This window comes from Colius striatus, chromosome 11 (assembly GCF_028858725.1).
Source record: "Colius striatus isolate bColStr4 chromosome 11, bColStr4.1.hap1, whole genome shotgun sequence".
NCBI classification, from domain to species: Eukaryota; Metazoa; Chordata; class Aves; order Coliiformes; family Coliidae; genus Colius; species Colius striatus.
In genome coordinates, this window is record NC_084769.1 from 23,945,452 (window position 1) to 24,057,439 (window position 111,988).

Sequence of the window (111,988 nt, forward strand, 5' to 3'; positions counted from 1 at the left end):
CAGGGGAGTTGTAGGTTATGCACCAAGTTGCCTTCTGAAAGCTGAGAGTTCATACCAGCAGTGACTGTTGTTGAGCAGCTGTGAGATTTATGCTGCATTTCCAAAAAATGTAATTTCTCAGTGTGATCTCTATCTGAATTTAGCAGAAAACTATTTAATGGCTGGCAAAACATTGGTAAATAAAAGCAGATCAAGATGATGTTGTTACAATAACAGATTACATTACTATTCTCTGTCCTCAGGAAAACCCTGATTAGACCAAGATCCTCATGGGGTCTTATGAATAAGTCAGGAAGGGGCTCTAATGACCCTGCGTGAGAGCACAGGAGCTGCAGCACAGCCAGCGAGGTGCCAGGTGCCTCTCAGAAACAGGCACTAGCCTGGATGACTAACAGCAGCTATCACAGGGGGGTTGTTGATTTTCTTTAATAATTTGGGCCAGATTTTTTGCTAGTATAAACTAGTCTTGCTCTATTGAAGCCAAGAGAGTGGTGCCAATTTATATCAGTAAAACTTGATCTTAGTTTCTTTTTAATCCCTTCATTCTTCACTTTCTTACTGCAGATTTGTACCTCAGTCAAAATATTCCCCGGTACAGGGACAAGCAACAGACTTTTCTTTTTTAATCTATGTACGGGGGAAACTCCAGTAGCTGAAGTATCCTTCCAACTTTGCAAGCACACCTAGCAGTGATTGCTGATCTTAGATCTTCAATTGTATAATTACCAAACTAAGAGAAAATTACTTTTTGCTTTTGAGTGTCAGGACAGCTCTGAATCCATGAATGACTCACCCTCAGGCACTGGTGTTTAATTTATGAGCTATTTATCTCCTTGCACACACCCCAGCACAAACAATTATACTTAGTAATTTGTTGATCTTATCAAGACTGTTTGATGTTACTATTGCCACCTCCATTACTGCTGTGCTTTGAAACTTAAACAGGATTAATAACCAAATTTGGATACTTTGCATACAATTCAGATTTCAGAGAAGTTTAACTCTTTGGCAACTAAAAGTTTGTGCATAGAGTTTTCAAAGGAGAGAAAATGTTGCACCTTTTGCTGAGAAATTTGGCCAGGTAGCCCTTCAGCAGCATCAGAGTGCCTGGTTAAGAGCTAGTTCTGTCCTTGCATGGCACAAGTGAGTTTCCTTACTAGAGGACAGGTGGTAGTGGGTCCCTGCCCTGGGGATGCAGACACCTGTATCACCCTCATCCTGTCCACACTGAGCTGCCGTGTCCCTGAGCTGTGCTGCTGCTCAGCTGGCTCCTCAGAACATTTTTATGTGGACAACAGCCTTCTCCTCATTACTTAGCAAGGAATTTATTTACCTTTTAGTTGTTACATGTTTACCATAAATCAAATTTTATGAAGCCCTTTGTACAATCTAACTGTCTCTGTTATCAGTAGGTACCAAATCTGAGTGCACACGTGTTCAACTCTGGCTGTACTCTGGCTGCCTGTGAGGCAGTCACAGTTCTCAGCAACGGGTTTCCAAGATCCCTCTCACAAAGCTCTTCCTGGCACGTGCTGTTACCATTAGCCTCACTTACAGCAAGTGCACTGGGTACGAGAGGTACGAGCAGTGCAGGGATTTAAGTCCAGGCTTGAATTAGACCTGGATGTGCTGCTGTGGGTGAGGAGGAGATTGCTGGCGGAGGTGAGGTAGGGGATCAGTTGCTGCCATGGGTGAGGCAGATCGCTGGCGGGGGATCGCTGCTGTGGGTGAGGTGAGGGATTGCTGCAGGGGGGTCACTAGTGCAGGATTGCTGCCATGGGTGAGATGAGAGATTGATTGCTGCTGTGAGCAAGGCCAGAGATCACTGGTGGGGGATCGCTGCTGTCGGTGAGGTGAGGGATCAATTGTTGCTGTGGCCGAAGTGGGGGATTACTGCTGGCCGGGGGTACTTGAGCAGCACAATCATGCACCTCACACCTCATTCTGCTCAAGCAGAAGGCTCTGGCTCACTGGGCATGAAAAATGTCAGCACCGAGAGGTACTTCTTTCATCCCTACCCTCACTGAAGCAGCCCTTTGGCATGTTACTTTGCTGTGTTTGGACGTACTCCATATATAATCCCACCCAAATATATTCCCAGCCTTTTCAGTTCTCCTGCTGTGCAGAGCTCCTGCCCTGCAGCGCCCAGCAGCACCAAAGCCAAAGACCTTCCCCTGCCACAGCCCTTGGGCAGGCAGGCATAGCCCTGTGTTGCTGCCAGGCCAGCCTGGCTCTGCCAGCACACTTACATCCCAAGAACATTTTCTGTTAACTTAAACATCACATGTGTACTTGCTAAAGCTGCAGACTGTATTTTTGTATGGTTTAGGAAATATTCCTGTGCTGAGCACATCCATTTTGCACATAGCAAACAAACAGCTACAGGGGCTATACAGTGCTGTACCGAGCCCCAGCGGACAGGCACCTACCAAATCATCGCCGTATGACAGCACACACACACGTAACTCATTTCACATTATGCAACACGCTGCCACGTGTCCATTCCCACGGATCGGGAACAGGCACTATCTGTAGATAGAAGCCAAGAAATAACTGCTTCAAAGGCAGCCTTGAAACACAGAATTCACTTAAAAACTTTCAAAGCCCAGCCGCACACCACTTCTTCAATCTGCTGTGATGCTGCCATGAATGCCACTACCTTGAGATGAACTTATTTTCTTTTTCAAAGCCTCCAGTGGTTTTCTTGGTTTAATTGAAGTGAAATGGTGAATTAGCATAATCAAACATATCAAACTAGTATGGGGAGAGTAAAGATTTTAAAAAGTGGCTATTAGTTTTAAACAATTATTACTAACTTCTAGCAATTCTCCCTCACCTTTGTCCTCCACGAGAGGAGTTCACAAGTGGTGAGAAATGTTAAAAACTAGCCAAGAGTTTTTAAACTGAAACCCTTGCCACACATATTGTGCTTTCAAAATGCAACTTTACGTCCCACCAACCAGGCCCTGAGGTCTGGGAAGAGATCAGGGTGAACTTGGGTGAAGGGAGGAAGATAGATGGATACCTGCTGCAGGTGACAAAGGATCCTTCAAGAAAGGTAAACCATTTCAAACAATTACAATAATGCTGTGTCATGGTTTGGCCCAGCCAACAATGAAGCACCACAATAGTCTCTTGCTCATTGCCCCTCATCCACCCCCACCCCTGTTAGGACAGTGGAGACCCCAGTGAGATGGGAGGGAAAAAGGATAACCAAGGTTGTTGTGGATTAAGACAAGGGCAGGGAGGGCTCACTGCCAATTACAGTTCTGGGCAAAACAGACTCCAGTATTCAACTTAGAAAGTAGGAAAGTTTATTCTACTACCTAGAAGAAACAGAACAAAAAGCAAAAAAGGGAGTAGGATGATGAGAAGATTAAAACCAGCACTTTAAGATCTGCCTCCCTCACCCCTCCTTTCTTCCCAGGCCCAGCTCGCTCATCCCAATGTCTCTACCTCCTCCCCCCTCAACAGCTCATTGGGGCAGGGAAGGGGTGATGTGGTCAGTCTCTCACAGATGGGCTCTTCTGCTTCTCTCTTCTCAGAGGATAACTGCTGGCATTGTTCCCCTGCTCCAATACAGGGTCCCTGCCCCACGACGCAGTCCTTAATAAATATCTCTGGTGTGGGTTCTTCCCCACAGTTACAGTTTCTGCCGATACAAGGCCCCTCCCACAGGACACAGCCTCCTCTGGCCATAGTCATTGCCCCTGATGTGGGATCTTTAACGAAGTGCAAACAAATCTCAGCTTCACCAGTCCTCTCTGCAGGATGCAAGGGAGTCTCTGCTCCAGCACACCTCCTCCTCTCTTTCCTCACTGACCTTGGAGTCTGCATGGTTGTTTCTCTCTCTCTCTCTTCCCACTCCTTGCACCACCACCAGCTGGAGAAGAAAGGTCAGAAGAAGGAAGAAACAGGAAGAACTCTCCTCTTCTGGCTGTTTCTTCTTAAAAAGTGATCATGGAGACATCTAATTGGCTCAGTCCCAGCAGTGGGTCTGGCTCAGAGCTGGGGAGTTTTGAAGCAACTTCTTATAGGAGCCATCTTTACAGCCCCTTCCCCCTTACCAGAAACAGCTGTTATGTCAAACATAACATGACATGCTACCATCTCTACAGGGCTGGATACAGTCAATGAAAGAGCAAATAAGCATGAAATCAATACAATATTTAAATATATATATTTTTAAATCAAAATGCAGAACCAGTAAAGACACTAAGGAGATCATGCTCTTTACTGGTGTTTGGGGATAGCTTTTGAAGAAAAGGTGCTTTGGAGAGGAGACAAGAATGGTAGTATTGGGTCACACTGGAGGCCCATTCAGTCCAGCATTCTAGTTTTTGACAGTGGCCAACAGATGCCTGACAGAGGCAAGATACATATACCAGTTTCCCTCCCAGCATCCATCAATTCATAACTTATGGACACTCCAAGTACAGAGGTGATATCCTTAACAGGTTGGTTATTTTTTTCCCTAAAGATGCGTAAAGAGTAGCCAAGAGACCACCAGCTACATCTTGGTGGCTCTTACCCTACCAACATGTTTATGTCAATTTTCAAATAGCCAGACAAACATACATGAGTTTTGGGCAGTTACGTGGCTATTTCTAGTTCATCACTGGCAACACGACACATCCAGTATCTATTTTACTTTAGGTGACTTACTATGGAAACAATATTATGTTTTATCTGACAGATCAATCCACACAGAAAGTCCAAGCTTGCACCTCTTGTGCTGTTCTGGGAAATGTTGATTGGGGCAGAAAACTACATCCTACAGGAGAGGTATCCATGGGTACAAATGGTCTTCAAAAGTTAAAATTTCTGGTTTTCTTTGTGCTTCTTAATGGTCTGAAATGTCACATGTTGAAGTAGCCAAGCACATCGTCTGGATATTGCTATTGAAGCTGCCAATAAGAGACAGCAGTAACCCCTTACTTGGCTACAGCAATGTTTTTGTTTGACCAAGAACTTACTTTCAAAAACAAATCTCCTGATTGCACCTCTTCACACTCTCCCAACCATCCCCACTTGCTCTGCACTGCACAAGAGTCTCACAGCAGGCAAACAGGTTACTCCTTGGGTATCTTATGGCAAACTGTTCCTCTCTTGAGACTGAAGTGGAAACTGCCTTCTTTAACTCCTCATGGTACAAACCTGCAATCAGCCCAAGGTAGCCCCGCAAATACATGCCATTGGAACATCTGGTCTCCTGTGCCAAAAGCTTTGCTCTGCATATCTCCCTCTGCAGTCACCCTGCAGGCCGGCACGGTCACAGCCACTCTCACTGACATCTCCACATCAGTCAGGCACTCTCATCGGTTAGTTTGGTGGCAGGTGGCAGTGATTTCCCTCTTCCATTGCCGTTTGTTTCATCCCAGAAACATGCCAGCAACACCAGGGCTATTGGGCACTGAAGGATGCAAGTTAAGAGGAAGGGTCAGTACTCTTCCTCTTTTGCAAAACTCTCTACTGTCCAAGTTTTGGAAGAGGAGCGCCTACAAGGTTTTCTCACCTGTCCCCTGCTGGAGCAACAGAACACCTACTCACTGTCATCATCTCCAGCAAGTACAGGTCACTGAGGGAAGAGCACACAGGCACATTTCACTTTTTTTTTCCCCTTAAACAAATAGCAAATGAGTGTAGGACAGACACGTTGCACCTGGAATAACCTGTGCAGGTTGAAATGTGTAAATAACGTGTCCTTGGCTTGGGTTAAATCACATTTGTATTTAAAACTGAGTGCTTGAAACTTGCTACGTATATCTGCAAGTTTTTAGGGGTTGTGCTTAGACCCACAGAGGAGAAACACAGGCTGCACATATTTAACATGGCAGATGCCACAAGTCACCAGTGAAAGGAGTAACAGGGCTTATAAGATTATTCTTTAAGAAAACTTGGTTTTATTCTGGAATAACTGATTAGCTTCAGTAGTTAAAAGAACATCAGTTAAAACAGCTGAAGAGATATTCAGGCAAGTTAATAAGCTGAAACAAACAAAAAAGTTATAGAACATCTATTTTTAAACATGTGGCAAAATATCTTAAGTTCATTTTCTCTTTTCAGAACACTGCAATAACTTAAAAAACCTCCATCCATCAAGAACAATTTAGTTCAATATTAATGATTTTTATTTTTAGAACAGGGAGGCATCATGAAGTATACTCATTCAAATCTAAACAAACATGGCTTATGAAATGTAACTAAGAGATGCAAACATACAAAAGCGATCCACTAATCATGCTGCCCTTTCTAACACCACCGATGTGCAATAACTAGGGAGCATGGGAACACTTTAGAAACCAGAACAAATTTCAGACAGGACAAGAGAACACGTTTCAGTGGGTATTAGTGCAGTAAAGAGGTTACTGTTCTTTCACCAACACACATACTCGACTTCTCACTCACCTTTCATTGCGTCTAAAACCCAGCATGAGACCTTCTCTGTTACCAGCACCTTGCTGACTTCCAAGAGAAACAGGTAGGCTCCGTTTTCTTTCAGATTTGACTTTTAACACAAGATTTGGTGGTCCTAATCTTTTCTCAATTATGTAACATCAAAATAACGCCAAGAACAAATACTAGCTGCACCACAGAGACGATACACGAAGAGAATTTCAAGGGTTCCAAAACCTTTGAAGCCCTAATTGCCCTGCTTTACAACACTCTCCCCCCTCCTGCCACCATGAAAAAAGGAGACGCTCTTTAAAACAAAATCAACAACTACATATTGAAGTCATCTGTCCTCCCTCTTTCTCCTCAGCGCAATTAAAGGCATGATGCCAACTTTTCAACAAGGGGCCTCGTGGCTCTGGCTGACCCACATCTCACCCTTTCAGAAATGAGCAATGGAGCTCAAAGGCGGCATCTCCAGAGAAGCCTCGGCACAGGACGTGTCCAGTGCACCCAGTACCTCAACCACAGAGGGGAGGTTAGATAGTGCTAAGCTGCCTTTTCAAACTTTACTGCAAGCAAATGTATCCCAGCAACGTGAGAGGACTGGCGTACCAATGAGTACAGGGAACATCAGCATCCCTGCCAGCCCTGATCCCACTCAACCTGCAGCTCACATCACAATCGCCTCACAAAAAGTCAGGTTGTTTTAAATGCATTAAACATATTACAAATGAGAGCAATTCTACAGCTTGCATTAAAAGCATAAACTTGGTTTTATTCTTGCCAACAACTTATTCTTCCACTGCTCAAAAAGACTAACTCTCCCCTCATGGTTAAAGGGGCAAAAAAGGTTGCACCTGCAATTTTATTGCAGCAGAACAAGCTCTCTGTTGAGCACAGCGTGACCTCATCCTTCACAACATTATCTGTGTCACCCTCCGCTGGCCTGAAAGCCAGACACAAGAGGACAACCCAGAGCACCAGGCACCACTGCTCCAGCCCCGACAATTGAACAACTTCAGGACAAGAACAAAATACTTTTTCAAAATTATTTGAACAACAACAATGAAGCCAATATGATTTTTTTACGTATATTTCTTCTCTCCAGTAAAAATCATTTAGGCTGCACAGTAGTTATTATCTGACCACCATCTTTCAGCGAATGGCCATCTACAAATTCATTAACTTTTTCAAGACAAATCATTGGCATCCTAATCTTCTGATTCCCATGAAAGACTCACTTTTGAGATACAATTGCAGCTGCCCCACACTGCCAGTTACTGTATCATACACGTCTTAAAATTCTGTAATCAGCATCCACCAGGTGCCGTATCGCATTCAGCACACCACAGTCAGTCAATACAGACATCCCCAAACACACCAAGGCTGGTTTTGTCAAATGTTTTATTGAGTGTAGACATCTGGAGTACTGTAAAACATGCATTATCTGTAGATTCAAAAAGGAGCAAGCCACATTGTCCTCACTGTCAAACGTGTCAGGCTTGGCATACATGATGGAGATTAATGAAGTATCATGAGAGTAATATGGTTCCTGAAAAGCTTCTACAATTTGGAGTAGGGTCTTAATCGTTTGAAATGCAAAGCTGTTCACATTTAGTGAACTTGCATGTTTGCTGGAGGTGCCATATTTTAATTCAAAACAAACAAGAATAATTTCACTGGGGGGGAGGGGAGGTTCCCTAGGTACAAACTGTATGCTTTTTGTTTCCAGATATTCCATCCTAAATAAAAATTCATATGCTTTTTGAAGCAGCACAGTTTATTTCTGAGCAATGAACAACATCTGATATTCATTTCTTCTTGGGTTGTTGAGGTGTATTAAATTTAAAGAAGATAATATCTCCGTCCTCCACTATGTAATTTCTGCCTTGTTGTCTGTATTTTCCAGCAGCCTGCAAATAGAACAGAAAATGAAAATGAGTTATTTCATTAGACATTTTATACTATTTTCAATCTGTAATTATTTAAAATACATTTTGGTAGAGAAATGGTACTACTTCAGCTTCAGAGCTTGTCAGCTGCAATATTCCTCAATTTGACATAATTTGGTTTTATAAACATATGAAACATACAGAAAAATAATTTAACCTCCGCCAAATCGGTGGTGCCTAAATGCCATCTGCACTCCACACCGGTAGACCTGTAAACGCTGGCAAGCCTGAAAATAAAGGGCAGTAAAACAACTCAAACCCTTCCCGCCTCCCCCCCCAAGCTTTCAGGTTTTCTTTTTCTTCATCTAAATACCATACAGATGGCAAACACCGGCAGGAGGAATCTGAAACAGCGTTGCTGGAAAAGGTGATGGGCAACAGTTTGTGCCACGGCTGCACGGCTGTTAAACTGGTATATGAACTGCTCTGAGCAGCTGTGGATGAGCCAGTGCTGTCACGACTGAAGGTGGGAACCCTCTGCAAAAGTCACAACCATACATGCCTGCTTGTGTCCAAATAATGAAGGGCTGAGGAGTACAAAATGCAGGCTCAGTTTTTCTGTCAGAAATTTGCTTTAGAAGAAATTTGCTTCAGAAGGACAGATATAAGAGCAGATATAAGGCTGTGAAACCAGGATATAGGAGAAGGCGTTTAGACCAAAGACATGAAAAGGAAATTCGTTATGGAAATGTTGTACTTGAGGAGAGCAGAAAATAGGCAAGGAACCTATTAAATATCAGTACTCGCCGCATTAGAATTTATTATTATATTTTTCTACCTTTATCTCGTTGTAATTAAGCCCAGTATTACAGAGGGTACAGAGAAGCTGTGGCATTAGGACTGACAGACTGGGCGGGAGGTGGTCTGCGGAAGCATTTATCTTGAAAAAGTGATCTACAATATGGAAAAGTTGAGAGCTTCTGCTTTAGTTCAATAACCATTCCTGTTTTGAAGTTTTCTCTTGCAGGAGAAAGTGCTTCCATGCAAGACCTCACTGTGCCATTATTCTCAATGACACTATCACAGTGGTGGCATGCTAAGATCCCATTACAGCAAAGCTGTTAACTAATGACCTTAGTTGCAGTAGAACAGATCAGATTAATGGTACATAGTTAACTTAGACACCTTTCTCTCACAGAACCTCCTCTGTAAAGCAACGTATTTCCCCACACTGCTGTCTAGAAATTTAGAGGCTTGATAACCTTGTTGCTGTCATTCCTTATTTAAATGTTGTCACCAGTGATATAAGCCTCCAGAAAACCGCAAGTAAAATAGCAGTAACAATAAATATAGAGTGCAATAGTAACTGACCTTATCCCACATGACGTTATCAATAAGTAATAAATACTTTTATATTCTCCACCCCCACAAAAATCTGTTTAGACTATAGAAGATTTACTTTCAAGCAGACTTAGTAGCTCCTTCCTTTGAAGATCCTAATAATGCTCAAAGTCAAGAGTAATTAGACTAATTGATGGCATAAACACTAATAAAACAGCTCTGCAAAAATCATCAGCAAGCATAAGCTGCAGACACAGGCACAGATACGTTTTACAAACACACTTATACTCACAAATATCGGTACGAAAAAACTGACCTCCACAAAGTAACAATGCAGATTTTTTTAGCACACTATTGCATGCTGTCAAAGACTTCTCTAATTAAACAAATTTTGACACCCTAGTGCAAGTTTATGTATTTTTGTTACCAGTTTACAGTTAATTAAAAGTGACAGTGTTCCTTTAAATTCTCTAGAGACCATTTAATCCATTTCCATTGCTATCAGAAACACTGGTTGAAAAAATCAATACCCATTTGTGAATCTTGAGTATGTATTAAACAAGACACGTCTAACCAGTTCATTTGCACTTGAAAGCAGCCATCTGTAGAAGCCAGCTTTGCCTAAGCAGATATGATTGCTAATAATGTGATATCCCTGTAGACTACAAAGCCCACACAGAGCTATTCAGTGTATAGTTCACAGCACTGGCATTAAATTAGTTATGCTGTACTGGTGTTAAACACACACAAAATCAAACTTAAAAATCGATCAACTTGATAACATACAAAGCAAGCAACTCCCATTACCACTGTCATTTCAGTTTACTCCTAAAAGCTCCCAAATTTAATTTCAAAATTTACCAGCAATATAAAAGTAATTAGTATTGTGTATGGCATGAAACGTTGTATTAAATGCAAATTAGAACAGACTAGAGCAATATCACACATTTTTTCTGAGAGCTAGGGTTTTTTCCTAACCTTGATTTAAAAACTGAGTAACAAATGCAGACATGCTTGCTTTACAGATAGTTCAAAACAATAACAATTTAGTCATTGAGTATATTCTGAATGTGGAAGCTTGATGTTTAGAATCTCACACTGTGAAAAGCAAGTAAAGATATACAAGCAAAATACACACAGATTAATTTAATAGCTAGCAACTGATGCAGCTTCTCGGGGAAAATGCTCAGATTTGAGCATCAAAAACTGTTGGTGGCAAAATTTGAATTTTGGTTGCATAAAGTGGTTTCTGACTTCAGAATATTAGATTTATTTATAGCTGTGGTTTCACTTTACAACTACAACTCTACTTCCCTTTTCATAAGACAGTTCACATGCCGCAACGAACCAATTATACTGGGATTTTTTTTCCCCTCACTTCCTGGGGTTCAAACAAACCTATTAAAGTCCCGCTGCTCGGTATGATCTTCCTTAGTGATACCACTGAGAATAAGCTGAATTTGAAATCATAGTTTTGCATACCTTTCAAGCTATCAAATAGAAAACAATAAAGCCGAACCTTTAAAACTCTTTTAACACATTATAGTGTGTAGGAACCTTCAAACACTGAGAGTGATTAAATCAAACTGATGTGCTTTGCAATTGCAATTTTGGAAAATACAAACCTTAATGAAAACATCAAAAGTGCCAAACAAGAAATCAAATGTGTAGGAAATAAAGGGAAGTTTCAGTCCTTCAAGAAGGTGGAAATGATATAATAGCAATGCAGGGAAGGACAGTTTTGCTCATCACATTTATTTGTACAAGTTAATTTCATATTAAATAACTTTAAATCAGATATAATTTGTCAGCTATGCGAAGGGCACAACTTTGGGCACCCAATCAGTCTCTGCCCTCTAGTGTTGAGAAAGCAGATAAAACTCTTCTTAACAGAAGTGTCACTACAAGGAAGTGTGAGCTCAAGAAAAAAGTTTTTCATTAAATACCTGCACTGTCTATTCAGTAGATAGTAGCTGAGAACCTTCACCTAATGTAATATCCTTTCGTAGACTACATACAGCTATTGCTGGCACCCTGAACAATTACAGTAAGCCATGGCATTTTTCAATAAGGCATCCAAGAACAACTGAACTAAATACTGAAATGGTAAATTTCTAATTCTAATTACATCTATCAGAGCCTAGGAGTGGAATCTACTAATCTTGAAAAAAATAAGGTACATTTTTGTAATATCATCATTTCTTAACTGTTTGCATATGACATGTAATATCTTCACCACAAATTCAAAACAAGATGACACAGTATTAGAAGAAACAGATTTTCTGTGTTTCTTGCATTTCCTTTTAGAGATGGATGACTCAAAAATCTCACATCTCATCTTAAAAAAATCTGATTGTTTAAAAACAAGTTCATTTCAAGGCTTATTAAATTCTGAACACTAACATGTAAATGGAGAAAAAAAATAATTAGCATAGGATTTGGTCTTAGTGTTGCCATTTAGTCCATAAGCTGTCATATCTTGGATACTGAAATAGTTGCATTCCTGTTCAGGAACTTGGTGCATTTGCACTCTTTCTTAAGTACAAGATGAAAATAGATTTTGGTCTATTGCTAGAGGTGATTGTTAAGATTCACTTAGCATCAAGAACTTCTCAGTGAAAAACAAGACTTGAAATGGAAAAATGGCACGCATGGAGCAAAGAGGAAGAAAAAGATGGGGAACTCACCTTGACAGCAGCTTCTGAACCTCCTTCTTTAAAATCCTCATATTTCATTACCTCAGCCATAATGAATCCCTTTTCAAAATCCGTGTGAATCTTCCCTGCTGCCTGAGGAGCCTTCGTCCCTTTCTGTCAAAGGAAAGACCGGAAGAAAATTAATTGCATTTAAGAAGATTGATTGCAGGAAAGGGGTTTCTCCTTTTTGATGTGCTTTCAGGATCTGCTGAAACTTTGTTTCCTATCAGTTAAAATGTCAGGTGTACGGCTGGGTAATTCTCAATACCAGGACATACAGAGAGATGCCTTTGCCACAGATAAACCATCTGATATTACAGAAGGGCAGCTTTGTTTTTCCTAATGGGTATCAGCAGCACTATTGATTTTAGAAGCTATGATTGTGTTTTGCTGTCAGATTTGCTTCGATCCATAGCTCTCCACACAGAAAGAGAGGAAAATAAAGATTTTTTTTTTTTAAATAGCATTAAAATCTGAATTAGTCAAGACTTTTACTTGTATCCAAATAATTTCAATTAAATTATAACACTCATTGGTGAACCACATCTGTAATAAAAAATGATTTATGGATCTCAAACCCTACATATTAGCTTGGCTGTATTTCAGAATAATTTTACTAATACAGAATGAAATTCTTACCAAAATGTCAACAACTGAATCTCTTAAAAAAAATTAAAAATCTGAGGCAACTATTATAAGATAATTTAAGCTTATGCAATAGAGGACAATGTGTTATAACTGCACGCTTTAAATTACACCGACATACATTCTGTGCACATACAACCATGGAGAGAAATTTGAGAAATAATGGTGACCTAAAGGCTGCTTAATAAAGCATGTTAAAGTGCTAAGGAGTCTGACACTGTAAAGCACAGTTTTTACAATAAAAGATGTATTGGGTTAATATGACTACTCACTGATGCTTACCTGACTAAATATCTTTGCACATTAAATCAAAGATACTTACAATCAGTCTTAAGATAAACCAGCTTTCAAATTTTCTAATAAAGAGCAAGCATTTCTCCTACTGAAATCAGCAGAGTTTCAGAATGTGTGCTCTTTAAAACTATGGCAAGAATCAGAACAACAAAACTTCTGTTTTTATATTCTTTTGGTAGCTATTTCAGGGACTTTAGCTAGCAGTTATCATGTAAACAGAGATGAGATGAAAAGGCTAAAAAAACCCCCACTCTTTTAGGAAAATAAGTTAAATGTGCCAAAACATATACACAAATGTCTGCAGCACTATTAATAAAAACATACATTTACTGGAAATCATGTTGCTTAATGAAAACAAATTAATTCCCTTGAATGAAATTAAATACAGCACCAAAATTCACTGCACAGCACTAAATACACTGATGCAAAAAATAAAAGCTCAATGAGATTTGCACCTCCAAGAGTTGACATTTTTGAAATTTGTAAGATAGACTTTGTAACTACATGCATTTCAAAATATTTTCCAGTGCTAATCTTTATATTGTAACATATTTCTGTTCAAAGGCAAACCACTACAGCTCAGCTCTTACTGTCCTCTGGGAATAAATTAGTCCATCTCTATGGCTATAATAACTCAACATCAATATTTAGAACACCTAATATAATTTTAGGCATTACGTCAGTTCCTGGATAAACATACAAAACTACCAAAATAAACAAGGTCTAAATATTAAAGTCAGTAAAAGACCTGAATTACTGCACACTGATTTTAGGTTTTTGAGCTCAACTGTGTATCCATGAGGAATATAATGATGTTATATTGCTTTTATTGCTGAAAATGTAATCCGAGCAAAGCAAAGGAGGAATGAACCATCCGCAACCCAAACAAACTTAGCGAATACAAAATGAAAAGCAACATCAATTTCACTGCAGACAAACCCAGTCACACAGATTAAGCAAGCACAATACTGGTACGTCTTATCTCTGACCACAGGAGGAGGGTAGACAGATTCTACAGGATGAAGAAATTCAGACTATGTAATAGGCAGAATCAATTGTTACCTGCCTCAATCAATGCAGCTCCACTTTCACTGTTCAGCAGCTCACAAATAATTAAAGTTATCCTGGACAAAAACCTCATCTGTAATGACTAGCTAACCGCCACCATGACAAACTTCAAAGTCAGTGATATCAATCTGAATTCAATAGTGTGGAACTGGATATAGCTGATGAATAAGTATGAATCTTACCCTGATGGTCCATGCACGCACTTCATCTGGGCCTGCAGTGAAAAAGTATTCTAGTTGGAGTGCTGCATATCCAGCCTTAATGATCTTTGCTAAAGCACTGAAAAAAAATTGAATCCAATTCATTCAACATACACACATAAAACAGATAAATGCCCCAAGTAATCAATTTACATGGAAAGACATAATGTATTGTGAAGATACTAGGACTACTTTTAAACACAGCAACAACCCCAGTAGCCTTTTTCTTCTAACTCTCCTTAGAAGAACTACTTTTCTACTGCAGAATCATAAAGACAGTATTTTGATTTGTTTATTCGGCAGGCTACAGAAATATGGGATAAATGTAGATCACCCTATCAGGCAGCACTTTTGGTCTCATGCAATTTTCAGGACTCTAGTTCATGAAAGCATAACTGTTTGAGTGAAATCCAATATTGAAACAATTTATTACAGTTCTTCAGAAAAATTATGGCAAAATTTTCTCCACCATCCCTATTCCCCATGGATGACGAAACAGTTTTGGTGATCATTCCTTCTCAAAAATATACATAACTAATACCTATGTTATAATTAAAACACTGTACAGAGATGACAGATGACAGTTAAAAACTTAATTTAAAATAAATCTTTTCACTCTGTCTCATGGTAAAGAAAGGAGAAGATTCTCTCTTTATAATGGTAATTACTCTGTCATTTATTATTCTATCAGCGCAAGCAATTAAATTACTGCAAGGAAATAGTTGATAATAAAGTGTAGGGAAAATGAATGCTAATTAACCTTTGTGTCATGTTCTCTTCCAGATACTTCTGTTTCTCCTCAGCACTCATATCTTGCAACTTGAGTTCCAAGGCCCCACTAAAAGGAATGACCAAAGCACCCGGGTCGTGCTTGTCCACCCACTCTTTAATTTTTATCAACCTGTAGACAACAAAGGGCACAACATTATCTTGTAGTGCATGCATGGCTGTACCACATTCATTATTATCAAGTAGCACATACATATTCATAAGAATTGCACGGTTTTATGATGCCATCTTTTTGTGTATTGCTTTCCAAGGTCAAGGCATTAACAGGCAGCAATTGCTTCAGGTGTACTCCATTAACATTTCACTGTTTCTTGGTTTCTGTTTGGCATTTAATCTATCAGAAATAGGCATAATTTGAGACAATAACTAGGGTTTTGGTGGAGGTTAAATGCTTGCAATCTAAAATGCTAACTGAATAAAACTTTGTAGTTCCGTGGACATACATTTTTCCAAGACTTGCAAGAGTGATATTTAGCAAACATGGTGAAATGGGAGGGGGTGGTCTTCAGTTTTTCCTCTCACTTTTTTCTCTCTCTCTTTTTTTTTTTTTTTTTTTTAAAGCATCTCAGTATAGTTAGGGCAGCTGATACTAGCAGACAGAAAGGAACACCATGCTTCTGTAAACTCCTAGATAGCAAGGAGCACCCTGCTTTTTCTGGCTATTGGTCTCAGAGCACACCTTAGCTAATGAACACAGAGTCATGATTCTTACTAGTTTCATCTACTTTTCTACTATCTCCCCAGGACAGAACTTCTAGGTATTACACTACTGTTATTTTTAAATAAAGAAACAAATTTCCTATGTCTCTTTATCTTCAATAGCTGGCAGCATCATTTGCTGTAAATCTAACATATTTTTCTTTAGTTGAACAAAACTACAAATTTAGAGCCACAGATTTCTAGTGTTAGTATCTTTAAACACAGGCATCACATTCATGACTGCAAGCACTATTTATTTTAAATTTAAGGGAGAAGTTCATATATCACCTGTATGGAGCTCAATGTTATTTATAGGGCACTACTTCTGAACAGCTGTGAGCAGTAAGAACGACAACTCTGTATGCTCAGCCAGACAATGCAAAAGGCACTGGGAACACTTCCTGTATGCTAAGAATCAAAGTACAGTACTTTGGGTGCTGTAGACATTTCAGAGCTGAAGCATCCACCATACAGCACACAGTTTTCTGCTCACTGAGTCCTTTTTCTTAGTCCTGCTAATCTCCAAGATTTAGACTAAGGTTTTAACTGCTATTATACTAAAGTGCTTTGAAACTGCGGCCTGCAAACCTTTAAATAATCAATGCAAATGTCACTTCAGAAAAAAATGAACTGAACCACAAGTTCATCAACACACATTTGTCAAAGAAAATAGCAGGGGATCAGAGCTATTATGAGATTAAGTGCATGGCCCACTGAGTAGGGTTTTAGATGGGACAAAGAATATAAAAGTTCACTCAACAGTTTTCACACGTTTGTTACATAAGGCTGGTCTTCTATCATTTACTTATGTAAATACTCCATCAGTGGTTTTCAATCCTCATTATACTAATCTTTTTTTTCCTCCAGTTATTCAATGAAAATATAGCCTGGTATCCAGGACTGACACTGAAACACTATTGCCTTCAAAAACGTCTGAACTGAAAATCACAACTAAGGTGCAATTCTGAAAGTGACATGTGACATTTAACAGCACTTCTAAGACTGACACTTGTAGTTAACTAATTTATTTTGGCTAACAAACTAGAGCTAATAAATGACAAGCTTTTACAGAAAAATTACCTAGAAATGGATCTGCTACACATAGGTGTACTTCAACATCTGTGCATACATCCTTTTCATTTTTTTAAAAAAGAAAGTATTTAACATTGGTCTCAACTAATTAAGTAACACATCAAGTGAAAGACAGAATGAAACATGCAGACTGGAGAAAGTGAAATGAGCATGAAAGTAATGTCAAAAACTGGATTCAAATTCTGTTTGGTAAATATGGTCATTGTAACTAATAAACTAAGAACTATTGTGGAACAACACGATAAGAAATAATTATTTTGGCTACAACACCAACTCAGAATAAAAATAGTCTTAGACTGTCATTTTAACAGCTTTTCTATTGAGTCCTTAGAGGGATTATTTGCATTCCTCAGGTATTCTATTGTACAATTCAGATGAATAAAGACTTACAAATCATTCCTCTACCGCCAGTGTGAGACTTTGATCCAGTGAATACACCATTGTACCTTAACTATAATTGGCAAAAAACCTGACAGTGTAGAGCATCACAAGCTTAATAACAAAGGAGAATATCTCAAAGTGTTGACAGATGATCTTCATAATGCAGGAGCAGAGCTGGTACATTTTAGCAATAAATGAGCACTGAGGTCTAAAGGTCTCTGAAGTGACTGACATCAGACCTGCTACAGCCTCACTAAAAGAATAAGGTACTGCATCCCACTCTGTAGAGACAGTCGGGTTCTCTGCCTGAGCCTTTCACTTTTCTGACTTTTAATGTCACAGGAATTACTAAAAAGTACCAAGGAATTCCCCTAATGGTGATCAAAATAAAGAAAACAATCAAAAAAGTAAATATTCAAATATAAATGCTTATGTATTTCTAAATTAAATTTTCCCCAAAGCAAAAATGCTTCACTAAAAATCAATAAAGTCATAGCGCAAGTTTCCTTTCCTATTAGAGATAACCAAGTATGCTGAACAGAACAAAATTCTCTTTACAAATGGTAACCATTAATATCAAAGTCTGTTTTATTTGAGCACATAATTCTTCCACAGAAATGCCGTATGTCTGTAAAGGATAGCATTAGTACACGCATTTGAGCTCTGTTAAGATAAGCAGATCCTGGAATATCTCTACATTGTTTCATGCTATACTTGACAATAAATGATGAAAAGCATTAGATTTTAGGCTGGGAGTAAGACTATTAACACTTAAGAAAATCTCCACCTTTTTTTTTTAAAAAACCCCACACTAAAATGTAATGAAAGGTAAAAAAATCCCAAACAATAGAACTGGCAGAGACAATGACCACGATTAACAGCTGAAAACTAAGAAACAAAAAAGTGCTCCAGGAGAAAATCCTTCTTGACAAAGTAAAAACTATGTGACACGCTACAGTAAAAGTAATTACAAATATTCTGTCCTATTTAAGTTTCTAAAAATGTTTTTATTAGTAAAGTTAAAACAAAATTCTAATTATAAAAGGTAAAACAGAAAGAAGAAGGGCTTGGTCTAATACTACTCAGAAAGAACAGTGAGGGATCTCTCACAGCATTTCTGGACATCCAAAGGCTTTTCCTGACTGAGGTGGCTCGGTTATTCCCTCCAGGTGGCTCTACAGAGAGGAGGAGTGTGCCAGTAGCAACTACAGAGGAGGGTTCCTGAACTGAAATTTGAATTTATTATCCGCAAATGGACAAAATATCCAAAATATCCTAGAGGGACAGTAAGGCAACTATTCATTTTGTGTTGGTAAAACCAAAACATTAAATAAAAGCTGAACCGAAAACTCAAAAGACAACTGTGTAAAAACCTGAGATGAGAACAAAACTGAGACAAGAACAAACTCAAAATCTGAGCAACTTGCAAATGAAGGCAGCACTCACATTTCTGATCAGGGAAAATGGACAATTTTCCAATTAAGATGCTCTCTTCCATTTAACACTGTTACTCTTGGCTGATAAGGAAGGATAAAAGCATGTCAGCCAATCTACTAACTCAGAAAAGCTGTGAAGACTACTACCAGATTACAAAATTTGACAAAGGTGCCACTTAAGGGCATTCCAGTTTTAAGTTTGCATCATCCTGACAATGAAAAAGTAAACAAAAGAAGCCAGTGGCTTCAAGTGCAGAAGAATCGGGATAACTACCAGAGTACTAAATCAGAATGCAGAATAAACCTTGGAGAAAGGTTTAAAAATGAGGTCACTCACTGACAAGGCAAAGAGCACTATAAAGGGGAGTTGTGCAGACATGCCCTCACTTTAAAATGGAGATGGTTCCTGAGGCAGAAGAAACCAAAATCTGCAGACAACTGAAATAAAGAGGTATAAAAGTTGCAGAATGTACATTAACTACAAATTGATATTTGACAGTTTCACAGGAGAGATCCAGCTGGGAACAGAGACAGAGTTCAGGTGGAAATCAGCAGCAGTGATGGAAGACAAGTTGCAAAGTGAACTTAAGCTCACTGGACACCTGCAAGATAAGATGATCTGAAAAACTGACCCCTGAAAAGAAAGGTGAATTGTGAAAGTATGTTTTTGTAAAAGCAAGACCAAAAAAAACCCACCCTAACTCATGGAAAAGAAACAATTGTTTTTCTGTTCTACACCTAAACTACAAGTGGAAATTGGCAGAAACAAAACAGCATGACAGGGAAGAAGAAAATACTAGGCCGCACTGCAAGAAGGAAGAGTAAGAACAAGAAGAACTAGCATTTCCAACAGCCTCTTCCTATTGGCAGTTCTGAGAAATCCTGAATTTTTAAAACCTTCAAACTCAATTTGTTTAGTGCTTTGCTCATCCATTGTTGGAAAGTTTTCCATTGTGTAGCCTAAGTCACCTTTATCTCAACTTAAATGCATTAGTTTAACTGAGCCCACAAATGATAGATTGGGAACACACACTCCCTATTTCTTTACAGTAGCATTTTACATACTTAAATACTTAAATATTTTGAACTTTCCTTGTAAGCCATGTATTCCTTCTAACTTTGAACCTTTTTGTGGCCTCTCCAATTGGTCTAAAAGTTCCTGGAAGCACACAGTACCTAATGCACTCCTCAGAACTCTAATAATATCATCTTACAAGTGTTAAAAATATCTTTGGGATTAACCCTCCCATTTTTCAGATTACTCTTCTGTTTATAAAGCCCAGTATAGTATCTGCTTTTTTGTGACAGCACTGCAACATTATCCCATGCTCAGTTTGTAACTTACTGTATGACTGTGTTTGACTACTCTTAAAACGGTATTTACATAGTTGATTATTCCTGCATAAAATCCTAGCTCTTTTTTTTCCCCTAATGATTTATTCCAATTTTTAGATGCTCCTAAATTCTAATTTTGTTGTATACATATCTAGTCATCTCCTAGTTTGGAGTCATCTACAGATTTAATAAGAATGCTCGTCATCCAGCTCATTAATAGAAATGCATAACAGTACTCAACCAGCAGTTGCTTCTGCAGATCTCATGAGATGTTCTTCCATTTGTAAAGTGAAGCATTGATAACTATGTGTATTATCTTCCAATCAGTCTTGCATACATAACTCCTAGTGGTTTCCAGCTAGCCAATATTTTCTATCTTGTTCATGAGAATGTTGTAAGGCACTGAAATCTTTAAAGTCTTAATAAAAACACTGATATGGAGTACTTTTTTTTCACTATATGTAAAACCATTAAATTTATGACAAACAAAATATTAGAGTCATCTGACAATTTAGACAAGTAATAAACAGCCTATGTGAATTTGTGAAGACAACTGGCTTGCTTTTAGATGACAAAAAACTTTAATTGTTCCAATATTACTCTTGAAATTAAGGGAAGATTCACTGATTTAAAAGAGTATCTTGTTTCTTCTTTCCTGTTCACATCTTTCTTTTGAAGTCTCACCCATAATCCACAAGTTACCCAAAATTACGATAAACTAGGCAATGATTAGTTGTTTTGCTAGGTCCCAACATGTTCTACCATCAGTATCACTAGGTTTAGTTGATTTGGTGGGATGGGAGAGGAAAATCTAATTTATCTAAGCACCACATGGTACAGATCATGGGTGAGGTGTCCTTCCCGTCTGTTAGCGTGCACAGACTCCACAGTGACCAGGCCCCACTGTTCTCAAGTGCTGAACATTGTATACAGATTAATATGTATTTGTATTCTTAGATAAATAAGAAACATTCACAGCCTCAGTAAACTTTCATTCCAAATGTAGATAACCAACAAAGAATGGAATGGTGAAAATGATAAAACCAAGGTATATAATAATTTTGGATCACAAAATAGATCAGTGGCAGAAGTTAAGAACAGGCAGCAAAAAGCTGAGGTAGTACTCTGCTGTTATAGATTAACATGCTGTGACTCTTATTGCTAACTGCCTTTTTTAGGGAATCCCTTTCCTCTTGCACTACATAAAGAGAAAGGAAGATTAAACAGGAAAACATTAAAGAATAAAAAGGTACTTTCTTCCCCACCATGACAGTTTGCTTTTTATGAAGACAAATCTACAGAGAGTTTGGGAGTACCTGTTACTGACCTAGGCAACCTCATTTCAAATAATCAGTGACATTATGAATTTATTTATTCTTTTTATTTCCTGTTCCCAGATGGCCAGGAGGAATACAGCAATCCTAAGATTTTAAAAGGCCCTTTGCCACTCCCGCCCCTCACCTGCAAATACTTTCTGACAACACTTGAGAAAAAAAGCACTGCCTCCACACGCTGGGCTGCACCCTGGCCAGGAGCCTGCTCCTGGTCCCTCAGGTCAAGAGCTTCAGGAACTCAGAACTTCAGTTATTCTGTGTATCTTGAATGCTTTCAGTTCTGTGACACCATCCTAGAATCTGATGTTGATATCCCCTCCAGTATTTAGTCACTGCATCCAGACAAACTTTACCAACGTGGAAAGCACCTCACTCACACGTTCGATGTCACTCATATGTCCAACAGACTGACTTGAGCCTTGACACGTGCAGTGAAATAGTCCTTAAAATTCTTTACCACAACATTTTCAGTGACACATACCACGATTTCAGGAATCTTATGACAGAACATATATATAAAATATTTCATTCTACCAGATCTCGATTTCACACTTTTTAACTTCATTGCAATTTCAACAGATACTGTACCAAGAGAAGAAGAATAGAAGCTTCTGATCAACACTGATATTTGCCATTTATTATAGATGGGTTTATAACTTTCCTTAATAGTCTCCTTTGAAATGTAAGTAATCCCAGGTTCACTGCCTCATGTCTGTCAAAATAAGTTTTTCCAGGGCCTTGATCTCTATTATGACCATTATCTTAGATCCCTGATAATTCTGCAAAACCATTTGTTAGATGGGGTGACCAATATTTCACCTACTATTTTAGTTCATGTTGCATCCCAGATTCTAAAGAAACATTTTCATAATCTGGACATCAGCTTCTCATCCCATTCCTTTTCCATTCAGATGTTACACTTGCTTTTCTCTACCAGCTGCACATGGAGTAGAGAGCCTACCAGCACTCCCTGCAGGCATATTCAAGCTGTTCTGCAACAAAAATGACCTGGCAAAAAGCAGTTTTGTGAGGGAGAATTTTTTTCCATACCCCCCTTTCCCCACCACTTTTCTTTTAAGCTAGACCAATTCCCTTTCCCTGGTATCCTTACAACTGGTTGAGTTAATATAACTGAAGGGTGGTACAGGAACAGGTGAATACTGTTAAGAACAGGATAGAAATGCCATAAAGCCAAATTCGAACAGGAATTTTGGTGTTTATTATTGGAGAATGCTTGTATATGGCATGACTTGAGTAAAAAGTATCCCATGTGAAATCAGTTTAAAATAGATTCTTAAGGCAGAAAACAATATTAATTGGCAGGCAGGAAAAAAAACCAAAGCAATACTCTGGAAATTCATATGAAAGCACTTCATGCCTTCAAGATATAATTCCATTAACAAATTGTCTAACATAACATGGTAGCAGTATACAGTTCTCAGTTTATCTGGTCTAGAAAGCTACCTGGAGATATTCACTGTTTAACTGTATGTGAAATATACATCAGGACATAACACTTCACTTACAGCTTTATAAAGCTGATCACTGTTTGAACATACCTCATATAAAGATTTTACTTAACTGATATGAAACTTGCTTAGCTGTTTTGGGTTTGCAAGATGTTGGAACTGTGAAATAAATAATACCAGAGAACACTATATTGCCTGTAAATCAAGTACAGACAGTAGTTTATGGACAAATACCTTTGTATCTAGGGGAGATAAAGCATGTGTAACTGAAAAATCAAGTTGATGACCCACAAACAAGTTTGAATTTAAAATTATCAAGACAGTAGGAAGACGGAAAGAAAGAGGTAAAATAGTCCAGATTTTTTTTTTTCTGCTAGTCTATACAGAGCTGCCAGTAAGAAAAGATTTTTCAGTACCTTACACAGCAAATTCAATCTAATAAAAGATCAGTCAAGGTAAACCTACTTTAAACATTTTTAAGAAGTATAATTAATGAAGAGTAAAGATCTTGAAAACTTTAATTTTCAAGACTTCAGTAATATCTCTTTATCCAAATTATCATCCTCATTAAAGTGATCAAAAACAACTATGAGTTCAACAATCACGAAAACGGTACTACTCTGCAGCTACAGCACCTGCTGATACGTGAAAGACTTAACAGTCTCTAGTTCTCCTTGGACTGCCAGTTCTGAAAATTAATTCTGTCACAACTCAAAAAAAGAAAAAAAAAAAAAAAGAGACGTGGCTGTCAGCAAGGATCAAGCACAGTCAAGACTGAACTACTGATGAAACTGCGTAAGAATGTAGACTAGAACAAATCATGCACGTTATGTTTCATAGTTACAGGCATAACAGGCTCCACTTGAAGCATATATACTTTGGACAGAAAATATGCCTTTGGAAAGTCACATCTTGTCATTCTTTCTGCTATCATTTATAAAATGCAGAGTCTTCAAAGGTTATATTGAAAACCATAACAAAATAATTTAACAAATGCTCATTCATAAACTATAGCAAAAGGAGCAAATCTCAGGCACAAGACCTACGTGCAAAATGATGATGACTGAGACAAACGCAGATGAGTAGAAAGAATCCCTATTCCATAAGTTGGGTTTATGTTGTGGCATGATCATTTTAACTTTTATCTCTTTATAGGGCTTCTTATGTCATTTTGAAAACTGTATTCTTAAGGGTCCTGTACAAAAAAAGTAGGACAATTAATATAAATGCTACTATAGCAAAGCCTTAAATACATAATGCCATAAAAAAAATTACAATCCATGTGTAAATAGAATATTTGATCGAAAAAAAACCACGTGATGCCTCAAGAGAAACTTCACATGAAATGCACAATGGACACCACTTTAAATTTATATTCTTCAGTTCTTCTATGTACTGTGTGCACAGAAGCAAATACAAGGCCATATCCTCAAACAAAAAATCTGAACTATATGAAACTCCTATGCAGTAAAAGAAATATATACCAGCAACACTCAAAATAAGACACTATAAAGAGTAATTGAGAATATATTCCACTAGCGCTAATTAAAAATCCTGCAATGAGTAACTGCAGACACGTGTTAGTTTTGGCCTTTCCTAATGTCACACAACAATTTAATAAAACCTAAACAAACTGTGTCAGAGTATTCCCCCGATAGTTCTCTTAATGAAATATCCTCTCTTGCTCACACATGATAGAAGGAGACGCCTTCCTCACTTCTCCAGAATTAGTCTGTGTGATCTTAATTGCAGAGCCTCTCCAGACCACAGAATTCACACAAATGCTCTCTTCCTCCCACCATCAGTTGTTAAAAACTATGTAAGTATTCAAATGGCAAGAGCCAAATATTACCACAATTATTTAAAAGAATACACTCTTGCTTATTCCCCCCAGCCCTTTAGTACAACCAAGTACTAAAATCTTCTGATCACATAAAACTAAGAATTACATTTTAAGAAACAATTTTAACAAGACTAGCAGTAAGAATCACAGAAGTGGGCGACACTGGGTAAGTTGTGGAGCGGAGAGGTTGATGAAGAAAAGATCAAACTTGTTATTAGGCTGGAATTTGCTACTTAAAAAAAATGAAATTACCTTTGATATTTATCCTAAGACATAGCATCATATAAGCTCTCAAGTAACAATGAAAGTTATTTAGTTGAATGGTTAGTATTCAGCAACTCAAATGATACAAGGCTAAACTTCAGGAGACCTGATTCAGATACCTAATCTCACTCTGCTCCCTATTTAGTTAATGAAGCAGGAGGCTCTTCTAAGGGAAATTCAGATAACTTAAAACTTTCACAGTGTGCACAGTGTCTTGTATGAAGTGTACTTCACTAATTAAAAAAGCTGTCACACACACATTCAATTCTATAGACACAATCTGTTTACCTGTCTAAACTATGGTGGGGGAGGGGGAGGAAAGATACCTGAATAATCTACTAAAACATACTTGTCCTAAGGAAACACCGACTTTGATTTTTTTCAGAACCAGAATAAGTATCTGGATCATTGTCTGAAATTATGCTCCATTTATCTGATGGACTATAAAGGATCTGTTAGGCACGAAGATCTTTATGGCTGAAAATGGAAGGACAAGGTAAATTTCTCTCAGAAATAAATACTCTTATTCTCTGAGAGGGTGTGTACAAAACATTCTTAATTGTAAACACAAAACTAAAATTTGATTTCTTATAAAACTACTAATTTACCTATCTTAATTTTCCAACTGATTATGGAATTAAGATTCATTCAAAACTCCCAGCAATTTTAAGAACAATAAATTATTTGAAAAGAAGTCCCTCCTTAAAGTTACAACACTGTGGTATCTTTTACCCTTACAAACACTCATACTAACAACAACAGAATCAAAAAGTCAAATCTAAAGCAAGCTGCTTTAATTTTTGTGACTTGACCCAGAAACCATTTTTTCAACAGAAGGTCAGAACATAAGCCCCAAAACATACCAATTCACCTTCAGTCTCCTCTCAGTAAAGAAAAGGCTCTATGTGTAGTGGCATACATGATAGTTGTCAACATAAATGAAAATGTTCATGAATAAAAAACAGGCTGTAAAAAGAGCTAATTATAATATTACTATCAATTGCTAGCTTGCACTTGCAAATCTTTCATATCATATAAATGCATTGTTTTTGACATTTCTCTGTAGCTAAACATCACATCATTTCACTTTTTCAAAGTAGTTCAAATATGCACAGGATATACTATAAGGAATGTGGCCTGATCTACAGTTACAGTGAAAAAGAAAAAAATTTGTAACATAAATGTGCATTGTCATTAAAGATTAATTTCAAACATTCATCAACATCCAAATAGAAAAAAATTATTTAGACTTCTGACAGCCTCTATAAAATGATTTGTACTTTCCATATATTCAGCCTTTCTATCCAAAACAGTAGTTGAAAACAACTCAATCATGCAACCAAAGACTCAAATAATATACACACATGAGAATTATTCAGTTTGAACCTAGACATTTTCTTACCATTAAAAACACTGTTTATATGCTTAAAGGAATCACACTCTCTTAGCACTTGAGTTTTAAGAAAAGTTTCAGTAACCAATTAAAAGCATCATTCCTATTTCAATGCTCAAATGGATTCCTCTTCTGTTTTAGAAGTGTCATATAATTTAAGTTTGGAAAAAGTCTAATCAAGAGGCAAGAGCCCTAGTAAGTAACATATGGTTAAGAGCAGACCTAGCCAAAGGGAAAATAGTAAAAAATCATAGTGGGAAGTTATTCTGGGACATGATAGTCTATCCATTTCTCCACCAAAGACTCAATCAACAGATACAATGCTATTTTAGGCTTAGTTTGGTTGAGCAATGACACTATCAAAGAAGAAACGATCACAGAAAATAACCTTGGTAAACACAAGTAATTTGGTTTAAAGGGAAAAATAAAGCATGTCCTGATAAATTTATTCCCTCATTCATATGACATGTATTTTTCTACGCAGGAGAAATACATCTATAAAGCATTTGATGTGCTGTGTGTGAAACTATTCCTTCAGCTGGAGAAGAAGGGGAAGCAGATTTGTACAGACTGTACTGAGTAATGCAATGGATGCGTTAACAGGAGAGCAAATTGGTATTAAAGAGCATCATTAATCAAGTTTCACAACAATCAAACTTAAGACTGATCTTGTTTAAATATATTAATGACCTTGACACAAGCATTGGTTGCATGCAAAGTTTACATTCAATACCAGAACTGGAGACATTTTCCTCAAGGAAAAGTCATCATCAGTTGGAAGTGACATCGAAGGAGAATCACAATTAGTCTTCTTCAGAGCAACTCTTCAAGCCACCAAGACAATGTGACAGAGAAAAGGCAAATGTAATCTACAGATGATACTAGAAATGTTTCCCGTCGTTTAATGGGATGTATTACATCTGTATGTAAGGTATTCGTCAAGCATGTGCAGCTGTGGTCAGCTAAATTCAGAACAGGCCTAAGATTATCCTGAGGAATGAGAACCTCATGTAAATGACAGAGACGGAGAGAAAACCGATAATGCCTGCTTTAAGTAAGTACTGGAGGTAAACACCAATTAGATAAAATACTATTTAATCTACAGGACAAAACTGCCAGAACCACCAATGCAATAAACCAGTCATGGAAAACCGTAGGCTGAAAATTTAGCAGAATGTTTTAAACCCAAGGCAGGAGGAAGGTTCTGTGAACAGCCTCTCAGTACTAAGTGCAAAACAATCAGCTACTGTTAAAAAAAAAAAATCAACCTTAATTAATTTATGAAAGTCATTATACTGTGTAGCTACCAACAATAACTAGTCCTGTACTGAATGCAGAGGAGGGATTACAGTAATTTAGGGATTACCATATAGTTACAAGGAAGCACTACACTTTGTAAATTCAGAAGCACATAAAGGCTATGCAGAAATGCAAAAGGGGGAAAATGACATCTCAACCTCCTTCGTGTTTTGTAAAAACCAATGCCTTCACTGTGGAAAAGGCATGAAGAACTCAACCTCCACATACTTGATGTGGCTGGAGCTAGTCAGCTGACCAGGAGCAGTAAGCTGGCAGACCCATCATCATGCCAAAAGTACCCTTGAGACACAGAATGTTACCTACTGTTCAGTGCACCGTGTCACTGCTTTTTAAAGAGTGAGTATAAATTAGGAATCCTTGTTGTAAGGAAACAAGACTCAATCTCTTGAAAAACTGAACTTCACAACTAAGTCTCTTGTGGCAAACTAGACCTTGTAAGTTCTACTCTTCTGAAATAAAATGTAACGAAAGTCAAAAGTAGCCCATCACACCATGCATAGTTACCAGTACCACTCACGAGGAGAGCACGGGCAAGGCAGATGAGGTAGTTTCAGGACTTGTATCACTGACCAGCAGAAAGTTATTTCAAAATTTAGGGTCATATTTTGAAAACAGCACTAACGAGAACATTGGATTTTCCTAATTGGTCAAACAAAGAAAATTAAGACCATAATTATTTTTAAAATATGTGGAAATTTTAATAGAATTTTCTTACTTCACAAACAGAAATTTAGGAGAGACAGAATTAGAATTCAGTTCTCCATCACCATCACCTTCCAACTCTACCATTCTATGATTCTATGAAATCTACAGGCATGGAAAACACCTTAAACATAAAGCTATCCCTTGTCTGGTTCCACGTCAGTATCAAGTTTTGCTCTAGAGGAAGGGAATCCCATCATTAGAAGTATGTATCTCATCCTACTGCATCCTCAAGTTCAAGCTTGTCTTTTGCATAGAGCAAGACGAGCTTGGCTGTAAAGGAAAGGGAGCCATTTGGTACACCTATGAGCAGGCAACTCTTTTGATCAGGATATGGATTCTCAAATGCATTGGCAACCCTCATCCCAACATTTCCTGACTTCAAAGTGGTTCCCATTACAACATTGAAACACTCAATACAGCTGGACATAATTTCCAATTACTCAAAAAACAACCAATAAATATGTTCAATTCGAAATTGAACGTACTCATGACACACCCATTACACAAACCTATCTTTCAGCTAATGGAGCTACAGTGAGTATTCACCCCTCAACAGACTAGAGGATGGGAAAAGGTAAAATGTTCTGCTATGTCACAGATACTTGCTAAGAGAAAAAGAAAATCTAGTGAATTCAATCTCTTCTGACCCTTCTTCCTAAAATACAGTCACTTTCCCATTCATTCCATCAACAGTTCTTTGTATTCTGTTGCTCACTCTGGCTCTTTTCGAAGTTTTACTCAATTCTTCAAAGCTTCCATCCTGCTCTGAGAGTTCTTTAGCAAAATGCTCCCAAATGCAACACCCAAAGCTTACACCTCTTCACTCAATTCCACCTCCCCCCCTACCCTAGCTATTGTTAACTCCCATACTCCTACTCCCTTTTAACAGTTCTGGTCCTGGCCAGGGACCTAGGTCCTACTCAGTTTCCTTTGCTCCTCAACCTATGGAGGTAGACTTGTATGAGAGGCACTTCCAAATTCCTGTTAGGCCTGCTCAATTCTTTAGTAACGGCTATTTCAAAGAAAAGAATTGTAACTGCTGTAACTGTAACTCACAGTATTTAGCACTACATTAAATATTTACCACCGCACTTGTCAAATCTTGTTTAAAAAATAAATCATACGAGTACCAAACTTTTGAACTTTGTGTTCTGCACAAATCCAATACATTTTAATGCTTTGTCCCACTAGAAAGAAGACAATAGGCTGAAATGAACTAAGCTCAAGAACACAATACCATTTTAATAAAACACCAAACAAACAAAACCTCAATCCACTCTATAGCTACTCAAGTACTAAAGATAAAAATCTAATTCAATAAAGGTATTATATATCTTACCAGGTACATACAGTAGTATTTGCTTTAAAGAAATAATCACTACAAACCCTTCAGTAGAGTCTAGAAAAGTGCAGAGCACACAGTTGTACTTCTAGTGCCTCCACTTATCAGATGAAAACTTCTATTTAACACAGGCAAAGAACAAAAATGTTGTATCTTTCCTAGATGCAGTTAACAGTTTCTCTAGCATGTTCATATAGTTATTTTATGCTGTACTTTTAGTGTATATCTGTGGAGCGTGCAGCAAGAAATGCCAAGAGTGCAGGGGACTCAATACAACAATATTCTAGTCATAGCTGCCCATGTCCTCATTTTGCTATTTACCACAAAGAAAAGCATATACATACAGAAAACTATACATGACACACCAATTGGAAAGACGACACATTTTTTTAACATTTGAATGAAAATAATACAAAGTATAGAACTTCATGCTGATGAGATGCCCAAAACAGAAGTATCTGCCCAGCTCTACAGCAGTTTTAAAACACTATATAATAATCCTTTACAGAGAAAGCACTCAATGAATTTGTGCAAAACTTATATGCTGTAATTTTCAGAAAAGCACTACACTACAAGTGCATTCCATTCATTCAGAAACAACTCAAGATTCAGTACTACAGAAGCTGGAGGTACTGCTCAATGCAATGATTCATAGTTTCCCTAATAGAAAGATTCAGCAATTTTCAGACGAGACCTTTATTCCCTCTCTGAATAAATGATGCCTGAAATTTTTATTCTTGTTCTAATGGAATTTCAATGGCCTTCACTGCAAATCTACTGGAAATTTTCGCATATTAAGTGGAAAAAATTAAATGATGTTAACCACATTTTAATGTGATTAAGGCTGACAGGGTCATTATTTCTGCTAATCACTCAGTTTAAAAAGCTCAAACAAAACTTTGTAACAGCCGCTTTTTTTTTTCCGGTTTTTCCGTGTGTTTTCTGTAGTCGAGAATTAAAACCACTACAGAATATGAAACGCATAAAAAGGCTGTATCAAGCGTTTTTTCTGCAATTTCGACACAGATTTCATTATAATTAATATCAAGATTTTTTAAAAGGGGGAGGTGAATCATTCTTACAATATGTATACCTCTCTACTTCTTTTATCTTTTTCAGTCAAAAGACAAAATAGAACAATATAATCGACACCCTTCTCCTGTAGCTTCTATTTGCTAGTGAAATCTTTAACATGAATTAAAACATGTGTAATCATGGAAAAGAATTTCTTAGAAAGTGTCTGTCGTGCTCTGTAGTACAGAGTTCTGCTTGCAACCATTTAGGTCAACATAAGCTGGAAAATTGGCATAAAAACATGGACTAGAGGCAAGTGTCAATGATGAAGAGCAAACAGTGTCTTGTGGTTTCCTCTCATGGAGGAACAATAGAACAGAAAATTAAGGCAACTGCTGCTATGGTCACTGGCCCAGATTAAGAGCCACAGCCTTGCAGCCAGCCCTGCTTGCTCTTGGCTCAAAGATCCACCACCAACAGCACTGAATGCCGATGGAGCAGCTCCCCAAGATCAATAACAGAACACAGAAGCCTTGATGGTGATCAAAGAGGGTGGAAGGCCTTAAATTAAACAACAGACATGTTTGTCTCACTAACACTACCATAGGAGCGGGGGATGTTGCTTGTGTGGTTTAATTTTTGTTTCTTTCTGGGTGGGAGGAGGCTGTTCTGTGTTTTTGTTTGGCTTGGGGTTTAGACTTTTTGCGGGATTAGCATTTTCCATAAAGACTAAAGACCCCCGCTGTATTGTTTATTGCCTGCTTAATAATTAAAACCACTTTCTGTGGATTCTCATTTCTGGAAGATTTGTACTTCTCATGCCATGTTATCTCTCTCCATGCAAACTGAAAACTTCAGAGATTAGGAAAAAGAGAGAAAAAAGGCATTTCAGCATCCAAATTCAGTTTTCTACAAGTATCTGTGTCTATATTTAAGTTACTTTAGAAGACAGTGAAAGTGCAGACAGACTGGTTCACATTGATCATTCCCATCTGCTTTAACAGATACATTTCAACCTTACTGAACCACTAAAAATAAAAACTGTATTACAGCAGCTTCTTGAATTACAAGAAGCATTTTAAAAACCAGTAAACAAGATCATTACCTTCTTAACATTAAGGTATGTGAAATATATCTGAAAAATATTTTATTTCCTTCCTATTCCTTGGCAAAGTATCCAATGACACAGAGAGAGACTTTTAGATCTACTTCATGATTACGACAAAAAATGCCAAGAAAAAAGACAGTAATTAATCATAGCAAGTCTTTATATATAAGACTTCACTTCTACCTTCATATCTAGTATGTACTGCTAACTCTCAGCAGCTTCTTTTCCCCTTAGGAACATTTGCTTCTTGCCTGAATACTTTCCATAACAAGAAAAAAAAAAAAAGTCCAATGACATCCATTTACTATCAAGGAACAAACTATGTTAACATCAATATCATGTTACAGCTGTAGTTTGTGATGTTCTCAAAAAGAAATATTAGTGGCATTGTTGGACTTGTAGTTTTAGCGTGAAGCCATGCACTAGTGCATCAACTAACAACCTCACTGAATTCTTGTGCTCATCTAAGAAGGGACCCTGCTGAATGTCCTAATGCATCTTATTGTGAATCTTCAGCAAATAAAACTTCATGTATGAGCTCATGATGTGCTTTGCTGCTGGAAAGTCACAGGCTCTGTGGGAAGCTTTTTATCTTCCCAGCAGTCAGTTCTCTGAGAACATCAGTGCAGCTACTGTAGTTACCTGTAGATTACTTGTATTTTCTCACATCTGTGTCCAGCAATCTAAACCATGATGATAAAGGGTCATTAGGTTTTGAGTGAGGAAGGGGACGGACTAGACAATTTGCTCTGATAAGCTCCTTGTTGTGAGCGCCGGTTTAGAATGTGAAATGCAGGGTTATGCACATTGTCAATTCAGAAACCAGTGCTCTCAAACACCAATTAAAAATCACACTGAGCCCATCTTAAACTGCACAAACACATCTCATCTGAAACATTTACAATTAATCATATCGCAATAAAATAATTCTGTCATGGTAAGAAGGACATCAACTGTCTATTAGCCACAAAAGAATTCAGGTACAATTACTAAGATAACTGCTGTTTGGAGCACAGCAAAGCAATTTCCCACAGTGGGACTTACAGTTCAATTTACCAGTTGGGCAAATATTTTGCGCTCTGTAGTGGTCTACAGAGTTAACAGTTACCTGTAACACTTGAGCAATGTTACACTTGGAGAAAACTTTCTTCAACCTAAACAGGTGTTTCAGCTTTATCTGTTCCCATGAACACACATTTTTTTCCAACCCTGTTCTAAGAATTGTTTTAAAGCTTTCCAATTAACATGAAATGCGAATTTATGAAGGAGACAGTGGTTCTCTTATCCCATTCTAAGCTACTCACAGTGAGGTCTTCTAAGTTACAGGGTACCTGGAGGAAGGATGAATGTAAGCACAATATCACCTATAAAACTGTATTAGTCAAGTAGCTTGAAGAGGTGGTAACAGGCTATTTTCCCTTACAGGATATTTTTAACTCTGGAAAAAATAATAAAAAAACCCCGATCACTAAGTTAGACAATACTGTCACAAATGGAGAGACATGTATCCACTAATGGAAAAAAAGCCTCGTTTCCACATGCAGGAGAAGCTGATTATAACATGAAAACAGCAGACAGGGAGACTATTCCACTGAAACGATCATTGATAGATATGTAAAATATTCATAGTGAAATCTTGTGTCAACTCCAGACAGTATCTATGCACACATATATATTTTATATATATATATATATATATATCTGTAATACCGTGGTATTATATCAGGCAATAGACAAATATTTGAAAATAAAAAGGAGACATTTGAACATTTCTTGGTCAACACACAAGTCATCACAAGAAATTCAGAAACCTAGGAGTACAAAAAGAATGTAACTACTACACTTCTCTCTTCTCAGAATTAAAGATTAAAATAATTACCATTCAAACACTAACTCATCAGCTTAGATAGTTCAAAAGGGTTTTTCTCTGTTGCCCTTGCAGAGATGATGATATCCTGCTATGTTGCCTTTGAGTCTTAATTTCAAGACAGTGAAGAAAAAAAGAAGACTGATATTTTACACAAAAAATTAGGTCTACTTCTGAAGCAGAATAATAACAATACATGCTCATAACAGATTTTCCACCAAGATTCAAAGAGCTTTTGAAAAACAGATTTTTAATTTTATCAATTACTTTTATTTTATACATACACATCGCCTGGTTCTGACTTCTGCAATAGGACTAGCTCCATACACTATGTTCATTTTGGGTTTTTTTCTTACTACATGGCCTTTGAAAAAAATGCAACATTTTGAGAATTAACATTAACAGTCTACATCATCAGAGAAAATGAATCCTTAATAATTATTCATACAGCAAGTAACTGTAAACCAAAATCATTTCAGAAGACCTGAATGTGTCAAGAACTTTGACAATTATGACTGGAGCCAGGAAACTGTAGCACTGCAGAATTTCTTATGAATTTTTCTAGTTACTTTTTATAAATGCTGTCCTAGATGACAGCTTAATGTGTACCACATGCAATATTTATTCTTCTTCAGTGTCAGACTGTCTAGCCATCCAAGGGAATACAAAGAATGTCACTTATTAGGATAAAAGCACAAGGAAGGTAATCAAGGACATATGTAACATCAGCCAATCATGCCCTATTTCAACATCCTATTCCATTCATAACAGTTCAACAATTATTTGCTTACTGATAACTTGCTTTCAGGCTGTTTGTGTTCCCCATAATGGTGGTTTGCATTTATTTTGCTCTTTAGAATTGGACACTTGCTGTGCCATGCATGTTTGTCAAAACTTCATATCTTCTGTCACAAATAGCTTTAGCATTTCAAATCATTTCTATTTGTCAGAAATCACTAATAGAACAATCTAGTTACTTTCTATGTCAACAGGGTACTAACATAACTAGAAATCAGAAACAGAAGGCTATTGCACAACCACACTCCTGGCAAGACAGGCAGCTAAAGACATGTTTCTGTCCAATAAACTTTGAGCATACAGCTGTATCTTTATAGAAAACTGAAAACAGAACTTCGACTTTGACCAGCATGGAAAAAAATATTTCAGAAATATGCCGTCTAAGCCCAAAGACATTCACCTTGTTTTTACAGTTGGAATAACTAAATTCTTTTCTAGTCCTCCATATCTATCTACCATCCTATTTATTTGTTTGTTTTACTGAACACCTATATGGAATACTTGCAGACATCTTATCTGCCGATTCTAATCTATCTGACGCATCAAGTTATGAAAAAATATTAATTCACCAAAAAAAACAAGTAGAGACGGACAGATAGAGGGAGCTAAAGACAAACATTTACCTTCCCTAAAGTTATTTTTAAATAATAATAACAATATTTTTTAAAGTCCAATGGGGAACTGGACACGCATGCACGTGCATGCACATTTCATTAATCTGAGTATCCTGTATTATATTTTGTATTAAACAAAAACAGGTATGGGTTTAATGAGCTCTGAAATAAAATATAATCTGGAAGAACCATCACATGTTTTAGATCGACAACACTGCAGGTTTTCAATGTATTAGGTGTTAAGATAGTCTTTTTTTTTTTTTTTTTAATAAAATCCATTTGTTTGGATTTAAATGCATTTTCACTTCAGAAGTGTAACACTCTGCCAGTGCATGAGAATATGAGAAATTTGATATACAATAAATCTGATTAATGAATTTTCATTATTCAACTCAATGAAGTACAAAACCACCACATGTACTTACTCTTTCAAATATTTATCTTCTAAACATCTCTTCAGGCTTTAGAAACCATTGACAGAACACAGTAAATATCAAACACTATTTAACCTTTTTTTTTCCAAATTAACAATAATTAAGGCCAAGCATTGGCAATAAAGCATAAGATACCAAAGAACTCAGTCCTTGCATTAGACATATATAACCTACAATCTTCTCTCCAATTTAAACACGAAGAAACATCTATTCCTGATTTCAAAATAATGATTATAGTCCTACTCATTGTAAAACTAGCAGCTATCAACATTTGAACATTAGTCATTAATATAGTCATTAGAATACACTCAAGTTGTGAAAACAAAATGCTCCATTAAAACTCCAGAAGGTTGGTAATATTTCCTGTGAAAAAAAAAAAGCAGTTAAATAAAAACATATGTCCATACACTTAATACATAAAATTGAGCTGTAAATAACTATAAAATTAAAAGAAAATATATTTTTAAAAATAAACAAAACAAAGAAAGTGCATCAGATTTTCAAAATAATAATCAATGAGAAATTTCCTGTCAATTGTGAAACAAAGAATTTACTTCAGTGGAAAATTAGAATTGAAAAATGGCTGCCAAAGATACAGTAACCTATATTTCCAATTGTATAAAAAGAATCTTCCTCCTTAAACATTATTTTTCTATGTATATGAAATTATCTTGGATAGGCTGATGTTCTTATTTAGCCTCCATCTGTAGAAAACAGAAAGATAATCCATAAAATATTTCCCTGAAGAACAGAGATGCTTGAAGAACAATTTCAAGATGAATATTGTTCCCAGACTCCATAAGTATTTAAGATATCAACAGTGAGATAAAGAATGGTAAATGAAATAAAATTAACCTCAATTATGACAGATCAACAGAACTCTGTAGCATGTGACAGCAAGAAACATTTCGAGACATGATCCAGACAGATTCAATAAACAGAATTTGAGAGGTACATACATGTACTTCTTTCCAAATCAGATACACCAATGCTGAGTAAAAGACTATGAAAAGAGAGTTACTATTAATCTGGACACTGTTTAATTGTTTATTATAGTGATACTGATTGCAATGCCCACTCCAAATCTACCCATACACAGTTGTTGCAAAAGCAGTACAAGTAACTGTCTGGTTCTTTCAGAATAGGATACAGAAGGCTTTTTGCTTCAAAAAAAAATCTAAAATGAAAGCTCATTATTACAGCTGTTGATATGTCCATCATGAGAATGAAAGACTATCTTTCCTCTCAAAAGCTACAGGCCACAAGCAGCAAGGACATATCAGATCCTCACACAGAGAAGGAGCTACTTGCACTGGTCCCATCACACCAAGTGAGACCACAGGCACTCACCTCTCTACAATCATTCAACAGATTACCTCTTCATCATCCAGATTCTCAGTAGGACCCAAACGAAAATAATCGTTGTTTTTTAAATGCTATGTTAGATATAATAATAATGACCCAACAGATGTTAAAAGCTGGAGACATCCACTCATAGTATCTATTTTCCCCTTGATTTGAAAAAATAATTTATTTGCTTTATAGGCTATGTGTAACCTTGGTTTCTATGTTGTCTATTTGACAAAGGCTAATTCATTCTGAAAGGCATAGGGCCAAATAAATTAATACGCAATAATAAATAATTAAATATACCATAACTTAAGAACAAATAACTCCTACCAAGAATAATAAGCTCTAATTTCCTATCAGCTAGTTTGTAATGCAAAAAAGGGCAAAATTCTCCTTTATTTTTAAAAAATATAACCAAGATCCTACTTTCTAGGATAAGACCTGCTCATTAACAGGACAAAATCAAGTTATTTTTTGAGCTCATCAACTAAACCATGGCAGATGTAGATCAGTCCCTATCTCACTTTCTCTGTCAAAAGTCTCATGAGGGTCAGCTATGCAGAAAAAGGCAACTTGACTCAGCTATACTACATCAGCAGAGACCATTTTAACTGCAATGAAGGAAGTGTAACTGGACCTCTGTAACCTGCATCACAAACGAGATATGAAATATTTTTCTAAGTCAACAATAAACACAAAAATGCAGCGGAACAGAGCTCATCTTCTCCACACAGACCTAAGACAGTCATTTTCAATCAAAGAATAATCTTTATCCCTGGGAAATTTCATCTAATAGGCTGTTTTACCTTCCTTCCTTCTCTTTCTCTAATCACCTTCACTGCAGTGATTTTTTAGGTGTACTTGTAACACACATGACACAAGAGTAAGGCAATAAAAAGTGTGCTGCCACTTCACGAGTAATCATGTTTCTCATCAGGAACTTGCAATGTGAAAATTATTTTGACACAAACATCTACAGGCTTACATGCACAGTCTAACTACTTTACTCTAAAATGACTAATGAACCATTTAGCATTGGAAGTAGGATTTGAAATCTGCATCTGAGGTAATGACATTGCAGAGAGATGACAGCAATGCTACAGTGGACTAGTATCCTAGTCTCCTCCAAAATCCCCAAGGGCCTGTTGATCAGGTTGCACTGATGGTGCTCAGGGCTAACAACCCTGGACTGGTACATAATGTAAATTACAGAATCTGGTCCTCAATATAAAAGCTGGACTCTTAAGCTGTTTACTCTTCCCCTTTGTTCCATTCTGCAACAAAGACAGGTGAGGAAACATTGATTTTTCCTTCCGTTTTTTCCATTTCAGTCTTTAAGACTTCACTGGCTCAGAGTACTAGAAAAGAAAGATACCTGTTTTCCTAAATAGAAATTAGTCTAAAAACTTAAGCCATAAAAATTAAGATGAGACACTCTGAAGCTAAAAATCTCACTTTAGAGCCTCCAAAAGGACATTAAGTGACTGAAAATTCCCAAACTCATTTAGTTCCCAGTAAAACTAATATGGTACAGCTATATAGAGCTATATGTTGTCAAAAGGTATGCTCTAACCTACAACAAATAAAACACAGCATTCTAAAGAAAAATTGATTCAAAGAACTAGAAATCTGCAAACAGGCAAGCAAACAGCACATTGCTTAGCCAGACACATCTGTGACAACAGCAATCTGTGAAGGACCACAGATATATGCAACATACACTTGAATAGCACACTTGGAAAGCCTTTGAAAAAGGTCTGGCAGGACACATGGTTTCTTTGCAGACATCATTCAGGACGTAAATCACTGATTCAATTCCAGAAAAACAATGTTATTAGACAATATCACTATTTTAATTGGGTAGCTTGATTTTAAACTAGAGAACCTTTTCAAAAAAACATTTTGGTGATGATTTCACCAGCACCAACATTTTCAGGGACATAGTAATGAAAACTGAGGTATAAAGCACTAACTTCCCAAACAGTGTAAAGTAAGTATCAGAAAATGAAGTAAGTCCTTTACACATTATACTGGGAAGAAAGAAAATCAGTTATTTATTAGTCTCTACTTTCTCCATATTCACTATGCAGTAATGAAATCTAGACACAGACATATTTCTGCATCTCAGGTTTTTTTTCTGAGTAGTTTAAGCATTCCTCAGTTTTAAATATACTCCAGTTTGAAAAGGATGTTGTACCACATGATGCATTCAGTCAGGAACATGTTGTATTGCAGTGATTTTGCTACAAAGGTAACATCATTGTCTTAAGACAATGTCATCACATACTACTTTTCTGTGGAAGACTCTCCTCACGGCTCACATAATTTACACACTGTGCAATTCATTGATTTGAAGTACAGTGCCATATTTTTCTCTCCCCTAGTACTATGTATCTTAATTAGTATGTGTTTATAAAAGTGACAGAAATATTTACTTGAAAGTCTCAGTCCCAATGAAGATCAGAAGGAAACAGAGACACATAATCACTCTACAACTACCTGAAAGTCTGCTGTAGCTACATGGGGGTCAGTCTCTTCTCCCAAGTAACGAGCAATAGGACAAGAGGAAATGGGCTCAAGTTGTGCCAGGAGAGGTTTAGATTGGAGATTAAGAAGAACTTCTCTCAGAGGGTTGTTAAACACTGGAACAGGCTGGCCAAGGAAGTGATGGAGCCACTATCCCTGGAGATATTTAAAAGATGTGTAGATGAGGTGCCAAGGTTTAGTGATGGTCATGGTAATATGAGGTTAGTGGTTGGACTCGATGATGTTAAAGGTCTTTTGCTATCAAAATTATTCCATGATACTATGAAAGTTCCTAAAGTGCTCAGGTAGTATATGCAAAAAAAGATGCCCCTTCTTACCCTGCACAGGGGGTTTGGATAACTTTATAAGTAGTTACCTTTTTTTTTCACTTGAAAGCTAGCATCTGTTAAACATAGACAAAAACCCTAAAGTAAGTAAAATATCACATAAATTATCTAATTCTGATAATTTTGAACTGCCATGGCAGATTAAAGAACGTGGGTATTGCAGGTAGCAATTAAGACTATACAAGCCTACTATAAAACTGGTGGAGCATCTCAACTCAAAACTGTGGTTGTTCAATGTTACAACTGCATCCACAGAACTGTGTATAAACAGCTCAGAAAGTATGGTGATGGCAGTCAAAAAAATAAAGAACCCACCACCAAGAAAAACATCTAGAGAGAGAAATAGAAAAGGAACAGAAGAGAGGAAGCAAAGCTGAGCTGTTCAAGAGGAAGTTTGGTATGCCATGCAGCTGCCAGGACAGGGATCATACACACAGCAATGAATCTGAAAAGTAACTTATAGCTACTTTTACTCAGTACAGTCTTACTGACATGAACTGTTAATGCATAGTTCTTTTGCATTACCCTGATAGTATAATCAGCTTCATGTACACAGATGTTCTTCTCTGAGAGGCTCACTGGGGCATGGCTTCGTTGGGCTGATGTTTGGTGTGGTGGTATGCTGGGCTGCCACGTATCCCTCACAACACTGCAGCAACTGTTCTTCATTACTCTGATAATCCTGCTCTCTACAGTCTGCAGCCTCTGATGAGTTGTAAGACAGCTTGAAGATACTTTAATTCGCCCAGGACAGGCCTTCCCAAAAAAACAGGAGGTTCCCTGCCACTACCACTCCCTTTTTTTGCTAGCTTCAAGATTCAATATATCTCTAAGTAAATTACTGACACTTTGTTTCCTGACTTTGCAATCTGCATTTCAGATATTTATAAGTGTCATGTGCCATGTTGTAACCAGCTGCACTGAAATTTTTGAAAACGGCTTCACCATACAGCACTGCTCATTTTTAAAACATCCCAGAAACATTTTATTTGAAAACTTTTACGGTCCTAATGCTTAGGAGCCAAGACTTTACATTTGGCACAGAGAAAATTCTGTATCAGAAACAAATTCTCTCACTTGAGCAAAAGCCCATCCAAATTTATGTCCTCAGTAGCAAAACTGCTTAAATTTAACACTGAAGAGTCTCAGCAAATTAATCTCTTTCTACAATCCACAGCACTTGCACTCAAGTGCAGCACTGAAGTGAAGCTAGACTTTTCCTGGAAGGTATTTTTGTATCTGAAGCAAGGTTATATACTGAAGCTGAGAGCAGCAACTCATCTTCCCCATGCTTAGGGACATGTCCTTAACACCTGCTGTTACTCAAACAATATGCATTCACATTCAAAAAGGATGAGGGACTCCAGAGGTGGAGGCAAAGCAAAGCAAAGCAAAGCAGGAAGTCTGCTGACAGAAATCATTCAAACCAAAGGACTGGAACTAAGCCAGCGAGATAAAATCAGAGAAGAGGGAGAGACAATCTGGCAAAGACCAATGGAGGAAAAGGGTGGGGAAACAAAACAGTTGAATGAAAAGTCACTGGTATTGGTAAGGCAGAAGACTACTAAAAGTCAACTGGCAACGTCAGGCAAAGGTGCTGGGAAGAAGTTGTTGGACAATAAATTAATCTATATTCATTAATTTATATAAGACATAATAGAGAATCATTTTTTATAAAGTAAACAGCATGCACAACCCCCTGCTACAATGCAGAAGTGCTCTATGGAAAACACATGGTATCCTCTAGTTAAAACCACCTGAGCTGTAAGATATTCTTTCTCAATCAGACAGTAAAGGTGCAACAGGAAGCCTAAATTCTGGATCTAGTTAACTTTGAGGATCTGACTTGAGAATGTGTGTGTGCAAAACTCCATTCACCCACAAGTAATATAAATAATCTTTAATTTAAAAAAAAAAAAAATCGGTTGTAAGGAAGGGACAAGAAATACAACACAGTTAAAAGATTAGAATTTCCAAATCTGCATAGAAAACAGCCTTAAATTCATTAAGCAGCTATTTCAATAAAACAACTTATGATTTTTTAAATTCTACATCAAATACATTCTCAAATATATTTATAAGAATAAAATTTATCTGCCTAAACATCCGCGACTGTGCATTTAAATACACAATGTGATTCAGAAGCTGAAGGTAGTGAAAACTGCATTCTGCCCTCACTTATGTTTCTTGCTACGTGACTAATACACTGGTATTTGCAAAAAGCTGTTTGATCTATGTGACACAGTTCTGTCTCTGCACTGCACAGGTTCATTAACAGCAGCATTTGGACCAAATGAGGGGTTTTTTCAGTTTAGCAGAATTTGCAAAGTTGCATAGGGCTGAACCTCAAACAGTGAAAGGAGATTGTTCTGTGGAACTAAGATGGAGATGTTTCACACTTTCATTGAGGTACCACATTTCTACTGTAGAAGAGATGGAGCTGGCCTGCAGCTATTCTTTCCCTTATTTCCTGTGAATTTATTTACTAAGATTCTTCGTAGACATATCCTTACACTGCTTGTTAAATCACATTCTGCTTGACAGTCACGTTAACATTACTATTTTCACTGATCTTTTTTCAGTTTGTTTTTTAAAATGTCTTTTTGACTGGTCTCAAATCAAACTGCAAGTAAAATGCTAAGGAAGAACTTCCACTGTCAGTTTTTCATTAGATATAAATATTTATTGCTAACCAATTTAAGTAGAGTCTGTACAAAAATGGCACCTCTGGGACTTCTCTAAAATCAGACATAATTTAAGGGTGGAAGGGAAGGTTTGGGAGAAAAAGCATTTTTTTCTGGTTGAGTTTCTTTTAAGTTTTCTTTTCTTGTTTTTAAACAGGCACACTGAGCCCAGGAAAACCTTCTAAACAACATTTCTTCTCCTGTCACCATCCTCTCATTCTACAAGCACATGACATTAACACCAAGTCTCAATTTCCCGCCAGATAATAACTCTATTTCCTAACTAGCTTAAAAGCGAAAGATTGCGTGAAACAAATTAATTCCTACTCAAGCCTACTGATTGTTCCTTGGACTTTACCCTTGATACTTCCTCACTTCAGATTTCCCCACACCTGTCTTTTTTTTCCTAATATTTCTAACATCTGAAGCAATATGGAAAAGATGAATAGAAAAGGATTATTCACTCTCATACTACAAGATCTAAGGAGCATCAAATGAAATTACGATGTGGCAGACCCAAAGCAAGCATAAGGAAGTACTTCTCCATATAGCACGTAGTTAAACTGTGGAAGTCACTGCTCCAGGATATTGAGATACCAAATGTATAGTTGGGTTCAAAAGGTCAATGGCTAAATTCATAGAATAAAAATCAGTCAAAAATTATTAACCACAAGCATATCATATCTGACTTAGCCAGTTCTACAATAACAGATTGCAACAGGACGCATAAACTGTTTGCTTAATCTGTTCTTAATCTGTAATCTTCCGTGGACATCTGTTTGTGGCCTGTTAGAAACATGATACCAGGAAAGACAGACCTTTCATCTGACCTAATTATGCCTCTTCTAGCTTAAGAACATTAAAAATGCTATAAAAATTAACAGGGAAAAGGTTATTATGACATATATGCCACTTTTCTAACTACTCGGGAGTAAGACACTTCAAGAAAGCTACCCTATCCCACCAGCATCCAGCTTCTTTTTTGTTAACAGAATGTCTACCATAGCATTTTGACAAATAATCCCTTTAAAATAATGTTAACGTGCATTTGGATACTCATCTGAAGTATATTTAGAGAAAACAACATTCAAAAATCCTTCTCAAGTTTCAAACAACTTAGTTACAATGCTATAAATACTAGAAAATCTTTAGCAGCATAATCAGCTCTTTAAATTACTAGTCTATGTATAAGATGAAAATACTCACTTGTTTAGACCTGAGAAGTTGAGTCAAAAGATCGGTCTTTCCAGCTTTGACATATATAGTATTCCTGGTGTTCATTGCAAAGAGTAAGTCCAAAATACTGAACAGTATGCTAAGCATGGCCCACCACAACTACTCATAAATTAGTTGAATATATTTCACAATTGGAATCCATATTATGACCCTCTAAAAGCACAATTTTTAGTAAGACTAAAATGTAAACCTTTAATTAGGTGAAGGGCTGATAAATCTCATGTCCTGAATTAATGTGACATCCTGTGACTCAGAAAGTTTAAACTGAAAATGAATGAGCTTATTTAGAATACTTTCATAGTAAAACTCATATACATGTACAACATGTTGAGGTACTAGATCTCTATTAAAAAAAAAAAAAGAATTATTAAAAGGAGGGCTTAAGTATTCATTTAGAGCACAACACTATGTATTAAGAATGGTTTCAGTGGATTCCCCCATACAAAATCATGATTACTGTCATCTGATCATAACACAAGTGTGACTAGCACAGTTGCCATGTCAGCTTCTCTTCAGGGGCTAGGTCTTAATCATAAATCAACTGAATGACTAATTCAACACTGTTAAAGCCAGCAAGTAACTGCTTGCAGCCATTCCAGTTTTTACATCTTTCAAAAGGTCAATACACCTACTCAAACACACAATAGTCCTATCTTTCACAGTGTTTTCTTCTTTTCTTGGATTGAAAAATAACATGTTAGCATTTAAATGTAAGTGTTTTAACTAACAATTAAAATGTTCATTAATTCTGAAAGAGTGACCCAGTAAAACAGAGACAATTTTAGTTTTCGCCTTTACCCACAATCAAAAAGTCTCTCCTCTCCTTTGCTGTTTTAAACACTTGTAGATGTCTTACTAAAACATTTTACTGCTGAGACTTCCACACATTAGTCTCACTTCTGTACTCTAGTGTTTTGAATTCAGCTCAGAAATAAACTTTTCCAAGTTCACAACGAGTCTAAATGTGGCCTGCATTTCAAATATGAACCTCTGTCCCTCAAAATAGTAAGAAAATTCACAAACTAAGTGGCATCTAACAGTAAACTACATTCTAATCATTCACATCTGCTTGTACTACGAACGACAAAAGCCTACCGTTAGCATCCTTCATAGAAAACATTTATCCTGCTCTTAAATATAAAAGCCATGTTGCATAAACAGAGCATTTAAAGCTATGGCAGAGGGGTTGAATGAAACAAAATGGCAATCTTTCTGGTTCTAGTAGATGCCTTTCCCTATCACACAATGTTTCCCACTCATAAATACATGACAAATACTTCCTCAATCATTTTTTACGAGCAGGGATGCACAGGGGGTAGTCAATGGCTAGCTTGAGGGAAAATAGGAACAGCAGGAGGCAGAAACTGTACTGAAAATGGCTATGTGGTAAATTCTCTTCTAGAACATCACTCAACTACCCAGGCTTTGATCTTTCAGCTACAATTACACTCACATCCATAAGATCTGGGTCTACTTTTTAAAAACTGTATCATTAATTGCGATAGAAACAGTTCAACTATTTCATTATACGACTCCTCAACGCAAACACTGATTTTTTTTACAAATTAAAAATTGCAATTTATACAGAGATTTGTTCTCAATTGGGTTTAACTATGTCATCATCACAACTAGTCTCACAAAAAACATGGGGTGACTGGCGACAGCTAAATCACAGACTGGCGTCTCCTAAGTAGTCTGTCTACCATTAGGGTCTGGGAAATGGTATTTACTGTACAATTAGAGCCAGTGAGCTCTACCTGTAATCATCCAAATACAGGTGCGAGAATCCTTTTTTGGACAGGGAAACCGACTCATCCATTTTCACATAGACTTCCACGTCTGCACTGTTTTACAGTGAACCTCAGGAAACCTCAGCATTTGTACTTCAAAAAAACCATCACCTGACAACAATAGAGAAAATACTACTATCCTGATTCTGAAGATCTCCTTGGGTAGAACCACTTTTAATGACTAAATCATCATACCCGACAAAACATTCCAAGGAGGAACCAATTAATTTAAAATTATAAAATTTGGTCATGGTCAAATATGAAAAGCTTACATAATTACATTGATTAGCAAGTTTATTCCAAAGTCTGTGTTTTGGGCTGAGACGGTTTACTATTAAATAGGTTAAATTTTGTTCTTTAATATTAACACAAAATGTCTTGGAGTATCAAAAGGACAGTTTTAGTTGCAGTAATTTCACAGAATTTATTCTAATGATTTATTGGAGTTAACCATCTGACATTAATTATTGTTTTGGCTTCCAGTCTATGAATGTTTATTTTTCAGTTTAAAGCCTTCTCACTCTTTGATATCATATGGAAATGAGAATTTTTAATGGAAAATTGAAACCATGTGCATCTAAGTACTTAATGAAGTACAGGGAGAAACAGAGGGTGTACTTTAGGAGAATTCAGATATTCCGCCTTAGATACTTTTGATTTGTTTGGATGGGTTACATGCGTATATCTGTTCACAAACATACATTTATACATCTTCAAAGTAACTCACAAGTGCAGTGTTTAAAGATCTGAATACTAAGAAATCTTTGTTGTTTTGTTAGGCTTTTTTTAACCAAATATACTGCTATAGATTTTTCTTCATTGTACACTACTTTCTCCATTCCTTCCTTCACAAACCAAGTATTTCTCCCATCTAGAGCTTCCATGATATTATAAGGATGACATGCTAAATGCTGTACTTTTCAACAGCGATTCCCATCATATGTCTACCATGTTAGGATTGGATCTTCATTCAGTTCATTGAATGTCTGATAGACTGATTTTGTAACCATCATGTACTAAAGTCATAATATTGATGTCAGGAATACTTGACTAAAACCTACGACATTCAAGCCCATCAAAACAGGCCTGAAACTGTAAGCAAAGTGCAGGCAGCAGCAAGGAAGCCAGGCACCCAACTGCAAACAGAAAAGTACTGTTAAAATGTGCAATTTTGCCACAGTTTGAAAGATTTCTGTGCAACACACATAGCTGTAGTCCTCTGCCACTCAATTCATTCCTTCGGTATGAGAAATACATTCTCAGATAATCAGCATTTTATAACATGATAAAACCATATGTTTATTTAAATCAGTACTTCTAAATCAAATCTATCTTCTTCACAGTTAACAATTTCACGTAAAAAAGCAAGGTAGGAAAATATATTCTTTTCTACTCTGCACTTGCAGTCAGGGTTTCGCCATATGCATTATAATCAAGCAGCATGTTAAAAGGAACATAACAAGTAACAGAAGTACTCTATTAGTTTTTATTCCTATTTTAATTAATATCCTTAGTGATATTATTGTGCAAAGAATGATTCACCATTCAAAAATGTGAAATAGAAATTCACATATTTAACCTGAACACACTCACCACTTGTTTTTCTTTCTAATGTAGTCTTTTTCAGAGAGGTTAACCAAGTAGATCATCGGTTTTGAAGTGAAAAACAAATGTTTGTTCAAAACATCAATCTGGAAGTGAAAATATAGGAAGGAACTTTTTTAAAAGTTACACCAACTTGAGTTAATTTTACGACCATTTTTCTCATGGCATGTCTGAGAAGCCAACAGAATTAGAGTGTCATATATAGATCACTGATAAACACAGAATCAGCTGATAAAAGTTTTAACATTCAATACACTATGGATATGAAATCCAAAAAAAAAAAAAAAAATTAAAGACAGTAACAGGTAGTAAATGTAGAAGTCAACTCATGGGATAAAAGTTATAGCCTACCTCTTTGTCATTCCAATCATGATAGAAGCGGACAGCTTTCTTTTCATCTATTACCCATGCCTTGATTTTGCACATTACATCCTACACAAGATCAAGAAAAAACAAAGTCAAAAACTCAGCTGGATATCAGACCATTCTCTTCTATAAACAAGGTCTGTATATATTGAGATTCAAAACATATGCATAAATTTAAAATAATACCTTTTAAAAACAAAATTTTACTCTCCCAAAAGAACAGAAATTGCTGCTTTGAAAATCACTAAAGAAGCAATATTGATTAAAGCGATACAAATCCCATAATTAGGAAGGTAAATACACACTACTCCAGTATCATCTCTCACCATCACAAAAATTAGCAGAGCTCATAAAATATATCTAAAAATCACTACATTTTAGATTGCTTTTCAAACTCAGTAAGACACGACATTTCAGCATACAGCGGGAGAGACCACATACAACATAAACATGCCATTAAGAAAAGGGAATGGGTGGGAAAAACACAGCAAATATCTCTTTTTTTAAATTGTGAGCAAAAGAAACTGAGCCTATTATTGATGATCCACCCTTCAAGAAATTAATTCAAATGGCCAAAGCCCTTTTTATTCCACATTAATTTTTCGCCAACACCTTCTCCCTCCCCCCCAAAATGAAACCTGCCAAAGCCTCCATTACACAATGGCAAGAGCCTTGCACTGGTGACCTCCAACCAGCTGCATTCACTTTCAGAACATCTCTCTCGGCAGGAAATCTAAAGGCCTTTTAGTTAGCAAGCTAGTGTGCATTCAGAAGGAGTAACTGCAGGAAGAGCCCAATGTGCTTTGTTTCTCTGGCCTTTCTTCACAGAAAGATTAATCATCTGTGAAATGGAAACGGCAAACAGCAAGTGACACAAACTGAACCCTTCAAGCCTTTCCTCATCAGTTTTGTGGTCGTGAATCCAAAAGCTGCGTGTGGCACGGTTCTCCTTACAGGCAGGTGTTAATAAAAGGCTCTTGGGTCTGAAAGGTCAAACTCGGCGCTTCTAGGAGTAGTACATTTTAGAGTCGCCTATTTTTTTGTTGTAGATAATTTATGATCATGCTTTAAATAATGCATTTTTTTAGTTTACAATTGTTGCAATGGAGAATTATGATTTCTAAGATACAAGGAAACGTTCCCTAAACCGTTCAGCGCACAATGTTTTTTGCGGTTAATGTTATGCAGCTGAAGTACATTTATAAACAACCACAAATAACATCAGTATTTACTACAGTCTTTTCTAGTCTTCCAGTTGCTTTAGTGAAGGAAAAAAAAAAAAAAAGAAAAAGAAAAAGCTCTTCTAAATCTTCAGATCCTGATTTGAAACCCTCCAGGAACAGGACTCCCCACAGATTTTAACAAGGAAGGGGCAAGCTAAAACTTTTAATGAAATCTAACATGTTCTGCCTAAGAATAATCACTTTTACTCTCCTATAACTGAATTTCTCTCATAAATGTTTAAAAGTGGCTAATATAACACCATTTCCTACAAGGAGAAGATCAAAGTGCTATATTACAAATGTATTATGATTAAAAAAGCACTGTGCAGCTTTGCTATTAACTGTTCTTTAAACCCTAAAAGGCTTCCCATAGATCTCACTTGGCACTGCATATACAACCTTTGACAAGTAATGTAGACCATTTTTATTCATTGCCTAAAATTGTAGGCAATTATGTGCGTCACACTGGCCACCTGCAAATTCTGAATGCCTGCTCCAGTTGTCAGAGCAAAAAACTAATGTCGGAGGGGATTAATCTAGGGGGAGAGAGTCCTCTTTAATGGCTCCAGCAGGTGAAATGGCCCAGCTGGTTACTATGATGAGTGGCCAGAACAGCTTATGTAGAGACATGCAACAAGATTACACATAAAGAAGAAAACAGTGGTACCACCTTATCTTTAACCCTATGTGCTTTTTACTTTTTAATTGATCCATACAAATAAGATAAGGGAAGTAATTCTAACCATAGGTACTTTTCATTTAAGATATTTATCCTCATCTTTTGTTTAAATAGATATATAAAAATCATCACAATCTCCAAGATTCCAGTTCAGCAGTGAAGGAATTCCTATTACCCACTATTTTGGGTTTTAAAATAGTTCTGCAAGCACCTACCACATGGCTTTTGGGATTACAGTTGCCCCTCAATAGCAAAGCATTATTGCACATAAATTGGAGTTGATAAAAACACCTGACAGAGAAAACATTACAGCACAAGTTATCAAAGCCAGTCTTTTAGGCTTAAGCAGCAATCACGCTATTTTAATCGCACTATAAAGATAGCTATAGAACGTGGAATGTCCAGAAGATTTCAAGCACCAATGCAGCAAATAAAGTTTGCTCCTTCTACAACCTATCTAAGCACACAGCTGCCAGTCAGAACTTCTCTTACACTTTTACCTGCTACCTACAGTGACACAGCTAAACCTACTTTGGCACAGAGCTGATTTTTCATTTAGGTAACTAACTTGATGCTAAATAAGTAATTACATGGCTAACTTCCACAGGGAAGGCTGACCAGTAACTGAATACGATTGGGAGAACTGACAGCTATATACTTGCAATTTGATTTTGGTTTTACAGAGAAGGTAACAAAGTGTTGGAAAACTTTCCTTAGGCAACAAGATGGAAACTTGAAAACAAATACAGCATTTGCGCTTGAATATGGTAAGACAGACACAAAGAAAAATTTTGGAAATAATTATTCCAAGTCAGATTTTCTCTGATGGACTACTTGGCTAGGCACAACACACAAAATGTAAGGCAGACACTCAAGAAACAAACAAACAAACAAAAATATGACGGATGAACTCAGATGCCCCTTTCCCTGCATCTGAGTGCTGTCCCACTTAAATGAGATTTAATATGATCTTTTTGTTAAATACTAATGACAACATGAAGAAAGGCAACTATTTCCACATATTTATTTTTCACTCAGCTGCCCTGGTACTCTAAACAAACACACAAAAAGCACAATTTCAGGTTATGTCTCACGTAGCACCATTTTTAGTTTTATTAATTGCCCCTGTTTAGGCCTCGTGAAAGAGTACAAACTGACCTTTTTTATCTTCACTATCACTGTAACAGTCATTTAAACACATTTAATCACTAATCTGGTTAACTCTGAGATGCTTAATAACAGAATACAGAGCAATGATCCACTTTGTTTTATTAGATCTGGCCTCCCCAGTTGCACGCTTTGAGGTCAATCTGTCACAAGCAGAATGATCCACTTCTCCTTGTTTGATGAGAGGGGTATTCTTCCTGGTTTTCAGCTAGCAATGTTGTATCAAACACCATTTTAAAAGTCACCAAAACCCCCTCCAAAATCCAATTATTTACAGTTGTAAAGGCATATGAAATACAGCAAACTTAATGAATAATAAATACCACTGTTTTAAACATCAATTAATTTCTGACTGTATCTTTGGCAATATATTTAGCACATGTGCATACTGAGTATATTTAGCCATATGGAATACAGTGATCTTAATTTATATCGTGCTTTCATTTTTCAAAGGCAAGCAGTCAACCCACAAATGCTAATCGGGACTTTAACAATAAGTCCCAACAGCATAAAACACTATAAACACACACATTTAAATTGCATTTAGGAGATTTATCAAGACGCGCTCGTGAGACACTACTGTGTAGAAAAATGTGCATACATTAATAAACTCTCTGGATGGATGATAGTAATAATGTGTGCCAATGCCAAATTCTTCTTACAGCATGCGGGACGAAACTGAAGCTTGGAAAACTCACTTGCCTACTTGGCATCAGAGAATTGTGAGTTTTTTGTTGTAAATTAGCAGGGCATGTAATTAACTTCCGCAAATGTAATAAAGAAGTAAGCAGTTGCGAGGATTATCACTTCACACTTCAAAGTGCAAGCGAATTCTCCGAGATTTTGCAGGCAGTGTAAATGTCTCTGCTACTACAGAAAGTAACTGAGAGTACAGTAGGCTTTTTTCCTCCACCAAGGGAGATATTTCTGGGAAGCATGTACTGTTTCTCAGCATTTTATTTGTTCTCTACAAAAACTTTCAAGATTTAATAACTGACCAGTTCCCTGTGAACACTTCAAAAGCAGTTAGGTACTTTTTATTTTAAAAAAAGGATTCAATTATCCATAATTCCATCATTTTCACTGTTCTGCTCCCCATAAAAGCTATAAGGAGTACCTAAAACATTACCTGTAGCTCTTGATTAGCTCTTCTCATTTCATACAGAAGTGTAACAGCACAGCACATCAACAATGAAAGTACCATATAGTAATCTATATAATCCAACTTCCTTAAAGAATCTGGCTCAGTGACATAATGCACATGATGCAAAAGACACTGCATACAATAAATGAAGTCAACATCAACTATTAGGTCTCAGAATGTAACTGAAATAGAAAATCCAATGAATGTGTTTCTGGTGGCACTATTTGCGCTTCTCTACTTATCATCTTTCATCAACAGCCTAAAAAAGACCCCATTACTACTAACACAGCTTCTGAGAATAGTAAATTACCAACAGAGTCGTGTGTGTAGTGACCAGAACTGGTAAGATAGATTTAGTGAAAGCAAACAATGTTTTTCAGTACAATAAATTCAAGTTCATATACATGCTGGATGGAGGACACAGGAGGGTGGATACAGTATTTACACGTACAGGACTTGAGCCTTGCAAGAATGACTGAGAAGACCTGAGGGTCTGAAAAACATGAACTGCACTGTAACTAAAAAGATTAATACAGGCTTTGTGTTATTCTAATTATTGTATTATTATTTAAGTAGTCTAATAGCAATGTGATTTATTCTACACTTATCTCTGTTGAAATATTGAAAAACTATAGAAAAATAGTTTTGAAAAAGTGCTTATACATGAAGGCTCAGTGTGCTTAAGTCTTATGCTTTTACTCTTATTGCATTTCTTATATACATATATATAATTAACAAAAGCCTCACATAATACAGGGTATTTCTCACTAGCATAAAGAAATGAAATGGCTAAAAGTTGATGGCTGACAAATACAGACTAAAGCTGTGTCTTATTTCTAAACAGTAAAGATAATTAATCATTGCCACAACTTATGCAAATTACATTAGAAACTATCTAAATAATGGTCAATTTTTTCCTCTAAGTGTTACATTGTATTTTAACCACAATTGTGAGAATGAAACTAGGATATGCAAGAGATCAAACCAGCTAATAATTAGCATTCCATCTGACCTTCAAAATAGCTATGACCGTTTTCCAGATACACATAAAAAACTATACTATTTGAGCTAAAGAGTACTTGTAACTAGTTAAACTGTGCTGCATCAAAATCCATTTATTGTGCATACGTCACCTTCTCTGTTAACACAAGGTGTATGGTGTGACCATAGGCCTTCCATTCATGGCTTTCCTTGGTAATCTTTTTGTGTTCTATTTAGCATAGCCTCAGCTCCCTACTTTTCTTGGAGGTTTCCTGGAAGTTTAAAATACTGAAGCTGACATGACAAAGTAAGAACTTATTGCAAAAACAATGTTTAGAAACGGTGGTATTTTTAAAGGAAAATTACAACAAATTTTGCACTTAGAAAAAAAAGGCTAGATCACGCTTTTCAGTTGGGTTAAGTGCTTAAATAACCTGTAGCAGCTGGGTGCAAGAAAAAGAACAAGTCAGGTACTTCATCAACCAGAGTGGCAATGAGCTCCTCTGTGGTAGAAAGCAATGTCTAATCTCTTACAATTCCATTGTTCACTGACTTTAATAAAAATACAATTGGAGAAGTAATGGATTTAGGAGACGTGTATTACCCTTTCTTCTAGTCAATACTTTTTAACAGAGACAGTACAAGCTGTACATGACATAAGATTTACTCAGATCTAGATGCCAGTAATGTTTATGAACTACAGCAAGTACTTTCACCCAAAACAACCAACAAGCATTCCAGGCTAGGTAATCTATGTCATTAATCCCCAAATGCTCCTGTGTGGGCGATCCTTGTGGGTTCTAAGGCATTGATGATATAGTCACCTGTAGCTTTTCAAAGAAAAAAGCAGGCAAGAATACAGAAGGCAGACAAGTGATTATTTCTAGCAGTTCAGAAATTCAGAACAGGAAAAAGGCACTGAGAAGTAAAATGAAACATCTTTGATAGAATTCTACCAAGCCTTTCTTATTGCATTAGTCTGCATGTACTTTTTTTCCAAATAAATCCATACATAAGTGCATGGATATTCTAGATGAGAATTAAGCCAACTGAAAAAAAGTGTCTTTTCAAAATACAATTATTCATATACCGAGTTATTTGGTGTACGTATATGCTATTTAAAAATTACACCATAGCTTGGATCTAGACATACCCAGACAGACGTTATTTACAGAAGCAATTACTTTAAGCCACTGTTCAATTCTACACAAGAAAGTATTTAAGCACTGACTTCTCCTTTTCTACTGATAACACCAAAAGAAATCAAAATGTGTATTTACACATTACGTACTTTTAAATCAGGCTTTACTATCAATTAATTCACAAACATCTGCTATGAATATTTTCCTGTTACATTCAAAATGTTCTCCAGAATTAACTTCAATTTCCTCTAAATACCACATTAAGCACAGTAACTGGTCCACTAAAGATTTTAGGCATAATTACATGCATTAAGAATATAAATATTTTCTTGATTTCCTATGATTTAACATTGAAGTTACTAATTGTAACAGCCAGTGGCAGAAAGTATGTCAACAGTGTACACGTATGCTGCTCCTTTCCTTCCATCTCTAGTGGAACAAACCAGACTCTCAAATTCTCTTCATAAAAGAGACCAAAGAAACTAGCAAAAAAAAACCCCAAACAAAATCATTGCTGTATTTATCTTCAACTTGGAATGAAAGAAAGGTGAAAATTCCCAACTGACATCATCAGTTAGAGGAAATAAGAGTTCATCCATCCGTGAGAACTCTGGCAAGCGCTTGCAGCATGAGGTCAGCGAATTCTGCTCTGCACCATTCCACTCATCAGAATATTGCAGGAAGGAAAGACTTTCACCCTGTTTTCACCTAGTGTACATTGATAATAAGAAGAAACTAAATCTATCAGTTCTCTGCTGTTCATGAAGTATCTCCCACATCATATCAGTAAGTTTAAATGGGAAAAAAATAATAAATCTTTTCAGGACTTACTGTACTATCAGGACAGGACCAAGACATTAAACAAGGGAGGAGGAAGGGAGGGGTTAAATCTACTCACAACATCATTAGAAAGATCTTGCTTTACTCCTCATAGTATATATATCCTGACAGCCACTTATACTCTATGCCTATGGTAAGTGTGTCTTTTATTAGTTCATCACCAATCGCAGTAACAAAATAAAGTCTGATGTCTTTCTTGCAAGTTAAATAGTCATTAGATGGTTCTGGTACCATTATATTAAAAAGGAGTCTCTAACTGCTCTTTTCATCACTGTGCTACTTTTGCTCTTACAAAATGTGTTTGATTTGAAAATCAATCTTATTTTTAAGAATGAAATTTAGATATCTCGCAGGACTTGTAAAAGCATCCTCCTTCCAACTGAAAGTTCAAATGCAGTGATCATTGATCCTCACCTACTGTAAAAGCTTCCTGTCAACTGAAAAATGGAAGCTCAAACACTGTGGACATGGATACTGACCTAAAGATTTTGTCTTCATATCATTAACCTCAATAATCTGTGTGAATTCAACAATAAATAATTGTCTTGTGGTTAGATCTAAATCACAGTACCATTACCACTAAGAATTATTCTGTGCAATTCAAGACTTGGTGCACTAATGAAGGGTTGAAGGAGTAGTTGTCTACTGTAAGAGGGTCAGTCCCTAAGAAGACTAGAACTGAACGACAGGGAAAGGGTAATGTAAGAGAATCCTGCAATAATATTCACTTAACTGTATATTACATTAACTTGAAGACTTCTGTCTCCAGGACTGAAAACCCCATAAATTAAAAACATGTGTATTTAAAACAAGGTTTAAAATTTGTACATTCTGATTTATAACTTCCTACATATTTGAACTTTACTTTGAAATCTCCTCCTAATCAAAATGACTGATGAATAATAAGCTAATAATAAAATTTAACTTGGTATCTTTCTCATGTCTGCAGATATCAGTACCAGAGGAATTTAAAATAAAATAAAAAATTACTCTGATTCCTTTCTAAAATGGTGTTCATGCTGTTAATATATGCAAACAACTGGGGTATTTTTATAACAGGTGTTATATTTGTCTATATTACAGACAAAATAACATTTAAAGCTATATTGAGTCTGAAAGAATACTACCCTTGGTAAATGCAGACAGACACTTCCAAGAAGGCAGTGAGAACACTTGCAACAAAACAGTCAAAAATACACATGTAAAGGAAGTTATTCCAAGCCTATGTCAACATTACATGTTGCTGATCTTGGACCATCTTGTGTCATTGATTTTTGAGTAGAACTTGAAAATTATTTCATTGATGGCTCCTTAACAGCAGTTGGCTATTTTATTTCTGCTGACAGGGGATTGAGAAATCAATTTTCTGAGAGACAGGATGAACAGTTAACACTGTATTGAACTGCAAAGCCAGGTCACTGCACAAAGCTGAACTTACCAACTGTACGCAATGTGGTCTTACGCAAAGGAAAAACAATTAACATGTTGGAACACGGGTACAAGAGCACAGGCAATCAAATGCAAACCTCACATTTAACAACTGTTGACCAATACAAAACAGGTAATTTTTTTTTCTCTTCCTAAACCTTTTAGAGACTTCAGACTACCAGGTTACAGTTGTGGAGGCTTCCTGATAAAGAGAATCCCCTAAAGCAGGCAATATTTACAAGATACGTATGACTTCCACTTCCAGTTAGGTTCTATGAAACACACAGTGAAATCTCCTTTGAAGACAACAGTAAGTTTATATGGGTAATATGGAGATTATAGCCTCTCTGAAATTAGTAACTTTTCCTTAGCTTTCGTATTAAGGTTATTTGCTACTTTCTGCAAACCACGAATGGAAAAACATACTTTACTATGATCAATATTATTTCTTTTCTTTCCTCACCTCCTTCTTTTCCCTAACCTTATATAGTGTTCTTCTCCAACAGATCTCAAAGTGCCCCCCAAAAAAGTGAAAAGAAACAAAAAATACAGTTCAAGAGCTATATGTTTTTGTTCAGCAGTGGAAAGCAAGCTAATGAAAGGTCTGTGAAAGCCATACAGGTAAGAAAGCTTGCAAGTATCTTTATCTGAATGAACCACAAACTTTCACAACTCTCATCCAGTTAAAATTCTTGAGAAGTTATCAAGTATCTGTACCTTAAATTATTCCCAAAAGCATGGAAAAACAGTGAAAAAGAGAAAAAGTTTAATGTTTTACCTTAAAACTAAAACAACCTACAAATGCTAATGTTTTCCCCTTTGTAACCTCCTTGCTTTCCTGAAAGGGAAAATTACTGGGAACACTCAAAGCACAGACTACAGTCATTTGTTGTGCACCTCTGCTATGGAAAGAACAGAATATTAACAATGGCTATGTACAACACTGGTAAATAAAAAGGCAAATTATGAGAAGTTGTCTCCCAGTCCCTCCCTTCATCCCCTCCCACCTTTTTTTTTTTTTTTTTTTAAATTAAGATAACCTGTTGGGGGGGGGGGGGATTAATTCCAGTGTATACTGTATATAGAGTGTGTCCTAATGACTTCTTCTGCCCTGGGAAGAAGAAGCCTTGAACAGCAGTCACAAGCCATACCAAAACAACATTACAAGTTGTGCTGCTCGAGGAATTCTCCTGTGCCCAACAGGCTAACTGCAAAATGCATCAGTTTGGTAAGTACAAGAATGATTACACAGCCAAATACATTCCTAACATTTGGATAGTGATTTAGGGAGGCAGACTCTTTACCTGTTTTCTCTCCAACGATGCTGTATGGTTTCCCTCTTAGACCTATAAGTCATTTACCACACAGTTAACCACACAGTGTACTATATAAATGCAACTATATGCCTTCCTTCTCCAGAACATAAAACATTAAAGGAACAGAGGCAAAGCACACATGAAAGCCTCACAACTTGGTGGCTGAGCATCTAAATAAACACATCTAGTGGCCAGAAAAGCCCAAGAATTGCTGTTAAAATCTTACAACTACACAAATCTATTTGTAGAATCTATGTAACTAGGCTTAAGGACTAATTGACCAGGAAAAGAGAAGTAACCAAGCAAAGCCTTCACAAGCCCTCACCATCAAAAGAAGTGCATTTTACTAAGGTCTACCTTCTACCTTACAATTCAAGCATACAAGTCACAAAGGGACAAGCAAGAAGGTCCAAGATCAGCAGGATTCACAGATGTGATGCCCCACAGCACTTCCTTGAAAAGATTCCCTAGTGACTGTAGTTCCTACGTGCAGCCTTTGTCTCAAGGGCAGCATTAATTTGTGCCTCTCCACTCTGCTCAGCAACTTCTTTCCATGAAACAAAGGAATTTAATGCCTTTGAAACCTCTATTGTTGTTGACAAACTCAGCTGAGACTGATCAAGTGTAACAGCTGTTACTGAGAACTGAACTGGTGCAGCAACATGACTTCAAGAACCTGATGTTTTCTCTCTGTGTGTTCATAAAGAAAGGATAAAAAACCCCAAGGAATGACAGGAAGTGTAAGTTTCAAACACAAGACAAATTTATTTTGACGGGTGAACTACAAAGTAACAGGAGACTGAAGGAATAGGCAGAGAAGGATGAGAAACTTAACCTGGGTAAAGACAGTTCAATATTGCAGATTTTAAAAGTTTTCTTTAATTAATTTAAATTGCATTTCTAGATTTAATGTGTTTATTTACTGTCTCACTTGATTTGAGAATAATTTGTCATTTTCTGTTTTCACACACATAGCACTTTCCTGTAGTTAAAAAATTAGTAAGAGCAGCTCTGTCATACAACAATAACTGTACCTACCACCCATTACCATTACATGATGACTACTAGGGATTTTATTCAAAGCACATTTTTATGTCTCTTTGCAGTCACAAAAGTGCTGACTTCTTCCTTAGCACAAAAAGAACACAGAGTATGATTTGAAACCCTCAAACCATCGAGAGAGGTACATTCAAAAACTGGGCCCATCACAAGGAGCTGAGCAAAGTTGTTTCCAAAGACACAAGAAAGCAAGAAGAGCTCAAGGTTGGGACAGAACAACATCACAACACTCCTCATACCAATGTAAAATTTAGCCTTAGGCCGAACCTTTGAATTCGCTATGGACGGGATTTTTGCTTGCCCCTTTCTTTAAAATAAATTAAATGGTGAAAGACTGTGTGGATGCTATTTGAAACTGTAGGCACAAGCTGCACTGTTTCTCTAAGGTGCAACCTTTTGTAAAAGATAAAAAATCATTGCCCACATGTACCCAAGGCTGGGTTGACAAATGTCAGATAAGACCTTGAATAAAGCATACCTGCTTCTCTCTCTGGACTTCTGTGAAAGCCTTCAAATCATCCAACAATAGCTATTTTTTCTGACTTAGACCAATCAGGGAATAAAATAACTTTTCAAGCCACATGAAGACTAGTTCTTCACCAACAGAAGCTACCAAAGAAGTGCTTTTTAACACCGCGTTGTGAACATGAACTTTTCAGAGAGAGACTTTCACTTTCAGTTCCTATTTACTTCAAATACTAGGTAGGGCCAACAAACCTCATTGCACTTTAATAATGATAAACTTAAACACCAGCACTGACATGACAATGTTTTTCTTACTACTTGCTGTCTAAAAAGCCATGAGAGAAAACAGTATTTTTTGCTAATTAATTCTTAAGCACAAATAGTCACTTTCCATACAGATACACTACTGTAACAATTAGAGAATGCACTTTACATACCACCTGAAGTATTTATAGAAGATTAATGAAATAAAGAACAATTAATAACTATACTGGTAAAGCATTAACAGACTCAAGTCAAGTGGTGGTAAAATAATCATTTACAAAAATATACTTTGAAGTTGATAATTACTATACATTTCTAATTTACAAAGAAATACTACTACTACTACCCTGTGATAATGAGCTCACTTAAGCAGCTTTCCAGAAGATCATTCTGAAATTAATCACAACTAGCACTCTTTATGCAACGTGCACTAAAACACACAAAGCACAACCACACCAAGAAAATATACTCACTTAGTGGCTACAGGAATACTATCTAGTATCAACATCAGACTAGAACTTAACAGCAACAAAAATTCATAATGGATTCCTGGACTTGGAATTACAACTAAACACTGATGTAAGGTTGATGAAGCGTTGGCAATTCTCGTATAAAGCTGTGTCAGTAAGACATTAAATTTTGAACTTTAAAAATTACTATTAGCTTTATCAGTGATAATTTTCACTGTCAACACGGTACATAATTCATTCTAATAATTTTTCAACTAACAATAATAATTACTATAAAATACATACTAAAACAGTGTTACATATGTGGGGGATATTAAGCAAACCCCACAATATAAAAATTTCAATTTAATACAAAGATTACTTAATGACTTAATTTTATAGATAATATACTTACATATTCAGGTTTTAATTTCTTGTCTCCTCCTCTTACAGCTACTTTTTCAAGTTTGTCTATACTCTGCATGATCAGCTCCTCATCTTTCAGTCTGAGTTCCTCATGTATGATTTCAATGTCACGAACAGGGTCTACACTTCCTTCAACATGAGTGATATCATCATCTTCAAAAGCCCCTAGAACAAAAGAACACTTAAATCACATATCAATCTAAAAAGACAAGAAATATACATTTACAACATACTATTAAGAGTCAAAGAGCTCAAGATGAAAAAGTAAAGTCAGTAGGTCTGTCATACTGTCTGCGTATGTCTCCTGCAATATTTTATATTATATTGCTTTAGTCTATTAATTTACGTGTCCCCTCCAAAATCAAAAGCTTTATACCGATACATAGAAAGCATAACGCTTTTCCATTTCAGGAGAGCACTTAACACATCTTTAAGAGTTTCTTCTAAATAGGAACAGGTTGGAGCGCTAACCTGAAAACACGTAGCACTGTATTTAACAGTATCTAACCCAGCAGTAGCAAGCATAGTAGCTAAATTGAACATCGCAGAACATTTTAATACAAGGCAATAATGGCTAAAAGACTCATGGAAAGAAAACCTTACAAATCACCCTGGCAGCCCTCACGGGCTAACCAATTTTATGCATTAAGAAAAAAAGAAGTTCTAGACAAAGAATACTGAAGTTCTGAAAGACTCCTAGTGTTTCCAAGGGAAACAGGGCTTAGAAAAAAAGGCCTGAAATCATCTGGCAGACCTCATCCCTGTTTCAATCTACTTTATCACTGTGGTTCTGACGGTGATTAGATAATGAACCACTCAGACACACAATTTACACAGCAGCTAATTTCATCGGCCTGATTTGAGGGTATGGTTTTTAGGGGGCCATCAAAGAAGCAGATGAAGGTGCATTTGTCATATATGAGTGACAACCATTCACACTATCTGAACAAAATGGTGCTGGCCCTTATTAGAAACACATGCTATTATCACATATTTAAAGTGCAGTTGAAGCCATAATTTCAAATTGCCAACTGGAAACATAAGGGTAAAACAACCAGATATTACTGAAGCATGTGTGCTGACTTCATGCCCTTCTGACGACAATCTGGCAACATAATTCAGCTGGGATTTAAATTATCAGATAAGCAGCATCATCAAAAAAACAACTCCCAACCCTCAAAAATATATTTTAAAAATAATCCCAAAAACAATTAAAACCAGTTTATTACATATTCCTGGATCAATTTTCAGAGTATTTGCATGCTTAATCTGTAACATTAAAGATATGCCTGAGAAATCAATCATGAAAATAATTTTATATTAGTATTATCAAAACAATAATCAACTGATTTTTTACAGAGGTTAAAAAAAAAAAATCAACCAAAAAACTCCACATTTCTTGTACTAAATACAAGATAGGAAACAAACAATTCCTTAACTGATAAATAGAAAGCTGGGGTTCTTGGTTGTCATGTACATCTTAAACTTCATCTTTTAACTTACTGAAAACAGTGGCTTTAGCAATAAAGATTTTACATCAAAACACACAGGACATGAGTTTAAAATGTTGTCAGTCAAATGTCAAAATAATTTTCACACAAACTTATGAGTAGTCTTCAAAACAGTGGTTACCAGAAGTTCCCTTCTCTCCTATAAGCTGTCTCTCTCCAAAGATCATCAAGGAGCTCCCTTGGTACAGGAGAAAACCAGCTCAGCAATAGATGTCACTCTGATGCTAGCTGTGACAGGAGAAAAAGCTGCTCTGTCAAATGCAAACTCATCACACTCACACACACCAATGTCAGGCAGAAAGAGATACTGTGGCCTTTGCCTTCAAAAAAATCTGTATCCACACATCTGTCTCATGGGCTGTACGGATGAACAAATACTAGAAAATATAATTTAACCTCTCTGTTTGGATTTACAAAGAAAATAGTAAGATGTCACCACACAGACCAAAGAAACATCTACCTGCCCAGCCTTCTCAACAGATGAGCAGTATTCATGAAGTGAAAAAATTAAGATTATCTTTCTTGTATAAAGAAAAAAGTACCCATTGCCATCTAAATAATGAATTCTCAAGTTGTTTATATCTTCCCTCCACATTTGGTGTCCACAGGTTTAAAAACAACAAAGCCCACACTGTTAAAAGCCAGAAGACAAGCTCCACGACTATAAAGACCTGACATTTATAACATAAAAAGTGAAGTAAAGAGCTCATTTTGGTCTTAAGAAAGAATTAAGTTTTCCAATTCAATTATTCAGTTATCCAAAGCCAATTAATTCTGTGAAACTCCATCCCTATAAAACTGAATCTATACATTTCACCTTTGTTTTCTTCTCAGTCCACTGGTTATTCCTTCCCGGATGCAGGACTCTGCACTTCTCCTTGTTGAACCTCATGGGGTTCCTCTCTGTCCAACTCTCAAGCTGGTCGAGATCCCGCTGAACGGCAGGCAGCACAGCCTTCTGGAGAATCAGCCAATCCTCCCAGTTTGGTGTCATCAGCCAACCTGCTGATGTCCCCTCATCCAGGTTGTTGGTGAAGATGTTGAACAAGACTGGCCCCAGAACCGATCCCTGTGGAACTCCGCTGGCCACAGGCCTCCAACTAAATTCTGTGCCATTGATCACCACCCTCTTGGCTCTGTCATTCAGCCAGCTCTCAATCCACCTCACTGTCCAGTCATCCAAGCCAGACTGCCTGAGCTTTCTGATAAGGATGTTATGGGAGACAGTGTCAAAAGCCTTGCTGAAGTCAAGGTAGATGACATCTGCTGCTTTCCCCTCATCTAGCCATCTAACCCCTTGGTGAAGCCACGTTGACTCCCCCTGATAACCATCTTTTCTGTCATATGTTCAGTGATAACATTCAGGATGAGTTGTTCCACCACCTTTCCAGGGATGGAGGTGAGGTTGACTGGCCTGTAGTTTCCTGGGTCATCCTTCCTACCCTTTTTGAAGACTGGAGTGGCACTGGCCTTTCTCCAGTCCTCAGGCACCTCACCTGTCCTCCATGATTATTAAAAAATTCCCTGCTGAACAGATAGCAAATCCATCAAGTTAATCATGGCAAAAGAAAGAAACTTAAAAATCTTCCCCTTGAGGCTGCCACAGTGCGTAAGGAAATGGCAGGTATAAGATTTGTACAAACAGAAGGCCAAACTGACATTAATGTCCAGATTTTGGGATAAACTGAGAGACTCTTTTTGATAATCAACAGGCACTGAGCTTTATTTGTGAATCTTGTTCAGGATTTGTCAATGCCTATTTCAGTCACCAATCTAAACGAGATCCTCTGACTGACAGCCTACCAAGAAGCAAGATAATGGGATACTCAAGAAAGAAGGAAAGGAATAGGGAGAGAGACATCACTGTGATGAAAGAACCTTTTTCTCAGTATCCATGTGGTATGTATCTTGAGCAATCTGCTATGCCAGCCTCAAGCCTCAATGCCAATCACACTGAGCATTGTAGGGAATTCAGTTCTGGTCTGCAAAGCCAAATGCAGACTTAGTATGCAAGAAGCAGTAGTAACCTTAGGAAATGGGCTCTGCATGAGAGACCAGATCTCTAGGAAAAAGTACAACTGTGAGAAATTAACAAAGTTAAACTGCTAGAATAACTTTTACCCAGTCCCTGATTTAAAAAACAGTCTATATAAAAATGTAAAGTAGTAGGAAAAATAGTTGTACAACTAATTCAAGAAATAGGATATCCCAGAAAATGTGTATATTATTTGCAACCTACAAAGATTAAAATAAGAACTATCATATTAATCTACAAATCTTATCCAATACAGATTAACGGTATGTTGTTTGTTATTAATATGTCTCTCTGCCTTTGCTTTACTAGTGAGTGAAATTCTTCTGCCAAGCAAGGCCTTTAACTCTCTTTTGTTAGGGAAGATGATATGATAACCCCTCCTTCCCTCCAGCACACACAGCAGCAGAACAGAAAGCTCAAAAGCTCTACTTTCAAATATAATGAATAGAGGATTAAGAATGACATCACTGTCCAATTAAAGATAGTGCAACACCTGTACGATGAACATGATGCACAAGGTGGACTCAGGCCATGAACCTTGACCACTACTATAAGCAGCTGATATCAAGCACTATGTAGAAAAGCAGCCTGTTGACAAGGAAAAACACGGACTAAAATATGTTGAACTTGAATAAGCAGGGAGGATGTGAGGTAGGTCTTGAGATGCAAGATGACAACAAACAGATGAGAATTCAGTTTTCTAAAAGAACAGGTAATACATTGGGTACCACACAGAAAAAGAAATACCAGTTTACAAACATGTAGCTCTCTGGAGAAGACAAATAAAAAATAAACATTGACAAAGAAATGCTGATACTGGCTTGGCTGAGCACTGATTACAACAGAATCAGTGAGCAAAAATAATGGGGAGATGGAGGAAAGGAGATCTGGCAGTCATATTTGATCTCAAGCTGATTACTAGCTTGAGAGAGCTTGGTAGAAAAGTGAGGGAGGAAAGGTTACCTGAAATTATACTAACAGGGCACCCAGGTGAGGAAGAAAAGGACTAGGATGTGATAGTTGCAGAAGAACAGAGTGCAAACACAGTCATGTGTCAGAGGTAAAACCTATCCTGATTATAAGCAGTGTTTAAACATCATGAACCTCAACCACAATGTTTCTGTCATCTCATTGGCATTCAACTTCTGCAAATATGTGGGACCTTTAAAGCCAAGGTTAGAAACTTGCCTACACACTATCTTTTGCAGCACACTCACACAACCCAGCTACTGGCTGCTGAGTTCTGTGGTCTTGCTTCTGAAGTTTTAATTTAAAAATATCCATTTTTTTCAAACTTGTGCTAAAAAAAGTCTTTAAAAAAAAAAAAGTTGTGAAATTCTAGAATTTCACCAAACAAACTGATCTAGCTATGCCACTTCATTTATTTACTTATTATTTCCAGGAAAAAGAAAAAAACCTCATTGAAAAATACACTTAATATGAACTTCTCCAAAACTAGCCGTATCACTGCACTCTCAAGACAGTAAGACATATGGACAGTGACTTTCTCCAACAATTATGATGCAAATCTACTGTAATTCTAATGTCTTCATCAACTGCATTTGCTTTTAGAACAGGAGGTCTCAAACGTTACCCCAAACCACCACACCTTCCTTTCACCTGCTTCCTAAACTTATACTGTCTGTGCTGTAAAACTTCCCTCTTTCTCATACAGGAAACTCTAGTATCCTACTATAAGAGAAAAAAGGAATAAGTTTCCTATACCAGAAGAAAAAAAATACATACATAAAATACACATACTGAAGAATCTCCCCAAGGAGTCATCTGTTTGTCAACAACTAAGCTAAGCATACAGCAACACAGGAAGGTCAATTGGAAAAACCTGATCAGTAACTTCATTATTTTAAAAACTGATCACAACATCTCTGGTGTCCTGTGTATCCTACCAGAGCTAAAGTATATTTTTATCAGACGTTAATCAAAAGGAAGTTGAACAGAACCCACCTCTTTTATATTTTAAGATCCTAGCTATAACTCTTTTTTTCAAATAAAAAGCTGCTGGATTTGCACTCTAGCTTGAAAGATACACCCCTGCCACTTCCTTTAGTGTAAAAGAACAAAGAGTACAGAGTTACCAACATCAAACTTGCTGTAAATAAATGAATCTGCTGTGGTAAATTCCCATAATGTTATAGTGACATGCAGATACTGCTATAAAAACAAGGGAAATATTTAGATAGGAAAATAGTAAAGCATAACACAGCAGCAGAATTCCTTTTGCTATCTAACAGCACCAACAGTAATGGCTTAACCTGAAATGAGCTTGTAAATGATCACTGATACATCCAGCTCCCTCTTCTGCTGTGAATGTGGGCCCAAACCTAAAGGATTCTTCAGTTTCAGGGATGCACTTATCTTTATCACTCTCTGGGCAGCTAGTGTCCAAGTGTGGTGGGCCCAAAAATACATTTTAAGTGGCATTAAAGAAGCAATGCTATGATACCTGGTTCTGCACTTTGCTTTCAAGTGATAAGTAAAAAAGATCCATCAAACAAAATGACTGGCTAGAGAAGCTGTGACACTTGACTCTGGTTTTACCCCAAGGAAGAGCAGGAACTGTCTATTTGTCTGGTGTTGGTAGCAGCCAGGACACACAGACTGCATCTTTTTCTTCACACGCAAAAGTAATAGAAGATAAATATGTATACAGCACAGAAGTAATAAATGTCACATTTTAAACGATATCATCTAATGGCATGAACATTTCTTTCCATTTCTTTCAAGAATCAGCTTCAAAATTCTTTGATAAAATTTACCTCTCAGCCTCCAGAGATTTTTGCATTGCTTATGTTATACCTGTCAAGATCTGATGACTGTATGTTATGTATTCATCTGAACAGAACCACTACACTTAGTTACAGGCTATCATCAACCAATTCATTCTCTTGCTAAAATCAAGTCATCCAATTACTCCTTGACTAATCAAGGCTGTTTTGGCTTTTTCTTTTTTCAAAAGGTACTCAACAGCATAAACAGTTCACTTACAAGAAATGGAAAGGGGCTAATCAACAGAATTATTGTTTTGCTGCCACAATTTGCAGTATTTAAATGTAGTTGCTGATTGGACTGAAAGTTTTATGATATAGCATATAAAACTAGTTTGTCACAAAAGCAAAGCTGCCTATAGCCTAAACTTCATTGTTTCTAGCTGCTCCAAGCTGCCACTGAGATCCTAAAAACCAAATCAAAGTAACACTACTAGACTTATCTTATTCTGCTCCTAATTGCAATTATGGAAACTAAGTAATATCTTCAAGACTAATTTATATTTGATATATCAGTTGCTTCACTTCTTTTCATTATCCTTACACTTCAAGTAAAACGGAACAAAATATTTGGCTAATGTTAAGCTCCATGTAACAGCATTTCAGTGTTTTGTGTTCATGTACAAAAGGTAAGCAACTGCATTGGTACATGTTATGCTGTAATTAAGAAGGATATTTACAATTTGATCAGAATATGAACAGCATCACAAGCTGAAGTTCCCATCAGTATTTTGGGTAATGACCAGTCTTTTTTGTCAATAAGCTGTAAGAGAATGTTTAATAACACCACCAAAAACCAGACCTAGAGAATAATTGATACTTGCACTTCCTCTCCAGCACACATTCAACAACTATTATAAAAAAGAGCTGCTCGTCACAGACTGATATGGCACATCACAATGCACATACATACCCTGTTATAAGCCCTAAAGTAAATGAGCAATAGTATCTATCTGGCCCCTTACTGGAGTGGGAAGTGGAAGAGAACAAAAAGAAATATAATTGGGTAACTTGGGTGGGGGGCTAGAAGCAGGCTATTTATTTGAGCTATCAAAAGAAACAAGACTACAAGTGTCATAAAAACATTAAATTATAAATAATATCTGTACTTAGACTGGCTTGACATGCTATCATCAGTATTATAAAGATTTAAACAGTAAAAGATACTGTTATTTCTGACTGAAGTACACGTACATTTAACATTATAGAATGTATTAAACTTTGACAATGGTACATTTTACTATGCATACTCATGATTAAAAGGCAAAAAAGAATATTGTCAGAGTAAACATTTTACAGCTTCTTAAATGTAGCACATGTTAACAAAGAACCAACAAATAAAGTAGGTTTAGCATGTTTTCCCTTGCAAGCTAATTTCAAGTGAAATTAATCACCTGTAACACAAACCTAATATTCTTTAAGCAGTGCAATTTTCAGTTGAAGAAGGTGCACCTGCCTACATCTTCAACATAAGCAAAATCAAGTATAAAAATAAAATAAACAAAATGCTGTAGTAAACCTTGACTTCTGAAGAAAGAATTTTTGCAGACATCTTTTGTGGCTTTGTTTTGTGCTACAGCCCTTTAAGTTTTGTCTTCATAAAGCCATAACTAGTTGTAATCACTCGTAGTCTAATTGTGGACATTTATCTGCTTTTCTTATGCATAGAACATAGCTATTAAAGCTGAATGGTGATGGTGTGAAGTATAGGTTAAATTGGGTGAAATTAAAGCAAATTACTCTGGGATGTGGAACTCTGAAAATAGAAACCGCCAATGATTTGCAACCCTCTTGATGATCAGCTTCACAGAACCCTAAATGACAAGAAAACTTACATATTTTAAAGTTAACTAGATTTTTTTTAAAATAATATGTATAAAATCATTTAAAATGCAGTCAGTCGCAATAATTATTTTATTTTACCTGCATCATAGAAGTATAAGAAAAGGTTTTAATTCCCATTAAAAACACTTGTTTTTATTCTTACACTTAGCTGATTTTTAGCAACCAAAAAAGAGTTTGGAATATTAGTCGTAGCATTAATTACTTTCAATACGTTACAGTTTATGCATATTATATGGCTACACAGACACAGGACAGTAAAAGCAACTACTTTGGGCTCTCTGGGTTGGTGTGGCACTAGGACCTGGATTCATTACTTACCTTTATAAAAGACAAACAGCTACACTTACCCTTCTGAGCTCTAACACTGCACCAGTTGAGAGAGTGCAAATCAAGCACCCATCCCCAAAAGTCTTCAATAGCAGCTGAATGGCAGTCCTTTCAATATCAAATCTATTGGGAGTATTTGACAAAAAATGGCAAGTCTGTTTCTGCACCAGCAGACACACAATGAGAGCATGCAGCAGCAATACAGGATTTAAAATGACTCTAGTATCAACTTCTTGAGCATACAAAGAATTTACATTTGCATAAAAGTACTCATCAAGTGAGTACTACACAAGGTCAGAGATGAGAATTATAATATCCCCAGGAAACACTGAGGCAAAGCAATTCACTTCAGGCCATGTATGTTGGCAGAAGAAACCCTTATTCCTGTTCTTGGTGGAAGCAGTTTTAAAGGAGAAAAGTTGTTATCAAGACAGTCACTCCAATGAGCTTATCTGTAAAATCCTGCTCCAGAGCCCTTACCCTCGAGTCTGTCAGAAATATTAGTGATTTATTTCAGATGTAAAATGTGTTTACTTGCCATTGCTCTTTCATCCTAGCACCACTGGGATGTAGTCAACACTCCACAGGCAAAACCTCCTACCTGCTGAGATTTGCTATCAAGTTGGTCACACTGAGTAAAGGACATTATTTGACAGCTGAAGGAATAAATCTTTGAGCCCTCCATGCCTCCATCTGCAGAGGGCTTGCTCTGACTGCCCTTGATCATATATTTGAAATACTATCACTGTGCTGTCCACCAAAGAGTGCTTGGGACAAACACCTTGGTTACTCCCTCTTGCAACACACTTGACCTGGAATCACAGCACATGGTAATTCACATGGACTTACTATCAGAAGACAGGGCAGCACTCAATGTAAAACTTTGAAATGGCTGACATACCACATAAATTGGTTTAAAATTAGAATCCCTAGGAAAAAAATAGCCTCTCTGTTCAGATTTTTCCAAATACAACTGTATTAACTGGAAGAAGAGGCGCATTTGGAACCTATCTGCGACCACTGCAAAACATTCAAAAGCCATAAAGGCTGAAGAATGCTAACATGCTTCAGAGACAAACGCTTTCATCAACCTGAGCTCAGTCATGCTTTGCTTTACATTACTTTTTGTTGTAATGATTGAAATTATTCTAATGATTTGTAAGTTAAGTCATGAAAAGAAAAGCAAACAGGAACATGGGAGAGTCTCCACAGCATCATCCTCCCTGGTAAGTGCTCCCATGGCAGTATCGCCTGCATGAAATAAAGTACATGCAGGAAGGTCTGGCCACAAACATCAGTGGGTAACTTTCAACAAGCCTCTGCCACATATCCAGACTGTTCACAGAAGTCAACGTTCCTACTCAAAAGTAGACTGGAACTCACGTATTTGCAATTTGGTGGTGTCTACACTGTACAAAAACATGGTTCCTAGAGCAGAAAGCACTTGGGAAGTAGAGGTATGCCTATATGTAACAAACTCTGTATTCATATGATTTTCACCATCACTGTGGTGCATTTTACCTCTTCTTTTTGAGGGCCAGTAATCAAGGTCTTCTCTTTGGGAATATTTGGTGCCAAACTGAGATCTCTGGGAGTTGCCATAAGAAAATGTAATTGCTAACAATAACTGTATTTTTTAAAGCAATACATTTACACAGATCATGATTAGTAACTGGCATCCACCAGCAGAAACCCACAGGGCAGTTCTGTCTGGTCTTGAATGACCAGATATACAGGAAACATTTTAATTATTCATGGACAGTTTCTCTAGGCCCCAGACTGACTGTGACAGAGATGCAGAAATAGGGGAAGAAAAAACAAAACAAGAAAACACTTGAGCCCTGAAGTTTTTATTGGGTCTGGCACAGCACTATATTACTATTCTACCACATACATAGTGGCACTGCATTACTATGCTGCCACAACTCTGTTCCTACTCAACTGCTTCAGATACCTAATGCTGCAACAAAACCTAAGCCATTAAACTCTGCTGGCTAGAGCCAGTTCAATTCCCTGTTCAGCATTCTTCAACACCTTAGAGGATTATTAGTCTTTGTAAAATAATGAACAGAGAATGAAGACTTCAGTTCAGCACAGAACACAAATCTACAACCCTACTGGAACCCACAATGGTGTAAAATCATTTCAATAAGGCAACTTCTCTTCAAAAACATGTAAAGCATTCCATTAAGCTCTATAAATACCTAGACAAAACTCAGTAATTACAAGTTTTCAGCTACAAGAGGTTAGTTATCTAAGCAGTTCTCAAATATTCTGAAACTTAAAATTACATTTTGTTGTCATGATAAAATAACAAAACTGTCAAACTTCTTGCAATGCCTTATAAATACGCTATTAAAAAAGGATTATGGAATTTGGAAGACACATTTACAGATCAATCATTGTTTACAAAAAGAGCAACTAAGTTTTCTCAAGAAGGGTATTTATAAGGAGTTGTAAACTGAGCTTGTAACATGTTAAAAAAACATGTTGAAAGATGAGCGAACATATAAGGAATATGAGGGTTAAGACTTCAACAAGCAAAAATTGTTTGATCAGTGTCATTACATATATATATGTCCTATACAAGTCTGTGCTGAAATGCTGTGTGGCTCAGTGAATAAAATATCTTTAAAAATAGAAGCAAATGGCTTCTCACTAAATTTACCTTATAAAGATGTGTCTCATCATACAACCTTCCCTCTGGACATTCTGCCCACATTCATAACATAATACATAAACTTAGCAGTTATACAGTCCACCTAGATTTATCCTTTGCAAATCAATTCAAATTTTATAAGAGTTTCTATTAATAGAAATCCTGTTAAAATTAATTTATTAGCTGGTTAAGAGACTGTTCTGGACACATGATTTTTCCCATGCAGTGATTACTTTTCAACAAATTAAAGGTGATGTCACAGTTCTTAGGACCTCACATAAAGGTACAGGCTTGGAATCACAAGAAATATAAAATGATCCTTTTAGAACAGCAACTGAAATATCAAAACCAAAAAGGTAACATATCAATTTGCATCTTGAGATGCTAGACCTGATAAAGAGAGTTTGCAGAATTTCCTGTACAATATTAAAACCTTAATGTAGCAGTTAAGCAGAAAAAAATCTCAATACTATTATTTTACTTTGGATATTAGTCCCTTCCTCTTCCCTATAAAACTCAAAACAGCATCCTAACAGAAAGCTTATTATTGGCTACAGATTAGCTGACCAGTTACATGGGAAGCAAAGAATTCATTTTTTTGGACATTGTAACACTCAGCAATTTGCTTTTCTTTGTAGTAACACTTCAGTTCAATGGCAACTACATCCTGGATCACATCAGTTGTGTTCTGTAACTATCTGGCACCATCTAGTAGCCACTGGTGTCTTCTTCACTAAATCACCTAACAGATTGTGTGAAAGGATTGTGACAAGGATGATACTAAACAGATATGCAAGAAATAATAACACAAACTTCTTCATCTGAATCTCATATGGTCAGGAAAATGTTTTATGCTGAATTAGGTAGAGACAGCTATAGTCAATGATTACTTGTATACTGAACAAATGTTTTCTGCTTTCCTTGAAAAAGTACATTAAATGCTTGCAATGTTGAAGTTTCCAAGTAATTTAAGAATCTGCTGGCAAACTTTAGCAATAGTTGACAAAAAGCCTTGCTTTACGCATGCATGCAAACATTTTCCATTTATTCATTTTCCCTGTCCTGCAAATAGGCAAGTAAGTTAGAAACTAAGAAAGAAAACATATGCTTTGAGTAACTTGAATCCTGGGACTTTTTTCCTACGATTGTCAAAGCAGAGTGTTTGGTAGGCCCTAAAACTGGGAAGAGGGGGTGGTCAGGGGGAGGGGTGAGCAGTAATACAAATGTATGAAAGCTACTTCTTTATGTTCTCAAGGTGTGTCTGGGTAGAAATCTTCATTTCCAGCAGTATTACTCCGTTAGCCTGTGAGCAAATACAAATACATAGACTCACCATTCTGCTCCTTGCAAAATAAATATATAAATGTGATACTTTTGCAACATCTAACCACAGCTTTTTAAGCTGAAACAGTTGTTCTCCTTTTACTTTAGATGTCAAATCCATCATAGAAAAGAATTTTGTTTTTAAAAGACTTCCTCAATGAAGCAGTTCATTTCTCTGCCATTTAGCTCACTGTATTTTTACAAGCACCAGGCTGAGCAAACTATGATTGAGAGAAGCCATCTTATGCACATTGCTGTTGTCCCACATCATTCAGAACAAACCTTTTTAGATCGTTAACTACCACAGGAGTGCTGATTACACAGGCACCAGCAATTTCCTAACCAATGACCACCTGAACAATGATGTGTTCAGCTTCTCAGACCCTGAAGCCTTTCAGAGGTGAATCATTTCACAGTTTGGAACTAGATCTCCATAGCAACTTCCCTTTGAGGGTTTTAGAATCACCATCCCGTAATTCTATGATCATCAAGCTCAACCATTCCCAATGGTTCTTTTCACAGCAGATGGAAAAGGAAGCCTTGAAATTTTACAGTCTATTTCAAGCAATTCATCTGGCAGCCTATTAGAATTCAAAATATTTCGACCTTCAATCACAAAGCATGTTATCTGAAGCTGTGGTGATCTCAAGTCAAGACAAGCAGACGTTTTAGTCTAATCATCCATGATGAGAAGAGACTGACAAAAACTCTTAATTCAACCACCATCAAAATGCTTATTTTAACTGCATGAAAGTCTTTCAACAGGCAATGAAAACACACCATGTACCATTTTATCACAACCTTCCATTCAAGGGAAATATGAATTCTGAATATTGGCATGGATCTTTGCACTCCCCGACTGCTTTTGAACAAATATCTGCTTCCTAGAAGTCAGTATAAATCCAATTCTACCATATTATTTTCAACAGCTGTCAAGAAAACCGATGGAAGCGAACTGCAATTAAACTTCTCAAGACTGAGTACAATAATGCTTTAAATGAGTTATTTATTGATGGATCCAGTTTGTTATAGTCATCTTCTAAGAAATCCAAATCTGTTACATTTGAGAAAATAAATACCAATAAATTATGAAAACATAGCATTGGTTAAAATCTCAAAGCAAAGCTCAGTTTCATGATAATCATAATCAGAGGGAGGTTTAAAGGGTTTTTCCCCCCCCCCTCTGTTCCAAATTTCCAACTCAATCGCCTCTGTTTAGAGATAAAGAAACATTTTCCCTCTCTTAAATGTTTCAACCAACTACTGAAATAATCTCATCAGGGGCACAAAAGCTTTAAATTTTAAAATCTTTTCACCTAAAGCCCAGGTTGATTATTTTCTAAACAATTTTAAATACACATTAAATCAAATGTTTTAAAATCTCAGTTATAGACTATCTACTATATTAATAACAGTGGTTCACAAAATTCTGACCCCTCAAAAAAAATACACTCTTCCTCACCCCCAACAGCTCTGTAAAGTTAACTCTAGAAATACTTTATTATTGTCACTGTCTGTTCATTAAAATGCAGTAATGAATAATCACTAAGTACATAAACACAATTGACTAAAGAATCCAGAAGACTTCCAACATTCCATTACAAAATGTGAACCATAGTTTTTAACTTGGTCAGCAGTAAGTTCGTGAAAAGAAAATTAAAAACAAAAGAAAAATAATTACCATTTAGTGACTTGACAGTGGGACTTTGGCACTTAACAACTGCTGTAAAACGTATTAAAGAAGCAATAGAAGGACCCACCTGTACCAAACCCCCATTGTCCACTATGAATAGAGAAATAAAGAGAACTTAACAGGTATATTACATTTTAAAACATTTGAAAAGGCAGGAACACTTCATTGGTTTATTTTCTTTGAATGAAAAAATGCTTTTTCAGTGTCTCTAAGCATTTATTTAACTGCAGGAATGGCAACAATTGAGACACTCTCTACAGCACTTAAAATGCCACATTTTATTAGGCTACAGGGAAAAAACAACCAATCAGGCCTCCCAGCTGACCCTCTCCTCCTGGGTACTGACATTGTTGAGCCATACTCTCACTCTATTTCAAAGAAAAACTCTGTATTTAAAAAGGGAAACTTGTTTAAAAAACCTCACAAAACTAAAAGATCTTGAATTTAACAATTTGTTGACTGGTGGTTTATTGAGAATTAATATATTTAGCTAAACCATTTAGAAAATACTTATGTAAAAGAAGTTATGACAAAAATCTTCGTGGAAATAAACTGGCACAATGCAGGACTTCACTTATTTTGCAACATTTGCAAACCTAGCTCATGATCAGAGCTATACAGTTGCTTACACTAAACTCCTTGAAGATCTATGGGGATGTATATGAACACAACCACAAAATGTAACTAGGGATGAAGCTAGAATTTAATATATAGTAAAGTAAATGAGAAAGTTATGCATCAACTGAAAATGTAAACTGTTGATTTCTACGTACAATATACTGAAACAAACATGGCTATTATTCTAGCAATCTGAAAAAGAAATGCCATTGGAAAAAAAAACTTAAGTATTTAAAGTACTGTCTCCTGCAAAGACCAGAGACCATCAATATGAAAAATAATAAAATTCTTAGTGATTTCCAGTGTTAGATCAGTAAGGTTAATAGCCAATATAAAAACCACTGTGAATATCTTCCTATAGGAGACAAACAAGTTACAGGATACACTTTGCAATCCGAAAAGATTTTGCTCTAAATAATTTTCCAACTTTTTGTTTTAACGTGGAAGGTAATAAAATGTATTTGTTATCAGAAGTTTTAACTCATCTATAAAGCTTGGCTTACTTTTTTTTTGTTGTCTGTTGGCCAAACACAACACAATCTTTTATTTAGCATTGTTCTGTCTGAAACTGAACATAAACCTGCCCATGAGTAGCAAGTTATTTAAATATCTTACCAATTAAAAACCACAACTGTCACTGCAGCAATACCTACTTACATTTGCAGACAGAACTACATACATTTATCTACTAGTATTGTAGCTATTCATAGAATAATAGAATGGTAGGGGTTGGAAGAGATCTAGTCCATCCCCTCCTGCAGAAGTAGGTTCACCTAGATCAGGTCACATAGGAACACGTCCAGGCGGGTCTTGAAGACCTCCAAGGAAGGAGATTCTAAATGTAATTTGAACACAAGAATGTTTTAAAAAATTCTTAAGTAATAGTAAATGATAAGTACCTTGCATTGTACAATTAGATTGTCAGCAAAGCATGCCTATTAGTAACACATATGAAAATCATCAGAGTTACATCTTCACAATCTATTCTATGATTATGCAGTTATGATTCAAGGTATTTTCATGGTACTTTACCAGATATTTCTTGTAAATAGTAATTTTAAAATCTAAAAGGCAACTCTTAAAGTTGTCTTCACATGCTAAAAATGAGACCACATTTTTAGCCTTTCTTACTCCAAATATTCCCACCACCATTTCTGGAAAATCTCATCTTAAACACAGTAGTTACATATTAGCTCACCGTTTAACAATCTAGAATAACCTTAAGTTTATTTCATAACATATAATCAAGCAACATATGGTAATTAAAGCTTACTGAAAACAGCAGTTACTAGCTAATTAACATTACAGAAACACTTTTCTTAATGATGGAAAAAGACAAAGATGTTATAAAGTACCATAGCATGAGAAACAGTTTGTTATCGACCTTTTTGTTTAAAACATTAAAAACTTCAACTTAGAAATTTGAAATTAGAGCACTTCATGAAGAAAAGTCAGTGTAAGTTATACGTGGTTAGGGAAATGGTTTAGGGACTACCCTTTGACCAGGTGGTTCCTATAGGGCAAGCACCATTAATACAAATTGTTGCACCCTTTAGGATAGCTGAGCATTTGCAAACACACCCACTTCTATATTATGCTTATTCATGCAGAGTTAAAGAATTCATACAGTTTCACTATTTTCCTATCAGTAAGATTTATTTTGCCATCACCACAGTGCACCTGAACTGTAGCTGGAGACCAGGAATGAAGTACAACTTGAGCTGTGACGACGACACCCTGGGCTGGAGTTAGGGGGCACTTGCCAGGGAAGCCGCTCTGTTCTGTTAAATACATCGGTTTGCAACATCAGGTCAGCAGTGTACATTGCTACACATTTGTCTTATGGTTTGCAATTAAATTACCACATTAAACCAGTGGCAATATTTTACCTTCACACGCTATTTTTAGACCCACCTTCCATTTATTACATCATATTTTATATTTCATATTTGTCTGTATTAACAGTAACACCTAAAAATGCTTACTGGGTAAAACTGCATGTGCACACACAGCCATAGCAAATACTCCTTGGAGACTGACACTTTCATATAAAAATGTATATTTTCCCCACTAAATGTATCCCAGCATTATTCACCAGCTTCTATATATGCTTATCTCTTATTATAATCTTTCATTATTTAACATAATTTTTCAACACGAGGAATTATTTTGTGTCACTCATACTCTTTGCCAAGCTTTCCAAACACAGTTCATATCAAGGTGTATCAGCCTTCCCCACAGTTCCGGGGTTACTAGATGGGCAAACATAAGGGTTACAGTTGCAAACTAGTTGTGGATTAGTAATAAACAAGATCAGCCTTTCCATACAGCTTGGCACACAACCACAAATCATTTTGTGTTCATACACAGATATAAGACAGTGGCCAAGGAAAAACGTGGCCACCACCAAATGGTAGGAAGACTGCCTCTCTCAGCAGTCTTGCCTCAATTTCCTAGTCACTATAAGCTGATTCTGTCTCCTATTTAAAAACAAAATTAAATAAAATCAGAATGAAAAATAACCAGTACTAATGTAATCATCCCTCATTTGAACATTGTTCTTTTTAAACACCACTGCTAACACAACTTTTTTTAATAGACTGTAATATAAACTGTCAAACTCGCAGTTAGAAAGACTGAAACATATTACGTTGGTTGCTGATTCCAACATGTGGCATCTTTTGTTCAAGGTCTGGTTTGTCACTGCTCTCATTTTCCTCACAAAATAAGCCCAGAAACCATTCTCAGACAGAGTGAAGAGACTCAAAACTCTCTGGCTTTCACTCTCCAGAAGAAAAGGACCATACTGCCCACCACGCTTCTTGCAATTTCTGCAAGTCCCTGAAGAAAGTCCTTGTTCATCACCACTTAACTCTATTAAAAAAAATGTCCATCCAATTATTGTAGCAAGGTTCCTTGCAATTTTTTCCCCCCCAATAGCTATCATGTAGCATTTTTCTTGGACCTTGTCTATCCTGAAGAGGCTATAATTTTTTAAAACTATAGGGAATTATTTTCAGTTTCCTAAAACTGGTAGAGTACAAGTAGATGCTGAAACAAAATACCTACACTTTCTCACATTAGCTGATAGATGACAAGAAATCTCAAATTTCAAAGGACATGAAAAAGGCATATACAATATCTAAACATTTACACAAATGCCTCTAATTACTGCTATAGATGGCTCCCTGGAACAGCAAGTGAAGCACCACTGTTGCTTCATGAAGTTTCACTCGCAGCCTGCTCGCCATTTGCCTGTGGGAAAGAGGGCTGACAAGAGCAAGCCAGAGGCGAGGACTGTCTTAGCAGACTTCGTTACACCTGCTAGCTGCAAGAGAAGAATCTGAAAGAAAATAAGATCTCTGAAGAGTTACGTCCTGGTTTTCAGTAACCTCACAATTTCTAACCAGTTTAGCTTTGTTGGGAAGACATAGTTCATTGTTCAGTTTTTCCCCTTTTGTAATGACCCTGGATAAAGAATGCTACACATATCTTTTTGCATAATGAAATGTTCCAACCTAAATTGGATCAGGGATAAAAAAATTCCATATCACAGAGCACAGAAAGAAAATGTTACCCATCTAATATTCTTTCCCTTTCATTGGGCAGTAAAACCCTGATGTTCAGAGCTTACGAATATATCATGCAGAAACTTCAAAAAGGTTAGAAACGCACCACAAATCAACAAGACACTTTTCTGCTACACAAAAAAACCCCCCACATTAGGGAAGCAGAGCTGCCACAATGGAACAAAAACAGGCATGATTTTACTAGCAGCAAGCCAGTGTTTACTCAATGTTGTTTTTTCAAACAATTTGTTTCTATGAAATAATTTTCTAAAGTTTGATGAGATACTATTGCAGAAGAGAAGAACTTCCAAAGAGCACTAAAGCTGTGAAGTTTCTGTTCTGTCATCTATTTAATAGTACATCCATATATAAAATCTTTTCCTTTAAATAGTTAGGCAGTATAGCTAAGAAAAAATCATGTTAATGAATAGAAGATGAATTACTTTGACTAGGCTCTCGATCTTAGTGAAAAATCAGAACTCTGATCACAAGATAATTTTCTTTGTGGTTTTCTGATTACTAAACTTAAAAATGTTCTCAAGTCATTAAAATCATCTGTTTCTTTACAATGTGCTTTCATTTACTGGTTTTCAATTTTCAGTAAAACATTGCTGATAATATTACAATATCCCCTCCTCCTTAGACAGGTCTTTAGAGACTGTTTGCATTGCACAGGAAAACGGTTCCTTGTTCTTGGATGCAGCTCCATCTGCCTTCCTCCCCCCACACTGCTATCCACAAGCCCAGCTTACCCTTCTAGTCACTCCATCAAGATATTAAAACCGGTGACATACCATACATATGAGATTGATTTATGCATTCAAATAGGAGTGATCTTTTCCCTTAACAAAGATTCCAAAGGCTCTTTTTTCTTAAACATGATGAATATTTCACTCTAGTTATGGGGAAATATTTCTATGTAGTGCTGGTATAATACAAAAATAATGCACTTCTGTATAATTATGCTTGTTCTGAAACAAAGAACTTCTTCTCCAAGGTGAAGTTTTAAATACATGGGGGAAAAAAAAAAAAAGAAACGTCACCCTAGTTTTAAGGGTGATATTTGAAGTTTCTTTGTGTTAAACTGGAGCTTAACCTGTCAAATTCCACCAAATTTAACATTTCAATTTAAAACAATTTTCCTGTGGCTGCAGTGGTCTCAAGGATACCTTTCTAGTCAAGAAACTTTTAAATCTTTAAAACTGCAAACGATTTGTTTCTCACATTTCCCCTCCTCTAGTATAACAAGTTAACAACATCCTAGTAAGCAGCACTGCTGACATACAAAACCCTGTTAACCAACGTCACCATGCTGTTATGCAGCAAGAAAACAAAAAGTAGGAAGGCAAAAAAACCCAAATCATCAACTACTACTGAGAGTAGGGAAGTCCTGGAAAAAAATTTCCATAAACAAAAAGGGATGAGAGAAAAGCATAACTTGAGGTTTTTTAGCTGACAAAGGCAGCATTTCTCTCCAGATGGGAGAGAATTTCGATGTCGCTTATGAGAACCAGATGAAGGGACATGAAGCAGCAAGGACTCCATGTGTGACCATGACACTAGCTGGAAGCGATGGTTTGCAACAACCTGTCCATAGGCCTGTGGCTCAGGCAGCCTGAAAGTGCTTTGCAGGCAGGTAGTGCCTGCCACCTCCATGGGCTCCTGGCATCGTTCTTCCAGGGAATCCCATGTTCCCTTTCCCAAATGCAGACTGACGTGCTCCTAACAAACGACAATGGAGCAGAAATCAAGTAAGCTGTCCAGTCTGCCACAATCAGGACCAAGCACAGGGCAGACAAAAACGGTCTTGTAGACCATAAGTTGGCTGCCCTTACTATAGGGGATTCAGAGACATCTGTACAGCACAAATAGAATAACCACAGTTCACATATCCGGATCCCACTAGTTTACATTGCGCTCCTGGACTTAATAGACTGCTTAGTTTGCTTAACAGCAAGCTGTACATTCCTACCTGCACTATGACTAGGAAAAGCTGTGAAATACATGTCTGAAACAGCAACTGATTAGGAAGATCAAAATTACAATGTATTTACATTTTGAAGTGTCTCACTCATCACATTATTCAACAACAATGCTCAAATAAGGTAGCTGAAATATCTTAGCATGACAACATCACACTGACCAAATGGGAGGAAAATGAAAATGTAATACTACCTGACACTTCCAAACAGAATTAAAAACAAATTCATTAAAAACAAATTATGAAATAATTCTGAATTTCTTTCATTTTCTGGAAATCCTGCTGAGGTTTAACGAGCAAGACACCTGAAAAGCTGAGCAGTCAATTAGGCTGGCAGGTGCCTTTGCTCTGCTAGGGATACTTACACTGCACTCCAGTTCTAACAGCAGCAAAGGCAAGTCTAACAGTGACACTAACACATTTGCACAAAGGAAAATATATGTACATAACAAAACTCAATTATTTTGTGCAAAGAGTGCAACAGCATCCATTGATACTCAAAAATCACTCACAGTGAAAATATACAGGGAGGTGAAAAAAATTTTAAGAAGCACACCAATGTTGCTGTTTTATTTCAGTATGGGACAAATCAACTACAAGGAAACATTCTCGTTCTACACAAGAAGAATGTGTATATGTAAATGATCGAGTAAATCACTTAACACATTAAAGTCAGTTTGCAAAAGTAATCAATACAGGAGCAAGGATGATGTTTATTTCTGGGGTGTTTTTTATAAACACACACTGATTAGGTAGGTTCAGATTAAGCCATCTTTATTCACACTGAGCAGAACTGGACTGCCATTCATCAAATTTAAATCACAAACACAGAATGACTACATGAAAGAATTGGGCCCTTGGAAAGGATATAGAAGTACTTCAAAAAGTCACTTTTGTTCCCTGTTCCTACTTGCTTACATATACATTCCAAAAAAAAAATATGAAAGGATGAGAGCAAGAATCAGTACTTTACCAGCTAGCAGCTTAGAATGATGCTGGAATCATTTTAAAAAATCACCTTGGTAAAGTGATTGTTGCTAATAGTTTATCAGTTTAAATGTAATTGTGAAGTGCAAGTATTAAAATGAGAAAAGAGACTTTATGAGTACAGCTGCATTTTATAATACTGTTCTGTATGGTCTTTGGCTTGCATTTATATCCTTTTCATATCTCATCGCCACTTGATTATTGTTGGAACAGTGCTGTAATCATTCTTCAACTGTAAGCTACTTTTAACTTTATTTTTCTTTGTGGATTGGGGGATTACCTTGAAATACCATTGTATATTTCTCCCCTTCCCTTTTAAAAGCTTTAACTATAGTAAAACAAAAAATATGCCAACATCTTGATATCTGGTTTGAAGAAATTCAGTATCAAGCTCCAGTAATTTTTGTTCCAGTTGTAACCAGTACGAACAAACTCCTTGCTCCACCCAGGCAACAGAAAGTGGTTGGAACACAGGAGCAAATAGAGTTGAATCTATTTTACTTCATCACCAGCACATGAGGAGGAAGACTCAGAAAAATGGAGTTGCTACAGCAAGTGGTCCCCAGTTTTCAGTATTCCTCAGAAGGATAAATTACTAGATCAATGTTACGTGAATGAACAGGGAGGTTGAGCTTATACGCTCCTGTGTTAGTTCTTCTGGCCCAAGGACGAGGCACAAATGCTAATGGCTGCCTTTAATGCTCCAGGACTAATATACAACCACAGAGTTTTTATTGCAGATTCAGTAGAGCCAGTAATTTCTGCATGTAAATTACTACAGAATTACACAGTTGTCATGTGTTCCCTGCAAAAATAAAGCAATTTAAATAAAGATCAGTAATGATGTAGCTTTGTTATAGCCTAATTTCTTCAAATGGGAACTATTCCTCAGACAATCTTAAGTATATGGAAATTTTAAATAGCTGTTCTTTCTTTCCAAAGGTTATGTGGAACAAGACGGGACTAATACACACTTACCACAATCAACATACAAAAAGGTACACTAATTTTGCTTGCTTTATTGAACTTTCCACAAAAAAAAAAAAATCACCCTTTACTCAAGACTACAGAATTTGAGGACACAGCAGTATCTTCCTTGAGTTTCTATAGCACTAAGTATCTGTTTTAACAAAAGGAAAACAATATTAAGAAATCATAACCCAAATTCTTCCCATTCACTTTGAAGTGGAAAACATGTAAATAAAAGAAAAATATAGCAATACAGAAGAACAGAACATCACAGAGCAGGTATTTCCAACAGAGAAAGCCATTCAGTAGTTATCTGTGCAGTCATTAGTACAGTACAGTAAAAATCAAAAAACTCTGTTTTATCAAAACCAGAGTTTGCTTCTGGGTTTTATTTAAAACCCTGAAAACTGAAACTATTCCATTCATGGCAAAATGTGTTCATATGGAACGAAACATCTCCTGCAGTCCAGATCACTTTACTGCAGGTCTTTTTTTCTCTGTTGCAGTATCATGATGTGTCATTAATTTGCTAGTTCAAAAAAAAAATTACCAAGGTCTAACATGTATTTATATCTACTTGTTAAAAAAGTACAAGAAAAGCCTTCCATAATGGAGACGGGAGGAGGAATGGAACAGAGGGGGAGGGTGGGAGACAAGAACAGGACACAAAAAAACACCTTTTCCAAAGATTGTTCAAGGCAAAAGGGACATGTCATGTTAAACAGTAGTCAATAGCTGTATACAACCAGTAAACAAATTCAGCTCTATAAAAAAAGAACCACATCACCATTTAGTGGTTGCAATTTAGATTATTCTAGCGTGTAATACTTTAATTGTATAAAACAAAGCTGATGTCACAAACACAAAAGAACTTCTTGCAAAGCAAGCACCACAAGTAATTTTTATGCTGCCACTGATGGCTGACAAGTGATGAGCACTTTGTTCGAATTTATATACTTACACATCTAAGGCAACAGGTGGCTTATAAAAAGAAAACACCAAGAGCTTTTTAACTCTTCATTATCAAAATTTTTATAATATGTTTACCATAATGACTAAACAACCTCTACAAATAAAAGCTGAACATACTAAATACAAAGATGAACTATAGCTCAGGGAAAATTATCCATTATTTTGATAAAAGCAGAAACTGAGGTAAGGTTCTGGATCCCACTGACTTGAGCTCTTCCTACACTCACAGTGTTTTGTAATTGCACAAAGCACTCAATATTTCAACAGTACCTTGCAATATATAAACTAAATCAGTTTAAGACAAGAAAATTTGTATTTTCTTGCTGTCTTTTTATATCCACCTCAAACAATAGAAAATATTGTAGCACAGTTGAACAGATTTTTTTACTTTCAGGTCTTGTAAATAGACTGAAAGAATGACGTGTTTCAGTTGCTGCTTGATGTAATTTTGGGCCAAGAGCGGCATTACAGATATGTAGTGGGTTATTTTTTAAATACTGAACAGTTTTGTTTTCTTTAAGCACATAAGACAGCTATAAAAAAATAAAACATCTCTACTACACAGAATGCAGGATCACAGAATCATTTTGGTTGGAAGATCAAGTACAATCACTAACCTCACACTGCCAAGCCCATCACTAAACTAAACAATATCCCTCAGCACCTCATCTATGCATCTTCTGAATATCTCTATTCTCTATTTGAATATCTCTGAGGGATGGTGAGTCCACCAGCTCCCTGAGCAGCCTGTTCCAGTGCTTAATAGCCCTCTTGGTGAAAAAGTTCTTTCTAATGTCTAATCTAAACCTCCCTTGGCGCAACTTGAGCCCATTTCCTCTTGTCCTGTCATTCATTACTAGAGAAAAGAGACTGACCCTTACTTCACTACAACTCCCTTTCAGGTAGTTGTAGAGGGTGATTATGTCTCCCCCTCAGCCTTCTCTTCCCAAGGCTAAACATCCCCAGCTCCCTCAGCCACGCTTCATCAGACTTCTCCAGATCCTTCACCAGCTTCATTGCTCCAGCACCTCAGTACCTTTCTTGTAGTGAGGAGTCAATTTTCAGGCAAAATAAAAGACACCATAAAAACACAAACAAATAAGATTAAAATTTTTTAAAGTAAATAATAAAATAAACAAAAAGTGACTCACTAAAGTGAGTATTGGCTGATTTAGATACATTTGAAAAATAGAAAGGAAATTGAGAAAGTAAAAATGCAATAAGCATACCAAAACAATATTTATATTTCATAGTTTAATTACCAGCCAGAATAATCATCTGCTTATGATTAAAACATTTTAGTTTGCTGGTCTGGATAGATTAAAGGCACATACCACAATATTAGATTTTTTTTCTCTGCATGGCAATCTCTAACAACTAAACCATACCATCCCTAACAACTAAAAAATATGACACATCAATACTTTTACCTTGTATATATATACACACACAAACACAATTTCTAGGATGATGTTCACTGGATTAATCTTTCTGCTGTATGTCACTTCAGAGCAGTGCAGAACAGATCAACCCAGAGTCTTAGACGGCCTATCTTTCAGATTCTCTCTGCTTCTTTCCCTATTTTTTCTGAAAGCAAGCAATCCCTCTCAGGTAGCTTACACTCTTGTAGCTATACCTTTCCACCCTTTTGCAACTCTTTCATACACTTGACTTCCCATTCCTACTGCTATTTAGTTTTGAGACATCAATTTTCACATCAAATTACCAAAGTTTGGTGCATAAAAATGTTCAATAAGTCTCAGGGAATTGTTATCTCAATAACAGCTATCTCAGTAAGTACGGAAATGCAAACCTATGCTCAAACATATTTTAAAAGTTTAACTAGTAAAGTGAGCTTGAGGTACAGAAGCTTATCTGCCATCATCATTATTGAGAGAAAAACCTGTGTGATGGGGTGGAGAATGGGGGAGAGAAGGAAGAAGGTAGAGAAGGAAGGAAAAAGATGTGTTGTTTGATTTTATTAAAAAAACCTTTTAAACTAATTATAATAGAAAAAATATAACCATGTAATGCTTGAATACTCAGAAAATTTATTCCATATATAAGGATAAACACTGAGGTTCTGAAAAATCTTGTTGCTGTTGTATCCAACAACAGATGAAGCCCCATTTTAACTGCAAAATTCAAAGAAAGAACTGAAAGGAGTGTTTCTGAGGTATTCCATAAGAACAGCTGGGTTGATAATTAGCACATTTTGTTAATTGTCTCAATGCACTGAAGCTTCAGGATGGCATTTGAGGCTGGAGAAACCTTGACAACAATATTAAAACAACAGCTTTCAAAGCATCTCTACCAACTACTGCTGACATAAACACCTATCACTTAAATCCAGACCAATGCTAATTTTTTTCTTCTGCATAAGATTTCAGGATAAAAATGCATCCTGAAATATGTTAGAAAATAGCCGGGGGAAACTTGAGAGTAGAAATGCAAGAGTGATGATTTCCAAGCAGGTAAAAAAAACCAGACAATCAGAATTTCTGCTGAGATGCTGTTGGTAATTGATTAATAAATGATCATCTGTAAACCCAATCAGAAAAAAACTTCATTCTTCGCCAATGTGAAGCTGGGCTTCATCAGGACAGAAGAGAAATTTTGGAAAGCACAATGGAAAAATACCAACTACTTTTGTTGAAGACTCACCAAAAGAAGTCAGCAGATTTCCACATCAATACTTTATTATTACAACAGCAGCATAAGGCACATCTGCAACCAAACCTTGCATCTCACTAACATCTCCAGCATACTTAACAGTCATCAAAAAATCACTTTTCAGACTCCAGTGGATAACATGCAAGGTTTGAAAAGAAAACATCTCTAAGGCTTGCACACTTGGAAAGAAAAAAAAAGGCAAATATTAAGAAAAAGAGGATGCAATTTGCATGATGTATTTCCTATGGCTGTCTTTTTACAAACAATTTTCAATTTACTGTATCAGCTTAATGCTCCCTCAGCTAGAACAGCACGACTGTTTGCTGGATTACATGTTAAATCTGATTAGAGAAATGACCTATTTTTAAAATAACCCAGCAAGAAGAATATGGTTATTTTTAAAAACCAAAAGCCTTTTTACTACATAGCTCTACAATCAATTCCACAGGAGAAAGTGGCAGCACGCTGGAGTGGAGCTGCTTCAGCTACCGAAAGATGTACTGATCCAGCGTACAGTTCAGCCACAATGTGTGTCTTGGGAATGGACAGACATCTATTTTTGTGGAAACCAGGGCTGCTCCAATAAATAGCAATTCTAAAAGAAAATCAAATCAAAGGTTTTTCTATTAGTTTATTAAACAGTTTCATAGAGTGAAAAAGCTTGCACCTGAAACACATTACTGAACAGAGGTTTTGCTTGGGTGGGACTCTTAAAGCAGTTCCTTTGGTACAGGTAGAGACACTCTTTGGCTTTATAACATGCAGTAACTGCTGCCAATGACTTCTAAGCACTCGTGGGACTGGGTAAACAAAAAGGAAGCACTCGAAACTGACACTGCGAGGGTTTCTGGCAGATTTGTTTGGCACATAAAAAAAATAATTATATTTTAATTAAGTCTTCTGACTATCTATCTTAACTAAGCTAGAAACCTTGTTTAATTTGTCTAGGACAAGTAACTTATTACCAGAAGAAGAAGAAACTCATACAGAGCTTCCTCCGGATCTTCCTTTGCAGTATTTCCTCCACTGTTCAGTAATCAGCAGTACTACATACATACATCATAGAAATACCAATACAAAAAAAACCCCAGACTTCTTAGAGAGTATTTAATTCATACATTTTAAGGTTCAGAAGACTTAGCAGATCATAAAGTGCATTCAAAATAACTTCCAAGCATAAAGCTTACCCTAAACTAAAATACAATGAACATATGTCCACTGATGTGCACAAATTTGTTTTAGGAATCTGAATGGAAACTCAAGCCCATGACATGGCAAATTCTTTTTAAGAAAACAAAATAAGCCAAGACGAAAGAGCACCTACAGTGCTCATCACTGCTCTTCTTCACAAGCACTTCAAAATATTTTATCCCTTCTTCAACTAGATTACCATCTCAATTTTTTTTAACTAAAATGCTTAGACTTTACTTCCTACTTAAAAGAGGGAAGAGAAAACCCTTCAGAATAACTTGGTTTCTTATCTCAAGGCACTAGCAGCTATACTACCTCTACCTCTAGCAGGAGCCAAAGCATTGGTTCCCCTAACCTGCAGGCCCCCACTCCCACAGATAGTGCACCACAATCACTTTTCTGAATGCTCCCTGTCTATTTTAATATTAAGTCACCTAATTTCACATCAGCTTCAGCAACAATTAAGTAGGCTCAATATCAGTGATACTGATACGTTGCCATACTTGCTTGCCATACCAAACTCTGGGGCAGTGAGCGACAATGATGAAGAGCCCCTGTGCACCAGCTCTTTCTCTTTGGAAACTGCTGTTTCCAAACCAAACACAGATTTGTGCTCTCAGGTGCCTTGGGGAGCACAGCCCCCTGCATATATATTAGGAAACAGAAAAGTGCTCCCAAGAGCCTACTTCAAAGTTTTCATTAAAACTATGCATTAAAAAAATATGGCAGCAACGATAAATATACTAACTCCTTGCTTCTCTGGAGGAAACCACTTTTGAAAAGCAACTTTCTGTCAGTCTACAGACCACTCACCTGTCTGATGCAATCAGTGCAGCTAATTAAATTGATGCTGATGAACAGTCAGCCACTTATCTTTTTCTGTTCTCAAATTCTTGCAAAGAAATTTTATCTTTTCTGTGGTGGCCTTCCTCCAACCAAAGAAAAACAGGTTTCTGCATTTCATATTACAAGTAGAAGAAAAAAAACAAACCCAAACCCACACCACAGAATCACAGAATGGCAGGGGTTGGAAAGCACCTTTAGAGATCATCTAGTAAATAAATAAAAAAAAAAGTCATATTATCATCCACAAAAAAAAAAAAAGTATCGTATTTTTCCCTTCAAGCTTTCAAGAAATTCCATACCACAGAAGAGATTACTTAAAATATAACTGTCTTAAAGCCAGGATACCCTACACCATCAGTAAAGACACACACTAAACAAATTTCAAAAGCAGTCACCTGAACGCCCTCTAATACTATCATGCATTGGTAACTCCTTTAAAGTGTCACAGAGAAAAACTAAAGTCATATTTCTATTGTCTGAATAAAAATTATACAACACACAGAACTACAACAAAAGAAGTTATAGGTCAAATAATAGCAATGATTCAGTAAAGATAACCTGCCTGGTCTTTATTCTCAGGAGAGGAGGGGTTTACTGGTCAAGTATTTTATGACTCACAGTACAGTATATTAGAAATTTTCTATGTATTCTTTAGAATTGCGAGATTGCCCTTGTAGCTCAGTAGGTAGCTCTCCTGTTTCTGGCCTACAAGGTCAAAGTCCCTGCTGAGGAAACTTAACAAGTTCCATCTATAAATAGAATAGCATTAGATGCTGCTACTCTAGCAAGGGTGGTGGCCTTTAGACAAGAAATTTTTATGTTTTCATCTGTTCTGATAAGAAAAAAAAATTGGACAGAAATGCACAGGGTATTAGGTTAAAGATTAATGATAAACTGAGATCCAAAATCTATTGTAACTTCAGTTAGCATGAGACTTACAACTCTAGCATTATCAAACTAGCATAAAGGTTAAAGAAGAATGCAAGAACAACAATCTTCCTTCTCAGTGAGCGTTAAGTAATTAACTGAAGTTACAGACTTCATGATATTTGAGACCGAGAAAGATACCTCCTAGGCACAATCAAAATTTGACTTTACTTGAGAAGAAGTATATCCTTGTCAGACATCATTTAATTACCAAGGAATAAAATTATATCACTCTGCAATGCATAAATCTTTGCTCCTTGTATCCATATATTTGGGTAGGCTTACTCAGCTCTCGGAATAACAATTACTTGTGACAAATTTAAGAATAAAGCCCATTTAAATCCATAGTTTGTGCTTTAAACTGTAGTTACTTAGTCTTGGAGGAATACAGATTAAGGCTCAGATATCACTTTCACTCAGCCTAGCAATGTAATTTACTGTTCAAATAAAGACAAAGGCTAACCCACTAGAGTGATGACAGTTTTCCAACACCTTTTCAACAATCTGCACCTATGTGTCCAGCAAAACAAATTCACTCCTCCGTGGGAGGTTTGTTTTCAGATACAAACCCCTCAGTTTTGTTTATATATATACCCCAAAAGGAAATGAACACTAGCCATAAAACAGGAGACGAGGGTGATTTTACAACATAACTTCCTAGATCTCAGAGGCACTAACGTTATGCTCAAGTAAGACAAGAGGTCTTGCAAAATTCTTCTGCAAGAGCTTAGCTTAGGAGGTTTTGTCATTCCTGTATTAATCTTATTTGCCTAAGTGAAAAATCTGATCAGTTAAAAGCTTTCCACAGTTGGCCAAATTAAGCTAGCTGATCTTGTTCTGGCACTGAAGATGTAGGTTTACAAAATCTCTTATTCCAGGTTTGGGAGTAGTGATTGCACCAGTTCAAACCATACATCAGAGTAGGCACATAAAACATACAACAGCCATGTTACCACACAATGATGGGACCCCCGGTCTCCCTCCTAATCTACTCTCCACTTACAGCCACTGTTTTTGCTACCAGATGCTGCACAAACTCTTAATCCAATTCTCTGTGGTTATTTCTCAAGAAGCTTCTTGGAGAAGATACCTGTATGTCTTCTCTCTACTAACACTTTTTCTGAGCAAAAAGGCTGCTGTATTTTGATCCTTGGATCCAGTCAGAAAAATCCAAAAGCATGAGATAGCAATAGCTCTCCAAGACTGCTTAAGGCTAGTATGTGACACTAGAAGTGATTGCAAGTGTTTCCCTGTAATAAATCTTCTGTCAAGACACTACTTCCTGAAAACTAATCTTCCATAACTCATTCCTTCTTCCAATCCCTTTTTTTATCAGGCATTTTGTGTTTCGGGTTTGGTTTTTTTACCCATCAAACTCACCTGTGTCACCATCTCTCCCCCCCAAAAAAAAGAAAACACAACGGAAAACAACCTTTATTTGAATGTGCTTCCTTTTGGTTACTTCACATTAAGAGGGAAGCGAAGACTTGTATCCATATAGAATTCCTCTATACAACACTGCTGTTTGTTTCAGAACTTATCTGTTTTCAGAAGGCACTTTCCTCAGCTTTGTCCATTACAAGGTAGAGTATGGTACAGTATCAAGAAAGTTGCAAAATCCCGATTAGATTCAGCTACTGGTCATTACATGTGTGCTCTGTTTCTGCTTGCAAGTAACAGCTTTAAGGAGGAGAGGACAAATATAGCATTCTGCTCCCATCATCTACACAAACAAAAGCTCTGAAGTAAAATAAAGCTAAGCAGCATGTGGTAAACCTTCCTCTTATGCAACAAAAACATCTCATTTTTATATTAGGAAAAGCTAAGGATAAGCAAATTTGTATGGATCTCCAGGAATATATTAGTCTCTCTTCTCTTTCAAGGTGGTGGGCTTACCATCTGAATGCTGAGATACAGGACTAAGACAGATCACATGTGGCCTCAGAAGGAAGAGAAAATGTTAGTAAAAACTATTATCTTCTGAACAGCATCAGAAATACATCTTGACTGTTTAATATTAACAAGTTTAATATGTGCAAACTACCTCAGCAGTGAAATGTTTGTAGTCATAAATGAGGAATGACAACTTTTTCTTTTTAAACAGGTAGCAATTACATTCAGTAATTTAAAACAAAACCGAAGCATCTTAAAAAAAAATGAACCAAAATAACATTTAAGACAATAAAATTCTGTAAGACAGCTATGTGTACTTCATTTCAAGGTGAATTTTGACACATTAAATATGAAAAAAACAGCTTTGGCTATTAAGAAGTGACACACAGCGCTATAAGCTGCATAGAGCCACTAAGATTCACAATGCACAGAATACAGATGCTGAAGGGACGAGATGTAATTCATACTTTGTTCACTGAAAGGCTAGTGCAGTGGAGTGTGGCTAAGTGTTATCATCATGTGCCTCCACCTCTGTGGCAGTCAGTTTCCAGAAGCAGCAATCAGCAGGTATGATGTCCTCTTAGAGAACATGGAAAAAAAATACATCATGCCTCAAGCATATAACAGGTCCAGAATGATTAGCATCTTTATACAGAAAGCACACACAATTTCATAGAAAGTAAAAAAATGAAGACAGACCAGAAGCTGCATCTTATTCGGTAAAATAACTATCACTACTTTGATTTTTACAGGCAAATGAAAACACTGGCAGTATTACTGCAAGATTCAAGTAATCTTCATGTTGATAAAAAATAAAGCCAAGTCAATTTGATTTTAAATATGGATCAAAAATCAGTGCAAATATTGTGAAAATCAATTTTGCTTAGCGTTTATCTTAAAAATAAACTGCATTCAGCTCACGTGATTCTTATCTATCCAAGTTTTTATCAAATGATGGCAAATTGGTTTAGAAGTTATCTAACATCCTGAAGGAGGTAGAACCAAGGAGTGTACGACACATTTTCAGTTGTAACATACATAAAACGGGAGCAAAAGCAAAGCTTTTTAGGAACCAGTTCACATTGGTCACTTAGCTTCATGCTGCTTTCACTCTTATCACAAAGAAAGACATTTCACAGATTATCCATTACCAAATACCTCATCCTGCCCCTAAAAGGCAGATTCAACAGCAGAGTAGCTGTATGAAAGCATTTCCAGGCAAAAAGCAAAGCAAGCACTGCCCACTCCTACCTGCCTGCACTCTGCCAGCACTGTTACTGCAGGCAGCTTGCACATTCCTTTGCAGGACTGGAAGACCAGGTGATGGCACACAGGTGAGCTCCCAAGTACTTCCACAAAAGCCAGTGTTGTCTGCCCTACTTCAAACACTGGGCACTGAACCCTAAGAGTTTTTATTTATTAAAAAGAAGCATTTGATAGCAAAGTACTTTGACAAATTTCCTTTAAATTTCTTTAACTTTGAAGAGAAAGACTGGATTGCATTAAAGAAACTAAAAATAAGAGAAAAATGTGGAACATATTTTCTGGAAAACTAGACTGCAAGGTATCAGTGGGAAGAGAAACTCAAAACCACGAAGAGCTCTGGCTGTTTAACATCCAGTATATTTAAAAACTCCAGAGCTGTAAGCAGGAACTGAATACTCACATTTACCATGTTATTCAATGAGGCATTATCTAAGAGTAATTTGTAAATTTACACTTGCAACAAGGTTGCCATTTTTAGTCCACCATAGAGAGTGATTTTCTACAACTGCTTGTGACTGATCTGTAAAAGTTGAAAGCTGGTTAAAGCCATGCAACCCTAGAAGAAACACCATTACAATCTTCAAACAGCCTGCCTTCTGCCGCCATAGAAACATTGCTGCATCAGTTAAAACCGTAACACACCTGAATCATAGAAAACAGAACTGTCAGATGTGTTTCAAATTGAATGGTTAAACTTGGAAGATGAACAAAGCTGTAAGTCCTTTAAAGCATGTGTCAGGCTACTATGATACTAATTCTGTAGGGGCCATTATCCAGGACAGAAAACAGTTTTTAAACTAAATTCTCCATTCACTCGGGCAGTAAGTAAGCAAGTATATCTGTTTGAGGTTTTCACAATTGGATTCAGCCAAAAATAGAATATACCCCTACATCCAAGAAACTCGGATAAACTCCAAAAAGTCTCTATTTTTAAAAAAGAGTGTGGAGATCAAATGGTTTATTTTAAATATCAATAATTCATTTTCAGTTTGTGCACTTTGATTAAAAAAAAGAAAAAAAAAATCTGTTGGAAGGATTGAAATCCAAGAATGTACTGCTCTGTTCTGTATAGGAAAATCTATTCACCTTGTTTGCAGAGCTAAGAGAATCTATTTCATACTGTTAAAAATAACGTACAAAAGTACAGTGGTGCTCAACACAAACTCACCTCTCCTTTTACTTGTCCTATTATGCTACCATGTGCTGTTCTCATACATGTTGCTGTTTCTTTAAGTGTATTAAATACCAATGTTTTCACTGATTTAATGAACACTGTCTCTCAGGGTAAGTAACAGTATAACTAAGATATCGAAATGTGAAGATTGAAATCAAGAAATCAAGTTAGAGGTACTTTCCATTTTTTAAGTGAAGGAAGGTAATTAATTAGTCAGACAGAAATACATCTCATTTCTACTCAGGTTTATGTCACACAAGAAACAGCCTAGGTAAACACCACACAGAACTTCCGGACATGTAACTTACAGAAATGTAATACTATCATTACTTTGAGAGTACTACAGCTGCAGATCACCTGTGTGTCCCAGGGTGGATAAACTGACAGGCAATAACATTCTCCAAATACGGTCTCATAACACAAAAGAGGCAACAACAGTGAATTCTGTTACGGCAGCTAAAAACACAGGCAAACCTTTTGTCCTAAAGAAAACATAGTTCAACATATTCTCAACAAATAAAGAAAACAGGATCAAAGCCTTTAGCCTAGGACTATAAAATACTTTCAGTGAGATGCCTAAAGTTTGTCTCACTATGCTGAACAAAAGCTCTCCATTCCTACCTAGCCCCTTCCTTGCCTATCATTACCTTTATCAATACAATTTCAATGACTTAATTCTCAAACTGATTTTTGCAAAAATGCCAACTGAACCAAGCTAAGTTAAAGCCTCTGGCTTGCAGACCCTCAAGCTGACAGCACAAACCCCACAACAACTCACTTCTGATTGCCTGGCATCCAGAAATAAGAAAAGACCAGTTCTCCAGAGGGCTCCACTTCACAGGCTAGCCAGTAAGATGGGCAGCAGTAATGCATACTACAACAGCAGAAAGACAGGGAGCAACAGTTTCAGTGCTCTAAGGTGAAAATTTGCTCAAGATCAACCCCAAACCTTAATGAAAACATGCTTTTTCAAAGCGCGGTCCTCAGATCACTTCCTAATTCATCTTTTTTTATTTTTAATCATTGTCATCTTCAGCAACACCTCCTTCCCAGACTGCTGGCATACAAAGCCTCATCTTCCAGTCCACTACCTATTCCCCTTTAATATGAGCAGTCTGTCTGGGTTCCTTTTCAGTCAGCTGCTACACAACTGCAGAAACTGCTACACAAATTACTACACAAATCAGCAGGCTGAAAACTGACAGCCAGGCTCAGGACACCAATTCCTAAAGATATACAGTCCATTACGAAATTTGGATCAAATCCTGGTAAAGGGCAACAAAGAAACTTTATTAAACTTTCTAGGTCCCTAGAGAATGATTTACAAAAACACTTTAGTCAGTTTCTGATAGAAATGGTGCAAACTCCGGGTATGCCACTGATTAATAAAAAAAGATTTTTACACTGGGAGTATTTTTGACAGATGGGTGTAAAAACATTACAGCATATAAACAATGCTTTATCACAGCATCACAGAATGGTACAGGTTGGAAGGGACCTTTATAGATCATCTAGTCCAACTCCTTGCAGAAGCAGGTCCACCTACATCAGGTCACACAGGCAGGTTTTGAAGACCTGTAGAAAGGAGACTCCACACCCTCCCTGGGCAGCCTGTGCCAGGGCACCTTCATCCTAACAGTGAAATAGTTTTTCCTTATGTTTAAATGGAACTTGTGTTCCAACTTCTTCCCATCATCCCTTGTCCTGTTAACAGATACAACAGAAAAAAAGTGATGCCCCAATCTCTTGATATTCACCATTTAGACATTTGTAAACATTAATGAGACTCCCCACAGTCTTCTCTTATCTAGACTAAACAGTCCCAGCTCCCACAGCCTTTCCTCATAAGGAAGATGTTCAAGTCCCCTTATCATCTTGGTGGCCCTGCACTGGACTCTTTCCAGAAGTTCCCCGTCCCTCTTGAGCTGAGGAGCCCAGAACTGGACAATGTACTCCAGATGAGGCCTCACCAGGGCAGAGTAAAGAGAAAGCAGAACCTCCCTCAACCTGCTGGCCACATTCTTCCTGATGCATCCCAGGACGCCATTGGCTTTCTTGGCACATTGCTGGCTCATGCTTAGTTTATTATCAACCAGGTCCCTCTCTGCAGAGCTGCTCTCCAGCAGTTCAATCCCCAGCCTGTACTGGTGCATGGGGTTGTTCCTTCCCAGATGCAGGACTCTGCACTTGCCCTTGTTGAACCTCATGAGGTTCCTCTCTGCCCAACTCTCAAGCTGGTCAAGATCCCACTGAATGGCAGCACAGCCTTCAGGGGAATCAGCCAGTCCTCCCAGTTTGGTGCCATCAGCCAACTTGCTGAGGGTACACTCTGTCCCCTCATCCAGGTCGTTGATGAAGATGTTGAACAAGACTGGCTCCAGAACCGATCCCTGTGGGACCTCACTGGCCACAGGCCTCCAACTCGATTCTGTGCCATTGATCAGCACCCTCTGGGCTCTGTCAGTCAGCCAGCTCTCAATCCACCTCACTGTCCACTCATCCAAGCCACACTGCCTGAGCTTTCTGATGAGGATGTTATGGGAGACAGTGCCAAAAGCCTTGCTGAAGTCAAGGTAGATGACATCTGCTGCTCTCCCCTCATCTAGCCAGCCAGTTATGCACTCATAGAAGGCTATCAGGTTGGTCAAACAGGATCTTCCCTTGGTGAATCCACTTTGACTCTCCCTGATAACCATCTTTTCCTTCATATGTTTAGTAACAACGTGAAGCACAAGCTGTTGTGAGGCTGACTGGCCTGTAGTTTCCCCAGTCCTCCTTCTTGCCCTTTTTGACAACTGGTGTGACATTGGCCTTTCTCCAGTCCTCAGGCACTCACCTGTCCTCCACAATTGTTCAAAAATGACAGGAGAGTGGCTTAGCAATCACATCAGCCAACTCCCTCTGCACTCTTGGATGCATTCCATCAGGTCCCATTGATCTGAGTGTTAAGCTTGGCCAACAAGTCTTTAACCTTTTCCTCTTCCACCCAGGGCAAGTCCTCTGTTGTCCAGACCATCCTACTATCCTTGCTGGACTGGGCTTCCCGAGGGCCAGCCTTGGCTGTAAAGACTGAAGCAAAGAAGGAATTCAATAGTTCAGCCTTCTCTGCATCCTGGGTCACCAGGGCACCCTCTGTGTTCAGCAGTGGGCCCCCATGGCCCCTGTTTTTCCTTTTGCTGCTGATGTACCTGAAAATACCTTCTTGTTTTCCTTTACTTTCTTGGACAGGTTTAACTCCAAAAGGGCTTTAGCCTTCCTGGTTACACCACTGCACGCTCTGGTAAAGTTTCTATACTCTTTCCAAGAAACCAGGCCCTGTTTTCACCTCTCATAGGCATCCTAGGAGATCTTTGTTGATGCATGGATGTCTCCTGCGTCCTTTTCCTGATTCTTCTATTTGTGGGGACACACTGATCCTGGGCTTGGAGGAATAGGTGCTTGAAGATCAATCAGCTCACTTGGGCACTTCTACCATCTAGGATCTTATCCCATGAGATTCATTTTTATACATTTTTAGCCTAGAGAAGAAGAGGCTGAGAGAAGATATGATCCCTCTCTACAACTACCTGAAGAGGACTTGTATTGAGATGGATCAATCTCTTATCTCCAGCAATGGATGACAGAACACGTGAAAATGGATTTAAGTTGTGCCAGGGGAGGTTTACATTGGACATTAGGAAGAACTTTTTCACCAAGAGGGCTATTAAGCATTAGAACAGGCTGCTCAGGGAGGTGGTGGAGTCATCAGCCCTAGAGATATTCAAAAGATGCATTCATGAGATGCTGAGGTATATGGTTTAGTTTAGTGATGGGCCTAGCAGTGTGAGGTGTGTGGTTGGACTCAGTCTTAAAGGTCTTCTCCAGTTATAACAACTCCACAATTCTGTAATATAAGTTGGCATATTATATTGAAAACTTCAGTGAGTTGTTTCAACCAGAGTTTGTGCTTTGCAAAGAATTTATCTTTATTTTTGTTTTTTATGTTTACCAGAGGGCTATTACTGGCTTTTAGTGCAAAATTTTCATTTTTATAGTGCTATGGGGAAAGTAGAACTAATATGCACTTTGCAGGGAAAGAAAAAAAGAGTAGTTTCGTATCTCTCAAATACAAAACTTTGTATTAGCTTTTTATTATTATTATTCCTAAGTAATACTTTGAAAGATCTTTGCATTTATTGGGCAATTAACCACATAGAATCTCTACTTCAGTTCATCACTAGCTTGCATTCTAGCTAAAAGATCCAGCAAGGGAAGTGTAAGAGGCAGGGTTAAGATTTTAAAAAGAAAAAGTGCTATTGTAAATTGTGATTCCATTATCTTTTTGGTCCCAAAGAAGAAAAATAGCAACAATAATTTCACAAACATTACATTTCAGAATCCTCCAAAGAAACTGAAACATGCAGTAAGTAAAGGCAAGACTTAAAAACCAATAGTCTTATCCCTCTTTCAATCCCCAAAGAAAAATACAAACGGTGTTAAGCTTTATAATAGCTACCTGAAACAAATGCTTAGCACTATTCAAAATATAGTCTAGAAAGCATCTTCTCAACTGGCTACTACATCAATCTGTTCCTTAACAAGCATTTATGGTTCAAGTATCAAAACAAAGCAAATATCACTTGTTCTCAACTGACACCAGGCAAAACAGCAATCACAATCCCAGGATCGCAATGGGTTTGTGGAAACTGGCCCCTTTTTTCCTTGAAATATTGTAGAAATGGCTTTTGGGTAGCTGCAAATATTTAAAATACAACAATATATTAGATCAGCCTTCAGATATTGAACTAGCTCCTAAAATGATGCATAAGTTCAAAAGACTTACTTCACCCTACCCAGTAAGGATTTGGCCTCACCTTTTCAAATTGTCTTAGTTCTAAATACTATTAACTACTTAAGTATAATCAATAGCCCATAGTTTTCTGTTCTACTGAAAGTACATGTCAAACAACTTTAACACAAAATAGTAGTATTAGATATAAAATACAAGTAAGGCCGAATTTTCAAAGGAGAATTAATGCTTCACACATTGACAGTTATAGATGGCTTCCAGGTAATAGAAGACCTTAAAAAAGGCCAATGACGCCAAAAGTAATTGCTGTTTTTCAACAGTATAAGCCTAAAAACACAATACTTTTCCCCACAGGGTTTGTCCTGCTTGATTGAAAACACAGTACCAGCACTCTGTACCAAAACAGTGTAATGGTATCCTTGATGCATAATGAATTCTATTTGACTGAGATGGCATACTTACCTATTTACCAAGCATGCACACTGTAGAGGCACATCAGTTCACAGCTCTATATAAAAATGCTTCAAAAACAAGCTCATGGGAACAACAGTTTTAAGCTTCTAGACCAGTATTATACATCAGTCTTGGGTTTTGTTAGAATGTGGGGGTGGGTTATTTTGTTCTATTGTTTCATCACTCACTGTATAAAAGACAGTAACAAAAGTATCCAGTTTCATCAAAACTGTACAAACGTTAAGCTCAATCTCTTCAGACCAGAGGCCTTTTTCAATATCCAAAAGGCTTCAGGATTCAGTATAAGTCACATAGATATCATGAAAAGGAAGTGACACTTGCCCTGTGAGGAACAGAATCTCAGAATCTTCTACTAGCTCCATATTTTAATTTTCTAGTTTGATTTCAGACATTTATTATCACATTCCATTCCTCTTCCTTTATAAAACTAAACAAATCACCACTGGCAGAAGAAAACAACAAACCATTACTGCAGACTTCCAAAAACTCAGTTCCTTTTTAAGTCCTCATCACAACATCAATGAAGAAAGATGTATGTGTTACATTGTGAAGAGTGTAGATTGTCTTGGCAGGAAAAGCTCAAAACCTGATGTCTTTGAATTGAATGGTAACCATTAAAATTGTTATATATATTTGTTCCACAGTTCTTAATTAAAGTACAACAATGCTGTCTTTATGCTATACAGAGAACACATAAATAAGTTTACATACGCATCAGATGAAAGATCCCATCACAGGCGTTAATATGAGACAAGAAGGAATTTCCTAAGCCTTGGCCAGTGTGGGCTCCTTTCACAAGGCCAGCAATATCCACCACATTCAGAAAGGCTGGAATTTTGCTGAAATACAAGTTAAAAGTTTCATTACTGAAGCATATTAGCCAAAGCCTATGGCACAAAAATAAATTAAGAACATGAAAATCCAATGTTTTTCTCGAACAAGTTATCCATGACAGTAGCTTTCTTCCTTATTTAACGTGTAATACGTATATGACAAGATTCCCCCCTCTCATGTAAAACATCAGCAATTCTTTAATTTTCCTGACATTCTTCATGTAAAATGAAGTTAACTAGTTTCTAAGTGTGGAATTACTGACAACTATAAAAATAGTCTGAACACTGAGGCATGAAGTCAGTCATATGTAAGAAGCAGGTAGCATAGCACCATACCTAAGCATAGCACCATACCTAAGCCAACAGCAAGGTAGAAGAACTTCACTCTTTAAAGCACTTCTCCATTGTCATTTTAAATGATGTTTTAAGAAAAACAAAGGTGGTGGTAGAAATGTTCTCCTATGCCTGTCATCATCCTGGTAGGATTAACTTCCTGGCCAGTCATCAGAGGAATTCACACTTTCACTACAAAGATGCCACATTAGAGCAACACAGATACCTTCATATGCAGACGGACCACACTGTCACCAGAATCAACCTCATTTGCTACATAATGGAAAGAAAATCTCAGCACATTTATTTCACAGTGGACTAATAGGAGCAGGAGACCTTTGAAGATGATATCCGGGTTTCCAGGCTGTTTTCTCACCTTCACCTTGGGTATTACAAAGCTAACATTCCAAGCAAAATAAAATCATCCCCATTCTTGGCAACACCTTTCCTAAGTCCAAATCCCTACTTCATCACAGAAAGATGAATATAGATAAAAAGCAGAAAAAGACACAAAATCTTCACACTTGCCTGTGATCTGAAGGATAAGGAGTAAACATCATGAAACCAAACAGAAAACACCGCAAAGAATGGGGGGGAAAGTACCATATATCTTTAGTGTGTTTTAGCTCTTTTACATGTAGATTACTTAACTGGATTGTTCTCCTTTTCTTCCCCCCTTCCCCTAAACAGATTAATTTCCATTTCTTAAGATTCATTAGTCAGCATTAGCATAATGTCACTGAGCTTCAAATGATCATCAGGAACAGGTGGTATTAACTGATCATTTGTACAAATCAGTGCAACACCAATCTACCATAAAGTATGTCAAAGGAATTTATAATGTGAAACAGATTACTAAATCCAGAAGTAGCTACTTTGTGCAGAGGTATAATCCACATGCAAGGATTTTTAGCACACTTTTCAGTGGTTCCGCTTTAGCATACTACCTTCACCCAACAAGCTACCATGCAACAAACAGCACAAGACTCACTGGGGGAAAAAACAGTGCAGTTTCATAGTCCAGTGGTTGGAGCGTTCAAGGAATATGATATTTATGCAGCCATAGAATTACATGTTTTGTTGGCGAAGCCAACTTTGTTTCAAACTTCTGTCCGAAACAGTTAAACAGGTAAGAGGAGTTTCTTTACCTGTTCGTTCAGTACAATAGTACTGAACACTGCAATGAAACCAGTTACCTTTTAAAATGCACATGCAAATATTATCTACAATTTCTTGTGCATATATATTTTTTTCCAAAATTTGAAGAGGCAGACATTTCTTTCGCAAGTTTCCAGAAGGAACTGATTAGTTGAGAAACCTTGCAGGCAGTATACACTTGAAGCTTTGACTTAGATTGAGACATCATAACCAAAATGCTGTTTCCTTAGGGTTTTTTCTCCTAGTTTTCCACAATCTGTCTTCTCCAATGAAAACCAAACCCCAACAATTTCTCTGTAGCATTTACTGTAATTTACTGAAATCTCACATCCACTAGAAGAGACCCTGGAAAGCCCAATGACAGCTTCAACCAAGTTCACAATGCAGCAATTTTCCAGTAAGCCTGGCTGATAATTATTTTAACATGCTCTGTCTTTATTAATTTCTTGAATGGTTCAAGAAATTTCTCTCAACTCAAACTCTACCTGATCCTAGGTGTCACATACCAAAAAGGTTGGATTCTTCAGTATGTCCAGCTCCCCTTTTCTCTTCAGCAAAGCCAAATGTACTAATCTCCTGGTTCCAACACAGGCTCTCCAATTCTAAAAGCTGTTATTTGAAGTCTGTTAGAAAAGGAAAACTCATCTTCCTTCTAAAAAGTCATATAACTTAAGTAGGAGTCATCTATTAAGAGTTCCCAAGAGGAGAATATGTATATTGTGACAACTTCTTCAAAAGCCATTCAACTCTCTGCCTGTCCTCACCACTATTTTTGGCTTATTTTCAAACAGAAATTCTCTCTTCCAGGAGACCACACTCCCTATTACAGCTTCAACAATCAATCATGCAAGCAGTTTTGACCAAATATAAAGCAAGAGGTAAGCAGGGTAGTGAAAGAAGCCTGCTTCTGAAACAGGTACTATATATGAACCCTGGTCATTTCTATGCAAAAACAATTTAATTATCAGCATTTTATCCATGATATTGACAAACAAAACTTAAGCCTAATAGCAAATGTATCAGAAATGAAAAATCTGCTAATTAAATTTCACTTACATAAATTGTAAAAAAGTAAAAGATTCAGTGTGGACTCCAACAAGTACTCAGTGTCCAGTGTAAATCCAATGCCTGCATTCTCAAACTACTCAGTAAGTTATTACACCAACAAAGTACAACTAATTAAATGTTGCCTTCTCCCACCAGGCAGAAAAGATGACCCAGGTCAGCAATACTTAAGGTCTTTCATTCACTGCTGGCAAACTATTCATCTGCAATGCTAGGACAAGCATCACTGCCAGGTGGATTTACACAGGTTCATAACACACTGAAGAGCAGGCACTCTTAACACTAAAGGAAGAAGTATATTAACAGAGTATACATAAGCAGTTTTCAATTGTCTCCTGTAAAAAATGAGGTTCTACAGATGCCAATGTGTCATGTTACATGTAGTTAAATTACTTGTGTTTCACTCTGGAATCACAGGTGGGTTTCAGTTACATCAATTATCTTTTAAAGCCTAGAATAAGTCCCACTTCAGCTCTGGTTTCTAAGTAGTACTTTCCACCAACCAATTACTTAATTTTCACTTTGAAATTTTATCAAGTATCTAAGTATGCTATCATACAGTAAGTTCATGAGAACTCTTACTTCCTATCACACAGGACTTTCATAATCTAGACAACAATGGAAGTTGCTCAAACTTACTTCAGCAACCATCCCTTGAAATCACTAAAATTCTGAATGCATAAATTTTCACAATCGACAATGCAACAGAACAAATCAAAGCAATTTGCTGACAAAAAAAGAAGAGAAATACTGAAGTACACTGGACAGCGCAAGAGCTAGAGATTTACACATCCTCCAGGACTGCTTCAAAATTTAAGTTTGAAAAGGACATTTAAGAAAGATGAAAAACAGTGTAAGTTAGAAATGTTTGTGGTTACAATAAGCATTGTGTTTCGTGAACGCTTATGTGCAGGGCCATATACCCCCTCACAGGTTCAGACAAAGAAAGAATGTTTAAGGATGAATCCAACTACTTATTTTACTCATTCCTGCTTATAATCTCATTCGATTTTAATCAGAGAAGGAAGCAGAAACATAAGACTTAAAAAACCCCACTTTTTTATTAACGTGTTCACATAGGTTGATCGGTATCAGCTAATACAGTCCTTCAGCTTTACCTATTCACAGTTAAAACTCATCTTAAGCTTATATTCCTTCTACCTGTTTCCTTTATTTAATCGTATTATTTGCAGTAAAGAAGAATTAACAAATGCAAATAATTGGAGCGAGGACACTATTTGGGGCACAAAGTAAAGAAAAAAAAAGGGAGGAACTAGGAAGTAGCAGCTTCTTCTGTTCCCTCACACAAAATCATTCTGAGGCTTGAATCAAATGTCAGCACTGAGATATCTCCTGTCTGGCACAACACACTATGGCTGTGGCAGCAGGCAAGCCTGGACAGACTAAGTCTGGTGAGCATATACACTTGGAGCCTTTCAAGATATTTGTGAGTTATGACACCAATCACTTGTCCAAATTACATCAGTTTAATGTACTTAAAAATATATTTTAGGCTTAGGGTGAATTAAACAACATCTTAATGAAATTTAGAACTAATAAAGCTATTCTCATGCATTTTTAAAGCTTTTATTAAGTTAATAAAATTTCTTTAGCTATGCTACACACAGTTCATGTGAGAAACACATCACTTCTAATTACAAAATGTCCTCTTAGAATATTACTTGCAGTTAACAGATGAACTGTTTCTGGCTTCCAAGTCCCCAGTTTTAATGGCAGGAGCTACCTGCTGAGATGAAGAACATCTCTTTTCCATTTTAGAATTAGCAGACCTCATCCTCTGCTACCTGCTTAAGATCCTGCTTAAGATATACCTCTGCTTTAGTTCCTGCTGAAGTGAATCAGCCCAAAGGAAATATCTGTTTTCCTATTACTGAACTAGAATTAATTCAGTCATTAGACTGTCAAACCTTGGCTGAAAGTAGCCGTGTTGAGGGAACAGGGGTAGGAGGACAACAAAATAAAAAGCCAATATTCTTTTCCTTCTGAAAAAGCTACATGTTGGCATAACGTCATGAGCTTTCCTTGAATATTGAATGAAATTTAAAACACATGAATAAGGAGTTTATGTACATAAACTAGGTACGAAATATAAAGCAAGATCTTAAAACAGAAAGCATTCAGAATTCTTTTTAATATATTAAGGTCTCTTCTATTTTAATACCCACAACTTCATTTACACCAGAAAGTGAGCAATAGGAAATTTGCTCATCTGAATAATTTGGTAACAAAACAGCAGTTTTTACTGGAAGTTCCTGGAGCTCACCTGCTGTGTACAGTCTACATCACTGAACTTATTTATTGTAAACAGTCATATACATTATCCACTGCTGCAGTTAAGAAAAAGGCACAGGTTTTAGCTCCTGGTAGCATATCTAAATCTATCAAGTAGAGATTTACTTTTACATAATAGTTTCCAAAACATTGCCTACCTGCTTTCATTTGTAAACATTTACATTTCCAATTAAGTCACACCCATCAGCTCTCAGTACAGGCTAGAAAGTAACTGCACACCTGCCCCATCCAAGCTGATGCTTGGAGATAGGAACAGATCCTCAAGCAACACTCACTCGGTTCCTGAAAAGCCTAACTCTCCCTCTGATGGCAGAACAGCCGCAAACTCCTGCTAGCAACACCCTCGGCAATACACGCTGTCTCTGCAGCAGCAGCAGTGTCAGCTCAGTGTGACAGACAGCAACTGCCAGCCTGGCCAGGTCCCACTCCTCCCTTCCCTCGCTCACAGCAGGCACCAAGGCAAGATCACTTTGGCCTGTCATACATTATTTTAATAAAGACAAAGTCTTTTTTTTCCCCCCCTACCTACCAACAATGACTGCAGCTATGTGATGAGTAACTGTAACATATGGGAAACGAAAACCTGAATGCTTTAGATTTTAAAAGACAAAATCTTGAGGCTAGACAAGAGTCCAATTTAAAGAGAACTCACTGTTTATAAAACATTCTGTGTACACAGATTGATTATGTCTACTAATCCAAAAAAGTAGAAAATTAACACGGAACATACTACATAAAGATGAAGAACAAAATCAAGACTATACAAGAGAAATTAAGGAATTTAATTCACAATTCAGTTGTGTATCTCCATAACCATAGCCTTCTTTTCCTGAACTAGTCTCAGACAGACAAGCACAAACAGCTCAAGAAAAAAGTTAGCTCAGCCTACTGTGCTACTGAGTTAACATTACTACTGTTATAGTGAAATATTACTTTCATATAAACAGTGTAAGTGAACTCGAGAGCTATAACTACCCACTAATCCCCACATCCATTGATATTAAGTAACAAGTACCCTCTTTTAATAGGTCAAAAGACCATACAAATGAAGCCAATTCACTATTTATACCCAGTTTTTTATCCAGTTCAGTAAATATACTACTGTCATTAATAATGAAGGGAGACTTTTTTCCCCCCCCAGAGTGAGAGAGATTGCAAATCCAAGAACATGCATACAGGTAAGTATTACAATCTTAGCACTCCTTGTAAGTAGATGGCCATAGGCAGGATGATGGGAGAAGTAATAATCTGTCACTATGACTTTAGAAGTAGCCAGCGAGATTTTTTTTAACGTGGCCAAAGCAGCAATAACACTACAATTTAGAACAAATTTGTCAACAAAACCTAAAAGACACACCAAATCAACACAATCAACAGTCAGAAAGCTTTGTCTCAAACCAGCAGTTTTGTTTCACAATCTATACAGTAACAGGTGTGCTTAAAACTCCCTTGAGCACCAAAAACAAGATAATGTGTTTTAACAATCCACCTAAACAAACAGTTCCATATTCATATCTTTACACAGAATTACAGACAGAAGAAACTTGTTTGGACTTGAAAATTAACAAATGGATTTTTCATCACTGACTAATCAATCTTTTTTAATTGTGGGTGTGAGCTGGCTCTGAAAGTGAGGGCCAAGTGCTGAACAAAAGCACATGCATGCTAATTTGCCTTCAGATTTATGCACAGTCACTTTGTGTAAGATATCTCTGCAAATACTTGCAAACTGAAATTGACACATCACAGTGTCTATTTTAAGTTTCTGTCTTCTGAAAGCACACTGTTTTCCTCTTCAAGCAAAAATCCAATTCCCACACTGAACACACAGAGCAGATTACAGAAACAACAGCAAAAACAACAGTCGTGTGACAAAATTAACATAAACCTAGAATAAGGAAACAATTGGAAAAGATATATTGTAGGAGTATCCCTGAATATATCCAGTGACAAGCAGCAGAACATACAAAATGGAGGGAAAGAGTCAGGGGAAAAAAAAGACTGCCCATAAAGCTTACTATCGACAGACTTAAGACATGGGTATGTTAATACATGGTATTAACATGACTTAAGGACATGGGTATTTGTTTGGCCACCTACAGCGTATGCAGTATTCTGAATGACATACAATACAAGGTGGAAATTTTACAGATGAGCAACTTCTTGACATGTTAAGTACGTCCACTACTGCACATTGTCCACATCTCTTCAGAAGATCCTCCAAGTCACCTAGGAGCCACTGCCTTCAAAGCAGGAACAACAAACACCAAATGGTGCTGAGCAATGACTAGCAGTTCCTAGATTTCTCATTTCCATACCACAGAGGTCATATTTGGCAGGAGGTATAATCCAGGTACATATAAAATCTCACATTCTAAAACAGAGGTCAGTAGAAACTTAAAGACATTATAATTGCATTAAACTTTGATGGAAACTTTGGGTTCAGTAATGCTATTTCAAATGCTTAACAGAAGAAAAATATTAAGAACTGTAGTTACCTTGGAGGTTTGTGATATTGGCACAGGAAATCAAATCTGTCATCTGGCACAGGTACTCGACTCTCATTTGGATCAATAGTACAGAAAGGAAAGTTCTCTGCTGCCGCTTGACTCTTTGTTAACACGTTGAAAAATGTTGATTTCCTATAAACAAAATACATATGTTCTTGATGAAGTTCAAATTATAAGCATTTACAAGAGCTAGATAGAAACACATCTTATTTCAACCCAAAACCAATAATGAACTTTCCCTTTATTTCCACAAAAGTGACTACTGCCCTGATTCTAATACAAGACATTTTCAAATACACATACAGAGCATCCAACTGAGACTCAATGATGTCTACCTCACTTCCCTAGCTTTGAAAATTGCCTTAAGTGACTGTATTGCACATATCAGTTACTAAAGACATTTAAAGTCAAAAGCAAAGCACAGCTCTACTGGCCACCAAAGCATGAAGAGAGCTTATAAGGATGCTTGGAACTTCTGAGTGCACTAGTTTTGCCATGACTCACCATCTCTTTCCACAATTTTATTGTTTCTTCAGACTTATTTAGGTATTAACACAATTTCAAGTATCTAAGCAATAAAAGTCAAAAATAAAAGAGAAAAATGTGGCACAGAACGCAAGACACAACAGTTAGTCAATTACAAGTAATCTTTTGTGCATTCGAATACACAGTCCCACCTTATCAAACATTTTTCATCCATATTAAATATCAAAAGAAAAAACTTGCAAGTGGTATCAGGGAAAAAAAAACAGAGTCACTTAAACCAAGTAGTAAACTACTTTGTTAGTTGGCATTTATTCAGGCAAAAGAGAGGTATTCTTGAGTTACTGCTAAGAGACAGTTCTTAACCAACTCCTGAATCTATCATAAGTATTCTGGGGGCATTTGTCGTTTTTTGAGATTTTTCTTTCTTTTGTTTCACATAACTTCTCAGGCATTGGGGGGAAAAAAAAAGTCACAGCTTCCCTTGAAAGTCACATCATAACATAACTGCAAATGCTATTTTTCCTCATTGACATGTTATACGTTATTGCTAATTCTTTTCCTTCTAGTGTGCAACTTGCCAACATCAACAATAATGAAAATACAAGAAAGTACTACTTATGGTTTTAAGACAAGCTTAATGATTCTATTATTTAAAAGATTTTAAGTTTGAGAATGATACACAAATGATCACCAATAGTTTCACATAGATATTCTCCAGGTAACTCATGATCCTTTTAAATTGCCTTAAGTATAGCTCCTTTGAGAAGATACAACAAATAGGGACAAGAAGCGTGACAGAGAATGATTCACCTTCCGTTATCTCTCCCAAACTGCACTCAAACAACTTTTTTTCACTACAAACCCTGAAGTGTCAAGAACGGAAGTCCTCTTCACTGAAAATGACACTTATGGTATCATTAAGCTCTTCCTTGTGCACATCATCCTCTCCAAAAAAATAAAATATAAAAGGAATTTGTATACAAGTGCGTATGTATTCACATTAAAAGTGCATTACAGGTACACAACAGCAGAAGTAAGGAAATGCAAAAGACGTGATACTTTTTACGTGGCAGCAATTGTTAGTACTTTTTTTTTCTTTTAATTCTTCAATATTATCTTGCCCTGACTTGTACACACCAGTTTCATGCCACCCAAGTAATAACAATTTTATATGGCTCCACCTGTAAGCAGTTAAAGCTAAAGACGGAAGTCTTATCTTAGAGCAAACGAGTCTATCTTGACCCAGGAATCGTGTCAGCACACTCTACCTGGAGCAGAAGCAAACACCCGGGGCCGGCCCTCAGCCCCGCGCACCCCCACCACCTACCCAACGTTCGGCAGCCCGACGATCCCGATCTTCAGGGACGTCCCAAACCTTCCGATGATCGGGTGCGATTTAACCCCGTCGCCTCCCTTTTTCGGGGGCATCTGAAAGCACAGAACAGGGCACGCTGAAGGTCCCGCGTGTGCGTCTCCCTTCCCACCCGCCCCGTCTCCTCCTGCCTCAGGCTGGGGCCTCCACCCCGAAAAGGCCGAAAAGAAACTCTCCCCCCAGGTGGCGGCTCTCAGGCCCCGGCTGCTCTCCCCGTTCTACTAACCCCAACCCAGTCTGAGAGGGGAGACAGAGGGCGATTTCCCCTCTCCTCTGCTTCTCTCCCCTCCCCTCACCTCAGCTGAGCTGCAGGAGCCGGGCTGCCAGGCCCCCGCCTGAGAGGAAGAGAAGAGCCGCGCATGGACACGCCGGCGGAACAGGCGGGGCCGAGCCCGCCCATTGGCCGCGAGCGGCGCGAAGGGGAAAGGTCGCCCCGGGAGGGCGGCGCTGGCGAGACGCGGCGGCGCTGGGCGGAATCCTCCCCGGCGCTGAGCGAAGTGCTCCGCGGCGCCGCGTCTCGCCAGCGCCGCCCTCCCGCTCGCAGTCCCCGCCCGCACACCACTCAATGTCAGCCCTTTAAACACGGGTAAAGGCACTGAACAGACACCATGAATACCAAGATCTTCATAGTGAGACTAGTGAAAGATTCGCAACAGAGAGAGAGAAAGCAGGGAAGAGAGGGGTAGGAGAAATTACCTAGGGATTAACGAAACTTTACTTCAAATATTTGGTAAAACCAGAGAAAAAGTAGCTTAAATTGAGACTGATCACAGAGTATTTTTTCTATAACTTGCCTCTACGTCCTTGATTTTGTGCGAGGCGTGAGTTTAAAGTTACAACATAGAAAGCTAAAACAATAACGTATTTGGGTTTTAGTGTACATTTTTAAACTGTGTGCAGTTAAGTGTCCATGCAACAAGAGTAGACTCTTCGTAGCTTTCAAAGACATTTCATGCTTCTCTTCTAGGGTACAAAAGTGTTTGTGATGTAATATTTTAGTGATAGAGTCAATGACTTCATTTTGTGTCATATATTAAAACAGTACAAAAATGTATTGAGACATCTGGATAACTGAACCTAAAAATGTGTTCTCATAGAAAAAGCCACAGGCCTCATTCTGGGCCCAGCCTAATGCACATGAAACTATTTTTTTTGTAGCCTAGTAAGATACAGTCTACTTTGATGGATGAACAAGTTACCTAATAAACTACATAAGTAAAAGGAAAACTATACTTTTTATATACTACATATAATTTACAAAGTGACTGTAAAATGAAAACCAAACACAACTTTGAAGGACATCATGCAACAATTCTAAAAGCTGGCAAAAAAAGAATTACTTGTGGACAATAGTTGGGACACTGTGGTGGTTTAGCCCTGGCTGGGTGCCAGATGCCAACCAAGTTGTTCCATCACTCCCCCTCCTAAACTGGATAGCAGGGGAAAAAAATAGAACAGAAGGCTCACAAGGCGAGATAAGGACAGAGAGATCACTCAGCAATTACTGTCACGGGCAAAAGACTCAACTTGGAGTTTGATTTATTAATGAACAATCAAAACAGGGTGGAGAAAATGAGAAGTAAAACACCTCTCCCTAACCCTCCTTCTTCCCAGGGCTCGCTCTCGTCTCCTCACAGCAGCACAGGGAAGTGAGGAATGGGGGTTACAGTCAGTTCATTACAGAAGGACTTTGCCACTGATTCTTCTCTTGGGGAGGCCTCTTCACACTTCCCACTGCTACAGTGTGGGGTTCCTCCCACGGGAGAGAGTCCTCCACGAACTTTTCCAACATAGGTCCTTCTCACAGGCTACAGTTCTCCATGAACTGCTGCAGTGTGGGTCCTTCCCATGCGGTGCAGCCCTTCACAAACTGCCCCAAACAATATGGGTAATCCATAGAGAGAATAGTCCTTCAGGAACAGACTGCTCCAACATGAGTCCTTCAGGAATAGACTACTGCAACATGGGTCTCACACAGGTTCATAAGTCCTGCCAGCAAACGTGTTCCAGGGTCTTCTCCTCTCTCCATGGGTTCTCAGGTCCTGCCAGGAACTTGCTCCAGGGTGCTTCCCACGCAGTCACAGGCTCCTTCAGGCATCCACCTGCTCCAATGTGGGGTCCTCTACACTGTAGATCTCTGCATCCCCATGGGCCTCCATGGTCTTCACCACAGGTCACAGGGGAATCTCTCTTCCAGTGCCTGGGCGCCTCTCTCATTCACCACTGACCTTGGTGTCTGAAGAGATGTTGATCTCACATTCTCACTCCCTTCTGCTGCTGCTACTGTTTAACAACTGCACAGCAACTTCTTACCTTTCTCCAATACGTTATTCACAGGGGTGTTACCTCAGTCACTAATTGGCTTGGCCTTGGCCAGCACCAGGTCAGATACAGGGAAAGCTGCTGGCAGCTCTTTGTTTGAAGAAGCCACCCCTGTATTCCCTGATTACTAAAACCTGGCCACACAAAACCACTACAACAGCATTTGCAAAACAGCAAGGAATTCTTTAAGCTCTGGAAAATCTGCAGCCTTTACCAGGTCAGCTAGAGTGCTGCTACAGCTGCAGCTCTTGCCACAGTAATGATGGAGAATAATCGACTGGATATTAAGCCAAATGCAGTACTGAAAGGGGCTCTGGGCTTCTGAAATGTTCCTCTGGCCTTCTTCATGAAAGCACCAAAGCACATTGTATCTATACAGTTCTGGAAAGGCAATGAAATCCTATTACCAAACACTGAGAATTTACTTATCAAGTGGTAAAGTTTACTAGCACCCCGTTAAGAAATAAAACACGATCACAGAAATCCCATTGCTAATATTTTTGTGGGTACAACCAAAGTATGACTTAACAACGTGAATGCTTGGATACAGATTTTGGGGATACAGATTTTGGTAATACAGATTTCAGAACCCAAATAAATCCTGCACAGATATTTTCATCCAGGGTTTAACTATGGGCTGCCACTATGTAGTTCCTGCCCCTCTGAAGAAACACAAGAGTATGGCCTACCAAAAATAACTATTCTTCTGCCAAGTCTAATCCACATCTTTAGATATGTTTATGCCAAATCTCCCTCTTAAACTAAAACTTTGGCTTGCAAAGTATTTTTATTCCTCTCAGTAGCTTTACTTAGATCATTACCACCTTTACTA

The 111,988-nt window shown here is 37.2% G+C and overlaps 1 protein-coding gene across 1 annotated transcript; it reads right to left on the bottom strand.

Annotated features, from left to right (window-relative positions):
• Nucleotides 1-7,783: 7,783 nt before the first annotated feature.
• On the bottom strand, nucleotides 7,784-109,216 carry OLA1 (Obg like ATPase 1). The gene is made up of 11 exons (XM_062005107.1): nucleotides 109,131-109,216; nucleotides 108,790-108,890; nucleotides 106,965-107,108; nucleotides 99,476-99,603; nucleotides 60,246-60,421; nucleotides 47,659-47,739; nucleotides 47,296-47,393; nucleotides 15,293-15,433; nucleotides 14,515-14,611; nucleotides 12,317-12,439; nucleotides 7,784-8,309 (listed from the first exon to the last, which is right to left on the bottom strand). The coding sequence occupies exons 2-11, from the start codon at nucleotides 108,888-108,890 to the stop codon at nucleotides 8,208-8,210; spliced, it is 1,191 nt and encodes a 396-aa protein (XP_061861091.1). The 5' UTR covers nucleotides 109,131-109,216; the 3' UTR covers nucleotides 7,784-8,207.
• Nucleotides 109,217-111,988: the final 2,772 nt, after the last annotated feature.

Coding starts and splice junctions, on each gene's coding strand:
- OLA1 (XM_062005107.1), bottom strand. CDS start 108,890: ATGCCCCCGAAAAAGGGAGGCGACGGGGTTAAATCGCACCCGATCATC. Junction 47,394..47,658: donor ATGATTGGAATGACAAAGAG/GTAGGCTATAAC, acceptor TTTCACTTCCAG/ATTGATGTTTTGAACAAACA. Junction 14,612..15,292: donor GAAGAGAACATGACACAAAG/GTTAATTAGCAT, acceptor ATTTTTTTTCAG/TGCTTTAGCAAAGATCATTA.